The sequence below is a fragment of the Drosophila persimilis genome, unplaced genomic scaffold (assembly GCF_003286085.1).
Source record: "Drosophila persimilis strain 14011-0111.01,24,50 unplaced genomic scaffold, DperRS2 tig00000000-arrow-pilon, whole genome shotgun sequence".
NCBI classification, from domain to species: Eukaryota; Metazoa; Arthropoda; class Insecta; order Diptera; family Drosophilidae; genus Drosophila; species Drosophila persimilis.
In genome coordinates, this window is record NW_020825288.1 from 24,535,985 (window position 1) to 24,675,515 (window position 139,531).

The following is a 139,531-nucleotide window of genomic DNA, read 5'->3' on the forward strand; positions in this document are numbered from 1 at the left end:
AGAGGATACAGTACTATTGGGGATTGGTGATCATAGAACCAGTCACATTGGCTCCTTTTAAACAATTCTCTTAAGATTAAAGTATTTAAAGTATATGTATCTACACACAAAGTTATCGCTAGACAGAGACATCTTCCCCTACCATGAAATCTCTTAATTTGATCAGCTCTTCTTCCAGAAAAGACACCATAGACAGCAGATGTACCCTCTGCATACCATAAATTTGTGTCGCTGGAGTCAAGTCGGAAATCTAATCGCTAACTGCGATCAAAGTGTCCAGTTGTGATATTAACTTGTGCATTAAGCTGTGAGCTTCACAAGCGACTGAAAGGCGGCGGCACACATCTCACCATTTCACCATCGCCATCGACGGGGCACTAAGTACCATACCACACACACACACACACACACACAAACGAATATGGTGTTGTATGCCTCGGCATACGTATACGTTATACGTAATTGGAGGGGCGTCGTCGTGTGGCATAATGTGCCATCAGCCTGAATGTGGTACCATTCGGTGGACAGTGGGTCGGTCTGTGTGGCACATTAAGTATCCCCATAAAGTCAACTTTGCACAGCTGTATGCGTTTTGGGTCCATGTGTGTATGTGCGTAAGTGCGTATGTGTTTGTGTAACCTTTGGGGCATTGTAAATATTATTCTTATCATTCACTATAAATCTACATATGACAATTTTCGCTTCAGTTTTGCCAGCAGGCAGATGCGCCCTTAAATTATTAAAGCAGACACATAAATGTGGCATGTACTTTACTCCGCTCCGTTCTGTTCCTCTAGATTTCAATTAGTCTATCTGTGAGGATCTCTGCACCTTCATTACTTTTGCTGCTCCCGCTGCCTGCCACTCAAGGATTCGCTTTGGACTCTTTGATGGCCAGCAAAAATTTAATTGGCCGCCATCGTTGCCTCACTTGCAATGCACTTCATTAAAAACCTTTTCTTTTTTTTTTTATTTGTGGTGCACCTGCAGCTTGCAACACAAAAGCGGCTAACGAAGTGCCACAAGCAGCTGACTTTGGCTTTGGCTTTTGGACTCCCTACACTCCAGCTTCACAGCTGCTGCTGCTGTAGCAGTGCCGCGGATGCAGACGCAGGCCCAGATGGAGATAGAGTCCGAGCCATAGACTAACTAACTAACTGGGCCAAAGCTTATCTAAAATATTACAAAACTGCTCACCTCTGCAGGAATTCAATTCGCTCGAAAGTGGAACAGCAGCTGGAGGAGCGTCAGAACTAGCGAGAACAGCAGGAGGAGCAGCAGCAGAAGCTATAACTCCCGTTACGTTGCATCCACAATGCTGACAGAAGTCATTGCAACATGTGTCAGCTCAGCAGAGCGGTAACTTTTTGTGGTTTTACCCACAGACCCTGACCAAGACAGAGGTAAGGATCTGGGGAGATGGAACTACGGGAATGTCGCGCATGCATAAAATTGCATAAATCAGGAAATTGTTTTTGGGACATGTCTGTGCTTGCGCTAGTCCACGATATGGGGGGAGGAAAAGGTAAAAAACTTATGTATTCTGTGAATGAACAGAAACAGAAAGGGGAACCGCTTAATATCTTTTAAAATTCATCGTAACTCTCGATTAAAGCAAAGTTTTTTCAGCTAATCAACATGGAAACATTTTAAAACAACAACATGTGAAATTCAATCAAAATATATCTAATCTTTGTTCATAGACAACTTACAGAATTACTCAAGATGCTATAACGGGTATCTGGATGGATATACTCCACTAAATTGATTGATAAAAGTACTTTGAAGGGATGCTATATTTACTCCCAACTTTTAGGAACAATCTAGGAACTATGTAGTTGCCTCTACAAGGCTTTAAAGAAGTAAAGCCGTGGCCCGTTTCCATGTCTACTTTCGCTTTGGCATCAGTAAAACTGCAGCAGCATCAGCATCAGGGGCATCAGGGGCATCAGCAGCAGCGGCAGAGGCAGGTGCAGATGGCAACAGCTGAAAACAAAACCAAACGAGGCACCAAAGGGTGGTAGTGGCAGTGGTAGTGGCACACACAGATAGAGACAGAAACAGAAACAGACACAGAATACAGGACACACAGAGAGTGGCAACAAAGTAGATATAGGTGGTCGCTGATAAGACGCAAAAGCGTTGGCCGGCGACGACCATGGGAGAAGGTTGAAACGCTGAACGCTGATTGCCGCAGCGATGGCCAAAGCAAAACACTAAAGAGAGAAGAAAAGAGAAGAGAAGAGAGGGCCAGAAGAAGTGACGTGGCCTGGTTCAGGCCTGGTCTCGACAGTGGATCCGCCGTGACTGCCAGTTAACTTTGTCTTTTGCCTAACGAATGCGCGTTAGTTGGCAAACTTCTCCGCGTATGCCTGTGCCTGTGCGTGTGTGTGTGTGCGTCCCTGAGTGGGTTGTCGACCATTTTGCGTTATCAGCGGTGGTCAACGCAGGGTCCTGGATTCAGTCATAGGGGTTTTTTTGCCTCTTGGCCATGCCAGACCAGCCAGTTGTTGACACTTTTATGAACTCCACAGATTGGCCATGTTGCCGTGGCTTTTGTTGCGGTTTGCTGGCCCGTTACAGCGACCGCATACTGCCGCTGATGCTGCAGCTGCAGCTGCAGCTCCTCCCGGCAGTAAATTCCGCAAAAAGCTCTTGCTAATTTCAGGCTTTACAGAAGGGATTGCGCCCTGACCCAACGATATCCCCACGACCCCGACAGCCATGAGCCATGTCAAATGCATCCTTATCAAAGGATCCAGAGGACTGTGCAACGACGACACCTCAATGCCATTGTTTCGGGCCTGCCAGTGCCACTTAATGCTTAGACGGAAATGGAGTTGCTGCTGACATTGTCAGTGACCGCGACGTGTCCGTGTTCGTGTTCGTGTCCTCGTCGCCGGCCCGCGCTGTGCTGCCACTCGACGAGGTGGCGAAGCCTGAAATCTCGAACCGAACACTCAGCCATTCACCCACATCCTCTCTCTCGTAAATGGCTCATGCGGTTATGGCCACCTAATGAGCGGTTCTCAGCATGGGGGCTGGCCTCTCACTCGAGCGTTCATAATTGCTATGGCGATGATGGCCCATAAAATACGTCAATTTTCATAAATTCCCATAAAAATCTCCACTTTCAAGGAGCAGCTTGCAAGCCACCCACCCTATCAACGACCGAGCTCTTTTTTCTGCTTCTAAACCATTGTAGTCCTTTTTGTGGTGGCAACCCACAAATTCTCTGCCCCACTGCCCACTAAGCCGCGTTGACATTTTCATTACCCGGAACTGCTGCATTTTCTCCAATGCCAAATATGCCACACTTCCTCCGCCTTCTCGCTCTTTCGCTTCCCCCCAGTCTCTTGTCAAGTGTCCTTTGTTTCGTATGTCTCTCAATGGCATTGACTGTGATTCGCTTGGGCAGACGGAGTAGGATCAAGAGCAGCAGGAGAAGTCTCATCAGGAGCAACGCTAGAAGAAGGAGGAAGGAGCGGAGCATTAGGAGCAGTAGCAGAAAGAGCCATAAGAAGTACCAGCCCCACCACCATTCTGCATAATGTCCTTTGCAATTTTTTAATTAAAAATTTTCCACAACTTGGTTGGCTTTCTAAGTATTCGGCTGCTCATTTTGCTGTTTGTTGGAGGGATAATGCATACTGCATACAACAGCACTCGGCGGCGACGGTCCTTTCTTTCCTCTCTGGCGAAAAGTCAAGTGACAGGATGACAATTGTCACACAAGTAGTCCTCGAGGCCAGGCACAAGACAAACAGCTTTTCCGACTGCACCCCGACACCGCCTCGACCGACTGCACCACAATCTATCGTGAAGGCAGCTTCGGGCTTTCCGGTTCTCCACTTCTTCAGCAGAGAACCGATTTGTCAGCCCTTGAGAAATGACCGCAAGAAAAACCTACACCGAAAAAAGCAGCAGCAGGAGATGTAGGACTAAGTGCAACAACTGGTGGCTTACTTCTAAATTAATTGTACAACAAAAAAGGGTTTTTTAAGTGGACATTGTTTTGAGAACAAATCTATCTGTAATTTAAATCGATTAGAGAGATATTTGACTGGTGGGGAGAACTCCTTTACTGGAGTTTTTCATACCAACTCAATCCAATAAAGAGTCCAAAAAATTCCTTTATTAAATACCAACTAATAAAGAGACTATGGCTTTTATATTCCAGAAAAATAAATAGCGTTTCTGTCAAAAGCAGGTCCATGGTATCATGGTTCCCAACTCTAGGAGAACATTTGCATTCCGCGTTCAAACTGAATCGATATTTTGGAGCCCAGTTGTAAGCCCAATTTCGGAGGCCGCCCACAAGGAATGCCATGTCTGAGGCCACATTTGGGCAGCGTGGGATAGCCACCCTGCCACCCCACTTACATGACAGCTCCTGACGGGCAACATGGCGTATGCGTTTTGCATGGCAAAATGAGGGGAAAAGATGAGGGAGGGAGATCTCTCTGTGGGAGCTTGCTTTATTAATATTTGCCTGTTTTTGGGCAAACAGAAACACAAGCACCAAATGAAAAAGAATTCCACTCTTAATTGCAACATCAACTGAGGGGAGAAGCTGCTGTTAAAAAGTAATTAAAATTCGTCAACATCCCATATCCTACATCCCGAAAACGAAGTTCTAGAAATTAATAATTGAATATTCTCATGATATTTAAGGCCTTCATCTCATTGATGATGCCGGCGGCAACCTCAAATCTCCCACAAATTGAATGCCGCATCTAAAAATCTAAAATAAAATCTAATTTAAGCTTATTAAAATGCAAGTGGGCATCAAATGTTAAATATGAATCATTTTGGAATGTAAATATTTGCAGGTGCCGTAGAGAGTAAGCAAAATATTGTCAAAACGATTCAATTTCGGTTGAATAGTTGGATATATATTTGTATATTTTGTGGCCAGGAGTTCAGCTATAATTAAGTAGATCCGATTCCGCCACGCATCACAGCCCAAAAACACAGATCATTCATACGAATATACTACAATATATGTATTTTGTATTTTATTGCAGTTTATTCAGCCGTATGGTTAATGCAAATTGTTGTCGGTTGAACAAAATCCCCAGAACCCTCGAATGGAGCACCGCGCTGACAGTTGGTGGCCGATTTTCGGCTTATAATTATTTACACGTAACGCACTAAACAGCTAACACCATTTCGGCATCCGCACCCGAGTCCGAACCCATTGTAAATATTCACGCAAATGACAACAAAATAATCCCCAAATGCATATGATTGGATTTTACATCTGTGTGGGTGCGCAGTGTATGTATGTACAGGTGTGTCATACATATACATATGTGTTGTTGTGTTTCCAGTGCAGTCACACCCTGAGTCGATTAATCCAATTTCTTTAACGTTAATGTGAATAAAAATTTTATTTAAATACATACATATGTTTATATAAAAGTAATTTTTCATTATTTTTCTTGGTTTGAAATTTGTCTGTGGACATTACTTTGGTTTGTTAAATGGAACAACGACGGTTTCAAAAGAATCCTTCCGAAGACAGGATATTTAGGACACAAAAACATTGCTAAACAAATTCATTTCTTAGATAAGGTCTTAAGACTAGGTCATGAATCGTTAAGTTTGGCTTAATATGTAAACCATTAAGGTGTCACATTCCGATAACTATTGCCCTTAAGAGTATCTGCTCTTAATTTTCTTTTTCTCAGATGTCTTACAATCACAGATGGCAATGGATTTTATTGATTAATTTTCTTAAATTTATATTATCCAGGATATCCCTTACTTCGTTCTTCCACAGAAAGAGTGACTTTTGAATTTGTAAATGTATTTTGCCATCTAATTTAAATTTGTAATTAAATCGTCTGTTTTGTTTGTACAATCAGTAGCCCAATGCGAGATACTGTCGTATCGGTGTTTGTATCTGTATCTATGACTGTAACTGTAACTGTTTCTGTGTCAGTGTGCGCCTGTCGCTCTGTGTGTCCATGTAAGCCTAATTTAATTACAAACGGCAAGAGGCGCAAAAACAAACAGCAAAAAAAACTGGTGCTCCGATACTTTTTGGCCAATAACTGCGAATTTTAATTAAATTCAGATGCGTGCAAAAGTATCTGTGTGTGTGTGTGTGTGTGTTGATCTATGAGTGTGCGGCATGTGTGTTGTTTGGGTGATTGCATATTAAATTTGCACAATTTTTGGGGAAGCTATTTGATGGTTTTGCGTGTGACTTTCGACTGGCCGCAGCAGCTGAGCGACGAGCGGGCCGGGCCCGGGCCTCCGGAAAGTATGCAGCAACAGGAGCGAGGGGCCGAGTGATGCCCAAAAGTATGCAGCAACAAATTTCGAAATCAAATTTTGGCCATTTTATGCAATTATGCAATGAATTGTGGTTCTCTGTGTGTTTGTCACTGTGTGTTTGTAGCGCATTTGATTTGATTTGATTTTGTTTTGTGGCAATTTAAATTTTGTTGCAATATATATGCTCTATTTTTGTTTTTGTTTGTGTTTTTGTGGATGTTTCTGCTTCTTTTCGCATCGACTATCCACAGGCGACCATAAATGCCACTTCAAAGTAAATTATGACACACACACACACAGCAGAAAGGCACACAGCGAGACACACAGATATACAACATGTAGCGGCAGCTGCGGTAACACTGTAACACTTGCCACAACGATGGGGCAGACGATGCAGACGCTGTTTTGCTGGCCGGGGTGAAAACATGGAAAAGTCCTTCGCATCCTTCGTACATCAACATCAACGCCTGTTGGGCGCATGTTAAACACTCGAATGCAATTTGTTAGACAAGATATGTGGCAAGCGCGCCACGAATGTTGCATCCACCACTCGTTCATCCTCCTGCTCTCTCCCACCCTACACTCCTCTCCGCTCTCTGCTGCATTGCCTGGGGCATCGTGGCAGTTGGGAAATTTATGCAAACGCATGCGGCAGCCGAACGCATAATTCACATAATTTGTAGCAGTTGCATTTTTGCGCCAAATGCCTCGTGGTCGTTATTGTTGCTGCTGCTGTTCCTGCTGCTGTTGCAGTGACACTAGCCGTGGCAGTGGCTGTCGCTGATGTTGATCCGAGTTCTGTTGAGATGGAGATGGAGCTGCAGGAGCTGCAGGAACATCACTCGCTGATGCATTGTTGATGGTCCGAAAATTTGCCAAAAGTTTAGCATAAAATCCAATGCAAATTGCCCCCACAGACACAAAGACACACAGCCACTCAAGCACTCAGAAGAGTGAGAGATACGAGTATCTCTTAGCCTTTCTCGGTCTCAGCTGGTAATGATTTGTGGCCCATACAAATACATATCCCTTATGCTTCAGTGCCCCACAGCAAAGGAGGTCACCTGAAATGGTGCACAACTGTGGCAGGACTCCAAAGAAAATGACACAGATCAGTGAGCAGGGTTCCTGGGGCAACTTTAAGGCTTGAACATGATGATATACGATGATTTTTCTACCGAAGATTATTGAATATAATATTTCTCAATTCCAAACTAAATCACACAAATAGAAATCCGAAGAATAGCACGACTCTGCCATAGATTTTGCGATAGATTTGCGATGTTTTTGCAAGATACAGTATAAATACTTTGAATGACAAAATTAAGCGAATGTAAAATAGCATTATTTGAAAACCCATCGTGCCACAATAGCTTTAGCAGCATCTTTGGCGACACCCAGCTGTTGAAAGCAGCCTCGAAAAGAGGGTCAGCCTTTGGATTGTCACGGATTTCACAAACACCTGACGCCTGAGCTTGGGGATAGCCATAATTTAGGCAAAATAGTTGACACATGGACACGGTCCTCTCCTCTCCGAAAGCCTCCCATTCATCAATTGATGGGCCTGGGATATCCCTAGACAAGTATAACACCCGACTCTGTCCTATCAATAATGCAAATTTATGATCCATTCAGTGGTTTTGCTTTGAGTTTGGCCAAAAAGTTTTAATTAAAAATCTGCCAATAAATTATTTTCAACAAAGATTTTCCTCGTTAACTGATTATTCGCAATACAACAGCCACGTCGCCCTCGTTCCCCCGGACAAGCGCAATTATTGTCAGGCATTTGCTATGCAAAGTTTTTCTAATTGAAAATGCAAGCTCAAGGAGGACTCTAGCTCTCGGGAGGCAAGAGGCAAAGCCGCGTAGGGAAGGAAGGATACGAAGGAATATGGGCGTGGACCACAACAAAGGGCTGCACCATCACCACAACAAATACAAATAATAAATTTAAAATGGCCGCCAAATGGCTGCGAACCAGCACACACACACACACACACAGACGAAAGAAAAGCGTGAAAGCGCGAAAATACAAAACAACTGGGACAAAAATGGGGAGGAGTAAACAGACGTGGTTGCGGAAGAAGGCGGTGGAGGTGGAGGTGGAGTTGCAGCTGGGGCAGGCTGGGAGGGGTGACCATGATGCAGCCGCAATGCAAGTGCTGGGGCAAGTCAAAGTCTTAAATTGAAAATGAAACTTAAATTAAAATGCCAACTGGAGTGGAACGAAAATGATATTAAAACTGAGCCAAAACACAAGACAAGACAACAACAAAGAAAATATGGACACGGTAGCAGAAGTCGTAGATACTCTTTCAAAACCGTCATCAATATCTAGAGGAATGGGTAGTCCTATTCTGATTTACCTATGGAAAAACATATGCAGCTCCAAATTGGTATTTTTTTTAAATAAAGAAGTTTTTTGATGTTATAATGATGGTGTCCATCATTTGATGTAGCTTTTACGTTGACAAAATTGTTCTGTAACTACGTATCAAAGTTTGATTGGTCCCAAAACTTGTCCTTTACATGCTCACTTCTATGAACTATGAAATCGTTTCAGTTTAATTCGATATGGTATTCTATTCATATTTTCTAGTGCCAGAAACAATAGGAAGGAACTGCGCATAGCTTAAGGACTATTTGCCATACAACCCTCCAATAATATTGACCATAAAATCAGAATATTAACTAATCAAAAAAAAAATATACCCTACATACTCAAAGACCTAACTTTTGCATTTGTTGAACCTTCCAATCGAAATCACAATACCCTTTGAGAGAGTACAAGAACAAAAGAACAATGGCAACAAAAGGACAACAGCAACAGCCACAGCAACAACACAAAGGGTGGGGTAGGGGCACCCGTCTGTCCTGTTCGCCTGCATTGCCATTGATAGCTGACAGTGGACGTGGGCGGCAGAGGGCTTGTGCCAGGGGCATGGTCGTCTTAGTGGCATGCCACAAAAGCCTCGAGTTTGTCAACAAAAATGAAATTACACCGTTGTTGTTGCTGCCATTGGAGCTGTCATAGCTGCCATCCGAGAGTTTACATGAAACACTTTTCTAATTAAACAACAAAAGGTATGCAAAAGGACAAAGCAAGAGGCAGTTGCAGATAAAGAGAGGCCTATAGGTTCAACTCATTTCCTCTCTTAGCTCGTTAAATGCATAAATAAGCAGATCGGAGAAAGGGATAACCCATCCTGAGTGAGGAATAGCCAATATGCGGAGAGAGAGACAACACAGGCATAGAGTCCTGGGGGTGAGAAAGCGATACTGAATGGTCCATAGTCCTCAATGGTAAAACGTGTCTGCTGCTGTTGCCACTGAATTATGAATTTTGCTGCACAACTGCGGAACATTTCTCATATCAAAGGCACCTGATAGGAGAAACCAGACAGCAGACCACCAGACTGGTGTACAGAACCCCTAGTTTGCAAACCCATCCTCTGCCCAATACAATAACCTGACAATTGGTTTGAGTTTCACTTTAAAGCTTTGCTGGCCAAGCCTCTTACCAAGGGGAGCAGAGCCCATGCCGACAGACAAACAGTTTAGAGAGCTCTCTCTTCTTTTTCTCTAAAGCAAAAAATAAAAGCATTTGCAGAACTTTGTGCGTTGGTTGCCCTGCAGTGCAGTCAATAAAAATAAATGTCATAAGAAGCAGCTTAGGCGACAAATGCATCAGTGTGCAAATATCCTGCTCCTGCCAGAGCACTTTCAACGCTTTGAGCCGGTGCTCAAACAAACAAGCAGACGGAAGAGAGGACGGAGGATGAGGGTGAGGATGACGGGAGGGCGGCAGGGCGGCACCCATTGACATTTGCTGTTTGGTCAGCTGTTGCAGCAGAAGATGGAGTATAGGATGTAGCCGATATCTGTCTATCGAGAGGAGATGCAAGTCAATTTAGTATGCAACGACTAATCAAGAAGGATGCCGCTTTAACTGAAAACTCAATTTGCAGTGCCAATAAGAAAACTGTGGCATACTTATATGGCCAGGACAGGACAGGACAGGACAGGAAGCGAACGAAACCCAACCAAAACCACCATCAGAAAAGGCAATCATAATCATCAGGAGCAGGCAGAGCCGCAGCTCCAGGGCCTCTCTCTTCTCTATACATACTAATGATGTGCACGGCGCACGAAGCTGATTTAATTTCCTTACCACCTGCAACGCACACACACATGCGACATACAGGTATATACGTATATATGCAACGGACACCACCGCAAGTCTCAACACTTACAGGAGCCACAAAAGTCAACACGAGAAGAGAGAGACGGAGTGAAACTTTGCCCGCCACACATCCATACAGCTACTTAGGTGTGTGCCGTCCCAGTAAGAGAGTTTGGGGGTTTTGCATCAAACTTTAACATAAACTTGGATGTCGCTTCCGTTTCCGTTGCAAGAGAAGCGCTGCAGTAGCAGGAGCAGGATGAGCACGAGAAGCAGCAGCAGCAGCAGCAGCACGATGACAAGGCGTCTCTCTCGTCTCAAAATTTTCTTCTTACAAGTTTTTCGCTTGTGTAAGTGAGTGAAGGTGGTTGCGGTGGGTGTAACTCATGTAACTGTACCTAGTCCCGCCGTCATTATGCTCTTCTAGAAGGTACTATGGGCTGTGATGAGTTGTTTGCCACGAAGAAAGGTCTAATTTTTGACAACATTTATCGACGGCTTCAGTTGCCCAAACTCTGCCCAACAAATTTTTTCCATTCATTAAATAAGACATATCGCCAATATCGGATCACTATATAAATGAAAGAATCTATCGAAAAGTGAAAAAAACTTTCTCTTTCTGCTTTATTTAAACTTAATCGTTTTCGTCTTCAAAAACGGATCAAACTTTGACAGATTTATCCCGCTGATTCCATAAATACAATACATCTTTAAGGGCACCTGCATATTCTTTCTTCAAAGCTACTTATTTTTTTTCTTTATCACGTGTGGTTAATGTAAGCCAGCATAAAAAATGAATTATGTGCACATGCATTTCTTATGAGCCGCCTTTAGTGTTTCCTTTTCTTCATCTGTGTCTGGGGAACGTAGCGCCTAGTGCCTTCCACTGCCGCACACACCCCATACGTCGTACTCCTCTTGCCACACACCCCATTCCCCTCCTGCCTCCTGCACATCCCATACCTCTCGGATCTTCTCCCTGTAGTAAGCTGTTGAGTAATGAGCAAATGAAATCCTCTCGCTTATCTTTCCGCATACAAGCCGCGCGCCTTTGTGGCATCTTTGTGTCTCACTCTCTCTCTCTCTCTCTGCGTGGAGGCTCAGCAACCTACTTAGGCTCTAAGCTCTGCTTATACCCACCCCCCTCCCCACACACACATATGTACATGTGTATGCATACATTTTTCTTGCACACATATATATTTCCGCTTTTTCATCCTTTTGTATCGCTCACATTACTGTCACAATTAACCATATATGGGATCCGCAGGACTAATGCTCGACTGCATTGACAAATCGTTTCAAATATGAATGCTATTAGTGGATGGAATCCTCTATTAATGGCCCATAAGAAATCAATAAGCCAATGCTTAAATCATCAGCAATCATCAATCGAATAAAGCCACAATACACAATAAAGGAACCACCAAAGTCACTCTCTCTCGAAGGCCATTTGTGCGGTGTCCATATTCATAAAACACCAAACCCAACCATTTGCTTAATGCATAGACCATAGAAATATCAGTATTTGCCGCAGCGGCTGGTACGTACCACAGGGCGTATGGCCAATAATGCGAGCAGACTAATTTAGAGGCTTTTAGTCTCCATTTATAGTTGTGCATAGATATCTATGTATGTATATTTTGACCATTGAAAAATATTCCCACAAATAGATACGTGCGGATTTTCACACATTTCTCAGAGACAGAGAGTGAGAAAAAGAGTGGGTGGGGAAGAGAGATTTTTCCATTCCTTTGACCAAAAACTAAATGAAAATGGAAAACATTTTTGGTGCGATTTTTGCCACTGGCATTTAAAAAATAAAAAAATATATATATTTATTCTGTGGACAGTCGAGCGTATGAGCCGCAGTCAACTTTTGACAAGAAAAACTGCACTCAAAATCAATAAATCACTCCAGATCAGAGGACACAGGGGAAAACGAAAGAGTGTGGCGGTGAGGGGTGCGGGGTAACGAATGCTAAGCTGAAACTAAAATCCCACGCTGGAACGGCGAGGGGTAATGGTTGCGGAAAGAGTGTTTCGGCCGACGGAGCCAACATATTGTTTCAATATTTGAATTCAATTTAATGGCAGCTAATTGAAAAAACAGAGCCCGTCCGCCCATGCACCAAAATGTGGCAAGAATAATGCACTTCGATCCCTGCAAGTCTCTACAGCGATTGGGGCACATTTTTTCCTGATTGTTGTGCTGCTGCCTCTGCTGCTGCCGCTGTCGCTATTGTTGCAGTGCCAACAGTTTTTTGCCAATTGGTCATTGAACACGCCCCACTGGGTCATCATGGTCGCCAGTTTCCTCCATTTCCTTCTCCGTTATCCTGCCGTTGCCGTCGTGTGTTTGTCCCTATCCCCTGAGTTGAGTTATTTGCACGTTTTGATAAGTGGATTTAACAACCAGTTGGGTGGACGGGAAAATAAAAAAACAATGGGTGCTTTTTTGTGGCTTTCAATTTTTGATCTGCTTGTTGGGTTGAATTTTGCATGCAAATGTGTACGTAAATTCATAATTGCTCATAAATTACAAAGGTATTTATTTTGATAGCCGAGCCAGGGACTGGATTATGTGGCACTGAAGGTCGATTATATGTGAGGGGAAATCATGTGGAAATCGTCATGGCACTGGTTTTAGAAGTTGAGCAAATAGTGGGACTTGGTTGTATTTAATTTTGTTGGTTTTTGGTGACAAATTTATGTATTTTTATAAGCAAATTAAATTATTTATTCCATTAATTAGTGCTCATAAACAGAGAACTAGATCCAACACAGGCCATTCCATAAAAATCATATACTTGGGTCGCGTCGAATCAAAATCTATTAACACTTGAGGTATACAGGCAGTGGGTATCATTAGAAGGGTTAAGCGTGGGAACAAGAGCCGCACATCGTTCCTTTTCTTAGCATTGGTCTTAGCTTTAATTACGTTATAGTAGTCCTATATAAAGTGCATAAGTTTTGAAAATACAACAGTCTAAATTTAAAATTCGTTCCTTCGAGCCGGATTCGTCATTGATCTGGAGAACAATTAAAGCTATATCATTCTATTGAATACTTTTATTTTCAGCTCAGGAACCAGTTCCGGGTACCAATAATATTTATATTTAATGTCCATTGACCCCAAAATCAGACACAGACAATGCGGAGCCCGACAGAGTGACCACAACCCCAACAAATGAAGATATTTCTGCCTTGTTTCCAATTAGCTAAATAAACTATTGATTTATACTTGCAATAATACAATTATTTCAATTTATTTCAGTTACCTTAAATACACATATAATCGCCAGCCAGCCCCTAAATTCTACAGAACACAAAACTCTGACAGTATCAGTAATTGACTTGACCGGATATGATCTCTGACTCTTGCCATGGATTTCGGTCCTAATAAACGTGTTCCATGTTTATGGCGCCTTAAATTATGCAATGCGACAGCGGTAGATATTGAAAGTATCTTTTTTTAGGCGCCCTGCCCCATCCTGTTGCTGTGGCTGGTTGCTTTTTTATGTTGGCCGTAACTGTTGCCCATTTGAGAATCACACAAAACGTGACCAGAAATTAAATTGTAGCACATTTGGGAGCTTTATAAAAATTTCACAAAAATGAAAAATAAATCCCTCCCTAAAAAGAAGAGCCAACAAAAAATCACAAAAATAGATATCTATGTACACATACAAAAAAAAAAAATACGGAAGTAAATCGCCTACACAAAAAAATATGTCAGGTCCTGACAGCGGCAGGGAAAGGGGACGAATGCTGGCAGGACATTGGACAAAAAATAGATTTTTAATATATTTTATGCACGTGGCTCTCGCAAACAACAACTATCCAGGGGTGGTGGGGGTGATGCCGTGCAGGTGATGTCGTGGAGATTCGTCAAAAATGAAAATGTTATGGGGCAAAAAGAACTCCCATTTCCTTTTACACCCCAAAAGTTCCATTCTTCCTTCTGCCTGGACACGCTTCAGCGCGTAAATTGCTAATATTGTTGAGTGCGTAGGAGTGCTCGTACTCGTACTCCCCGAGCCACACCGCCACACATCATTTTACCCATGGAAAAACTGCATTAGATGTCATCAAAGGGGTTTGCTGTCCACTGCCTTCAGACCCGACTCACTCCACTCACTCCTCTCCCTGAGAAAAGCTGAAAATTGTAAGAAAACTACCATAGTACTAGCAACAAGATTTAAAGACTAACTATTGATAACCGATACTTGTAATACCCTAAAGTGCGCATTTTCAATGGAAGATCATGTAGAACCTGTAGGTTTATTTATCATAGAAGAAAACTAGTTACTTTATTGAGGGATCAATTTTTATAAATAAGGATTCCTTTGGGATGCGGGCTTTAAATAACTTTTAAGTGTTAGACGGTTTACCTCTTCCCAAGAGAAGAGTTCCCTGGATGGTTCCTCCAGATGTCGTTGCAGTTCCAAGTGGAATCTGTAGACGAGAGTTCATTCAGGTATCGATAAGATATACTACTTTCCGATTCCAAACCTCTAGCTCCCTCAATATGTTCCTCCCCACAAACGATCCGTTTGAACCCAAGTCTTAAACTGCTCCCCACATTAACTATTCCTTGTATAGGAGGCAAGCAAACCCTTCTTAAATTCTCAAATACCCTCCTGCAAAGAGCGTAATAACCAAGCGAAAACTCATAAGCACAACTTTTGTGCAGTGAAGCGTAAAATATACTTTGCAATTTTCTGTTGTAGCCCACATACGATATTTCCTCTCCTTTCCAGTGCGGAGCATTGCGGAGTACTCGTAGAATTGCCTTTTCAACGTCACCCAGCGACCGCTAAAAAGTACGCAGCGTTTTTCTTTTTCTTTTTTTCCTGTGTGTTGAAGCAGCAATGCGATGGACATGTGTGTGTAAGGCTCATGCCGACGCATAATTAAGTTCGCGCTGAGCTTTTGAAAGCATAGGAGTGGGTGCATGGAGAAGGTTTTAGGGATTTGGGGTCCTCTATTGGACATACATGGTGCGGAGCAAAGCAAAGAACTTGTACGATATCTGAAGGAGCTGAAAAAAAAACAACCATGAAAACGATTTCAGAAAATATATGAAACAAAAGTCTACTCAGTGCCTACATCGGTCATGGTGGATCTGGTAATGTCCAAGAAGATGGTGGCCTTCAGATGCGTAGTTTTCTGCGCTCGGGCTATGATGAGGAGTAGGGCGCGTTGATAGCGAACGTCGGCGTGGCTCCAGTTCTGGTTGTACACCGCCACAGACAGGCCGAAGCTCTGAGAGAAAAAACTGAGAGCCAAAGATGGAAGAAATAATCATTAACATACCGCATCGGCAACCATCTGTCCGTAATGGCAAATCAGATACACCTGACTCATCGACGAGACAAGGTACAAGAACAGTTTGGTAATCATATCCGGGGAGACGCCCACTGTCATCTGGAAACCAACAAAGCAGATCACAAACGAAGAGACCATAAAGTTCAGCAACAGAGGGACTCCCAAGATATCATTCACGACATCCGATAGACGCAGAATCCGCTCATGATAGCGCACTACCTCGGAAATAAAACGAGAATCCTCCGGCCAATCACCACTTAGGTTGTGGTTCTCCATTGACCTCGCCAAATGATCAAAGTGCATCACCACCTGGGTGGCCACAGAGCAGAGCAGGAGATCGGTGGAAATCTGTCCCGCTGCCGAGGTGTAGCCACCCAAGTTCTGGGCGACCAGCAGCGGATAGTATGACCAATTGTCATTCCACTTCCAGGGAGCGTACATCAGATAGGGCAGCGTCTTGCCCACTATTCGAATCTTCAGCCACTTTTCGAACACAATCAGCTCCATGATGGGGTAGAGATTGAAGGTCCAGATGAGCACGAAATATAGCAGACCATAGTTGAAGCTGATGCGCGAGCAGGAGCGCAGATAGTCCTCCAGGTGGAACTGTGCTTCCTGCACCTTTCCGCGCGGAAACAGATCCTCAAGCTCTTGCACCATAGCGCTCAAAGCTGGCTTCTTCCACATTATGAAGAATATCTTGCTCACGCCCACGATGATGAAACCAATGTAGGACATCACGGTGACGGCTTCCAGAAGGTTTCCGGCGCGTATGGCCAAGTAGAAATAGATTGCCTCGCCGCTTCCCACAATCGCCAGGTTCACCAAGTTCCCCCAAAACACGATCCTGTTCCTAAGACTGTCTTTCGGCGGTCGGGACGCGGTGGCGTAGGCTTCAAAACCAACGGTCGTATAGAAGAAGTTGGCGTACTTCATGAACTTATCCATCTCTGAGCAAAGATATGTCATTATTTGAGCTACTCCTGTCCTTCCCTGAACTGAACTTGCGAAGCGTTGTCCTTCCTTGAACTGAATGAGCCTCTGTGGCAGTCCTTGGCTCTTTTATAGCCCCATCTATCAGGGGACTTGTCATGCAACGCGATTGCAGAGGTATCATTAAGTTGGCCTTTACAAGGTCATCGATATGCGGATTATGTGTGAAAAGCTCAGGTCATTTCTGGTATTTCCTCTAACAGCTGCAGCGGTTCCAAGTGGGTTTCTGGTTTCATATGATAATCAATTAATATACTCGTTATATTAATAAAAAATACAAAAATAAGAGAATGCATTTCAAATACCTCATTATAATGAGGTACGCTGCACGCCCACTTCTGAGATTTTTTGAGACGGTGCAGCTGTTGCATCCAAGAGCAGGGGTAAATTCCTAAACGATTTGCCGTGTTTCCTTCAGAGCTCAAACTCATACTTATAATACTCATATATATACTCGTAGTAGGCTTCGCCTGGTGTTCATAGTTTTTTAAATGACGTTTACCTGTAACTATAGGATGATAATACTCATAATTTATTTCAAGTGCCATGAAATTTCATTCAAGTTGAGTTGACTTGTATAAATTTACGTAATAAGAGAAAATCAAGCGTGACAATGGGTAAGTTATAATTGCATTAATGCACATTCAATATGTATGTATATACATTTTTTTGTATATGTGCAACAGAACTTTTAACTTACTTTATGCACGTGGTCCATTTCACGAGTGATTTGTTTATATACATAAACTACCTGGCGTTTTCCTACGTGGGACTGCATGTGATTCGCCATGTCTATGATCACTTCAATCAGGACGATGACGAGGTGTAATCTTTACCGAATATACAAGCAAAAATCACCAGCTTCGAGCCACGCTGACGCTCAAGCTTCTGTTGCAGAAAACCATCAAAACGCCGTACACAATGACATTTCCAATCAAAGACATTGCACACAATACCGAGTCATGCCAAATCAATCACCACCCAATCACTCTTATTAAAAGGCAAATTAAGGTATAATAATAATAATACAATATGACAATATGAAAGCTACGCCTTTCCTTTGCGACGCAACAATCGGCATCAGGACATCGATTGCGCAGCTCCAATCGATAGCAGGGTTGCAACGCAAGAGCTGAATTCCCAATAAAATGCTTAAATACGCGCCCAAATACAGCTGTAGAACGTGTGCGTTTCTATCGCTTATTTTAATACATAAACCATTTAATATAAACCCATTAGACAAACTGACCTGATTCAGAAGATCGCCCAATGAAAATCTGCTTGCGTTGGCTTTTCCAACTTTTTTCTTGTACATATTTTACAATCTATGGTTCATGTGACAGCTTTATTGTATGGTTATCCAATGGATCGCCAGCTGAAGAACACTAACAATTTATGAACACAACTTTTGGGGCAGTGAAGCGTTAAATTAACTTTGCAGTTTTCCTTTGTTGCAGCATCTACCCATCTTGGTCTTTGCATAGAATGAGGAAAACGACTGAAATGCAAGTTTTTTCGTGTTGAAACATCCAGAATGGACATGCGTGTGGCTCATGCCTTCGCATAATTATTTTTCCGTTGAGCTTTTGAAAGCATGAGGCAGGAGGTACAGAGCAGGGCTTAGGGATTTAGGGATCTCTTCTCGTCTGCGTTCTGGTCATCTCTGGTCTCTATTTCACATACATGGTGCGCAGCAAAGCAAAGAACTTGTATGATATTTGAAGTAACTAAACACACAAGAAAAGCATTTAGATAGGGATTGGAAGAATAGATATTAAGAAGCCTACATCTGTCATAGTGGCCCTCGTGATGTTCATGAAGACAGTGGCCTTTAGATGAGCGGGTTTCTGGGCCCTGGCTATTACGAAGACCAAAGCCCTTCGGTAGCGAACGTCGGCGTGGTTCCAGTTCTGTTTGTAGGCAGCATTAGAAAGACCCAAGCTCTGTAAAGACAGAAAAGGGAAGTGATTTTGAAGACGGAAATAACATCTCAGGAGGGCATACCGAATCGGCAATCAACTGTCCGTAATGGCAAATCAGATAAACCTGACAGAGCGACGAGAACAGGAACAGAAAGAGCTTTATCATGATATCTGGCGGCACGCCCACTGTCATCTGGAAGCCCACGAAGCAGATGACAAACGTGGACACCATGAAGTTGAGCAGCAATGGAATGCCAAAGATATCATTCAACACTTCCGAGAGGCGAAGAATCCGCTGGTGGTATTTCACGGTGTTCACCAAGAATCGGGAATCCTCTTCCCATTTGCCACTCAGTTCGTGGCCCTCTAGAACCGTAGAAAGGTGATCGAAGTGCATCACCACCTGAGTGGCCACAGCGCAGAGCAGCAAGTCTGTAGATATCTGTCCCGCCGCCGAGGTATAGCCCGCAAAGTTCTCGCAGAAGAGTAGCATATAATACGACCAGGGGGCTTCCCAGTTCCACGGATAATACACGGTATACGGCAGTGCCAGACCCACCACGCGTAGGTGCAGCAACTTTTCGTAGACCAAAAACTGCATGATGCTGAAGAGATTGAAGGTCCAAATCAGCACGGAATAGAGCAGGGCATAGGTCACACTTATGCGGGAGCTGGATCGCAGATAGCTCTGCAGCTTGTACTCTTCCTCCGCTTCTTTTCCGTGGGGATAGATGTGCTCCAGATCGCGCACCATGTCGCTCAAGGCCGGCTTCTTCCACCAGATGAAGAACATCTTGCTCGTACCCACGATAACGAATCCGATGTAGGACATTACAGCGACAGCGTCGAGCAGCTTCCCGTCGGACAGAGAAACACCCAAATAGAGGATCTCCCCTGTTACTATCGCACTCAGATTGAGCACATTAGCCCAGAAGACGATGCTGGCCTTTAGGCTGTTGGCCTGCGGTCGGGAATCGGTGGTATAGGGTTCTATACCTACAGCTTTGTAGAAGAAGTTGGCGTACTTCATGAACTTCATCTCTCCGACCAGAACCAGCCACGGTCTATCCTTTGACAAACGTAATATGGGTCGTGGCCAGAACCTTTATAGCGGGAACATGCACCATTTGTTATGCCATATAATTACATAATTATAGTACAGTTTACAGTATTGTTTTGTAATGCGACTAATTCGGGGCTTGGCACACAACTTAATTATTGATTTCGTTTACATTAGCTGCGGATAATTGTTATGCCTAAGCAAACGCAATCACGATTCCCATTCCCATTCGAATGGAGAGAAGCCCCATGCTATGCTTCTCTCTCGCTGGGCCACACAATAAATCACTCGAAGATTGAAGCCAACGGAAAAGCAATTGAAACGTTTGAATAAATGCAATTCCAGATCGAATCAGAGGCAGAGCGCATCAAGCTACGGATCCGCAGACCGAAACCAATCCAAAGTGAAGTCTTTTTTTGTGCTCGCACTTGAAATAAATTAAATCTTTTCACATTTCAACAATGCAGCTTAGCCGTGGAGCTACAGCCACAGCCACAGTCGGAGCCGGAGCCAGCGTTGGAGAACAGAAACAGAATGAATTACTCCCGCAGAACACGTTAGAACCAAACGGACCAATTATATAGCTTGGTATATCCGCACACATCTGCCCCGATGTCGATACCGAATCCCCAGCTATGTGCGTGGAGAACCACCCACAAAAACTATGCAACGCGAATGCAAACAAAGCGATTACACGTTGGGACAAGGTAGAGCTATAGGAAAAGTGGGTTGCAAATGCCACCGCAACTGGCCAAAAGAAGACTTTTTGTTGGGGGCAAAATTGAAAGACAAAAGCCCTGAAATGTTGCCTCTGGCGCGGACACTGCGGACAGCGCGAAGCGCAAAACAGGAAAAGCCAGAAGCAAACGTGGGATTTTTCCATTTTTTGCCATTTATCACGCATGGAAATTGAAGCGTAGACTAGAAAGAGGGACGGCCCTGTACCGTAGCGCCTCCCACCTGGAAATACAATTAAAGCTCTGAGACCCAACTGGCCGCCCGGTTGGACCGCACGAAAAACTTTCCATGTCTCAAGTCTCAAATCTCAAGTGGAATGTAGGGCTTGTTCCCCCCGCCTCGGGCCTCATCCTCGCCAAAAGTTATTGTGTGTGCACCACACATACTCTTACTCCGAGCCTTGGTTTTCGTGGCATGGCCAACTTTGTGGCAAAGTTTTATGAGCAGCAAACTAATTTCGTTTGCCTTTGCTTAGGTGGACGCTGCACCTAGCGAGGGAGCACGGGAATTGATTTTGGACCTTCTCGTTGTGGTGATTGTTGGTGGCCCTTCGAGAGTAGACAACATTTGCATATGGGACAAAGGACCGCGAAGTGAAGTTGGATGGACAGATCAAATAGCTTTCTTTGATAGCTGGCGTGCCTTTACCATTGCCAGTACTAAAGGTACCCTCTTATGTAATTACATCTGATTAAAAATCAAATTATTGATTGATTTATTAGCTGTCAAATCTTGAAAAAATTTCCCATAAAGATATCCGGCCTACACTTAAAACATCAAACCTCTACCCATCAATATAAGAGGGAACAAACACGAAGAAGTTTCACAGTGGCAATATCAGGGAACGGGATAAATATTGCAGGAAACACAAGCCAGAAGGAATCCCTGCAATTATGAAAAAACTAAGAGAAAAGGAAAGACTTACATAGAGGGAACTAATAACCAGAAGGAGTCTCCATTCTCATAAGAAAACACCAGGAAGTAGACAAAAAAAAAACACCCACACACTCAAATGCTCGACATAATCCCATTGTTAATTTAACATTTGGTAACAACTTCCTTTCGACAAGCACCCGTATCTTGCAGCAATTGTCTTTCGGGTTGCACTGTGTGACATTTGACACATCTAAGCACTGGCACTGGCACATGTTGCATGAAGCAAGCAAGTGTGTGCAAGGAACGGAAGTGGTGAATGGAAAATGTCTGTTTTGGCACTTGTTCGTTAAAAGAAGAAGCCGCAAAACGTTCTATTTTGATGTGAAGTCAGTTCGGTCTATGCCAGAATTCATCGGGATGATGATGCCACCAACATCATCATTTGTGTGGCAAAAACGATTCGGCCTTGCGGCTGCCCGATGTCTGATGTCCTGGATATTGATGATTTTGGGTAGCCTTTTTGCTTTTGGGGTTAACCAAATTGTGATCGAACTGTGGAGAAACAACGCAACCCAAAAGAGAGCAAAAGAAATAGAATGAAAGCAATTAATAAAATGGCAACTTTGTGGAAAATTAATTGTACATTATGCAAAAGGCTTGCTAATGGCAGGATATGCATCAATGTATACATACCACCATAGGGGGCATGGGGGCATGGGATATGGCTGCTGGGTCTAATAAAATATTACAGCGACGACAATGTCTCTTCCAGCCATAGATCCTGGTCTGTTCCGACTCCCCCTCTTGCTGGATGCTGCTGCTGTTGCTGTTGTTGTAATGGCCATGCGGACCAATGAGCAAATGAACAATTTATTACCGCTTAATTGAACACATTTGGACGCAACCATACACACACTCACACACACACACACACAAGACACAGGATACAGGACACTAGGCTAAATAAATGGCCACATGCAGGCGGCAGGCAGGAACCCACAGGTCCTCCGCATTAAGGGGGTTGGTAGGAGGATAAATGAGCCCTAAGACAAGTCTATAAATGGGGACCAGCATTGGGGTACAAGAGGCACCAGGAGCTCTGATTTTGTGGGCCCACTGGAGGAAAACTGGGGAAACAAGTAGAATTAGGAGCTCCAAACAAGGAACCAACTATGTGGGGCAAGGGTGCACGGCGTCCAGGATGTGGGTGTGGGTCTGGTCTGTGTGTGGTCAAGCAACTCAATGAACCCAGCCTCCTGCTGTGCGCTGGCTATAGATTTTGGCAGTAGAATTGAATCTTCTATGTACTTTGTACTTTGCTGCATATTAAACGCATGCCTCGCTGGCTAAATTGATTCCCAAGTGGTTACCGGATTGACAGACACCCACCCCGTCCGAAACCCCTTTCAGCCCAGTAATTACAACAATTAGGCAGCAAGTTGGTCAAGTGCCGAGCTAATTGCCAATTGAACCTTGAATCAAAATCCTCCATTGGGCTGAGAAAACTTTAGATCAGCCGCAACAATAAAGCGGCATCAACCACTCAAGCAAAGGCGCTTTCAAGTGTCTACTTAGGTGCCAACCTGGCGACATGTCAGAAGCAAAGATTTATTCAAAGATCCCCGGGCAACACCTCCGAGTAAATTAAGTAAGTGTCGGGCTCTGACAGAGTCAAGTATGTTTGATATGCCCTCGCACTCTCGAACAAGAGCACGCTTAAGCCGCGACCAGAAAAACCGGGGGAATCACACAAAGCAGCCGCAATTTTGTTAAGCATCTAAGCAGGGTGGGAGGGGTAGCGCCAGGAACGGAACCCAAACCCACCCCCGTCTAGGAGGTTATGCTCGGAATGAACTACTTAAGCGCTTTTGGCTTTACAAAATAAGCCATGCCACAGGTAATGGCAAAAGCGGGGAGGCACGGACTGCGGCAGGAGGCAGCTCCAACAAACAATAACGAAATATTTTGGTATATCCGTCGTGCCATGTCAACCACACCGAAAGAGCTTCGCCAGGGCGCAAATGAAACGGAGGAGGATGTGAAAAGGAAGTCCCCTCCACCATCCCCATCCTGACAGAGACACACTTTATGAACTACAACCGAAATCCAATTGATAGGAGGTGCAGGGGCTACAGAGGAGACTTTGAATGTCTGCTAACATTTTGGCATGGCAAGTGCTTTGAGTTGATTGTGGCATGGATTGTGGCCCCAACGAAGCCGCACCACAGCATTTGCAAATGGAAATTTCAAGCGCACAGGACCACAGCAGGATTTGGTTTCCATATCTTTGGCTGGTTAATTTTCGGGCAATTAATAAATACGAGTGGTCCTACAACATATCTTGTAATATTTACCGACTTTATGGTAAAGTATCTAAATGAATGCACAAAAGAGTCTTCATTTCTAAAAAAACAAAAAAATAACTAAGTCTAGTATATCTCAAAAAACAAAGTCTTACATATATGTATCATAAATTCTTCATTTTATTTCATTCACATCAAATAATTCTGCGAATTCCACATAACAGACAACAGAGAAAACATACATACAAAATGTTTTCTAATGAATTAAATTATTTGCAGGCCCTTGTAACGCAGGAGATCTTGGGCAGCCATGCCATCGACTCCGGTTTGTCCTTCGTCCTCGACAACATTCGTCGGCAAGGATATGGCCCGAGATTGATGAGCATCATATGCGACTGCTGCCCCCACTACAAACTTCGATTAACTAAATTATCAATCCATATTTTCTTGAAACAATTCTTACCGTAATACCTTCTTCTTTAAAAGTTTATAAAAATGTTTATAAAGGGCACAATGATTGCTACTATGGTACAATTTCAAGTGCGCGCTCATTACAACCAACCAAAAGCTGAAAAATACAACACCCAAGCGAAAATGTCGCCTTTTTCTACCAAACGATATATCGATAGCAGCTTGCTTTTTTTATATCTCTGGCTTAAACATTATTTTATAAACATTCAAATTAAATAGAGTACTTAAGCTTAGCCAGTCTTGTAAAAAATATATTAGTTTATTGGACACAATTATGTCTTCAGCACTGAGGTTCCAACCTAGCTAGTAATATTAACCAGAATATCATAAACACAGACGATTAACCCATTGTCGACCAGATGGATACTAAAATAATCAAAACGAAAATTATGAATTTTGAAGAATTTTAGAGCAGTTCAGGTGAAAGATATCATGAATTTTTTTGTAAGTAAAGAGGAAGAATAAGGATCAACAAGAAGAATCAACAAACAGTAATATTTTCCGCGGTTTAACTCAAGTTGTTCTGTTTAAAGAAAAGGGGCCTATGTGGGCTTACCGATAAATCGACGTTGTTTTTGTTTACACGCGGAATAATCTCGTCAAACTTTTCGTTAAATCTCTGATAAAACATTTCTTGGGACATGGCAAAATGTGGCAACTGTTGCAATAGTTGGACTAGTTAATGCTGCCGCAGCAGTTGCATCTGCTGGCCGCGCCCCGGCGACCACTTGTTGTTGTTGTTGTGGACTTCTACTGATGCGATGCTGGAACTTGAACTCTAATTAAACCATTATTAAACTATAACTATCAAAGTTGGCTTAAAAGCAAAGTGCAGTATGTGCCACTCGATAAGTGCTGTAGTCGTGTGTTGAAACAGAGCAATCGCAGTGCGTCATGGAGTCATAATTTTGACAGCAGACAAAAAGAAAATCATAAAAAACTGAAACGTTGTCGGCGTCACAGCAGCAGCAGCAAAACTAATTTAATTCAATTTTAAAGCAACCGAGCAACGAACACGTATCAATTGTGAGGAGAGAGAGCGCAAAAATCTGCGAGCGATTAACTAGCAATTGCTTTAATATTGCCTATTACCTCAGTCAAGTGCATAATAGTTGAGACGTGAGTACAACTTAAACACACCAGAGAATATTGCCCACATTTCGAGCAGTTTGAGCACCTTATCACCGCCGTTGGCCTGGCCAAAGGTCTTGACCGGGGATCGTCATATCACTCCGAATGAAAACCACCCATATACAGCTCTCAAATCAGAGTAGTAGCCGCCAGTTGTGGCTTTATTCCTCACGCAGATTATATTATCTAGTAGCATATTTAATATCCATTTCACTCTGAAGAACACACACCTCATATACGTATTTAAATTGGCTGGCAGAACAGTTGCAAATGCTGGAATGCCGGGGCCGCAGCTTGTGTCGTAAACTAGAACCGGCCCAGTTGTGGCTGTAATCCTCAAACAGGGTGTCTTCTGAGATCTTTGTTCCTTGGCCTGGTCAATCCATTGCACTACTGGCTAATCTCAAATGTATCTTATCGATTGACAGTAATAAAAGTCCATAGATACCCGCGAAAACACTGCAATGCAGACCAACTGCGTCAGCTACTGGTTTCAGTTCTGGCCTGGCCCGCAGTAGCTGCTGTCTACACTCGATCCCAGCTCCAAATATACATTAATTTCGTACTATTTTCCATGCTCCGATAGCAGTCACACGAAAAAACCGAAACCCAAATAAAAACTCAGACCACACTCGGTTGTAGGCGTATATAGATAAGATTAAAGGTTGGACACTCTTGGACTTGGAACAGCACCCCATACGGACTAATCAGTGACTAATTTGTGGTTATTTTATTTCCAGACACCCAAAGATTAACATCGGATTGGATTATGGCGGGACAGAGCAAGTTATTGGACCCACTGTGCATCAGCTGCAAGGACTTCCAGCACCCATGGACCGATCATTGTGCGAGTGCCGCCGCCGGGATACTGCTCTCGGCCACGCCCTACTGCCTACGCGTCTACACAGTGGTCTATGCCTTTTCCTTGCTAATGCGCCATCGTGTGCCCAACCTGACTGATCTCAAGCGCACTCTTTTAGGCATCATACAGTCCACGGCTTTCCTGGTGACCAATGCATATTCCTTTATTATGTACAATTGCTTGCTCCGGAACATGCTGGGACGCTATAACTTCTACACAGTGGCCTTTGTGCCCTGCTTTTTGGCCTCGTTTACGGCCATCCTGGTGGAGCGTCCAGCCCGCCGTCCGCTGCTGACTCTGTATGTGGCCAACGTGGCCACGGAGGCGTTATGGAAGATGGCGGAATCGCGTGGCTGGGTGCGCTCTATTTCAAACGGTCAGACGTTCATTTTCGGGCTGAGCATGTCGGCACTGCTGTATATATACCGTCGTGGACCAACCGAAGATTCGATCTTTAACATTCTGCGCCATTTCGTAGGCAAGGAGGAGGCTGGCCCAATAGTCAACAATTGGGATACATTGCCCGGGGAGCAGCCAGCTCCCCCGCAAAACCGTCCCAGCGTCAGTTTTTCGACCATCTCCGATTGGGTCCGCGTTTACAGCAATTTCCTCAACGCCAAGCACGCCAGCTGCCGCCATAACCAGAGCTGCATTGCCTACTCCATCAGCGGTGGCATTAAGCCCTTTGTGATCGGCGTGGCCCTCCAGGTGGCGCTGAAGCTGGTGATGAATGTCAGCAAGGTAGCCAGTGGCAAAATGAAATGGAGGAAGCACATCTTTGACCGCAGCATCCTCCCGTTGGGTATCTTTATGGGCAGCTTCTCTTTTCTCTATAAGGTGAGCCTTTGCCGATTGCAATTTTGATATCTGAGATTCATCAATGAGGTCGTTCCCTTTTCAGTCTGTGTCCTGTCTGCTGCGCCATAGCTTCAATAGAGATGAGGCCGCATTTGCCATTCCCGCTGGTCTGGTGGCTTCGGTGGCATTCACCAAGTATCCAGACAACACGGTGGCCCTGTATGTGATGTGGAAGGCTCTGCAGGTGAGCTAAAAAAGAAACTGATCATTGTTAGACATCCCCAAGCATCGTAGTTTTTTCTTTCCTCGCAGATACTCTGTTCGATTGGCCAGGAGAAGGGCATTGTACCAGTCATACCCAATTTTATGCTCTACCTTTACTCGTTCTTCACGGCCGTGCTCTTCCACGCGGGCATCTTAGAGCCCAAGTCTCTGCGACCCAGCTACTACAAGTTTCTGCAAGCCATATCAGGAGATAGGTGCGTATCGGCTAGCTCTACTTATTGCTATGTCAGCATTAAAATTGTATTGTCATTCGTTCTCCCACAGACTGAGCCGCTTTAATCTAAGCGCCTTCGATGTGTTCGGTCTCAACACCCAGCAACAGGCGCTGGACACCATAAAGTCGTTGAAGATTGTCGAGAAATCAATACTCCCCGCCTTCTCGTTCGCTTCTTAAGAAGATAGCCCACAATCTATGATAACCTACAGATGTACACATTCAGTCTCATGTTTCAGCCAGGCGCTGGACGCGCCTCTCCATATCCATAATAGGAGTAAAATCTTCAAGCGTGTATATATCTAAGAGTCTCTCTAATTATCCATATCTGTGTGTTTCTCTGTGCTGGACGTCCAACGTCACAGCTCTTTGCCACTCGGATCACTAACCTAAGCGACGTTATCACTTTTGGGGAGAGGGGGTGCATTGTAAATTATTTTTGACTGTTTTTTTGGTACCAGTTGTCAATAAAAACTTATATATACAAATATTTATGAGTATTTATGTTTTATACTGGGAATTTTGGGTTCTATAATGATAATATCGGGAGGGGATAACACATAATAGTAATCTTAAAAGAATATATGAAAGAAATTGGAGCCACTGCTTTAAGGTGCAAGTGCTTAGGGATTATAAATATCTACGTCCTGTACATAGTAAAGTTTCAAAGTTCTACGCACTCTATTTGATTTATGTAGTTCCAAGGAAGCACATCCCTTCTACCCATACACCCCTCTACATTCCGATTACTGGGTATACAAATAAACACTTCGTTGGCTTCCAATAATTAAGAGCGGATTCCCTCTCTTAAATATAGATAAGAAAACCCCCCAGCCGGTGACGTAGCTACAATAAGGCCGAGCACCGTGCATTGAGGCAAGAGCTTCATTCCATTCGTGTGTTCGTTCTGTCGATAAGGCATTGGTATTAGACGCACTTCAGGCAAACCCTTGCCATACGCCCGAGAAGAGCCCAAAATTGTTGATAAACGAATTCTATGGAGCTGCTCAAGTGCGTCCACACGCAGTCCAATCAGTAGTATTTGAATGGCTGAACGGGCCCAAACGTGCGAAACTTTAAACGCAAGAGTCGGAAATTCCCAAACAGAGTAAAAGCCACACCACTGATCTCTGGATAAACTTGAACGGATCTTAAATGCTGATCCGCCTTACAAAGATTGGATAAAATATATTGGAGAACCGAGATTAAGTGGCGCTTTCCGGTTCTAATTGGGTGGCATGTTTGACCTTTGAGCGATATTTCGTCGAGCGCTGAACAGTCGATAAGCTTTATCATCTTCGGCCAAATTATTGGGCAATACGATAATCATAGTTCCCAGAGCATAATCCAGTGTAGAAGGCCCCAAAAATGGCAGCCCAAAGTAAACTTCTCGAAGCAGCCTTCGAGTGCAGCTGCCACGCGTATGTGCATCCATGGACCTCCAGTTGTGCCGCTGCGGCAGCAGGCATGATGCTGGCTGAGGTTGCCCCTAGTTTTCGCACTTACTCGACCGTGTATTTGGTGAGTCACAGGAAAGACCAATAATCTATAATATCTATAAGATATATATTCCCTTCTTTAGCTCGCTTTGATCATGAGGATGCGTGTTCCTAGGCTGCAGGACCTTTGGCGAACTCTTACCGGCATTCTCCAGTCGACTGCCTTCCTCTCCATGAATGGAGGGCTCTTCATCTTCTCCGTGTGCCTACTCCGACAGCTCCTGGGTCGCTTCTACTTCCCAACGGTGGCTTTTTTGCCCTCGTTCTTGTCCAGCTGGTTGTCCATCGCCGTAGAGCGCCCAGAGCGTCGTACTCCATTGGCCATGTACGTGGCCAATGTGGGCATCGAGACCGTGTGGAAGATGCTCGAATCGAGGGGTTTGGTCCGCTCCCTTCCCAATGGACAGGTGCTAATCATGGGCCTGAGCCTCACCGCTCTAATGTACCTGTACCGTGTGGGCCTTCACAAAACGGTGGCCAAGGATGCCACCTTTAAGGGCCTGAGTGTGATTCTTGGCAAGGAGGAGGAGGGTCCGCTTAAGACCCCCACTGTTACCACTACACAAAGCTCCCGGCAGCGTCCTCTGAACTTCCAGAGTATTTCCGCGTATGTGCAGGTGTACGATCGCCTGAGGACCGCCAAACATCCCAGTTGTCCGCATCGGCAAGGCTGTGCTCCGTACGCTCTCTACGGAGGATTGAAGCCGTTCCTGGGCGGCCTGGGTCTGCAGGTTGGACTGAAGCTACTGCTCAACATATCCAAGATTGTTAATATGAAGATGCAGTGGCGCAAACAGATCTTCAACAAGGGTTCTCTACAGCTGGGACTGGCTCTGGGTAGCTTCTCACTGCTTTACAAGGTGTGTAAGACTTCTCCATACTCGAAAGATATTCTTCCGACTTTAAATTCCATCTCCACAGACAATTTCCTGTGGTCTGCGGCACACCTGCGGCCATGACAACGCTCTCTTTGCCATTCCAGCTGGCTTGATTGGCTCCATTGGTCTGCTCCGCTTTCCCAATACCACAGTGGCCATGTATCTGATGTGGAAGACCCTCCAGCTGCTTTACAACTGGGGCATTGCCGAGGGCAAGCTCCCAGAAGTGCCATACTTCAATACGATCATGTATGGCTTCTTCACGGGCGTGCTCTTCCACGCGGCCATCCTGGAGGCACGTACCCTCCGACCCAGCTACTACAACTTCCTCATGAAGATCTCCGGCAACCGGATCAGTCGCTTCAATGTGCTGCCCTTCCAGGCGTACGGTCTGAAGAGCCAGGATCAGATCAACTATGTGATCAAGAAACTGAAAATAGACATGACATCGCCTTTCCCCATATATCCCCTCACTGTTTAAGATGGAGTTCCTGGATCAAAAGTTCAAATAAAATGCAATAAAACTTTAAATTAAATGTTTGACCCAAAACGGCCATTAAGGGGGCGATTTTATGGGAGCAGCAGCGCCTCCCTGCATGGGACCTCCCCATTGAATCATGAGCCCCTCTTTGTTGGAGGCAACAGTAGGATGAGCACTGTTTGCCGGATGTGAGGTCCAGCATCAATCACGGAGTCAACAAGGCACCCCGGAACCCTGGCACTCCGGCACCCTCCTTAACCACCCAACTTCACGGCTGTGACAACTCTAGACGGCGGCTCCGCGCTGCTCAATTATTTACATTTATATGTCATATAAATTTATTGCCAGCCATAACTCACCCAAGGCCCGAGACGAGACGAAATGGAGCTCGAAGGCTCCACCAAAAGTGCAGCTACAAATTCACTAAAAATAAAAATAATAATAAAAAAGCAAAACCAAATGAAAACAACAAGGGAAATACAGATTCAAGAGCCGTAGCTCGAGATACTCTTTCTAGAATATCAGAGATATCTGTCTGGGATTCCTTATAGCCAAGAGGCCATATTAACAGTATCGATAAGGCTTTGTTCAGATAAATATCTCTCTGAACTTGGAATCGCTATAATATGATTTCCTCATCATACTAAATCGAGTGGAAAATCCATCCCTGTGAACATTGCAAACTCTTCAACAGCATTATAGCACCCCTCCTTGAAGGGTACTGTAAATGCGAGCTTTTCTTGGTTCCATTCCCATTCCCAACCCAAAACGCAAGCCCAATGATAATCTTGGCCAGCGATGGAAGCGGAACTGAGACTGAAACTGAAACTGGAACTGGAGGAACGGGGCTTAACAAATGAATTATAGGCTCGGGTAAATTTAATGTGCCACTTAGTTATGGGGAGTAGAGGGACTTGCCTCGGCCTTTATTTTTATGCGTATTATAATAAGGCGAGCCACGGGCTAAGCGACTTTCCTCCTGTTTTTAGTTGATTTTCATTTTGAAAATTGAGTTGAAAATAATGAAAATGCAAATTTGCACGCCAGCTGCTGTTGGACAGTCTTTAGCTTTTCCCAACGAGTGTTTCAGGCTGCAGAGGGGCGCTGTGCAATTGCAGGAGCGCTCCTCTCTCTCTCTCCTTGGCATTTATGAAATTTATATGCATGTCAGTCAGTTGTTGGCTTCATTCTACGAGCATTCTGGAGCCTTCAGGCAGGGCCAAGTCAACGGCATGGAAAATACAAATGAAGCTAGTGACAAATCTCATTAATCACAACGAAAGAAAAGGAGGAGGAGCTTAGGGATTGTGGGTGGGGACGGGGGGTCTGCTGAGTGAGTGGGTGCAGCTGTTGGCGCCTTAGAATCTGGGATTATCAGCTTAGCCAAGTTGCAGTTGTTGGCCAAGAACTACTTGTTGTTCTCTCACAGAATAAAAATGCATATAAATTGAATATTATAAATTTTCTTATTTTGCAACAGTTGCAGTCACTTAGCTGCTGCTGTTGCTGCCTCCTCGACGGCTGCCTGCCAAGTTGTAACTTCATTTAAGTCAATCGCTTTTCACTCTCTTTTCTGTGGCACACAAATTGTAAACAAGGGAATTATGCAAATGAATAAATTCCTGCCTCGAAGGCAACATCCAATGAAATATTACAGAGAAACCAAAGTTAAAGGAAAGAAAATCGAAACAACATTTCGAAGAAATGGAAATCGAACAAAAATCGCACAAAAAACTCTCAACTTTCAACTGCCACAAAACTGTGCTAAAAAATCACCTTTCTCTGCGCTTTTTTGTAGGCCCCAACATTGCATGTTGATAAAACTACCAAAATGAAATTTATGGCCACAAGAAAGTCTTGGTCATAAAGGCAAGGTATGTCAACAGAAGATAAGCGGCAGAAGCTGTCCAAAAATGTAGATGTGACACCTTTTTCTCGGCTTCTACCACAAAATGAATTTTTAATTAAAATTTCTGCAGTTCTGTTGTGTGTGTGTGTGCGTGTGTGGGAGAATTTTAATGGGAAATGAAAAATAAATAAATTAAATAAAGACCAAACATTTTTGGAAAAATATGGGAAATATTCTTTGAATTGTGGCAACAAATGCGATAACTATATATAATAAATAATAGTTTACATTTAAATTCAATTAATGTATAATAATGTACAACCTTTTTTTGTTTTTAAATCCCAATAAATTCGCATTTCATATCTTAATCATATAATTTTTAATATAAAATTATATAATTATTTTCCAATATACTCTCATTAGTTTTCCAGTCTTTATTATCACTTTGAAATTGGAAATGTTCAAAGCTGATGGCAAAATATTAATACAAAATTAGAGGATCATTGGCAACAAATTCCTTGACACTGAGTCCGATCAAAATGCAATCATTCGTATACTTATGGCTCCCAGGGTATACTCGCCGGCTATGTTCTGCTCGGCATCCTCCAATTCACGCTGCCGCACCAAATGAAGAGGTACAGCCAACTGCAGGTAGTCCAGGAGCTCATTGATCAGGCTGAGGTGCAACCAGATTAGCGACAGACAGATGCACGTACACGTGCACCCAAATGATTCGCTCAGAGGTAACGGCATCGACATGCTGCTGTTGAGGTTATTCCTCCACTGATAGACCATTGATCAGAACCTAGGAACAAACCCTGAAGTAGACCCAGAAAAGCGTGCCGCTGTTGAACTGATAACAGAAACAACAGACAGTTCACCCCCAGAGATAAGCCATAATATTGTACATGTTTCTGCGGCAACAGACAGTGCGTTTCTCCGTGAGTGCGTTTGGCAACATTCATTTGTTGCCTCAACATTCAGCGAAATATGCGGCGATTCCGCTCAAACCTCATCGAACCGCAGTTCCGATTCAGCTTCGTTTCCACTCAATGTTCATTTCCGTATGTTTCCATTCGGGTTCGTTCGTGTTCGTTCGTCTTTGTTCCTTTTCTATACGTTTCCCTTCGTGTCTGTTCGTGCTTGGGAGCGTGTCCTTTCGCAACAGGATGAGCATTGTGCGGGGGCCCAGAAATGCACCAGAGTGTCGCCTACCTATCCCCACATTCGTGTGTGTGTGTGTGTGTCCTGTTCGGAGTTCGTTCCCATCTGGGTTAGTGGTACAAGTTCAGTTTGACGCAGGGTTGTTCCATTCTCACGTTCCGAAGAGGACATTGCAGGACATGTTGGCGGGGAGACTATACTTCATTTCAGGCTGATTGGGCCCAGAGATGTGTGCTGCAACCTGCTAGCTCTGGTGGTCGCATGATCCATCTTTCAGCGAAACTGAACGACTTCTCCCTTATTCCCTGCTCCCTTTTCCGCCATCTTGGTCCGAAAGTAGCTCTCTCCATCCGCCTTTTGCTTCCATATCCTTCTCTCTGTGGCAGTCACTTCGCTGCACTTTCCTTTCACTCTGTGGCAGGGCAGCCACTTCCCTGCACATCCTTAATTGAAACTACATCGTTTACCTACTTGTAAGCCATGCTATCTATATCTATCTTTGCTGCACAGCTATAGCTACTACCTCTACTCCACGGATGGCCCTCTCTTTGCTTTGTCTTTGTCCTCACCTTCTGACGCTCTTGTTTGTTCTCCCCATTGCGGCAGCATATACATAGTACCCTCTTTATAGTGTATCCACCTTTGATTCGTACCCTTTGAGTCCGCACTCCCTTTCGTACCCCCACCTGTTCTGTCTGGGTTCTTCCTTCCTTTTGGAATGCATCATTTGGCATTGGCGCTGACAGGCGGGGCAGAGCTTCCAAAGCCTCCTGCTTTCGGATGACGCCTTTGTTCTGTTCAGTTCGGTTCCGTCGCTGATTCCCCAGTGTTACAGTCACAGTCCCACCCAATCTCCTCCAAAAACGTTTTCTTTTGTTATGCCAGCCGCTCGACGACAATTGCACTTGCTGATTGCCCTCATTTTCAGACTTGAAATAATATTAAAAACTTTTACAACGTCTCGTCTGCCTTCTGTCTGTATTTCTCTCTGTGTCTTTGCCACTGCCTCTATGTCCTCCTGCCTCCTCTCCCTATGTCTTCATTGCTTTTGTCTTTGCTGCATGCCGCCTGCTGCTTGTTGCAATTGCATGTTGCAGCTGCTGCTGCTGAGGCCCCTATCTGAGACAGGGAGAGCACTCGCTTTGATTCCTGTTTTAGTTCTTGTTCTTCTTTTATTTACCACATAAATCACATGCCATCAGAGTCCAAGAGACGGGGGGGCAGGGACATTTCTATATCTATCTACTTAAGGTTTTCACTGCCTGAATCCAAGGCACTTCCTCGACTCTGCTTATCGCCTGTTCACGAGTCTGTAGCCGGGTCTCTCAGTATGGGGAGTACTCGTACTTTTTATGTTTTGGATTGTTAGTTGCTATTTTTACGATTGCCCATTGTGTCTGGCCAGCTCTAAAGCTCTCCCTTTCTGCTCTTCCTCTGTGGCTATCTCTCACCCTCTCTCTTTCTCTGTTGGTTTTTCGGGAAGCGATAGGACACGTATCCGCTTTTGGCGATTTCTTGGCAATTGCAACTGTCTGTGTGTGTGCTTGTGTGGGTGTTTATATCTGTGTTTTCTGGTACGAGTAGATGCCTTCTTTTTGTCGGGTAATTGATGATTTACAACTTATTTACGCTTCGATTGTGCAATAATTGAAAATTGCTCTAAATTCATTTAGGGCATTCCAAGGCACATATCTTTGGGGAGGTACACTGGGGGAAAAAGTAGTAGTTTTACGATTTTAATACCTAATGAGAAACCATTCTAGCATTTTCTTCTTTTTATATACTATTTATTATTATTTATTATTTATAGCACAAATATAACTTTTTTCCCCGTGTCTTTCATTCAGTTTCCCCTGCTCTTTGCAACAGGAAAGCTACTTTTCCGTGTAAGTTATTGATTGGCACATGAAAAAAGGCAATGCCTCACTTATATTTCCTTTTTCTTGCCCAAAAAAAACTGAATTAAAGTGGAATGCTTCATCTGTGAGGCACACATAACCTTTGGCAGGGTATAATTAATCTACTTGCAACATATTAAGCTTCCTAAAACACATGGCCGCTACTGCTACTGTTACTGCTGCTGGTGGTGCTCGGTGGCCCGATATGCGGCATGGAAAATGAAAATAGCGACCGACCGTGGGGATTAGGCAAGTGCAACACAAAAGAAGCACCAGCTGCGGCAAAAAACCGTTGAAATCTCTGAAGAGTCTCTGTTCTTCTCTCTCTCCCTGTCCCTGTCCCACTCTCTGTGGCAAGCAGACAAAAGAGAAATGTTGATCTAGGGGCGGACAGCAGGAGGAACCAGGAGCCGAACCAGGACGTTGCACACATCTTGGCATTGGGCCCACTGCAAAGTGAAATGGATGCCGCAGTAGCAGGAGCAGCAGCCATGCTGCAGGTCCAATTGTGGCTCTCGACTTCCCCTTAAATTCAATTCAAAATAAATGAAGCGACGCTCAAGCAAATTTTCAGGGCGCTGCTTAAACAGCTTTCAACTTGACTGCGGCTGCCAGCAAATGTGGCAATAATTTGCGGCAACATATGCCTGGAGTTTTGTGGCAGCTGGCAGCCGAGCACTACCTCACGCCCAATTGGCTGCAAAGTATGGCACGGCAACCAGACCGAAGTCAAACCTCCGAAAAAAATCAAGCCCTGGGCCATGCGGCGTATACGCAACGTTGACAAACTTCACTGCAATTCGTCGCTGGGGAAAGCCCCATAAATCCAAACCGAAGCCGGGTCGAGGTCCTTGGCTGCCTGCCCTGATCTGTATCGGAATCAATTAATTCGTTGGATACGGATGAGCCCCGGAAAAATTAGACTCCTGTGCGGCTTTAAAAGCACTTGGGGAAATGGGAAAAGTGCATAAAGTGCTTAAGGATAGACTGATTCTAAGAAAAACCAATGATTTTAAAACACTTTCATGGAAAATAAAATAAAGTTCACCTATTTTCAATCATCAATAGCTGCTCTTAAAGTTCTCAAACTTTTCTAAACATATTTTTACTGCCTTTTCCTGGCTGGGAAAATCTTTTGCCGCCATGGAGCAAACATGCTGGGACACTCCGAGTGCGGTGGGAAAAAATTCTCGCGGGTCATGCTGCATGGAGCGAATGGGTGTGGTGCAGCGGCACTAACAGCTGCATTAGCTCCGGAATGGCCACAGACGATGAGAGGCCTCGGAATCGGGACCGAACGCTGACCAGTAGAGGCACCATATTGTACCGGAGGCAGCCGGGACTCTACAGAGAGGACACGGACCCGGACCCGAACCCGATGCACATGGCTATTAGATTACGTTGCGGCCATTGAGCAAGCAGCTGTCGACGTAGTCCATTGGCAACTTTTGCGCCTTGTCCGGGTCTAAAAACTCCACGCACGATTGATCTTCTGAATTGCGAATGCCATTTTCATGGCTGCTCATGATATGTGGTGCCCTCTCTGCCTCCCAAGAGGGGGGGACTTCCGCTCTATTGATTATAGTTGCACTCCATTTTGAATGCAATAAAGTCGCGAGGCGAAATTAACCCAGTTTCTGGATGACTTGTCACGTACATCTGCAATGGGCATTTGCATCCATCTGTTTCGCTTCGCCATTCAGTTGAGTTCATCTGCAATCCGTGCCCATGGCGTACACTTGATGTCTATTACGGGATCGGGAGGAGGATGACTCGTAATTAAATGTTGGACTTCCGCCCCGACAGCGGAAGTGGAGACAACGATTTACGGCTTAAACGTTTTGGTTAAGTGCATGGCGCCAATCAACAGGAACAGGAACAGGAAGTGGGTGATGGGGGATGGGGGATGAGGATTGGGGGATAGGGGTGCAGAAAAAATGGCTGAAAACACAGCAAATTAAAATTGTCGCACACTTGGCCAAACATTTGTCCAGCTCTTATCAATTGCTCCTCGGAGTCTCTGTGGCACTCCATGGAACTTGTAACTAACGAGAAAGCGAAGCCTTTGCTGCCACTTGATGGAGCGCACACCCGGTCCGTCCTCTCTGTCCAGAGCAGCACCTCAATTTCCCAGCACTTAAAACGGAAACGGAAGCGGCCATCGTGGACGGCCGAGAGATGAAGAGGGAAAGAGTGAGTGAGTGAGTACTCATTGTCAAGCTCAGACTCGAGGGGCGGGGGTAGTCGAGCCATTTTCCATTTTTGCTGTTTTGGATTTTGGTTTTTCTCTGATTTTCCTCGCTCTCTACTATCCTCTTTCTGTCGCCCCTTTTACCTTCCTACTCTTTTTTAAGCCATCGCCTAAATACTTGGGTCTAGAGCGTGTTAAAGTACATTTGATTTGATTTGTTGTCGACGTCATGGCTATCGTTAATGGACATTTGGCCCAGACCGATGCGACACTAATCGCTCACTTACCCACTGCGCCACCACCCCAAAAACACCCTTCCAGCCCCCCATGTAGCTGTCTGTCAACACAGGGAAAGAGATAGATAGAAAGCTAGATAGATAGATAGATAGATGGAGAGAGAGAGTGATATGGTGAGTGGAGGGGCGACATTCGAGTGGCATGGAATTTTTAATGCAATTTGTCTGATTTGTTGTTGACGTTGCTGTGCTGCCTTGTTGGCTTGTCGTGATTTGTTGCTGATTTTGTCAGTCATTTAGTCATTATAGAGAGTTTTTCCACACACACCCCCCGCAGACCCAGCGGTAGCCATCACTAATTGTCATTCAAAATTAAGTGGATTTCGCGTTTTAATTGAAATCGTTTGTTGGATCGGTCGCTCGGTCAACACACAGCATTGACATCGTCTGCCTTCTGTCCTTTAAAGCCAAATTAGGCTGATTTCCTCGTTCAGCTTAAAGGACAAGGCACAAGCTCTGCTTGTGCCTGGGACTAGGAACAACAATCAAATGCCTCCTAATTGTTTCCGTAAAGATTGACCAGCACTGAGTGGGACAGCAGCAGGACCCGACCAGAGCCACCTGCCACTCGATGGCCGCAAAAATCTAGGGCCAGGCTTTGGCCAGAAAAGCCAGAGGCAACGAAAATTCCATATCTAGGTTCGCTTTGAAGGAAAACGAATTGTGAAATACACTAACAAGTGCATCAGAAGTCGAAATTCTTTGGATATTTCAAAGTGAAAGATTAGTTAATGAGCAAAGAAAACGTACAACATTTATAGCATTGGAAGAGCCTTCATTCTGCAGTTTGCAAGCTTTTAACCGAAATAATTATACCCCCTCCAACGACAGGGTATAATGACATCAGAGGCTGCCCAGGCTCCAGTCACTCCACTGCAGTCTGAGCCCTAAACAGACTGTCCAAGCCCTGCCGAACGCTGACAGAGTCCGAAGTCCGTGTGCTGGGTCACAGACAAAGCCTTCTCCCAAGCGCTGCAACGACTTCGTGAGGAGTCTGTGCCCAGTGTCAATGCGGTTCGAGCAGTGCGTGTGCGGCAGACAATTACATGACCAGCAACCACATGACCTACACTCTTGCAACACCCACTCCCCATCAACCCACCCACCAGCCAGACAGCAATCAAGGCTGATGAGCAGAAGAGGGAGCAAATAGCGAGGAATTGGTGGATGGGGGAAAAGCTTGGTAATTTTCTTAAGTCAAGGTATGGCATTATAGCGTGATGAGCCTCATTCAGCAATGAAAGGCGGTGGTTAGAGGATGGTTAAATGGGTTAGCAGGTGCTTCCATGGGTTAGAGGGAATGTCTGCCCCCATCCGGTGAGGGGTCAGACGGTTAGTGCAATGAAACGGCTTAAATGCTGCTAAATGCTGCAAAATGCTGCATGCCTTCCAAAGCAATAAAAACCTCAAAACTTTTCGCCTACTAAACTAAAAACTTGATTGTTGCAAGGACCCCGACAGGACCGAGCAGGAAATTGTTGACAGGATGTTAGAGGGCGGATGCGATTTAATTTGTATATTCAATGGAGCTCCAAGGCAGTCCCAGACAAGGGACAAGTGGAGTCCTAGTGGAGGAAGATTGTTCTCGAAAAGTTTTGCGCCCAGGCCCAAGGACACTCGGCCTCAGACGGAAGTGTCTGTGCTGTGAGTTCATTTGTTGCAGTTACAGGAAATTATTTAATTATTCGCACTGCCTGGATAAAGGACCCTCCTAGACCCAAAGTATCGCATTCGTCATCTGGCAGGGTAGCACTCAGAGCAAAGGGAGGGGAAATTCATCCAAAATTATGACTTTATATGGTCCTCAGGATATCCTCTGGCCTCAGCATGTGGCGGCGCGTAGCCTCAGCAAGTGGCGACTCCTACCCTCTGATATGCCTGTCCCAGCATGTGGCCCATCAACACCTAATGATGGACACCATCAGCACATCATGGGAGACGATAGTCCTGGGCGCAGGCCAGACCCAGGCCCACCAGCTGGCAATTATGGCAATCCAAAAGTCACGGCACGTCCCTCGGCAGGCAGCTGCTTTCCCCCAAACTGATTTCATAAGAGTCGCTTCCCGCTTCCTGCGGATAAGGAAATTTTCTTTTTGTATTATTCTTTAAAGCCTCACTTAACCACTTGTTGGGTATTTCTTTACATTTGAAAGTCTAGTCTTTGGCAATGGCATATCCGATAAATTAAGTATACGCAGCGTGTTGGATTTTGCTCTGCTGTGGCTATTAATCAATTGCCGCCAGCAGAGTCTGGGTATCGTTAGATATCCAAGTCCAATAACAGCCTAAAATGAGCCTAAATGGTTGTCTATAGGGGGTGGTTCTACAAGTGGTGTCCAGGCAGGTAAATGGGCTTCGGATAGAACTACAATGGACGGCTTCTTATCGCAAACGATGGCAGGGAACGGACTAGGAGGGGTACATCGTTGTGTGGTCCCTTGGTACTGGGCGTCTTCATGGTCACAGAGTTATTTTCCTCTGCTTCCCTTTTTATTCATAGGCCTCCTTGCTTTCTCCTCCTTTATTGTCGTAGGCCTCCCTGCTTCCATTGCTTCCTTCTAATCGTACACCTCCTTGTTTCCGTTTCTACCTGAACCTGTTTCCCCTGCCTTTCTCACAGTAGGCCTCTCCTTCCCTTCCTGATGCTATGCCAATACCAATAAATAAAATGTTGTGGGCGCCTGTTAAAGAAGTCCTGGTTGTAGGTTTACTCGTACTCCATACTTACACAATGTTTTAAATCAATTTATCAGCATGAAGCCCATAAGGAGAGAGGAAATTGTCCTTGCAATGCAATTGTCATAATACAAAAAGTGTTTTTGGGGGGCAACGATGAGCGAACGACTGAAAATGAATGCGGAATAAAGCGACGCCATCTCCATTCCCATCAGTAGTACGGTGTAGAGCGTCATTTGGGTTTATTGATACGACTTTGAAAAGCCAAATGCGCGGCAGAAACACACAGCTTTACAGTTATTACTGAACACCCGATTAAATTCTAATATGAATTTTATCGCCTTGTGCTGTGTAGGTGCCATCGCCAGGCATCGCTCCGAATACTGGCAGACAGTTGGTGGAGCTGTCATTAAAAGCGTTTATTCTGATTATAAGGCGAGAGTGCCAAAATGAGTAATGATTCGTGGGGGAAAGAGAGCAGGATTCACTGGGGTTTTTATTAACGCCTGGCAAGTGGAAAATTTCGTCGAGTTGATAAAGATTGATTGATGGGTTGGTCGGGTTCTTCTTTCACTGTTTTCTCTGCTCTCGTTTCGCAGCAGTTTCTTCCGTGCTTGTTTGTCGGGACAAATTGAGTTGTCATAATTTGAATATCTTCGTCTGGCAGAGAGATTTAAGAAGCTTTAATCAAGCTCCAGCCATGATGCACTCCCCGAATCCGCATCCGTCTGCTGCTTTGTTCTATGTGATATTTTATGGTAGTACTCTCAAAGCTGGGGCATAATAAATTTACATCAAGTAATTACAACGCATGTGGCGGCTGTGGCTGCAGTTAAGCTTTTATTTACTTCCACTCTGCACCACTCTACTACAGCATTTTGGCCGTATCCTGCCTTGTGCAACACCCTGTGCGCGCACACACACAAGCGCATTTAGCGTGTAAACAGTTCACGAGCTAAATTAAATATACTGCAACACAAATACACAAAGCAATGAAATGTAATTTAACACACAAGAAAAAGCCACCTTAACTAGAGATGAGAGCGTGTTTGGGTGGCGAGAACACGCACGAGTCATCCTTCGTCCTGTACAACAAGCCTAGAGAAGACATTTCACGGATAATTTTTTAAATAGGCTTCCACGCTCAGACATGCAACGCTCACGCCCATCTCGACTCCCCCCGAAACCAGATATACGATGTCGCCACCTGTCAACAGAATTTCATAGCTAAGTAACTCCCACCCCACCTCCACAGAGCCCGGGCGCCCATCATAAACAATGAGCAATCAGAGTTATGGTCATGCCTTGCATAACGGATCACATACTCTCTTTGGCCGACGACTCTCCTCTCTCTTCATAATTAGTGCCGCTGTACTGAAGCTATACTTCTCTCTCTTCATGCTGAGTGCCGCTACTAGCACTCCTCCTCTCTCTTCATGCTGATGGGTGCTAAAGGGAGAATACTCCTCTCACGCATAGCACTACCCATTAGACTGAATGAGGCCACTGATTGTGTTGAGTGCTGGTTGATTAACGCAACTATGTTTATGACTACTGAACCCCGCAACCCACCATCACTGCCGTCCGTCGTAGTGCATGTGTGGTCATGCAAATCCATTAAGAGGAGTCTGTCGTCGTACTCCGCCCAACTTCTCGGAATATGCGAATCAAAGGAATATAGCGCTTTCTCACAAAAACAAAACAATGTCAGACATTTGCAATTGTTGCCAACTGTCAGGCCACTTGTCGCTTTCGTTGTCGCTGTCGCTGTCGCTTCTGCTGCTGCTCCTGCTCCTGCTCTTGTAGTTGTAGTTGTACTGCAGCTTTTCTTGCTTTACGGTTTTTTGAGGGGAAATAAAGCAAGCAACTGCAGCCGAAATGGTTTATAGTTGTCTCCTCCCGCTCACACTTGTGCTCTCTGCCCTACTCGCACTTATTCTGCAGCTCCTGAAGTTGCTGCCGACAAGGTAAATTTATACAAGGTTAGCATTGCCCAAAGATCGTTAGAACGATAGTTCCTAGTTTCGATTGAGGTGCATTTCTGCAAGAAAGTTCTGCAAAGTTTCAATGAGAGAGAGGCTTCAGTAGAGGGGGTATTTATGCCACCTTACCTAAATATACCTTGACTGTTAGCTTTCCTTCGGCTTGCTTTATAGCCCGCTCTTTACCGCTATCTCCATAGTCGCTTGTGTTGCCTGGCTTGCTTGTCGCATGCCTTTTTGTCTCAGCTGTTAGCTGCTCTGCCGCCACAAAGAAAAGAGAGTGGGAGTGGGAGTAGAAGAGAGACTCAGTGGGAATGGTTGTTGGTGCAAATGGGAGTGAGCTAGTGGAAGTAATGGTAAATGCTTACAGCTTAAAGCACTCTCTCTGTCTCTCCGAAACACACTGATATTCTAACGTATTCACGTTTGATTCTGAAACTCCTAAGCCCTTTGTCTGTCTCAGGCACAAGTCCATCAACTTTTAAATACTTTCCGCAAATGCATTGAACACTTTCATTGGATTTGAAATACCCTCTAGAATGTGTGAAGGCATATCAGTATCAAGCAAGCGCAGAAATACATAAGGATTCATTGGAATGAAATCGGTAGAACGCGTTGATCCTGTTAATTAAATTCATACATAACATCTGATTAGTTATTTCCGCTCTTCTACTGAAATACCTTCTAATTAATCCTTTCAACTGTTTAAGGGGTACCATGTAGTCTTTTATTGTATATCTTTCCTGTGCGGTGGGTTGACCAAATCCGCTTTCCTCACCAACACACACCAACGCACTTTACTGCTATTAACGGCTACGGAGCATGGGCCATGGAATGCAGATGGAAATGGACTTAAGCCCTAGCAGTTGTCTTAAAGTTGACCCTAGCCTCACGTACTGGTACACACACACACAGTGGTAGGATACATTTCTCTGCTGTGTTATAAATAAATTTATTTCAAATAACTTTTCCTTGTGCTGTGAAGTGCATTTAAGCTTTTGACTCCAGCCTCTCGGACCCACTCTCCACCTCGCTACCAAGTTTCCAGCAAATGCAAAAGTTAGTAAACCACAAGCACACACATTCACCCGAGCCTCCTCTTCCTACCATAGACAGAGAGAGAGGGAAAGGATTCTGACAAAACTTGCACCTGTTTGCATCAAATTACAAGTTGAGTCCGGCACCAGAGCTCCAGGTCAATCTACAGTTGCAGCACCTTTGCTGCAGAAGCAAGCCCAACTTGCCTCCTTGCCTCCACTGACCTCATCTGGCATTTTGTACGGGTAGCATTCGCATATCCCCTGCCTAGAGCCCCTACCTAGAAAACACACACGCACTTTGTTTCTCATTTTCAGTACCAGTACCAGTACCAGTACCAGTGACCGGACAGATCTCTGTGTATATATTAAGTTACACTCAGTGCAAATATAAATATTTAACATTTTCGTACAAATTGTTGAAATTCGGTTTTAAGCTAGAGAGGTCCAGAAATGGCCAGGAAACACGTTTTATGGACAAGTTTGTTGCAAAATATTGTTTTGCATAGGACCCCATGTCAAATAAACGTTTGTCTATCACACAAAGAGAAAGAGAACTATGGGGAAAGAGAAATATAAAGAGAGAGAGAGAGGTGGAATAGAGCAAACAGATAATCAAACAAAGCAAATATACACCAAAAGTTACACAAAACCAAACTTTGGCATCTTATACTTCCATTTCAGTTGGTGTTCTATGCTGTTTTCTTGCCAAGTTAGAGCTTCAAGGATGTGCCAAAGAATATACCAGAAACAAAGGATGAATGTCGACGGAAAACATAGTACCTCTTACATCTACGAGTATTTCAATTTATGGTATTTATTTGAGTAGAAAAGGCATCTTTTTACCCAAAATATTAAGATTTGTTGTCTGTTATAGTAAAAACTACGCTTTTAATTCTTTTCCTAATGCGGAATTCTATTGGCACTTTATTTATAAATTTAGAAAACGATGTGGCCTATATTTTATCGTACAATTAATCCTGTTATCTTTAAATTATGACAGCACTCTTTCAACTACGCCTAAGAGTGTTTACAGAACAAACGACAAACCCATCTAGATCACCATTAAGCCCACATATTTGAGGTCTCTGCGGTAAAAAGGAACACCCTCTCGGCGCTGGAAACCCGAACACCCCCCCACTGTATTTAAAGAGGCTGCATGAAAATACTAAAAACAAAAAAGGAAAACAACGCAAATAACTTTGGCCGCACTCCAAGGTTCTGAGAGTCAAGTGGTGGTAAGCAGAGGCAGAAAGCTTTTGTCGGTCAGCCGCAGGTGATAAAAAGTTGAGAGTGGAGGGCAACCTCAAGCTGCCACGCCACTCCCCCCTGTTGCTGCTGTTGCCACAGCCGCCTGCTGTGGCAACGCCAAACATTTACATTATGTTTAACAATATTTGCGGCTGGTGCTCTCAAGTCCACAAAAAATAAAACAACTACTATTGTTTCGAGCGCCAGATAGTTTCTGTTGCTTTTTGATGCCTTTGACCAATCGCCGAAAAATATTTTGCACCGCACCAAACCGCAGAATCATAAATATTTTATGTTGCGGCTTCCTTTTATTTGATATGGTTCTCTGTTTGCTAAATGTTTTGTTCCACGAATTGTTTCATTTGGCATTGGCCAAATGCTGCGAAGCTAAAGAACGAAACTGAAACAGAAACAGAAATGGAAATTATTCAAATTCTATTCAGCAATGCATTCAGCTTTAATTAGGGAGAGTGCTCTCTCCGGCTAGTGTAATTAGCACCCTGCTGCTGTTGCTGCCACTGTTGCAAGCGAGTGGGGCTGCCGTATCCTAATTCTCGCTATAAAAGGGAAAGATAAGCTCTTACTAACGTTCTCTTTCAGTGTTCTATCGCTCTTTCTATCTGTCTCCTATTCAGACTCCTTTTTGCACACCCTTTTGGTGAGGGTATAAATCTGAATATGAACAGAGGCTATGCCTTCAACAGAAAGCAGCTACAATATAAGGATAGATTAAGATATCTCTAAATATGGAATAGTTCGATTTATGCTTCGTATTCGTAGATTCTTTAAGTTCATACAACATTTAAAATCGGGAATAATTGGGGCATTCTGTAAGGGTATTCGCATCTGCCAATTACTGTACTTCAACCACACCCTTCTTGATTCCTTTGTGGTCGCTCATTAAACAAAGGACATTAAAGTAATCAAGCTCATTGCACTGACCAACACAGAGATAATCCTAAAAGGAGAAGAAGGGGGGAAAGCGAGAGAGGGAGGCAGTTAGAGGAACGGGAGAGTGTTTTTGGAGCACTATTAGAGACCAGACAAGAGACAAGGCCAGGGGCACTCTCTGCACCCAGTTCTCGGGCAGAAGGTTTCGTAACAGTTGATCCCATAGTTTGTCAACTTCGCAATCAATTCAATCGGCAACCAATACAATCATCCGCCTGTCCGACGTTTAAACATCGATTGACCCATCAGCAAGGTAAACCATTGAACTCCGGCTGCAGGTCCTGCCGGACGGCAGTGCAATCGTGCTCCTCCACGCCACTCTGGAGTATGTAGGGGTGGCTGTTGAGGCCTTAATTGTGACAGTCCTTGCAACAATCCTTGGGGGACGTGTTTGGGGCATTGTGCTGAGGCTGCAACGGCAGCAGCAGCTGCAACAGCAGCAGCCATTGTCATTGTTGCAGCTGGCACAGAGCGGAGACAGTTGGCAAGGACAAAGTCGGGGAGTGGCGAGCAGGGGGCGAAACGTTGCAATTACCATGCACCATGCCACATGACGTGCCGTTATGACTGCATCCCTTGCATCTGTCCCCTCGACTCCCCTCTCTGCCTCTCTGTGTGGCACGAAAAGTTCAATATGTAAATATCTGTATGTGTCCGTGTGTCTGTCAACACATCGGCAAACGAAAATGAAACAGTCACCTTGGGAGCCATTGCTGTGGCAACTGTGACATGCACATTTTGTGGGTCACTGGCACGGCAGGAAGAGGAGCACGCGACGCAAATGGGGTGGGAGTGCGGGTGCCCCACAGCTAATGCAAAATTTAAAGCATTCAACTTGAATCCAACAGCGGAACCCCGAACCGGATGCCCAGAAATGCAGCACCGCACACTTGATACAAAAATCCACTTGCTGGCACATGCGTCGAGTGGCAGCGGTGTGGCAGCAAATCATTTGCGAAATTTTGCGAGTGTTTCACGCGTTTTTCCCTGCGTGAAAATGCGCGAAACACACACATTTTCCCCCTGCATTAATTAAGCCAAGAGATGCCACTCAGATATTGTTGCTGTTGCTGCTGCTTCGCACTGCATGTTGCTGCAACATGGCACTGCCATCAGAGTGGTCTCTCCACGGCTCCGCTCCTCTCCCCACAAGCCGACTTAATTAAAGAAAACTTAATTAAATGATAACACAGCAGCGGCCAAATAAGTTATGCCAACTATTTCCAGTACTCCTCTTTCCAGTGTGTGGTGTGTGTGTGTGTGTGTGTGTGGCAGCCTCACAGTGTGTTGATCATATTGTTGCAAAGTAACATGGGGAACAAGGCCAGATATTTCAAAAAATAATTACAGGATGTGCCCAACAGGTACTGCGAGAGAAGCGATGGTATGGTGCAGTGCAGCACCCTTCAACATTTGTCCTCAGTTTTAGTCCCAATTATGGCCTGAATGCCAGCGATTACAGGAGGATGACATAAAAGGCTGAGCTAAAAGTGGTTTCAGAGTCCCCAGTACCCTAGAGATTTTAAAGGAAAGCGAGTATATTAGGCAAGTCAATGATATGTACTGATATGTGTATACTTTGAGCCTTAGCCTGTAGACTCCTGGAAAAACACGTTCCTCTATGTATGTCTAAAAGGTATAGATTTTTCTTATAAAATATATAGTACCATTATCCCCCTCTGTTGCTAATAACTTATCCAAATATTAATCTATTTTTGAATGCTGAGCCTTAATTGGTTATTTGTGCTCTTCTTTGCTGAACAGTTTACTAAGTACTTTATCTGTTCACCCAAATCATGGCCTAATTTCTTTGATTTTCAATGCTTGTTCTATCTATATCTTCTACTGTGTATGGGTGAGACTGTATGTATGGTTCCAGGTTGGACAATCTGAAAAGGGCTGGCAATCGTTCCCAATAGCTGAAGCAGGGACCACAGCACAGCAGTCCCCTCTCTCTGCCACCAGATCTGCCTGCCGACTGCAGTACAAAGAAACCAGACATATTAGCGACCAGAAGCATACATACTCGTACATGTACGGATACATTTGCACGAGTTTGTATGTGAATGGCAGCACTTTTAGATGGCTATACCGAAACGGCTCTATAAGTGTTTATGCAACTGTCCTCCAACCCATTCCTGGGCCTACGAGGAATGGGACTGCCTACCACTCCGCATCTGACCAAGAAAACAGTGACACTTTTCTGCTTGTTATGCCTGTTGTTGCAATTGTTTGCACACACACACACACACACGCACACAGACACGACACTCGTACAGAGACACACATGGATACATGGAGACATCTGCATGCATTATGCCATTGTCTCTGTCAATATTGTTGTTTCGTGGCACTATTCCCACTGTATGTGTGTGTTTCTGTGAATATTTGTGAGTGTATTCGAGTGTGTGAGTGTAGTGAGTGAGTGTATGCAGTCAAGTAAGGCCCCAAAAACATTTGTTGCAGACTTTCAGGCTGCTTCTGCAAATGCAAGTCCTGGTTTTACGAGTACTCGTACTCCTGCCGCCTGCTGGTAATTTGTGGCACACTTTAAAGTGCTCATTTCTGCATTCAAATTAAGTAGGGCAAAGGATAGAATGATACAACACAGACATGTATATGTATACATGTAGCCTTTGCTACAAATAATGATCATTCCGTTAATTATTCACCTCAAGAGTGCCTAAAACTTTCTACCATTTCGGAAAAGACAAGATATTATAACTTTGGATTTGAGTAAATGAACATGAAAAGCAATGACTATCTACATCTTAGCACAATAATTATAATTGGCAATAAATTAGTAGATAATAACGGTATATAAAGTTATTGAAAATGAAGGCCATATATTTGAAATTTGAAAACCATATTAACCTATAACAATTTCCTTAGAGTTTCCCAATCCTAGAGAAACTGCTCACTACTGCAATCTGTTTTCCAAAATTGTCTCCCCAAATTGTGTCACGGCCACTCAATCCCACTCCCTTGCCCTCTCAGGAACGACGACACATGACTTGATGTCAACAGCAGCCAACGTCCGGTTCCGGCGGAACTATGCTCGCGTGCTCCGCTCAACAGACTCGCTTCAATCGTTGTCCTGACTTTACTTCAACTTTTTCGTTGTTTTTGGTATTTTCGGATTGTTGTTCTTGTTGTTTATTGCTCACTGTGGCTATTGCAAGTGCCAATGCAAATATAATTTTATAATTTAATTATTGAACTGCTTCGAATAATCTTGGAGGAGGATTGGCAGTTTTAGGATTGCATTTTTTATACATCGACCTAATAATACTCTATTTACACTCCGGCCTTTTTTTCATGGGATAAGCACAAGGGCCACCACTGCGCCACCGAATACTAAAACTCTGTTTGTTGGCTACTCAGCCTACGCAATGATCCCAATAATTAAATATATGTATTATAGCCAGCGGTGCCAGCAGTAAAGCAAATCACTTTAAACCACTGTACCACATGGTAACACATACCCATATATGTACATATGTATGTTCCCTCACGGCAGCACCTTCCTCTTTCTTTCTTTCTTTCGTCTTCTCTACCGTTCTCTCAATCGAAGCCTCGCTTACTTTGGGGCAAGGGTAATTCGGCCGCCTGCCCTTGAATTCAGTTTCCACCTAGCAATCACACATTGGACATCTATAGCTCTTTAATCCGACACCGTCTTGAAGCGACAAACGCGTCTTTAATCTGACCTCGTCTTGAATCGAGCTAATCATCGAACAGACCATCGCTTTCCTTTAAACTCCGTATATACTATCAGAACATACGTTGCTGCAGAAGCTCAGTAGCTCAACAAACGCATTCTTAAATATGCATGTGTATTTGGATATTGTTTATACAAAAATACGATAGTTTATTATTAAAATTATTAAAAAATGGTGGATAGTGGTTGTGAAAAATACTTCTCGACCTATTCGCATACTTAATAAATATACAACAAAAATTTCGTACAAGTCGGTCGAACTTCTTAGAAGTGAATTGGCCAAGATTGGTCCTTCAGGTGGCAGCCGACCGCGTGAAGCAGGTCCTCTTGAGAAGGTCCCTTTCATACCACACAAGTCGAAGTGCACGGATATTAACCCAATTGATAGCACAGGTTATATATTTAATATTAATAATTTATTATATATTTAATTTACCATATTTGCAGACTTTTTCAAAACAGCACCTCCCTCAGTAATATCCGAATGGGAGTGCTATCGGCCTTCCATCCAAAGCGTCGTCGAAAAAAATCATAAAAATAGACGGAAAACAGATTCCGAAAATAGCATCCGAATCTGCCTATGTTCAACGTCAAATGCTGAAATCAAATTTATGGAAATAAATGAATACCATTTACATAGTTGAACTTTTTATTCATAAAATCCAGCCCCAAAGCGTGACGATAGATTCAGCCCTTATATTCCAATTCTCCAACTGGCCATTATACAAAAACTGTGGAGGATACAGCAACAGGCATTCATTTCAGAGGTGTTTTCAATGTTATTGTCCAGTCCCTTTGCTATCCTCCAATACAGTGCCTTAGGCCAGTTATAGTAAAACGTCTTCTATTGCGGATTGCCAATCGAAAACGAGTGTCGCAGGTTTGTTAGCAGTTGAAGGTCCTGCATTCCATTCAAAAGTTGTCCCTAGAAAATGCGTCTGAGTTCTTCGCAACCATATTAAATTTTAAAAAAGATGCACTTGATAGTTAAATGCGTATTTCTTACCAGGGTCAAAACGTTTCTATATGCTATGTTTTCCAATTACTCCACAATTGCTGGAGACATTGTATCTTGTTTTTGTACAGAAACAAGAACCAAGAACAAATGGCAGCAACGTTGCATCCGCAAAGCCTCTCAGCCGAAAATAAACTTCATTCAGTTGAATGAAGAAGGTTCACAAAACTACAAGAATAAACTATAAGATTTATTTTGGCTTGAGCTCATCGGAACTCAATTTATTGATAAGAATGGAATGATAAAGCTGCCTTCACGACCGATTTGAGCTGAAGATCTTCTCCAAGATGGATCAGAATTTGGTTCAAGATATATGAAAGTATCCCCTGTGGCCAAAGCAAACACTACTGCAACCTATGCTTTTGTAAGGCAATCTTTCTCTATCTTTATGCCTTCTGATAGTTCGTATTTTGTTATGATGACATTATGCGTTCCAGCGAATGACAATCGAATGACCCCGCCCTCTTTTTGGTACAATATTTTAAACTGAAATTCTGTCATGGTGTTTTGGTTTGTTTTCTACTGTAAAAGCTAGATGATATTTTGATTCCTTTTTTCCTGCATTCCATTCCCCATTTTTTTTTTTGCTCCATATAACTGACGTTGGTCGTATCTCCATTTTGCAACATTTTTTTGTGCATTTTGTTTGGGTTTGCTTGTAAATTGCAAATGACGATTTCCACACGCTCTTTCTCTCTTTCCGTTTTTCAACTGACTGTCTCTCTTTCAGTTTTCTCCCCCCTTTTCCACTGCCTGTAACGCATTCTGCAACTGTTTTTTATGGCATGTGGAAATTAGAAAATCATTTTGTATGGCTTTCGAAGGCAGCAGCTCTTTTTTCTGTTGAAGCATTCCGTTGTTGTTGGCTGTTGGCTGAACTTTGCATAAATAGTTTCAAAAGCATTACGCACACACAGCGCACACGCATATAGCACACACACACGCACACTCAAACATATACACAGATGCCAAATTAAACTTCCTGGCTGTCCAAATGGAAAACTTTACACAAATGTGTACAATTCGCATTTATTTTAATGCATAAATTTGTCACCCAACCTCGTACTCGTACTCGTACTTATCCCTGCTTCTGTTTCTTGTTCCTGGTTCTGGAAAGACCCTCCATTAAATCAGAAACAAATTTCGTCGTGCTCCACTAGTGGAAGTGAATGTTATACAAATTGATTTTTGATAAGCGACCCCAAGAAAACAGGCGCCCCCATCCGTAGAGAGAGGGAGAGCAAACGAGAGACACGAACAGGAGAAGAGATTAAATCCCAATAAACGGACAAAACAAAGCACAACAAACGAGACAGGTTTCGAGAGGCAGAAATCGTAGATACCCTTAAAGAACATTTTTCTGATGGTATCTATAGGTATAGCTCTGATATCCTCAATCGATTGTTGTCAACATTGTTTACAAATTAGGTTTCCCAAAGTGATAGTCAACCATCATCTGAATAAAAAGAGATACACGCAGGAAGAACTTGGGCTCAGATATAGATTACGAATCCGTGTATATACCTAAAAACACTTCCTATTCTGCCTACAAGGCTCTCGTAAGTATCATAGTACCCCTCCCTCCTTAAGAGTATTCCAAAAACAAGGCGAAAGTAAGTCAAAGTAGGGGCAAAAGCATAGGAAAATATATGACAACCACAAAGATAATGTTGGCAAACTTTTATAAGCAACAACATGGCGCTATCTGTATAGAGGGAGGGGTGGGTATTTGGGGTAGGGGTAGCTCGAGGTGATGGCAAGTTCATAATGAAAATGCGTTTTCATAGAGAACTTTTCCCGCTGGCGGCGCAATGGAAAACGTTGATTGATTTTGTGTTGGCCTTCGTTGACAGACAGCTGACAGTCCTTGCGGGAGGGAGGTAGTATGCCATGACTTATGGTTCCGCCTTCCTCGTGGTTGTGGCTATTGCTTAATTAAAGTGGTAGCACGATGGATGGACGGACTGGTACTCATTATCAGCACTTAATCAATCTAAAGAAGTTGAAAGCGTTTGTCTAGAATGAAAAGTGGTAAGGATTGACATCAAGCGATATAAATAGATGTCATATCATCAAGAATTCAACAACTTTCACAATTAAATTGGCTCTCAAAGACCCCTCATTGTTTACATGTATAGGGAAATATATAGGGATCACACCGATCCATAGAGTCCATCCCCTTTTGGTTATGCAAATATTATTCTTAATTTGCTTCACAAACCGCCAGATTCCGATGGCTGTGCGATGATACAGGTGTGCGCCGCATCCGTATCCGGGCATGAAACCAACATTGCCGTGGCCGTCGGAGCAAAAACAAATCACAGGCACTGTTTGAAACGGAAAAGTTTTTAATGAGTTGCGACAGGGCCACAACCAGAGGGCGAAAGATGTGCCGGCAGGCAGCACTCACTTGCGGGCGCTTTTTTCCAATAATTTAACGCGCGTTGCGTATACGCAGCGTAAACGTAGCCCAAAACGCAACCGCACATGCCACTTGCTGCACAATCCAATCAAAAGTTTACAATTTACGCTCGAAATGTTGCGCCTGGAACGCGACACACATTGATAGGCGTCCACCCCCGTCCGTCCGCCCACGGCATCAGTATCTCTTACAGACAGACAGTCTCCCTATTGCTCTGTTTCTCCGTCTCTCTATAGCTCAGTAAGTGAGTGCAGGGCGTACAAAAAATGTATTCATCGCTTTAAATACTTTTCGTGCATGTATGTGCGGGAAAAAGTTTTTCCGTCTAGGCCCGGCTGTGAAGCGTGTCAAAGCCGCTTAGCAGCCTCAACGGGAAAGCGGAAAACCCCAAAAGAAAAGCTCATGCCACAGCACAGCAATCTCCGTTCCGAGTGCCCAGTGTATTCATTTTCTTTGATGATTATGATTTAAGATAATTGCAGGCCCCTCCCCGCTTGTACATCTTTATATATACATATATACATCTTGATATGTGGATACACATGTTTTTACACTCAATTACAATTTACTTAACTCTGCAGCAGTTTTATTATGCAAAATGTTCGAAGTAGCAGGAGAGAAAGGGAGAAAGGAGAGTGGTAGTCCAGAAGACACATACAATCAGGGACCTTTGACCTGGACATCGGGAAAGGGTTCATGGGGCTATCCAGGCCAATAATTAATTACTTTCACATGCACAAAGGCGGATGTCGAGTATTGATACGGTTGTAAGGGCATACAGCATGAGGATATGAGTGTGTGCATTCGAATGGTAATCAGAGTCCTGCGAGACCCATGGAGAAATTTTGGATAGTAGGAGATCACCCTCTAACGGTCGATGGATGCCACAAACCCCCACTTAGGTATTCATTGCACACGACAGCTGCAGCAACGAAGCTCCGGCCAAGTGGCAGACACGCCTCCTTTGGAAACGCGAAGCCCGGTTGTATTGCCTCTCTGTGGCCGCCGCTGACGCTCCTTGGCAACTGCTGGTAGCGACATCGTGGCGCAACTGCAACTCTATTAGGATCCATCAATGTCAGCCAATTTATGCGCATATTAAAAATGCGGTCTGCCGATGACAAACACAGGACGATAGCACACACGCAAGGATGGTAGCTAGGATGGTTGCTAGAGCCCATATATAGAGCCCGGTATAGGGACGTGAACTACTGGCGTCACGACGCACGTGGCGCGTACAATGGCAAACATATGACGATGCGCAAAATTGAGGAACAAGTCGCAAACGTGACAAAAGCAGAAGCTGCACACAGAAGCAGAAACCGAAAGACGCACATGGAGCACTCCGAAGCACACTGAACAAAAATAGAATGGACTGCATTGAAGGAAAGGAGGGTTCTACTGAAAAAGGCAGGAAAGCAGGTGCCTCGCTTAACGTTGGGAGTGGAAATTTACTCTTAAAGAATAGCCGTGCTACAGTGAAATTTATCTTATTGAATCTTTGTTTTATGAACAAAATTAAAAGTAAGGAAAGTTGGTTATTTTCTTGAAAATACATATAGTAACTTTCTGAGAAGGATATATCGGAAAGACATCGATCTCTTGGCTCTTTGAATCGATCCATCATTTCACTCATAAACATAACTTTTTATCAACAAAAGTTGTTCAATTTATATCTCTTTTTTTGTGGATAACAAACTAGTTTTTCCAAGTGACAGAAGTACATACATATATCTAGAGCTTTGGCTACATAAAATGTAACTTTAATGCAGTTCAGTCAAGAAGAGAACGAGGTGGAAAGATGGGCCGCCACTGATGCGATTAGTGTGGGGGGGGGGGGGGTGGTGGTTGTGGGGGCATGCTCCCGCCCACAGGAGCAGAGGAAGCACACTCCGATGCCAATTATGACAAATGCATAGAATCGAGTTGAACTGAATATCCTTATCAACGAACGCACCAGGTACACCAGTCGAATGGGTATTTCCCCCTCGGCTTATCGCCGAGGAACAGGTGTGAGAGTCCATTTGTGTGTGGATTTGTTATGGGATCCCCTCCCCCTCGGACAGGAGCACTAGCAATGCTCCACAGAGGTTGAAACTAGACAAAATTTAAACTTAATTTGCTCCAGCAGCGCCACAGGGTTTCATTTTAAAGATTATAAATTCTACTGGTCAAAGGACCAGCTCAGCCAGAGATAGTACAAGATTGACCAGGAGCCACCACAGCACACATCAAAATGCAATTCATTAACTTTATAACCTCAGAAATGAGTTGACCGCAGACCAATAAAACCAGAATGAAATATTTACCAAAAGGTTGGATCTTGCTTGTCGCCAATGCAGCCAATTGAAGCTATGGAAGTCAAGCTGTGACATTCTGTACAAATACATATCCAAACGAATATATGTACAAGTGTATATAAGGATTTGTATGTGTGAATGTGGTGAGCCTTTTGGGTTTCGTTGAACGAGAAAGCAGAGAGAAACCATTGAAGGGAGACCATGTGAAAACTGGAACTGACACAATAAGGATGATTATGGCAAGACCATAGAATAATTATTAATTCCAATCAATTTTATCCACCCACTTACACACTACGCCAACGGATGCGTATACGTTTACGTATAGAAAGGAACATAAATTTCGATCGATTGCATTTAAATTGCAATTTGTGGGGAGGCCACAAGATGCAAACCAAAGATTTATTTCAGGAGATAGGAAAAGTCATTGGCTGTAATATTTAAAGAGTTCTCAATAATATGATAGCCAAGGAAAACAATTTGTGTATTAAGATAAGAAGGCTAATAAAGTGTGCATGGATAGGAAGTATTAAGAAGAAATTTTAACAATTTTATTGCCCGTTACAAATTACACTATGCCACAGCATTTTTAACTTAATTTCTTTAAGGATGATTCAAAATCGATTACTGCTTAACTATGCGATAGCTTGATTAGCTTTACGATAACTGTGTAGATCGTTAGCTAAACTTACTCCAAGGCAATTCCGTATCAATTCTAGAATCTTTAATAGCAAAACGGCATTGTTAGCTCCATTTTGGTAGTTTATCTCGTTGTAATAGACCATGTTCGACTCAAGCTTTATTCTATGTACTCGTACATAGATTGTTAGGCATCGAACCTTCGATTGTGTGCTACCCATAAATATGTAACGCACTGTCTGTAGCTGGCATGGGACTGCAGAGCTCTTTAATTTATGCAAATTTGACCCACAGTCAGGCTATGGGGGCTGTGTGTACTTCCCATTGTATTTGCCCCCCCACAAAATGCATTGTTCCATTCACATATACGAGTCTCCCCCATACATACACATATGTGTATGTGTGTTATGTTTGTTCTTGTTTAATATTTAAACAATCATTTGCTGTTCCGTCTCTCCTCCACAGCGAGAGGCTGCCATGGAGGACATGTCTGTGCTGAAATTTGGGTCATGGCGAGAGCATTTGTTATGATTATTATTAACCCTGTTGCTGTTGCTGTTGCTGTTGCTGTTACGAGCAGCAGCAGCAGCAGCTCTCAGCTCCCAGCCTGGGTATTAGGCTAATTTTGTTGTATATATTTCACACAATTGAAGTTTGTCAGCTTAGGATCTAGTGAGCTGTCGATCTACAAAAATTACATACCCCAGAGGCCCAATGGACAACAGTGCGTATGGGCAATGTAAGAGCCATTAAAGAATTAATCTTTTGGTTTGCTTTCGGTTCGGTTGCATGGCTCATTGAGCCCACACTCACTCGTAAGTAATTCCATTCCGACTCATTATCTCATTTGATTTGATTTGTCGTTAATCAAAACATAACAAAGCTGCACACACAGCTCCAGCGACTGTCAAAGACAGGCCAGACATGTCCTATATATAGACGTATGTACATATGTGTCTGCCTGTCTGTTTGTTAAAGACAAACAGAGTACCTCCAGCTGGCGGTGTGGCCTCCCCTTGTGCACAAACTTTCCACTTTGCAATTTTCACGCACAAAATTACACAAATCAGTGGACAAAAATCAGCAAACATTTGCCAAATATTAACCAAATTATTTAAGTACGAGAAAAACGCATTTAACATTGCTTTGCCAACAATTCCGAGCCTGGGAAAACTCTCCGTTCCACGTAAAACGCCAATAAACTGCGAGCGTCAAAGTTTTTCCGCTGAAAAAAAGTTGGAAAAGTTGAAGGCGCCTGTGAGGGTGGGTGGAAAAGTGGAATTTTCGACACATATTTTGGGTGCGTGCTCATGTGGGAGTTTTGACATCAAACTAAATGCAGGTGCTGCGCAGAGGAAAAATAAACTCAAATTTCATTGCCTAAAATATTATTTTTCAGCTTAGATTTCTATTCTTTTAGGCCTCCAAAATATCCCCCTTTCAACGAGTCATTCCGCATCATCCGCCTATCAGTTGATATTTCCCACAGCTCAAGTTAAATTAAGTTTATTATGTTTTTGGAGCCGAGGGTACGGATACCCCAAGCATGTGTGTGCTGCCAAGGAAAGTGGCACATTGCCAGCAGAGGGCAATGGCAGCGGCAACGGACAAAAAAAAAAGGAAAATATAGAGGGAAAAAATACCATGGAGAAGTAGAATACACATCGCGGCCTTATCATTGCACATTTCACTGTTGGTGTAACAATTACGCCAAAGCCAACAACAACATTTGGCAAACATTCAAAAATGCCAGTAGCCAAAATATACAGACACCACACACACACACACACACACACACACACAGACCCCATCTATGGAGGAGAGCAGAACCCCACTGCTTCCGACGCCCTGTTTTCCTGCTACAAATGTTTTTGATAATATGCAACAATGCAACAAACTAACCAACGAAAGCTTTTACTGTACACACATACATATCTACACATTTACGTACATATGTATATGTGTTCAGGTATACATATATTCATACATAATTGCTTTGTTTACTGGGGTTTTTGTGGAGACATAAGGTTTTCGGGCAGGAAATTGGCACACAGACCCCTTCCTTTTTTAGTCTCAAACCTCTCTCTCTCTGTCTCGCTTGCTCTCGCTATGGATAAACCCAACGAATGGGGTCGCCACCGAAATGCAAAACGGAAACCCAAGGACCTTGCCCCACAGCCAGAAGGCGCTGCGGCTTTGCATATACTCGTTCTCGTACGTATCTCCATCTCCCCTATATACACATGTACGCGGATTAATCTGCATAGGCATTAGCCGCAAATAACTAGAGTTTAAGAAAAAGCGAAAGCTAGACATTCTCACAGGAAAAATATGTACATACTCGTACCTTTGTTTAATGTTCGAAAAAATTAAAATACATTCTATTCGCAATTACTATTATCGTTAAGTGCTATTTGGTAGTGGCTTTAATTTTATCCGCATTCTTTATGCACTTGGTATTATTGTTGTTAGTATTCTTGAACATTTTCATATCAATTTTACAATTCCATGGATATTTTTTCTTAAGTGATCTGTGCCGTATTTCTACCCCGTTTTTTTACTTTAATTTTTGTAACTTTAGAAATTCTTTCAATCAAACCTATGGTATTTTGAAGTTTGGTATTTTAAATCTTTCCTATAAGTGCCGTATTATTATTTTTACAAAATGTTTTATTATTGTTTATTGATTATTTATTATTATTATTTACTTTACTATTAGTTATTATTATTATTATTTTCAAAATTTGTTTAAATATTATTATGTAAGAAAAGAAGAGTTATTCGTTCTTGAAGGTAACAATTAGTATATGTTCATGTTATCGTAAAATAAGGCTCAACTAATGACTTTGGAACGTAATTTATATGATATACAAACTTAAACACAAAGTCAATCAATACAAATTTCAACGGCAGCTCCCAGAAACAAATTCACCTTTAAATATTTCTAAAATAAACAAAAACTGAAGCTTTGAATAGGAAAACTTTAAAACAAAGTCAATCAATACAAAATTTCAATGGCAGCTCCCAGAAACAAATTCACCTTTAAATATTTCTAAAATAAACAAAAACTGAAGCTTTGAATAGGAAAACTTAAAAACAAAGTCAATCAATACAAATTTCAATGGCAGCTCCCAGAAACAAATTCACCTTTAAATATTTCTAAAATAAACAAAAACTGAAGCTTTGAATTGGAAAATAGGATTACATTAAAATTGCATAATAAGAGCTATATTTGAAACTTAAATAAGTGCAGTCCACTCTTAAGTATTGGCCCCATTTCGCTTACCTTGACAACCAGTCAAACATATGTACATGCTCGTATGTATGTTTTTTCATAACATACATATTTAATATTGAAAACAAAATCAATGAATAATTTGCCAGCTATAGTATGTATGTATGAATTTTTGTTTCTGAGTTTTTGTTTTGTTTTTTGTGCCAAAACCTGTTCTATGCATAAACATTTGGAAAATGGAAATAATAGAAGCTTTTCCAGTGGCAAAAACAAAAAACTTTAAGTGGCAAATAGAAATGCATTAAAATTGCATACCGCTGACAGCCTGAGGGGGCGGCGACTGCAACAACAATTTATTAAATTAATTTTGGTTTAACATTACAAATGCCATTAAGGAGTGAAAAATTGTGCGTAGCGTGGGATAAATTTAAAATGCTAATTGCATTTGAGAATAAATCTCATATGGCCATATATTTCAGGGACGTACACGGACATGGACACAGCCCCCCGCACACACACACAAACACATCTGAACGGAAACTTTGTATGCTCGTATAAATGCTCTTCATTAACGTTGCTGTATGGAATAGTAATGTAAATTTCATTAGGAATGCGATACGCAAATGAGGTCAAATAGTCAGAGTCCAGTATCCTTCCAGCCCGGGAATCGGAGTCAGAGTGAGAGCTAGAGTGTTTCTCCATTTGATCCACATCATCAGCATTTGGCTGTCATCCCACTCTCTTTGCTTCGTTGAATTGCATTTAATTGCAACATACTAGGAGTGTTTTCCCAAGGAAAAAGGGATAAAAAAAGCAAAAGATGGAATAAGTAAGCAAATGGAAAACAATGCCAGCCAGCAACTCTGGCATTCTTTGAGAGCTGCAAAACAGTTGATCCGAAACTACCAGTCGCATCCGCACTCAGAACTCAGGCTGGGTGTCAGTTTCAAAAGAAGAAATAGGAATCCATCCGTATGGGTTGCAGTCAGGGGATATGGGGGATGTTTGTGTGTAAACAGGCAATAGGCAAAAACCAAAGCTAAAATACAGACACTGGTCCAGAGGCAAAGAAAGGATGAGCGACAGAGCGACAGTGTTTCTTTGTCTTACACAAAAAAAAACATAACCACAAAAATAGAGAGCACAAGACAGAGATTCGAGCCTTGGCATACCCTTGAATACTAATAAAAGGTAAATGCATACAATGTTTAGAAATTGAGCATCTATTTCTTGTAGGGTTGACTGGACCAGTGGAGGATATTTACACTCGTACACCATTTCATTCACTTTTATTCTACATACTCGTATACGTAGCAACATTACGCTTGACTGATACCTTTTTAGAGGGTGCGAATCAGCAGGAAATGAAAGACAATCCTTACTCTTGCTCGTATAGTGTTTCCCTATCTTACCAGCTCCATCTCTCACATACCGCTTCTTTTCTAGTCTCGTGTTTGTTGCATGTCAAGTTAAATGCTGTCACTGCACAAAGGCACACTCGTATCCAGATGTGCTATAAAGATGACTGGATTTGATACTGTTCTACTATGAACCACATAAAGTGCACATGGCTATGTGTGTGTGCGGCTGATCTACTGAAGTGTGCCAAATGAATTTCCGTAGAGCAATATTACATTGTATAATAGATTTAGGATAAAGATAATTCTGAAATAAGTAATAGTATTACTTGAAATGTTGTTTATGCTCTAAAGAAATTCATTAAAGATCCTGATAGATCCAAGAAATACTTACATGATAAGATAAGGCTTTTCAAAAGATATAAAGTTTCCCAAGAAAATTCCAGCCAAAGATCCTATCCGCCTAGAGAACATTTCTTATTCGACCCATGTCCATTCGAAGACTCATTTGGGGTCGTACTAATCGCTGACATTTGTGAGCAGAAGATATAGCAGAGTAGGGAGCACTGTGTAGCCCATTAATTGGGGGAGTCATCGATTTCGACTTAGGCTCAATTAGACACGCCCCCTGAATGACCAACTGTAACGGTTCACAACGCACTAATTGAGAGATGCTCGCTCGCCTCCGTGCATGGCAATCAAAGAGGCGTGGCACTTGTCAAGTGTGTGGCAACAGTAAATTATTAAATCATCGATGTCCAGGTCGGGCTCTACCCCATTTTGGGGGTATATATAAGAGCGGAAACACAGTAATGACTGCAATCACAATGGAAGGTCCCGCGAAAACACCATCAACAGTGGAGAAAGCGGAAAAGTCGGAACCCATTACAACGGAAAGGTTCTTAAGGTATGCAAACATATTTTACCTGTCCATAGGAATGGAGGCCTACGACCATCAGGGGCGCCGAAAGATGATCGAGCTCATTCTCCGCTGTATATTTATCGCACTCATCTTGAACCTGAATGCCGTGCTCCTTTCCGAATTGATTTATGTATTCCTGGCGATTGGAAAGGGCACAAACTTCCTGGAGGCCACGATGAATCTATCTTTCATTGGCTTCGTGATCGTTGGGGATCTCAAGGTGTGGCACATCTGGCGGAAGAGGGATCAACTCACCAATGTCGTGCGGGAGATGGAGAAGCTGCATCCCAAGGAGGAGCATCACCAGAAGGCCTACGACGTGGAAAGTCATCTGAGTGGGTATAGTCGCTACAGCAAGTTCTACTTCGGCATGCACCTGGTGCTGATCTGGACGTACAACCTCTACTGGGCCGTCTACTATCTCGTCTGCGATTTCTGGTTGGGCATACGCCATTTCGTGAGGATGCTCCCCTACTACTGCTGGGTTCCATGGGACTGGAGCACCAACTCCAGCTACTATCTGATGTACGTGTCCCAGAATATGGCGGGACAGACGTGTCTTTCAGGACAACTGGCCGCCGATCTGATGATGTGCGCTCTCGTCACTCTGCTGGTGATGCACTTCATTCGCCTGGGCCGTGGCATCGAGGAGCATGTGGCTGGGTTACTAACACCGCAACAGGATCTGGAGTTCCTTCAGGCAGCTGTCGTCTACCATCAGCGGCTCCTGCAGCTTTGCCACAACATCAACGAGATCTTTGGCGTGTCACTGCTCTGCAATTTCGTGTCCTCTGCATTTATCATCTGCTTTGTGGGCTTCCAGATGACAATTGGTGGAAAGATCGATAATCTAGTGATGCTTGTACTCTTTCTGTTCTGTGCCTTGGTACAGGTCTTTATGATCACCACCTACGCACAGCGATTGCTTGATGCGGTGAGTGGGGAAAGGTTTCATTTACTCTTCTTCAGGTCTTACCCTTACCTTTCTTTGCAGAGCGAGCACATAGGTGAAGCTGTCTACAATCACGACTGGTTCCAGGCAGACCTTCATTATCGGAAAATGCTGATTTTTATGGTAAGGCGATCCCAACAGGCTAGTCGCCTAAAGGCCACCATATTTCTCAATGTATCGCTGGTCACAGTCTCAGATGTAAGTTTTGGACTGCAAAATGTCTTAGCATCAAGTTGATTCCCTTTCTTTCAGCTCCTACAATTATCCTACAAATTCTTTGCCCTTTTGCGGACAATGTATGTGAAGTAGTTCAGTCAGACCAAAGACAATATAAATAGCGAGATGAGTAACGTCTCTCGTGTGACTCATGTGGCAGCAGCAAGCATCTTAGCTATGACTGCCTCTATGTGTTAGGCCGGCCGTCGAAACATACCCTTTAGTTTAGTACATTTCTCCTTGGTCAAACTTCCTTGGGAGAGTGTGAGGACTGATGCCCCCACTAAGCAGCATGTGGCAGTGACAATACGAGCATGGAAGCGGAATCCACCAAATCATCGTTCGGCAATAACTTACGCGAATTGCCGCAAAGAGTTGTGGCTTCTAATTAAACTAAACCGAGTAGACGGGTGGCAATGAGTAGCGCGAATCGGACTTAACATGGCAACGTAAATGGGGAATCGAAGAGCGGTCATTTAACCACAGAAGCAATGATTAATTATCGGCATTTCGTCTGCACAAAGCACAGAGCAAGGGGGGGGGGGGGGGGGGGGAATGCAGGACAAAGCTTTGGCACTGCTCTAAAATTAGCGCAGGTCCCACCTTGCCCTTTAGTCGCTCTCCATCACGGTTTGACCCCATCTCTTGCTTCTCTCTCTCCGCAGCTCTGACCCCACCTCTTGCTCGGCTTGAACCTGCGATTCACCTTGCACAATCGCTCATTGGTTTTCCTCCTCGTTGCCAATTTAATTAAAGATTTCCCAGTCCAACCTATGCATGAAAATTGCTTCCATCAAATCAGGGCTGTAGCTGCAAGGGGGAGTTCCACGATTCTGTGGTTCATTGGATCTGGTTCAGCTCATGGATCAAATTAGAGCTCAAAAAGCTCTACAATTTTGTAGAAATTTTGTTTTTTTCGATGAGCGAAACAAATAGAAGAACTCAACTATTTTTGAGCTAGTGGTTCACATCCTCTCTACTTTCATACCTGTTCCACCTAACGTGTCTCATACATTAATTTATGAGTGACTTAACTGTGATTCTTTGACGCATTCCATCAGTGAACTATCCCAATTGAATTCCTCTAATATTCCTATTGCCTTTCCCTCCCTGCTTTCAAGTCAATCATTTTACAGGCATTTAGGCAGGGCGCCCGAACTTATGCAGCACACAAAAGTGATTGCAAATATCTTTCTCTGCCTGTGAAGTGGCTGGGCTGGCAAATTGCAATTTTTTTTATGAATATTTAATTGAAAAGTTGACACAAACAGACAACAGGGGCGTCGGAAGAGCGAAGGGAAGGATGTCCGTTGAGGCTAATTACATTTCTACGGCTGTCCTGCCGGACGAGAGAAATGATAGTAGCTGGGCGGTGGTGGAAACCTGCCCTGCGTCAGATGGATGGCAAAATTGAAGAATTTTTTCAATTAAAATTACTACAAAACGAAGAAGTCAGCCGACAACCAAATGGCAATCAAATCGGCCAAGTCAGACGCCGGATTGGAGTGGTCGGGGCGCTTAGGGCACGGCTCACAGTCACGCCCTAATCTAATTAGAAATAACACGCGTCACGAACTTGACTCTGATGCGGAGGCGGACGGACCCAAAATGAGGATGCGAATACGAATGAATGTCGATGTAGCCAATGCCTATGGAAATGTGCTCTAAATAGTTTCGACTAATTTCATTTGCGTTTGCAGTTTTCGTTTTGCCGAAAGTTGGTAAAAGTTTTTTTGGTCGGACTGTCAGGCCCAGTTCCAGTTCCAGTGGTTCCTCATGGCTGAAAGGATAGGTTGGGTCCGGGGCCAGACCGCATGGGACTCTCTCATTGGGTGCTATGCCGCCATTAATCAAAGTAATTGCAGCGACACCAATGACAGCTAGGAGAAAGGTGAAATTGCTTTTCATCACCTCCACACACACATAAGGTTGTTGCTAATTAAAATGCAGTGCAGGAGGATAGAATATAGCATGTGATCAGGAGGAATCTATAAACAGTTTCGGAATAGCTCTATTTTTTGGTACACCATTTTTTCAGGGTGGCAAAAGTCAGACCCCTCATTCCATCGTCGTAATTTGACTTTGGATCTGACTTTGAATATGTTAATGATAGATGTATCTAATCTGAGTACCTATCGGGTATCTTAGTGTCGCGGTACGGAATTCGTCTCTAAACGTTTCTTTCAGCATACAATCTAAATAGTGAATCTCAAACTTTGCTTTGTTATTTTAAAGTTCTTTAACAAACTCGTATCTTAGTTGAATCTTTTCCATTTTCCAATAGTTGGCCAAACAATCGTTAACAGTAACTCATGCACTCCCCCTCCCCATCCCGTTTCCTCTGTTCCGGTACGGGACTCATTCAATTTATATTTATACATTGCCCAAAGTCAAATAAATTAATTCGTGCATCCAAACTTTTGGACATACTTTTTGTGTGAATGTCTCTTTTCCTCCGCCTCTCGCTCTCCTCCGCCTCTCATATCACAGTGAAAATGGAGCAAAATGTAAGTCGAACTCTGGGAAATATTGGCTTTTAAAAATGTCAATATACGAAGCCATCGTGCGCTGATTTGGCAAGAAAATTGCAATTGCAATTGCAACCAACTTTTTTGCGTTGTGCTGTGCTCTGCTGTGCTGTGCTCCATCGTCGTTCCCTCACTTGCTCGTTGAGAAATTGTATTTCGTTTCATCAAATGAAGAAAAATCGTACATTTTTATAAGGCCAGTGCGAGGGAGGCTACCATTGTCCAGAGTTTGGCGCCACAGTTGCTGCTGATGCTCCTGCTGCTTCTCGTTCTTTTTCTTCTCCTGCTGGGTTCTGTATTGTAGAAAAGGAGCAGAGGAAGTACTACGTCACTTTGTTATACCCTATCAGGGAGGTAGGATGTTTTTTAGTGGCTGTTGGTAATGCAAAGAAATATCCCGAACGATCGGTCAAATATATTTTATTGTGGAAACAATTTGTTTGCTTTTAAAGATTTTTAAAGATTAAATTACTTTACTAAGTATAATAAGGTATTCTATATCTGATCTATATATAATGATCAACCATCGATCGCCCATTTAATGTACCTTCTTACCTCCCAGCTAAATTTGATCTAAATGGAAGTCCTTTAGGTATTCCATTGATTCAAGAATTTATGCCAGACTCGTGGATTTCATGGGTCGTCGGTGCGCCGAAAATACTAAATATCACGATGATATAAGCAAATATTAAAATGAAAACCAGAATTCAATCCACATGAGTTTTCCAAGGGGTATCAACGGCTTGAACCGAACGATACTCTTCCTTGTCTTTCCATGTCTGTTATTGAATTTGACATATTTCTTTACAGTGTATACATGTGCACTGGGGTGTGCACTGTGTGTGTGTGTGTGTGTGTGTGTGCAGGTCCATGTGTGAACAGCGTTCGGCCAAGGGATTAGCGTCATTGCCATTTTTGGCGCATTTTTCATGTGCCCTAAGCTCCGCTAGTCGGATGCGACTCATCTCCTGCCCCCACCCCTACCTCTGCCCCACTCTCCGCCACTCCTACATCCCTCATCTTACGGGTATATATTAGTGTGACTGCAGTTTCGCCCATGATGTGTGCGTATCTGTGTGTATGGATATGTATTTGTCAATTTTCACTCACTTCATTTAAGTAAACACATTTGCTGCATTTCATATTTCCAGTCACGTTCCAGGCATAAATAACACACAGACACACTCGCACACTCGCACACATGCGCCGAGAAACGTAACGGGACATATGCGTATTAGTGCGGGAATCTAGATATATCGTTCCTGTTCTCACTTTCAGTTCCTCCAAATTGAAAGGAAGTGAAATTCAAGATGAATTGTTAATTGATTTCGCGAGCTTAATCTTTGAGGACCCTTGAGCGATCCTATTAAGCCTTTAAACTGCGAAAGTCTATATAATTTAAGATTAGAACGTTTGAAGGAGCTTTCATGGCACCAAAATAGTCGTATTTTGAGGAATCAGAGTCATGTACAGCCATGATTCCATAGATATTTATATATTGCATATATATAATATTTGTATCATCTTATTATCTAGCACAATAGATGTCCTTGTAAACAGATATCCTATCTTATTCCACTTTACCACAAATTTGAGCGAAATTTAAATTGAGAACACGACTCTACTGCATTTTGGCTTCACTTTACGTAGAGTTGTCGAGAGGTCGTGCCGTGGCAGGGGTCGCGTCGTCTAATACTAAACTTATGTACTTGTAGTGGAGTCACAAGAGAGGGAGTCTGTTGACAATCCATTTTGGAATATCCCTTACCCTCACACATTCCTATCGTACAAGAAAATGGCTTTCAAAAATATTGAATCCAGCGTTTTGAAGGCAACTCAAATTTAATTTAAGCACAATCCCTACAACCTCTGCAGCACCACCATTGTGGCTGCGTTCTTTTCCTGTTTTTTTTTTTCGGCGGTAACTGCTGCCAACAAAAGTTCTTGGCAAAAATATGTAGGTACATATGTCTGTATGCATACCCATAATTAACGATCCCTGGTCAATAGCTAAGCAATTTTCAGAGCCCCAGCGAAATATTTGCAGCTGCTGCAAAGAGAGTTGGGGCGTGGCGCCACCATCGTCGTCGTCGTCTGGCTGCCAGCAAGCCGCAGGAATTTAAATTAAATCAAAATTGCATCGAATCTGCTAGCGATGAAGCGGCTATGGGCCAGAACTCCAAAACAAAAGTAAATCTTTGATGGTTTGTTTGGACGATGGAATATCTTTTGCAGTGAGTTTGAAAATATTTATACCTCCTTTTTTGAGGCAAAAAGGATAACAGTTACGTCTTGATTAAAGGCAAATATTCTCATAAATTAAGTAAAATTGAAAACAGCAGCTTCGAGATCATTGATCACTATAGACAAAACGTTGTCCAAAGGAAGAGAATAAGAAAGTCTCAGATAACCGCTATTTATTATTGTCGGTAAAGGAAAAGGAAAGGATTTTCGAATCCTTCTTCGGTATTTTAAGTTTATAAAAAGCACACAGTTTTTGAGTACTTCTCAGAATGCGGCAGATAACATTTAAAATTGTTTGTCCTCTCTTAGTTGCATTTACATTCTCGTTCAAGTGAATTGCCCAGCAAATATCAACTTTAAGGCCAATTAAATACGTACGCAGGGTCACTTAATATTGGGCCAATAAAGCACTAATCCTAAGTGACATGACCAACCAATGAAAAGCTATCGATTTCAATGCAGGCTCCAACGATTTGCAATGATTGCATTTTTCAGCTTTTACAGCAGCTTAAAGCATGTTGATTGCTGCTTGTGGGGACGGAGAATTTAAATTTCTTAACGCCCACAAAATGGTAAGCTTTCAAATCCAAACAATAAATATGAAACAAATGCTCCAGCAGTAGCAACAATAGGAGTAGGGAGCAGAAAATAACAGGAGCAGGATAACAATGGGAATTTTGTAGTTGTGGAAGCAAAATTTTCCATATTGCTGAAATGCAATTGGGAAATGCTGCTTACAGGCTTCCCTCCCACCGCCGCCTATCCCCCCCATTCCGATACACAGAAAACGAGAGAAGGAAAACATAAATAAACGTAGCCATCAATAGTTCAATTCTCTGTGCTTCTGCATGATTGTGCGGGGGGTGTAATGGTTGCTGGGCGGGGTGGGAGGACGTGGTCCTGGGCATGTGGACCGACTGCAACCGGCTCAACAAAAAACATTGCACATTTATTTCGCAATTTATGCCAGGGGAATCTCTTTCTCATATTACCCATACACGGCCAGATGCAACAGTAGCGTAGGAGTTTTCAGCAAAGGATTGTAGTTTTTTTCAAGGTACCTTTAACCGCTTCCTTTTTATTGCCGCCTCTGGGCCCAGCCACGATATACCGAAGGGTACATGTATTTAGTAAAGGTTTTAAATGTAAAGGTAAATAGTTTTCCAGCTAAAAATGAGATTAATAGACAGTTCTCATCACTCTTTTTTGCAGATCCTGGAACTACAGCATGGGTCATCTTGTTCTTTTGTATTTATTACATTATCATTCTATTGCCCAAGCGAATATACATATATTAAATAATCATGGAATTGCCATACTCCTTATTGTTGGCATATTATTGGTAAAATTTTGGTTTTGGTTCCATTTTAGAGATTCGCTGGCAAAGTCCTTGGGCCAAGATTTATTCTTCGACACTCACAAGGGAAAAGTGCAAACGAGAATGCCTGTGAATCCTCAAACAAAATGCGTGTTGTTGTTGGACTGCTCCCAGATATATGGATTAGACGGTGCTTTCTGGGACGGCTTACCTTTAGTTTAGTATACCTTGTGAGCAGACATAAGATTGGCAAATACAAAGCAATGGGAATGGAGACCAATGAATGCTGGGATACTTTGAACGCTAAATGTAGAACCCCCACCGGAGTCGACTACAACAAATAAAAGAAACATTCGAGCATAAAATGTAAAAATCAACAACCAACGTCGCCAGATGAGCTGGAAAATCGTCTCCACTGACAGCTCTGCCACTACATTGTGCAGACTTGAATGCGCCAGAGGAGAGGAACAGAAAAGAGATATTTCTTTGTGTTAACTAATTGCTTCGCCTGCCCATATCATCCATACATCCATCAGATACATTTCCAGATCCGACTGGAGAAATCCTTGTTTTGTCTTCTTCAGCTGTCGAAACAAAAGCCACATCATTCCACGACAAGGCCATAAACCTGCTGTCCCATTTACGCTTATCGTCTGTTGAGTTTCTTGCCATACAGCGCCTCCCTCATGCGCCACATTTAGATACTGATTCCCGGTTGCCGTGTGGCTAATAAACCTTGTATATTTTATATGCCCCCCAGCAGGAGGACGAGGACTAGAGGCATCGTATCACATTTTCATCAACGGGGAATCTATTTTATCGCACTCTTGCCCCCATTCACTGCCACCCATCTACATTTTATGGGGCCTGCAGCTATCCGTTCGTTCACATAACTCGTGGCGCCCACTATTTGTCTATTTTTACTGTCTGCCGAACTCGGTTTATGGCCACCTGTCGTCTGTCGTGTGTCCTGCTGTACTGTTATCCCCTTTTCCATCCTTCTATTGTGTGAATCTGTTTCTGGCAGACTTTTTTTCTGAATTAATTAAAGGTCACAAAGGTGGGCTTAAAGATAGTCAGAGGCTTAGAGTGCGTCAGAGAAATATTTAGGTCGCATCAATTTGTAGAAATGTCAACTATTCGAATAGTTATTGTTCTCGTAATCACATCGATCTTTTATCGATTCTGAACCCCTTTCGATAACATATTTTCGAAGCTGTAGAACCCTATATCTGCCAATGACTGCCACTCATCTGACTGCATTTGTGGTGACACTTCTTAGACATAGAGACATACTGCAGATGCTGCTCCATTAGGTTCCCCCAATCGATTTGGCCCACAGCTGAGGCAGTGAATGGACGGACGACTTCCAAACGGATGATGCGGATCAACAGGCAGCATCAACACAAAATCAAATTTTCAACCAAATTTGATTAGTCGTCACTTGCACTTGCAACAGCAAAGGCATCCATATCCCCCAGATGATGATGATGGGTGGGCCGCCCTTGTCTATCCCTTGTCCAGCTTGTGTGTGTGACCCGGACTTGAGTGAGTTCTTAGCAGACAGACGAGTGCGTGTCTCTCTGCTTAGGCAAAAGTGCTGAGATTGCGTAGGGTCCGGTCTGGTCTGGTCCGGTCCGGTCCGATGCCTGCATGGAGATGAGGAGCCGATGTGGGATGCTTGCAAAGAAATAACAAGATTTCACGCTTGATTTTCACATCAAAAACTGGATAAAGAAATGGGAAAAAATCCCTGTGTCGTGTGTCTGTGCAAATGAAACCAAGCAGCGAAGAGGAGGCGGAGGCAGTTCCTGGATTCAGTCTGGGATTCTCAATTGTTTTTCATTGTAAAAAATTGAAGTTTACAGAGTTTTGCATTTGATGGAGATAAAGTGGAGAGGTTCTGTTTTTTCTTTCGTTCTCATAAGAGAAATTGGTTTGCTTTTCTGTTTACTTGGGGTTGGGGCCTTCCATAGACTCCGATTTCAAGAGCTGGTGCTGGCGGATGTTCTGCTCTAGGGCCAGCAGCATTGCATCCAGAAAGTCGGACAGGAAAATCTTGCCATTCTCCTCGAAAAGTTCACTGGCGGTGTACTGGGCGTGAGCCAGCAGAGGCAGTTTTCGCAGGGTCCGACCGCTGAGGCCAACACTGCGCTCGGAAAGATCTGTGAGCAGTCCCTCCTCGATGTCTTCTGTCTCGAGGGCCTCGCACTCCACAATGCCCGCGGACATGAGCTCGACCAGCATGCTCTTGTAAATCGATCTGATGGCCGGCACGGCCGGATAGCCAATGTATTCGCGGAGATCGGCGCGATCCAGAAAGGCGAGATCGATGCTCTGAGCCAAGTTGGAGGTGGCCAGGATGAGCACATTGGGATGCGTCTTGATTTCATCCAGATGCGTCAGCAACGCATTGACCACACGCATAGCGTCGCGCGGTTCGTTGCTATTCATAGAACTCCGGGCATACGCCAGCGATTCCACCTCATCGATGAGCAGGCAGACCAGATTGTTGCGGTCCGCCACCAGCTCTCCGATCTTGGCAAAAAGTCGGGCCACCAGTTTGCCGCTCTCCGAAAACCACTTGGAGAAGAGGCTGTGGCTGTTTATCTCCACCAGATGTGTGTAGGCGAAGGCCTCATGCGTCCTGATGGCCAGTTTCTGTGCCAGGGCCTTGCAAAGGCTCGTCTTTCCAGTGCCAGGTGGACCATGCAGCAGGATCAGACGATTGCAGGCAATCAAATTCGTGTCCACGCGATGTTTCGAGAAGGTCAACGCAGACATGGCGAATTTCAACAGCTGCAAGCACCATAAAGATGAATAAATTGTGTCAATCCTTTACAGATAGAACATACCCTCTCTTTCAGACCCTTCTCGAAAATCAAGGTCTCCCACAAGCCCACAAACTTGTTGGATGGAAGCAAGACGTGATTAGCATCTACGACAGCCGCACCATCAGCATCGACGGCGCCATCGAAGAGACCAGAGTCTGCGGTTGCAGCAACTGCATGCGGCTTGTAGAAATGAAAGAACGCCTTCGTCTCCCCAGCGATCTCTGGCCTGCCGCCGCAGTCACGCTCCAGGAGCACACTGGCGACCAGCGAGGGGTCCGTCTCAACCAAGTCAGGCTTGAAGGCCACATTGTGCGGCAGGTTATTATTTGATTTCAAGAACGCGTTCACAGCTGGCGTCAATACAAAGCGAAGTGCCGGTATTGGTCTATTAAAAAGGAAACGATAAATCAATTAAACTGCAACAGGTGCTGGTGGTACTCACTGGTCGGTGCTGTTAAGCCGAACTTCGACGTGCGTTGCGCTCATGTTGCAATAATACGCTTATTTTGAAATTTTGCGGGAAACAAAAAAGGTTTAAACTAAAGACGCCACGGAAATGTGACCGTTCTCGACAAGCGAAAAAATGAAGCAAAGCATACAAATAAAAGTGGAATGGAATCTAGTATAAACATCAATACATTTATTGCCCATTATCACTAGTTTTAGTATTTGATTGTAGACTCGAGGAAATATTTGTTAAATTTCTTCCAGCCGTAACGCTGTTTCGGATCTTTTTTGCTCCACGACGGGCCCAGGTTGGGCATCAGACCCGCCTTCTGGGCCATCGTCACCAGGGTGCCCATTTTCTTCTGCTGGCGATAGCACAGGCCGGTGATGCGTCTGGGAAGCATGCATCCGTCGGATCGGACGTACTGCGACAGGATAAGCACGTCGGTGTGCTTGATATCCAGGCCCAGCGTGCATTCTGGGCAGAAGGTGGTCTGGCAGGCGGATTTTAGCAATTTCTCGGAACGCTCCGACTCTATGTTCACGCCCTCATAGGTCCTTACATTGTTTTCCTGTTTTTCTTGGACTGCAAGAGAATTTAGGGTTCCACTCAAAGGTTATGAAACAACCAATAGCACAAGCAGCTTACTCTCTTTTATCAGCTGCGGCGTGGTGGTAGCCACGCTCCGTGTCTGCCATAATGTGCTTCGGAGCGTGCTGGTAGCGACTTTCAGCAGAGAGGCCATGTTTTAGCGGGGTTTTATTTACAAATTTTATAAAACAAATTAAACCCAATTCAATGTTGTTGTGATGAATAGCTCGAGCGTTGCCACCTGCAGAAAACTCCAGAAATACGCGGACATGTGAATTGTGCTGAAATTACAGTGGATTTACGGTATATCGGTATATTTTGTCAATTTTATCAATCTATTCAATTTTATTTTCAACGGTACATAGAAATCCAATAGCAGCAAGTATTTAGAATAGGCCAGTTAAGTACAAAAGTGATTCACTAATCGGATAAAATTATGTGGGCATGGCTAGATATTCCATATAGCTAGTAATATTCGACGGAAGATCAAAAACGAAGAATATTTTCGAGTATTTTTCGGTATATTTGAAAAATAAGACGGTATATTTTGGTATATTTCTGACGGTCGGACCGTATATTTCAACGCATAGTCCGCGGTCACACTGAGTTACACATACAACAAAGACGCCGGCATCGAAATGTGTAAGCAAAACGTAGATTGGGGCGATTCTAATTTATTAAAGATAACACCATTACAGCTGCCTCAACTAGTAGCAAGAATACGCTTCTCTCTTCAATCATCTCTGGCATACTGAGCCTGGTTATCTTTGCCACACTCCGTTTCTGCGCCGACTGGTTCAATGGCTCACAATTGAATGTCTTAGTGGGCGGATACCTCTTCTCCTGGCTGTTCATTTTGAGCCTCACATGCGTGTCCAATGCCGAAATGCTGATTTTTGGCCCGGACTTTCAGGCCAAGCTGGTGCCGGAGATACTTTTCTGCCTGTCCCTCACGGTGGCCGCTGCGGGCATTGTTCATCGTGTGTGTGCCACAACTAGGTAAATAATAGACACCTTCTCCTTCCTCCCGCATATGTTTAGATGGTTGGGTATTCTTTCAGTGTTCTCTTCTCCCTGGTGGGTTTGTACTTTCTCAATCGAATCTCCATCAAGTATTATTCCACTTCTGTGGTTCCTGTGGATGCACCAGCACGAAAGACTACCAAGAAGTTCAAATGATGCCGCGACAATCATGAATCGAATCTGTAGCTTATGATTTATTTACTAATGGATAACATATAAACTATAATATAATATAATATATAAACTACGCGACTGTCTCAATGCCCGCCTCCGAGGTAGTTTCGTTGCTTTCTTCAGTCAAATATCTCAATATATTTTGGTCTATAAAACGCACCAGCTGTGGAGGTGTACGACATATAGATATGGAATATAATTTGCGCCGTATACATACCTTAAAACCCGTTTTACTTGAGAGGTTTGTGTGCTTCTCCTCAATCTTGTCGCGCAACGCCGTGAACCATTCCGAGATTTCTGCGGCTATGGGCGGCATCTGAAATCCCTGATAGCCGGCCTGCCTCAGCCCCAGATTACAGGAGTTTAATGCCGTCGAACTCATAAGCAAAGCAAAGGATTTGACTAGGATATACGTCTTACACAGGGACCAGTCCGCGAGGATTGTGTCTTGGTTGATTGATTGAACCATATCATATACCTCCCACAGCTGCAAAATAATTGCTATTAGGAAAGCATTGACCGGATTCCATTCGACTCACGTTACGATAAATGTGCAGAACTAAGGTGGTGTTAGACAAAGCGCCTATGAAGGCGCGCAGCAGTCCGAGGGCGATCATCTTGCCCGTGTCGCAGGCCACCAGTATGTGTGGCATGGCCTCCAGCATGTATATATAACCGTGCTCTTCTTCGCATGGTGTCAGCTTAAGGCTGTCCAGCATGGTAATCGTGGCATAGTGGATCATTGTGGGCTTCAGCGTATCAGAATAATTGAAGCTGGCGTTGAGCAGCTCCAGGCGTTCATCGAACTGGCGGGGACGCTCGTTTTCCGTCACCAGGAACATAAGAACGGACACCGTGTAGAGTGAGGCCACTTCCTCCAGGGTCAAGTAGTCCTCCAGTAATCTCAGAAAACCCTGCCGGAGCTGCATTAATTGATAAAGTGATAATTTAATCAAGGAAATCCTTTAGGTTCCATACCTTGCCCACATTTGAGTCGATCTGTGCTTCCACACAGAAGCTGTAGCGCTGAAGCGCTCGCATACGCAAGATAACTTCGCGGAGCTGCTCATATTTAAACCCAGGAACACTCAGTTCTGGCAAATCTGATTTTTTTTCTTCAATCATTTTATCAAAAACAAAAAATTACAGCGCCAGGCCAGATGTAGAGGTGGTCACACTTAACTTTCTTTTTTTGTGGCATTTCTGTACATCAACAAGCGGGCACACTATTTATGTCAGTGCTGCCAACAGAATATTGTTTTTGTTTTCTCAATCATTTGAAAAACTAGCAGGATTTTCAAAATAATAATAGCTAAAATATATCCAACATTATAAACAAAAAATCGACACAGCTTTTACGGCATCTCATAATTACAGTTTCCAAATTTTTTAATGCGGGACAGTTTTTTACACAGATAACAGATTTTCAAAGTTGTCTGGCAATCTTAGAAGTAGCCGGATCTAGCTTTAAAAGAGCTGTATTACCAGTGGTGGTTAAACGCACTAAATTGTATTTACGGTAAATCAACAAGCGGGCACACTTTTTGCAGCTCTATCTATTCCAAAAAAACTCGACCGCGACAAAAAAAGTCAGCGACAAAAACAGCCCAAAAAGCTACTCAAAAGTTACTTTTATTCCAAGCAAAACAGATTTTTTTGTTTTAATCGTAAGTACCGAGTCAAATTTATACCTATTATTAAGCCCAGATGCACAACATATCTCGAAAGTGAGGGAATCAAATTTTTCATTTTGCGATTGACGGCCATGTCTCTTTTTCTTTGTCGAAGAAAAAGGTTATGTACGAATTGGTATGTATCATACATACACATGCATTCATACATACATAATAATGTATAAACGAGGTTTAGTCATCAAGTAGCGGCAGCCATTCACGCAATAAACCATTTAGGGACAGTTGTTACGCCTTTGTTCGACTGTACCCATGCATATACATATGTACATTATTTAATAAAAGCCACAAAAATATGCATACTCTGGCCCCTTGTCCCTCCCTCTATTCTATTCGTGTAGTATGACAAATGTTGCTTCAAAATGGCGCCGAACCACATGTCTCTTCGTTATCGTCTCTCGTCGAACGGTTCGGCACGATTCGTGTATGTCATTCGCTTTCTGAATTTCATTTAACAAAGTGGTGCGCGCAGGCCAGCACCGGGGGCGCTGAGAACTTGAAACAAACATAATACTTAGTAACCGATTGTGATAGCTGTTAAAAATAGAATTCCGGACAAAGTCTGAAATTCAAATTCACAAAATTGTAACTACTAAACACAAATTCGAAAACATAAATTCCGTTAGGAAATTCTCTCTTCGGCCTCTGTCGACACTGTGGCTGTGTGTGTGTGCGTGCGTGTCAATTTTACAGTGCAATAAAACTCGTAAGCTACAAAAGACCGTAGTCGGCGAAAACGAAATATTATATTCTACATCTGCTCTGCCTCGATCTGTGTATGTCTGCGTAGTACGTGTGTGTATTGGTAACCGCTGTGCGAGGTTAAATTAAATTACATATTTTAAAACGCACACATACGCAGACGAACGGCTGTAGCTCTCTCTTTAAATTGTGAAAAGCAACAGGCACACACGCACACATACTCACTTAAATTCTCCCTTGAATTACACAAATCAGCCCCTCTCCACCTTCAATAACTGACGAGGACACGCGGAAGCGGCTAAAAGGCCAAACTTATTTCCGTTAAGCGAAAGTGTAAGTTAACGTACGTCTTTGTTAAATTTTTCTTCTATCTCTATGTATTCGCCAATTGAATTTGTACTTGGAAACGACTGCGTATTTTCCATCTTTTTGCGTTTCTGCGTTTGACAATTTCCACTCTTCCCACCCCCCAACCAACGGGAACACACGCACACAGTGGCACAAAGGTACGAGTGTGTTTTGTATGTACAATGACCTCGTTTCCCTTGCTCCGAGCTCAGCCCGAGCTGCTCTACCAGTAACAACGTCAAAAATTTCACTTTATTCTTTACTGTTTCTTTGTCGAATTTCGTGTATAGGCTGGTTTATTCCCTGCCCTGCTTTTGCATTTTTTCTTCTTTAATTTCTCCGCTTTTTCAGTGGTTCTTCTCTTGATGGTTTTCTGTACTTCTCGCCTTACTTTTTCTGTCGTTCTTCATCTCCGTTCGGCTCTCAGTGCTTCTTCCTTTGCTCGCTTTGCTTTCCCTTGTTCTTCTTTAGGCATTATCAAACTGTAAAAAGATTGTGTGTCCGTGTGTGAGTATTTGTGAGTGTTCGCGCGCGCTCTCTTTCTTTCTCTGTCTCTCTGCCCTCTAGTGCTTTTGGAAGTGTGTGTGAGTGCGAGTGACGGAAAGCACATGTACACTCGGGCAGGCGAGGATTTTTAGGTTAGACAGCATTTCAAACTCAGCAGCATTTAACACAACAATAACGTCTGACTAGCAATTCGAAAGCTAGTACTTGGCAATCGATCTTGTGACCTTGCTCATATACTCAACTAGTTTCAAGTTGAGCATTTAACTGAAATAATCACTAAATTAACTGTTAACCGTTTACACGTATTATCTATTGTGCAGCAATTTATTGTATGAGTCAAAAAATAGAAAGACCAGTGCTATCGGGTCAACGCATCAAGACCAGAAAAAGAGATGAAAGAGAAAAATATGACCCAACGGGATTCCGTGATGCGGTCATTGCTGGTCTCGAAAAAACTGATGGCGACTTGGAACAAATCTCTAAATATCTAGACATCGCGGGTAACAAGCTCGACTATCGTCGCTACGGTGAAGTTCTCTTCGATATATTGATTGCGGGTGGTCTATTAGGTAAGTCTCTTATAATTGCTGGAGTCTAAGAGCTATACAATTTCTAATATATCTTTATTTCAGTGCCTGGTGGTTCCATTAGTCAGGATGGCGAAAAGCCGCGCACAAATTACTGCATCTTTGATGCCCCCGAGAGCATGGAATCCATGCGCAACCATGAGCAGGTTTGTAGATCATTGCATATCCCAGCTGAACCGAACCGATCCGATCCGATTCCAGTTTGTGTGTGTGTTGTGTGCATATAATTAGAACTGATTACAAGCTCAAAAATGTAGTCGGTGTCAGATTATGCCACATGGAACGCCACATATTTACTTGTCTTTGGTTTGTTGTAGACAATCTAACGATCCGAAGATTTCTTATGTGTCAACAACAGCTTCTATAGCTGCAAAGTATATATAATACACAGTACACTCCACACCTGGAAGGTCACCTTTGCTTCAATTGCATATTATTAGAACCGGTTATCCATCTAAACGATGTAATTGGTGTCAAAATATGCAACATGAAAAGCAACATTTTACTTGTCTTTATTTTGTGTAGATAATAAACCAACAATCTAAAGATTTCTTTTGTTGCAACAAAACTAAAAATAATTGTCGAAAATAATGATGTACAGATGTAAAGAACTCCCAGTTAATGTGAATTTTTCTATGTTTTCAGGTATTTGTTAAGCTCATCAGACGGTACAAGTACCTTGAGAAAATGTTCGAAGAGGAGATGGGTAAAGTTCTATTATTCGTAAAGGGCTTTACTCCAAGTGAACGCATCAAGCTTGCGCGTATGACTGCGCTCTGGTTAGGTAAGTCTTCGTATAACCCTTTAACTCTCGCCTCAAAGCCCAGCCAGCGTATCCTAGAGTCGAGTCTAGATAGACCCTCGTTCGACTTGCAGCTGAGATTGGGCTAAAGAAAAAGTTACTCTTGGTATACTGACTCTTGGATGCAAAATTTAACCAAATCCAAAAGCCACGAGCCCAAGGACAAGAAGAAATCCTTCGTCCTATCTCTATCTATTTGAGAAATTCGAACCTAATATATTTGTATCCTTAGTTAATGGCTCTGTACCGCCAAATGTGTTATTGGTACTAAACAACGAGCATCTGATCAAGGATGGCATTGCACTGGAGTTTCTACTGGAGCTATTTCAGACGTTCAAGCAAGAGAAGGGCATTGCATATCTGATTCAGGCGCTTAAGAAGGGTGGACTGGAAAGCAAGTAAGTTTTAAATTTAGACTGCAGTCTGTTATGGAATGTTCTCAGGAAGATGTTATAACCATTCAGTTGTGTATCTTTAATTGATGTTCCTAGAGTAAATTTCGTGGAGTTTTATTTATTTCGCAAATGAACTATGGCTTCATTTGGGTGTCGATTTAATTTCGTACAAATTCATAAGATTATTTGAGAATATTTTATTTCGTATTCTACTGTCATCTAAGTCCAAGTATGGAATGTTCTCAGGAAGATGTTATAACCATTCAGTTGTGTATCTTTAATTGATGTTCCTAGAGTAATTTTACGGAGTTTATTTATTTCGCAAATGAACATTGGCTTCATTTGGGTGCCGATTTAATTTCGTACAAATTTATAAGATACAATGACATATATCTATAAGATAATTTGCTCACAACATTTATTAATGGGCATGTCCTCTTGTTTCTTTCACTTTAAGACTTATGGACTTTTTCCCACCAAACAAACGTACTGAGGAATATTTTAAACAAGTTTTTCTTGACAAGGAACTCAATGAGATCATCAAGCTGCACAAGGCCCAGGCTAGCCAGGAGGCTAAGCGCGAGCTGCAGCAGACCCTCATCGATGATATCAACGATGAGAAGGCACACAATGAGATAACCGCTGACATTAAAGAGTTTTCGGCACGCAACAACATTCCCGATCATGAGATAATTGTTATTGTAAGTCAATCGAGAACAAACGATTGATTGACAGCAGGAGTTTAATCGTTTCATTTTTGTTTGGTCCAAAGATTTGGTCTACCATCATGTCGTTGGGCGAATGGAACAAGAAGGAGGAGCTGGTCACCGATCAGGCTGTTCGTCACTTAAAGACATACTGCACTTTGTTGCAGGCATTCGCCTCAACAGACCGCTCGGAATTGGCCCTGATCCTGAAGGTGCAGGAGTTCTGCTATGAGAACATGAACTTTATGAAGGCCTTCCAGAAGATCATATTGTTGTTCTACAAAACAGAGGTCCTCTCCGAGGAAATCATCTTGCGCTGGTACAAGGATGGTCATTCCAACAAAGGCAAAATGCATTTCCTCGAACAAATGCGCAAGTTTGTCGAATGGCTGCAGTCAGCCGAAGAAGGTAAGGATATATTTTATAACGAAAGTGGGGTTCGATATGAGTGCAATTTTTGAGAATGGTCTTGTCCTGGATGGCACTTTCATTGTACAAAATTGCAAGAGCATTTGGGTTTTTTGCTTGCCTCGTTGCTCCAAAAGAAAAACCAGAGCAACGTAGGCCAATGAAAACCTGGACAAAATTATGGTATTCTTTGCAGCGTGCCTCTAACCAAAACCTTGGAGTGCTACAAATCTCATTGAGCACAATTCCAGGAGGTTAAATATCGGTAATGCCAGAGCAAATGAATGATTGGGTGTCCATATAACTTTTCATAGTTACATTTGGCCAATAATCATTTGGACAGAAAACTCCAACGTAGCAGAATTCTGTGCCGCCTATTCTCCCAAATAAGTATCCGCTCCGAACATACTCCAACGTTCGTCGTAGTCATGAGGATTATATGCCAACCACATTAGGTTTTAGTCCTGCCTCGCTGTTTCATATAAATTTATCTGGACAAAATTATTGTATTACATTTGGCGCATGCCTCTAACCAAGATCTTGGAGTGCCACAAAACCCATTGTGCACAATTCCAAGAGGTTAATTTCGGTCATGCCAGAGCAAAAGAATGATTGGGTGTCCATATAACTTTTCATAGTTACATTTGGCCAATAATCATTTGGACAGACACATCAAATATGACTAAACCATTATTTTTAAGAGATCTCTGGAAACTTTTGTTCACTTTTTACATGTATTTTTTGGCTTTTTTCCAGAATCCGAATCTGAGGACGAACAAAAGAATGGCGATTAACACATTTTTGGTTAACGAAAAAGAGCATGGCTAGAAGGAACAACACAAACGGAGCCGCCTGTCCCAAATCCAAACCATCCACACACCAGACACACACACACACCACAGTGCTCTCGATAGATTTGCATAGATAGTCTCCCCAAGTCTTCCTCCACCCAAGTCAATGGCGAAGAGAGAGAGAACTTCTAAATTATTGTTCAACAAAACTCACCCACAATCCTCAATCGTTCTCGATTTGTGAATGCAATATATTTCTTAACTATACAAACAGGAAACGGATAGCATTGTGTTAATAAAGGTTTAAAGATTTACAATTATGTACCAAAAAAAAATTATCACCACACACAGGAGAGGCATCTCGAACAAGAAATCAGTAAGAATTGCACGCACTGTAATCTATCAAACTGGAGATCAAGATAATATGTATGTACCAGGGGAGCATAGCATACAAGATACATATATTCCTTATGTTGTAAAATGAGCTGCAGGCCCGTTTGTATGTTCGTATTATTTATTTAAAAATCTACCCCCGGCACATATGCATATATATTAAAAAGAAATGGAAAAAAGTTATTAATATTCATCTACGAGAGCGCGGCGCCAAGCCAGTATGGAATTTGACGAGGTTATCTTCGAAATAAAGATTTGGAAAAGATGATTCAATATATGACTGGCATGCAAGGCCACCACCAGTTTCAACGCAAATTATTATGTGAACAGAGCGTATGGAATTACGAATATTTTAAATTGCATGAAATTGTATGTATACAACAAATAAATGAAATACAACAAATGTGACGGATGCGACAATTGTTTTTTTTCTGGTAGTGAAATGGAAAAATTTTTCAAATATATTAGTTTAGTTTACAATGCCACCCCCAAAACATGTGGGTATACTTTTCCCACAGCCTGTATATACATACGAATGTATTTACACGATCGATCAGCGCAATATCGATATCGATACTAGAAATAGTCACAAAGTGTGACCAGCCCAAATTCATTCGTAGAAAAATATTTAGGAATACATGATATAAAAAATAAACACTATAATCACAAACCATACAGTATACTGTATGGTTAGTGCTATAATTGATCGTACTTTTTATTTTCAATTATGCGACGAGTCTTGTAATTGGCGACACAACAACAAAGTATAAATAATAACACTTTGCAGCACTGTTTTTGCGCCACGAACAAAACTTGTTCGGATCAATTTGAGGTTTTGAAAATGTTTAATGTATTTTTTTGTGTATTGATGGTATTGTTTATGGAAATGTATGGATAAACGGCTAAGGTGCAGCCGTTTGACCAAACCCCCAAAAATCGTATTTTCTGGTATCTCTGGCTCAGTGTCGTTTTTTACTTTTCTCGGAATACGACACAAGAATTAATTTTTGAAAACTATGAAATAAAAAGCATGTTTCAATCAAAAATTTAAAGTCCCCATATCTATCAGAAAAAGTCGGTTTCGTGGAGTAAAAAAAGGTGGATTTTGTTGTCTAGTGTAATTAGCTAACGCAGCAATCAAGTGTCACGTGGAAAAGGTTACAGTAGTCAATCGCTTATGAGAACTTGAAATGGAATCAGATATTATATTCAACGGAGTTAGCCGCAGGTCTTGACGATAGCGATCTGCTTGATTAATTGTAATATCCCACACGCTAATTTTAATGATATAAACAAAAATAGAATGTACGGAGGACTAACATACAGTAGTACTTGATGGTCTTAAAGTCTCTGGAAAATTTAAATTTAAATAGTTCCTTGGGCCGGTTTCTTAGTTTTTATATTTGAAGTGTTGGGAAAAAGGGCATAGGCGTTTACATATCTTAAAAGTCGCTGATAAGGCAGGGGGGAAGTCCATAGCAACAATCCGTCGTTACAATGAGTAAAGTTGTCGCTCCGCTACCCAATTTTATTCCTTGGAGTGCAAAAAGTTTTGGATTCGCTTAGTTTAGTTTTTGGAAATACTGTTTTTATTCAACATAAATTTTGTTTAAAAGTAATTTTTTCTTGCATTTCTCGTATTTCATTTAATGTATATAGTACTCGATGTTATATAATAACGCATATGCTATTTGTTTGTATTTTTGTTGTTGCTAAATTTGTAGTTGCTAATCATCGTATTTGAACAATTGCAATTGGTGTGTAACTTGGTTAAAAATGAGCCTGGAGAATAGAATACACTATGAACGACACAAACTTCACAAATTATTTGAGAGCATGATATGATGCAGGTGCAGGTGCAGTGGTGGCAAGTGGCAGATCGCGAGTCAGCAGCAGTTCCATAAATTGTTTCAATCTAATTTCCATTTTTTTTTGTAGTTTTCTTTTTTATATATATGTTTTGTTTAGTTATCTTTTAGTTAAGTGTATATAGTTATGGTTTATGTAGAGTGGAAGCTGGATTTGAGGGTCAACAAATTTAGCTACTTCTGGGCCGTACTTGGCAATACTTCATTTCGTGTTTTCGTTTCGGTTGGGGTTTTGGGTGCGTTTTTGCGTGCTTTTGCGTGGTAACTGTGTATTCTCGTTACGCGTCCAACAACAGACATTGGATGATATTTGTGTGGTTCCTGTGCCAGTGGCTGCTGCGCAATCGTACGTCACCTTCGGTTCAGCGAAATCAGACCGATATCCGATCCGATTTCGGTGTTTCCGCAGGCAACAATGCTGAGTGTACGGTTTGCACAGACTGCCAGTGGCACCTGTGGCTTCTGATGCTGCTGCTATTACTGCTCCACACTCACTGCTGCACATGAATAATTACAAACATAGACACACATAGATGCATATAAAAGTGTTCAACAAAGACTATAGACGACAGAAATTAATGTACAATAATATAGTAAATAACGCAAAGAACAGGGGAGGGAGGGGGTTCAAAAATCAAAGGGCAGGAATGTATGCAAAAAAATTTCAAAAGTGTATGCGCCTGTGTTCAGCAAATATACATTTAGGTAAAAAAAAAAACGAACAAACTTTAACAAACTCGTATTACAAGGCTCTTTTTTTCGTATGCTGATAGGATTTTGTGTATGCCTAAAATATATATATGTATATAGTAATTATTGGCATACATATATGTAAATGTTGTGGGCGTATGGATATCTCATATAACTGAAGACCGAATGGGGGTTCTGAGTGTGTTTCAGTATCACTCAGAACTATACAGAGACAACGGCAATATAATTTATAATTGATTGATAATACAATCCCTACATAGACACCAGACACCAGGTTTGGCCATGGCCTTCCATGAGGATCGGTTTTACGTTGATTTTTTCATTATGCTGTGGGTGGAGTGGAGTTTTTAAAATTGAACTTTTCCTGCTGGTATTATTGGTTGGTTTTTCTTCTTCACTTCATCTGCATGCACTTAACAATTTAATCGGTGAATTTGCGGTTGACATTGCGGCCGAACAGGGCGTTACGGATCTCTGGCACAAGCTGCTGGGAAATCAACTCTAATCTGGACTCCAGCGTGTTTGGCACCTACAAGCAAATAATCTCAAATTGAAGACAAATACAATTTTAAAGTTATGAGAAGGATTCCAACCTTAATGCGTCCGTTGAGGGCCAACAGCTCCACACCACCGCAGGTATCAGCAGAGAGGAAGTTAATCTCGTCAATGTGGAGATCGACATTCTGTTTCATTTGGGCCTTGTACTGTTCCACAGCTTGGGGCAGAATGTCGCGGACCAGCGACACATCGACTTGGCGGCAACGCAGTGTCACCTTGGGCTCCATCACCTGGAAGAGGCCCTGGACAATCAGCTTGGTCACGACGGCCTTGTATTCGCTTTCGTTCTTGGTGACCTCGCCCAGACGTTTACGGGCATCATCCAGGACATTGCTCACATGATCCTCCCGCACTTTCAGTACCTAAACAACACACAGAGATGGGTTTTTATGGAATCGATTTAGCGGGAAGGCGGGACACCGCACACACCTTCAAGCGAGCCTGGTTGAGCATGTTGGATGACTGGATTTTCTTCTGGAGTTCCACCTGTTTCTCCTTCTTTTCGTAGTACTCCATGATCTTGAGACGCTGCTGCTGGACGAGGCGTCCTTTCTCAATGTTGAACTCCTCCTCGGCTTTGGCATCGATCTCCTCGGCTTTTTCATTGGCCTCCTGCTCAATGAACGCCATCATGTGTTTGATCTGAAAATTGCATTGATAAGAGTATTCGAATCACAGGCCATTACATTAACAATTTGTTCAAATTTCCAGTTCTTTTTTTCCCCCAATTATTTATTTAGTTTTCTTGAAAGTTTTCGTTTTTTTCGGCTGATAACGTAAGGGGGATGGTGGGCGGGGGGTGGGCTGGTCGTGTGACAGAGAGTGTGGAGGGGCAGCATCGCAAACACCCACTAGTTGTCTCGCTTCAACACACGGTACTCAATGGTGGAGCCCATGTCACATGACCAACACGAATTTTTGTACTCACTTTTTGCGTAGAGTATTTGAATTAATAACCAGCATTTTTACTACACATTAGGTTTAATTCAACAAAATAGGTTGGCATTGTACAAGTGATAACCAATGAGGCGGACAGACAATGGTCAATAGGAATGTGCTGCCATGAGAAATTCACATGACTTCGAATCATTTTGGATCCCATGACTTCGCCATCTTTTTGGTTGATTGCATATTAAAGACACAATTTCCACTAAAACCCTCCCTTTGCACAGGAACATGCTAAGTGCCTTTACCCCAAAATAGTACATTTAATCATTTTGATCTCCTATTTACCTGTTTCTGTACATCAGCGTCGCTCAATGCCATCTTGACTGATTTTTTCTCACTTGCACAAAACGGAAAGGAAATTCAACTGTTCCAAAGAAATCCACGTGTGACCGTGCCTGTAATAGTTGTAATTTCAATTTAATTTATATGCTCCGTGAAATTTTTAAGGTGCAACTCCAGAATATACGAGGAATCGTCGAAAACAATAAGTTACTTTTCTGCCTTCTGCCCGACGTCTGTCTGGAAATTTTTTCACTGCAAATCGATCATATGATTTTTCAGTGTGACCGCGGATATTAGGCCTGCATATGTATAATATAACTTGAATTCGTCAGTATATTTGCGGTATTTTAAAAATATATTTTATCGATAAGAGGTAAAAATTTTATTTTGAAATCGATAAAATAGAAAAAATTCAATCGATAAAAAAATTTAAAATTTTTGAAATTTTACATTTTGCTGTGTACTTTGTCTAGTTTGTACCAACATCGAGGAATATGATTTCCGATCGTGGGCAGAGGCCGATAAGCCCATTGTCGACCAGTGACTATTAAATCTACACACGAATATTATGAAACTTGTGGAATTTAAGCGTAGTTGTGGTATTGTTTTTTTTGTTGTTGTAAATTTGCAAACTCCGCGCATTAACTCAAGGGGGTAAAATGGTCTCCACCACAGTGACCGTTTTCGGTATTTTTTGAGGTAAAAATTGAGCCGAATGTATAGTTACGGTATAAATCTATAAAATGTAATTTAATTAAAGGTATATCTAAGAACACTCATCATTTATTTCAGTGGATTTCATATAAAACCATTTCGCTCATTCACTTTCAAACTATTTCTATTTGGTGGTCAAGTTTGGTGGGACTTGCTCTCTTTTTTATTTTTTTTATTTCCTCTCCTTTTTTGTGATGGGATATCCTCTCTTCGTAGAGGGATTTTTTCTCGCCACAATGTCCCTTTTAGCTCAACAATGTCCCCACATTCCATATCCACTTACGTTTGTTGAACGTTATGTTGAACAGCATTGTCCCTCAACATTGCGCGGATTCAGCAACATTTTGCATACCCTGGGGAAATGGATATTATAGAATTGTTGAAATCGTAAAGGTATTTCAATGACATTTTGCAGCATATTATCTTCTTAAAGAGACCAAGAGTCTTTCTTAATTATGTTTCAAAACAGCTTGGAAACAGTATCTACATACGGTATAAAAATTCCCCTACTCCAGCTGACAAGCTACTAGTAAGAAATTACATGACCTACGTTATAGGCTTGTTATAGACAAAATAATTTGAAAATGCGTACTTAAACGTAACTTATCTTGTAGAAAATTTATTCATCAATGGCCTAAAATTATGTGGGCGGAGCTAAGGGTTTTAGTTAGTCAGCAATATTCAACAGAATATCAAAAAAGAGAGATATGTAGAATGTAACTTGGATTCGTCAGTATATTTACGGTATATTTTTTGAATAGGGGTATATTCTTGTATATTTCTGAGGGTCCGTATATTTGATGAATGAACATGCGGTCACACTGGTCTTCACAAAAAAAAAAACACGGCCGCCGCAGCCGCAATAATACAATTTTTAAAAAATCGGTTGCAACGGTTAAATGCACAATTAGTGTTTAGAGCATAAAAGTTTTCTTCCGCTGAAAAATCGCCAAAAATAGAGCCCGCCAATCGAGTGTTTCAAATATTGTGCAAGCATCTACACAGGAGAAAAGAGAAAAGTGCATTAAGGCTGCTGCTGGCGCGGTCGCTGTTGCAGGCCCAGAGTCAATTCCGATTTTCTTTCGACCAAATCGTGTTCGTAGCAGAAGGAAGCCAACGCAACGAACGGTGGTTGGGTGATAGAAACCAGTTAAACCTAACGAAATTCAAGCGAGGAAAGAGCTATAACTAATCGACACAATGGGTCTCAAAGGCTGCTGTTCGTGCGTCAAATATCTGATGGTCCTTATAAACATTTTATTTTGGGTATGTTAATTCGACAACAACAAATGCGAGAAGAATCTTCTTGCCTTTGCAGCAACAACAACTGGAACACACACACATTTGCAAGAGCAGTGCTGGAGAGTGTGTGTGTGTTTGTGTATGTGAGAGAGAGAGGATTTTGTGTACATGAGAGCGTGAATGTGAATGGAAGTGCGTGTGTGTTTGTGTTTGTGTATTCCCTACGCCCTCTTGTGGGGCCATGTCTCCGCCTGGCAGCCGCGCGCACGCTCTCTGCTTCTCCTCCTACAGGAGCCGACTCCCGCTCAGAAATGGCAAAACACAAAGATTGCAAAAAGACGCTAGATTGGTAAAATAATATTAAAAGAGAGACTAATAGGAACCGTTTGTAGTGTTGTAAAAAATTAGTTTGTAATTGGAAATAAATGGATAAATAAATACAGCTAGAGAGGTAAACTAATAGAAAAAGTGATGAATGGTCCAAATATTGTGTGAAGAAGTGAAAAACTTCTCTATTCGAAAAAAATTAAGGAAATAAATCTATTGACAACCTTTCGGTATCTTCTTTACAGTACCAACTCCAGACTACAATAACGCTTAATACACTTAAATAAATTAGATGCATCCTTATGTTGTTTTCATTATGAAAACGTAAACGTAAATCATAGCCAAATTTCTTTTCAAAAAAGTCAAAGCGACGTCTTCAATCTTTCAAGGCAAAAAATGTTGCAGAAATGTCAAAAAATATAATTTAATATATAAATATATGTGTAAATAGATTTTTGAATCGAGTTTTGTTTGTATGTAATAAAAATATGTAAGCTTTTTATAAAACAAAGGCAGGTCTTACTTAAAAAAAAGCTAGAGCGATATCTCTGCTCCCGGGTTCTCACAGAACTCTCTCTCTCCCCCTACTTCTTACTCCCATAAACAATAGAAGTTCCGCTGTGGGTGAGTGGGAGAACGAATGACATGCACACGCACACCCACACCCACGTATACATGAAGGCAGTTCGAAAGAAAGACAGACATCTAAAGCATAGCATCGCCCCATCTCCTTCCACCTACTCTACCGCGGCTCCCCTGCCCAGGCCCCACCACACACGTTTGTTCAGTTGTTGTTTTTCTTTGGACTGCCTTTTCCTGCTGGTTTTTCTATTTTTTTATTTTTATTTTTATAACGTTTACGTGAGTTTTCAGTCGAGTTAAATTCTTTACCAACTTCTTTCTGTCTTTTCTTATCAGTGGGAAAGGACCCAATGTTGGTCGCCCCACCCTTTCGTCACACCTCTGCATGGATTCTGCCTCTACTTCACCCGCTTTCCGATAGGGTTCTTCTGTGTTCTATTTGTTTGGAATTTTACGCAATTTCATGGGTTTCAACATTTCGTTGTTTCTGTTTCAATTGTTTCATTCAATTATTCTCTCCCTCAAATGTGTGTGTTTGTGTGTGTTTGGTTTGTTTTCCTCTGTAGATTCTCCTTCTTTTCTTTGCTTTCGAAATCAGTTTCGCTTTTTGAAATTTTGATGCTTTTGTTAAATGTTTTTAATTTTTATTTTTTTCTGCTGATGGTTGTTGCCTTTTTTCGATTTCTGTCTATAGTATTTATTAGTCAAGAGCTATTTTCGAAAACGGCGGAGAACCAACAATAACATGGACGTTCCGTGTATGCGCTGTTCTTGGTCGGGCGTTGTGTATTGGTATTGGTATAGTCGCTGCGCTGCTTTCAGAGCGATCCCGCCTTTGCATAGTGGGGTGTGTTTGATTTCCATTGGGGAAAATAATTAAGAACGAAATATTCTTTCCGGTGGAAAGAAGTACCTACAGTACATCGCTATTTCAACATTTCCAAACGATGTCTATGACGTACTATGACAGAAGCTCATCCGTAGTCTCTCATCATTTTTATATGTGCACATCCCACTGTGGCTAGCTCTGAAAGCGTTTCCATTTCCATCGTCGCTGCGGGGCATCGTGATCAAACGCCACGATCCCGACGCTGCCGTCATTGAGGCTGACAGTGACCAAAATGTTGCCTTTGCCTGCTGCTGTTCGTTTTTTGGCCATCTGACAAGGCTTGCGTCTCATTAACCCGGGAGCCACCCGTCCACCCACCGGCACACAATTAATTTAGTTGCCATCTCTATTTTTCAACCCATACATACTATCTATATAATTAATTTCTGCTATTTTTCACTCAATTATTCATAATGGGAATCTATTCGTTTGGCGGAATGCATTCCATTGTAATTTTGTGGCTTTAAAAAGCCGTTGCATGGCATGGATTCAGTCAATGGGGAATGCGGGGACAAAACGGCGACTGGACATGCAAAAGGCTGCCACAGCGCTCTCTTTGCCCTGGTCACATTCTCTCTGTCTCCCTTCGGTCGTTCTCACGCTCTCTTGAGCACTCAAAAGTAGGTCACCAAAGGACTTTGCACATTTATTAGCCCGCTCGTTCGTTTTGTTTGTTATGGACACGCGACATCGTGTCTGATGTGTATTTACCAAGGCGTGGATTCAATTCTCGAAACATTTCAACATTTTTACGAGGGGCTGTGGACTTAGTAGAGCATTCCATTTTTTACTCTGGAGAAACATAAAGTTATCTATGCTCGTTTTTTATATTACTCTGCAAACGGCCCTCGCATGTGCAACTTTGTATAACATTTCCATCACCATTCTCCGTTAGCTTTCACACACATACACACCCACACAGTCTCCAGCTCTTTCATATAATGCATTTTAGTGTGACACAGTTTTTGTCTCGCTCTCTCAATTGCCCTCGCAATATTGTAGTTCTCTCGCCGCTGAACTTTTGTTTTGTCTTCTCATGGACCACCCGCATGGAGAGCTTGGCTTTGGCCTCTCTCATTACGTTTGAATGAAATTTGCGGTACTTTAAGTTTTTGCTTTGTATTCTCTCTCTGTCTCTAGTGCCATTATTTGTTACCCTTTGGGAGGTTAGGCGCCAAAAATGATGTGAGAACTTCTCCGAACCCAGTACACTACGGGACATATGAATAGTTCCTTTATCACTTTAGCATTTACTATTGTGCGAAGAGAAATAATAATTGCGAGATCTGCTGCGTAATCTTATCAAGTAGCACAGATTGTATGCCATGCTCCAGACTTTGGTTCAATTTCGAAAGATACAATGAGATAAGATGATGTTTGAATTTTGAAATTCTTTCAAGAGTATTTTCTCGTATTGGGCGGTAAATAAATTTATGTGTCAAAGTTTTTCAGTGGAAACCTTTGTAAATAGAATATCTATATACATACATATGTAGATACAATAAGTGCATTTCCCTCTATTAGAGCACTTGTTTACATCTCTTGATTAGTGTTTCCATCGCACATTTCTCATTTCAAATTTCATTTCCCTGCCTCTCAATGAATAATTTTTCTGAATTATTCATGAACGGACCCAAACACAAACGCTACCATACACACACACACTGCATACTTGTAGATGAAGTCTCGGCTATTAAGTCATTAGCTCTTAATTAGATTTTCTCACTCATAGCACGATCAGAAAAGACAAATGGAAATGCATAAAATTCTGTGTTCAGATTACCAACTCGTATGCCTCGAGTTAAGTGATTCAATTATTTGTATATAGGAAAGAAAATGTGGGAATTTCTGGCAAAACTGTTTTAATTCAAAGAAATATAATTCGCGTTTTGTTTTGTTCCTCGGAAGCGGTGGGGCTTATAGTGATAACCCCCAGCTCCATCCCGAAGATAATTTTAGCGTCTCGGTTTCACAATCGGTTCAATGCCTCGGTACAAACATATAATTAAAGCTACTGACTGTATGACATGGAATTAATCAGAAAAGTCGTTATATTTATTTTATTTATTATTTATTGCGTAAAAGTGTGTACATATACATATGTGTGCCTTAAGTTAATTACAAATAAAACAAATAGAAAATATTTTCCTCTGCACTCTGACTGCTGATATCATAAGTTACCCGCGAGACCAAAATTGGAAGGGAATGAGGTCTCCCTAGAGGCCTGGCCTCCCACTTTAATTGCCTACACCGCCCCCCAGATGTCGTCATTGTAGCGCGTTTCGAGTGTGTTGAATGCAACTTTTTCAACAAAGGCACACAGAAGATTGCAAACTATCGATAGCAGTATATTCATAAGAAATATTTTCCTATTTTTTTCCATTACAGCTCATCGGACTGAGCATCGTGATCACATCCGTATGGATGCTGACGGATCCCACATTTATGCTGTCGATGACACAATCCTATAATCACTATCATATAGCACTCTACGTTTTTCTGGGCATCGGCATACTGATCACACTGGGCGCATTCTTTGGCTGCTGGGGCGTTTGTCGAGAGTCGCAGTGTCTGCTGGTATCGGTGAGTAAACAACCACAAAAAATCATAAAGGAAAACAAAAAATGATTCTGTCTGCAAATTCCAATTAAAACGGATACCGTTGTGCGGGCCGGCCCCCACGCAACTCTGCTGAGAGTCTAATTGCAGTCTCGAATCGCCCACGGTCCTTTTTCGGAGTCTGCAATTTGTTGAATATCTTTCTTAGATTGCCTCATATTTGTCCACACAAGTATTTCGACATTCGGTACTCTTTATTATTCGTGTTTTGGTATATTTAATCGGCAAAAATTTGAGAGCTTAGGAGACTCAAGAGATCACATTATTAGAGATGAAAAAGAAAATGTATTTCGGTAGAGAATTTCTACATATTATAAATGATCCATAATCCCAGTTCAACATACTGATCTTTCAAAAGTAATTTTACTTTAATTTATCATTTATTGATTTATTTTCACATAATTACATTAAGATTTTAACCAAAAAAAAGTAAATTCTGTGCCAAGTCAAAATAATTTTGCAGACGCCTGTGAGTTTATTTACTCAACACCCACGTTCGGAGGAATGAGAGCCATTCATAAATCTGAATCTGAATTTCCGTTGCAGTTCTTCTGTGTGATACTTATTGTGATGGTGGCACAAATCGCAGCTGGTGCCTGGGCCTTCCACAACAAAGACAAACTGGACGACATTGTACGGGCGGCGGTGAAATCTTCGGTGCAGGAGGAGTACGGCCAGTCCACCATGAGTTCCCGCACGGTAACCTTTGATACGCTGCAGAAGAATGTATGTATTTTGAAAATATCTGAAGCTGACAGCGAAGTTGATTTATTGTCTGTTTGTTTACAGTTGAAGTGCTGCGGTGCGGATGGACCTGGGGACTGGGCAACGAGTCGCTTCAATAATGTGGATCGCACTAATATTGTTGAAATCGCCGTGTCTTCCATGAACGTCTTCTACAACATACCCGAGTCCTGCTGCAAGGAGAACCTCAAGGACAATGAATGCGAATTGTCGCGCCGCTTAAAGTTTGGTGGCCCCTTGAACACGGCCATCTACCAGCAGGTAATGCAGATGGAGAAGCTTCAATGGATGGATGATTCATGGCGTAGTAGATTTATAGTATTGCCCATTCCCATGGCCATCTCATTTGACATTCAAATTGTTTCCTTAACTGTTGGCTGTTGTCTGTCGTCCGTGGTCGTTTTTCGATTCATTGAGCCAGCGAAAAACCATCAAAAATCAATTGATAGGTGTGGCTGAAGCATTATTTTTTGTCCCAGCGATCGCTATCGATGGCCCGGGGGCCCATAAAAATTAATAATCCTTTGCTGTTCTTGTGTATTTGCTTTTGAGACGATAAAAATGTATTAATTAATATTGATATTCCACACGCACTTCACGTTTGTAGAGCCAGAGAATGTGTGCTATAACAAACTGAATGCTGAATAATTTTTACTTACAATTCTTTATATGTACTGTGTAAACTTATTAATGAATCGAATTCTCTGTTTTAGGGCTGCGTTGATAAACTGATTGAGATCATTTACGAGAATTGGGTCACCATTTTCGCCATCACTGCTGCCGTCATACTGTTGGAGCTGCTGTCGCTGACCTTTGCCCTGAGCCTGTGCTGTGCGGTGAGGAATCAGCACTACAAGGCCTGAGAATTACAGAACTCCCATAGGGAAATTACAGACGATGAGAAGTACTAACAAACCAAATCGAAACGGATGCATAGCAAGCATTACTGAGAGGACATGCGAATGCAAATGGGAATGGGGGGAAACGTGTGCATTTAGCTGAAACTTCAAGGCAAAACGAGGATAATGTCCGTTGTTCCCTGGTCAATACTTTAACAACAACACAATTTTGTAGTACTTTTAACAACAAGAAGAGCAGCAAGCGTGAAGCTAATGGAGCAATTTGAATTTGTATTTGAGGTGGAGCGGTGACACCTTTAGGAGTTTGTGACGCAACGTTTTTGAAGCACAAACCATACAGAGTCACACCGATAGACAACATCCACTTTATAAGATCTTGATATGCAAAACAAAACAAAAGAACACATACACTTTTCTAACCAAATATTTCTACAACAAGAAAACACAAACACAGAGAGTAAACTTTATACAATACATGTACGAACCGCATAAAGCAGCAGCTCCATAATATTTAGCCTAATGGGAAAGTTTTCGAATTCATAGATACATACAATACATGCTATATATTAAATATATAGAGCAAACGTAAGCACAAAGTATAATGTTAATTGCCAAAATCTAAACAAAACAAAATGAAAAGCAATCAAATTTCGTTTAAAATTTGTTTCTCCCAATAAGACTTTCGATTACCAATTAAGTTGATTTGTGGCCATTTTTGTATGCTATTATGCTAAAGCAAAGCCAAATTATATAAGTATATACATCTACATACATACATCTATATATAGTAGTGGCAGTAGTATGTATATATGTATGACGACAGCATTCCACAAGAATGAGAATGATTGACAGATTTTTGTTCTGGTTAAAGACGCATTGCCATCCAAAGACCCAGCCCAAAACATATATTCAAATCATTTTTTTATCTTGTGCAAAATGTTGTTCAAGAAGCATGACCCAAATAACCCCCTAAATCGATTCGTTGAGCTTCACGAAATTAAATGCCAAATATCTTATGTATTTACAAAATTGTATTTTTTAGTTAGTTGGTCAAAAGCGAAGTTTAAGAAAATAATCAGTAAATGTGGGCCGTTCGGTTGACTAAGAGCCGCTCTGTAAAAAGTTACTACATGAATGGTATTCTAGTAACTCATTTTCATTTGATTGTGTTGATTTCGAAATATTTATACGGGAATCGGGGAAAGAGTATAATTTTTTTTGTTTTAACGTTGATATTTTGTATTGATTTGGAACAGCCCCTACTTGGCGAACTATTTTCCTCTTCAAGACTAACCAAAGCTATCCAAAATTAGTTTCAGTTATACCATTGTAAGGGAAGCTAAATAGAGCTCTGTACCTTTTGATATAACGTTGAATTTTGGCCATTCTCGAAACCACGCCCACACACGTACACTCGAAACGAATTTTGTATAATCCATCTTACCTGCATCGAATGAATATTATTATTTACGAATCATTGTGTAAGTGCAACTATTTATATGTATGAGTAAAATCAAGAGAGCAACACAACCACACAAAATGTTAAATGGAAAGTACACACAAATCGAAACGAAAATCTCTATATATTTACATTGTATTTTTACCATACACCGTAAACTAATTCAATGATAGTATACGTATATTTTTTGTACAATTTTCATTTTATTGTTGTTAAATGTATGTGAATTTTGTTGTTAGTTAAGCGTAGCCTGAGCGTCACACTTTGTACCCCCTCACAGCGTTTAAATAAATCAAATCTACAAGAACCCATCCAAGGACAAAATTATATTAAATTTACAAAGATTAAGCAAAAACAAAAACCAATATTAAGTAAATAAATCTATATTGTATTTAAATGTACACCTTAAAGTAAATTATTTATTGAATATTTCTTAGTAAGTTAGTAGTTATGTGCGGAATTTCATTGGAGTTAAATCAAATCATGAGAAAGGTTTTAGACTAGGCAAACGAGGCAAAAGTTCATGTGTTGGATCTGTAGCAAACCATTAAAATATCTAGGCAATAAGTCCCCTAAGAATATAATTAATTCTAATTGATTGTAGCGAAATATTTAATGCACTATAAACTTCATCAGGCATCTCAAATCAAAACAAAATTTAGTACATACCCAGAAGCCATACCATGTTCATTCTAACCGAAAAAAGGCAACAATCAATTCAGCATCTTGAAAGCATATGGAAACTACATAAATACATACAATGCATAAATGCACATTCAGCAAGACATGAAATAAGCAAAAGTCAGTGACAGAAATAAAGCAATATAAACGATGCTCAAGATTTGTATTCAATTTGAGGGATATAGATATTTGTAAAACTTAATAAATAATAACAAGACCCAGAGATAATATTGAATCACTATGGATATTTGAGATAAATAAATAAACATCTATTAAAACAAATAAAGCGAATTTGCATATTTCTTTTGAGCTGCTTAAAACCAACAACTTTATTTATTTAAAAAATAAGCACATACAAAGATTTTCATCAGATTTTATATTAAATTCTTGCCTGCTATCCCCAGAACCACTGCTTTGGTTCGATCTCAAAATGAAAATGCTTCAGTCCCATTTATAATTAAATTGTTATTTTTATTAAAATGTTTTTTTTTTGTTTATCGTTTTACCCCATTCTGTTTTTGGGCATCTTTCGAGATTTGCTTTGTTTAGTTTTCGTATTATTATAAGTGGCATAAGAACAGTTATATTATTCAAATTTTCAATTTTATGCTTTCCTCGACTAAGAACTAAGTTTCAACGAAATTCGATTGGAAGTGTCCGAGAACTTAGGGAATGACATCAGTAAGGCTGACAGAAAACTAACCACGAATAGGTTTAGTTTATCCTTAGTGCACAACATTTAACTGAAGATACGATTTTGTAGTTTCATTGTTAGTCCAATTTTTAATTTTCAATTTAATTTTTATGTTCCTTTTTTTAAAGCAAAGGAGACTTTATTTAGTGTTTAATTTTCTTTCTTTTATAAAGACAGCAAATATTTTTCGTTAGATTTGCAGATTAGTCGGCTGAAACAGTTAACAATTTTTGTGGGTAAGTAGAACGAAGCCTGCGTACAAGCTTTAGACAATTAGGTGAATGAAATGTACACATAAATGGAATTATCATATCATATGTATGTTAGACGTAGTATTATCATAGTTATTGCTATTATAATAAAGTTTTGTGGGGTTTCTGTTTCTCCTATCATCAAGTACTTATAAACAATCCAAATCACTAACCACGTTTGCTCTTGTTAATTTTCGTTTCGTTTCATTCCATTTATTATTCATAGGGATAGCATGCTCGTAAATTATATATTTAGATAACTTAGGGCATTACATTCGAGATGGTTTGATGGCTGCTCGGACATTAATCTCTCGTCAACTCTCTAGGGGCTCATTTACAAATCGCTTAGGCTGGAAAATTATTATCGTAATTTACATTTACTAGGTACATTTTGATTAAATTTAGCCTCAACTAAATGCGAACTAAACGTAGTTTAAAAGGTAATCTTCGTCATTGTGGTTACAATATTTTGCTAAAAATACATTGCCCTCCCCCAGGGGTCAGGGCTTCTGGCTATGGGGAATCCTACTCTGATTTCAATTCCCCATCCATCCATCTAGCTAATCGTACAACATTTAGACTTCGATCTGGACATAGCATAGAGGATATATTTCAATTCATATTCGTACTAAACATTTAGCAGCTAAAAACAGTAATATTTTGACTTCCAATTCGATTAGTTAAATAAAATACTTTCGATTTTAATTTTAATGTAGGTTAAGATTAAGTTTAAGCGTTTCAATTTCATTATTATTATTATTATGTGACTAGTTAGACATTTAGGTTCCTTCAACTCGCATCGTATTTTAATATCATTTCGTTTGCCATTTCGGTTTCATTTTGGACAGTGTACAATACATTTACAGAATATTGCATCGCTCGTTTCTTACTAGGTAGGGCATCGGGCGGGGGGGGTGGTTTACTCAAAAGGTACGTCGCTTATGTATCCTCTAGGCCCTTTGCTAGAACCGAATTGCTTGAAGGTACATATCTTCAAATGAAATGGCTTTGCCTTGCCTACTCTAGAAAGATGATTTCATGGCGAAATGGTCTGTGATGTGAACTAGCATGCTTCCAACAAGTAGACTCAAAAAGTTAGCTCAAGCTTACATTGAAAATAGATTGGGTTTATTGACGATAACGATTAAATGTGGTTGCATCCCTGCTTGATATAAAATAGAACTTACATTCATACTAGATTTAATCTAAATTGTATCCTTGACTAAAAGTGGATGGAATTTTGATATGAATCAAGAAATAATTAAATTGAAACTAATACAGATAAATGAAACCCTTATATATTTCAGATGAAGTAAAGATCGACAAAATACCTGAATATGCATAGTTGAAATGTCAGGTCTAGATTGAAACCATTTGAATAAAAACGAGTAAGAAATGTGATTGAAAGTCATCATAAGATCATAATTCTTTCAATTCCTGACACTGAAGCACACTTTTTAGAGTCCTTTATTTGTGTAGATCTGACCAAAGCCCTTGAAATGATTTCATATGACCAATTCTCTATCGTTTTCCCCTTCAGTTGAGATTCCTGTATGAATGTACATATATATTTATATAGATTTATGTTTTTTTTTTGTTCGAAGCAACAATGGAAGAACGATGTGTAATCGTAGAACTAAAAGAGGAAATAGGAAATATCAAACCACATTGATTGTCTTGTCTTGACCATGTACTGTACCATTAAGCACTCAATGTTTGAGTATGAAAATACGGTGTGTAAAAACCTGTCTTTCCTATCATTCCTTTGTATCCATGTGCATTGCAATGGGCAACAATTGTGGCTGCCCTAGGAGCCAATACTACTGCCAGCCCTGCCACTCGCTGGCTGATGGGACGATGAAATAATAATGGAAAATGTGCGGGTCTCGGTAAGTCGTGGGATCTTATACAAAAATATACTCGTATTCGTACATATGTTTGTGATTGCATGGGCAATGGAATGAAAATTTAATATAATTGAAGAGTCGTGCTATGAATTGCAGTTAACATTAAAAAATCAGCACGGCCTTGTATAAATATTAAATAAACTGTAATTGTCAAGTGCTATTTTTAAATATCGGTGGTTGGTCGGGCACACACAGGACCCAGGCATAAATATACATACATATTTTACTCATTATATTATATTCATCATGTGTGCTCTCGTGTATATATGTTTTTGTCTTCTTTGTATTAAGTTGCGCATTGAAAATTCAATTAGTTGGATGCCATAAAAATGAATGTACAATTTATGTAAATGGAAAATGAAATTTAATAGATTTTCCCACATGCTGAATGAATCCAATTTGTCACTTGTCGTATTTCAGGGCTTTAATTGACTGCAAAAGGAAGGGGGGTTTTAGGGGTTCAAGGCGGCAACAAAATTCGGGGAAAACAAAATCATTTTTTTGGTATTATCCTTTAGTTTAGTGTAAATATTATAGTGTTTCTTCTCTGACTTTTGTATCGCTTTTTTAAATCGAGTAAAGTAAATCGTGTGTTGAGAGCTCGGTTTCTCGGTTTTTATCGCTATACCAATTCCATTAACGAATCAATCATTGCGGTTTGGTGGTTTAGTTTTTAGTTTTTAGTTTAGTTTTTTTTTCTTGAAATAAAGTCCATTTACACATTCAAATATCGTAGGTATATATGTTTAGTAAATACATATAAGACCAATTCGCTTTTTACGGCAGGATTAAATTCATAATATGCTCAAAAAATTACATATTCTTCATATTCATATTCATATTCTGATCTATTCTGCTTCATCATTATCATCATAAGTATTTCATTTTTATCCATTTCTAGTTATACAATAACACACTCATAAAGTTTAAAGTTTTTCTTCTTTCGATATTTGGCCTAAACTAATGTTAATTATTAATATGTTTCATTTCCTCTTTTGCCATCAATTTCACTGGTGTTTTTGTCATAGGTAGTAGATGTTTTTTTTTGGAGGATTCCGTCCCCGATTTTTCTTTGCTTTGGTTTATTGCATTTATAGATCTATAAGCGATACTATAGTCTTCGAGGTGGTCAACAACACTGGCCCGTCCTCTTGTCATCAAAGGTCGTTGTCGAACATCTGCAGTGAGCGCGTCACCAAATCGTCCTTCAGACAGGCCTCCAAGAACTCCTCTATCGTTATGATGCCGTCCTGATTCAAGTCCAGCTTACGAAACACACGATCCACCTTTAAGTAAAAAAAAAACACAAATTACGTTTATTTTCCCTCTTGCCTGGATTTACTCTTTTGGCAAACAGAAATCAATTTTCGATTTAATCTTTCGTTTTAATTTTCCCGACTTTTCATCATTATCAATAAGTGCGCGGGCGGAGGCGGGGACGGTCATGCAACGTGCCATGAGCGACGTGCGTCATTAAGTAAAATATCCGCCGCTGTTTCCGCGCATGAAAGCATCCGCTCTTCGCCTTTCCTCTTTCCCATACGTTGAGTATCGTTGAGCTGTCAATGCATTTTCAATACCCCTCTGGTGCAATTTCCCCACTGTTTTCCCCCACAATTATAATTACTCATACGCACTGTGAGCCCGCGACCAACGTCAGCGGATGCTGCATGTTATGTCAAGTGTGGCTCTTGCATAAAAAATGAAGCGCACAAAACTGTGCCCACAGCGATAGAGAGATATGCAGACAGAGACGCAGAAATTGTGACAGAGAGAGAGTGAGAGAGAGAGGTGGCAGGAATAAAGCCTCTGTCTAGATAAACAAGGATTTGTGCTCTGCATCTCTCGGCATTTTAATGAAGCTCTTTGTGTGGCGTGCCCAAAGCTTATCACTGATTGCGAAATGCAAATAGAATTGTATGCCGAGATTTAGGGGACCCTGGATTCCTCTATAACCGGATTATTGTTGGTGGAGTCCACTGCATGTAAAGGTCTTAAGTTTTGGTGGTTCCAACTTTATGCTTATGAGATCGATACTTCGGTATAGAGCGTACTTATATCTTCAGAACTCTTTTGTTAAATAAAATATTCGGATTTTAAATACAAATATAGTCAAATTAAGACCGTACTATTCAAAATAATTATACGTAATATATTAAAATTTATGAGATATACTTAATCTATTTATTTTATAACATTTTCATATTATTGGTAACATGTAAGTGAAAGCACTTTCCTCTTGCAATTTCATGGCTTTTTTCCTGCTTGTATGATTTAAGATATCTTTCAATTTATCAAATGAGTGACACCGGATTGGTCTTCACTTTGTCCCCCATTGAGAACCACTTTGGGCCATATCACTAGATTTGAGTCCTCACCTGATCCCTCGCTTTGCGATCGTCCTCAGGCTGGTGTGGTCTCCTGCCCATAAGCTCGTGAATGGCCAAGATGATTTCGCTCAGCTCGCCGCGACTGATCCGGCCATCGCCATTCAGGTCGTAGAGCTTGAATGTCCAGCGGAGGCGCTCGTAGACAGAGCCGCGCAGCAGGGTCGACAAGGTGACCAGTAAATCCTAATAACCATCAATGTGTGCAGCATGAATAGGAACATGAACATATACTCGTAAATGTAGATTGCGCAAACTTCATTATAATGAGATGGTAATTACCCGAAAACTAATGGCGCCATTGCAATTAACATCGAACGCCTTGAACACATAATGAGCGTATAAACTCGAATCTATATAAATGGAATAGGCAAAGAGAACAAAAAAAAAATGTCACAATTATGGGCGTGTCGGAGATTCTTTTTCAGTGGGGCTTTAGGGGTTTTTTTGGGGGCATTCGGTATTCTGACAGCCGGGTATTGCGGACGCAGCTGCTGCAAAGGCGAAATGGTCGCTTAAGTGGCGCTTTATGACGCGCAACTATAAAAAGGCAAAGCATAAGACCTCAGCGACAACATCGAATGGAGTGGCAGAAGCATACACTGGGAGTGGTGGGGCATATACACACACATATATACATATACTTACTGCCATGTGGAAAGAATTTGGCGTAAATATCCTTAAAACAATCCTCGTGCACCACGCCCTCGGGGCATTCCTGCAAAAGAAAAATCGCCATGAAAATGTTTTGCTTAGCTGCTTGGATGAGGGAAAAAGAAAGAGCAAATGTAATGAAAGAGGATACGCAAAATATTAAGGACTAGTAATAGAAGGACTCTGCAATGCCCTATTTCTTTAAATTCCTTAAGAAATTTGAGAATAAGTAGCAATCTTCTGCTCTGCCACTATATTGTGGAAAAATTCAATTGGACACGAGGCCTTCAGAACTATCCGTTGATAAGTTAGTCATCCTTAGTGATTCAGTTAGTGAGTGGTTTTATTTTGCTAAATATGTACTTTAAATGAAATTACCCCTGGTAATCCTACAGTTACGGAGTATCAGACCTAAGTAGATTATCAAACAAGGCCCCTTGAAGCCTTAGCTGCTCGCTCACAAAGTTTTCTACACTTTCAAAGTTTTCTATTCGCAAAGTAAACAATTTTCGCCAGGTTAATTGAGTAAACAGTACCGCAGCAGCGACCTCGAACTGCGAGCCATCAATAAGGGCAGCCATCGGCCATAATAACGATCAATAAAACCAACCATCAATAAGACAAACTATCAGTAAGACAAACTATCAATGGCGCAAAGTAAGTATCAGTATCAGAGAGGGGCACGGCACACTGCAGTAAGGCAAACTATCCATTTACTTGACCCAATGCTCATCTCCTGTTGACCCACATATACGAGTATTTTACTCGTATAGAAACTTTTTCCGAATGAGCGCGCAAATGCTGCAATTGCAAGTGCTGCTTGCTCTCCTCCACGTCCTGTCGAATCAGTGCCTGGACCCACACACGCAAACAAAGAGAGCGACGACAATTCATTTGCAATGAAACCCAAAACGCGTGTGCATTAAAATGGGCGGCCATTTATGGCAACACTCTCTTTGGCACGCCATTCGCCGGTCACCAGTATTTGGGTCTTACATTTTAAAGGATTCTTTTGGGGCATTGCGAAGGCGATAATCAGCGAGACTTCTACGATATTCCCAATCTGCCAATAATTATAATCATTGTAAGCAAACTTAAACCGTTTCAAAAAGAGATATTAGTTGAGAATAAATATATGTCTTACTGTTTTGAATCCCCTGTACATGACGCGGATTTCCTGTTTGGTGAACTTCGTTTGGCGGCACAGATCCTCGAGGGCAACGGGTATGGGCTTAGGCACTCGTGTTTGTTCCAACTCATAGACCACCTCCTCGATAGGGCTTTCTGGTGGTGAGGCCATGGTTGTTCTTGCTGTACTTCTACTTCTACTTCCTCTTCCACTTCCACTTCAGCTCTGACTTGTTCGTGGTATTGGTTTGGTTTTGCAGTTGTTGCTTAATTAACTCTTGTTAATTATGATTTACGGTTTAATATCAATTCGCATTTGAGGTGCTCTGTTAGAGGTTTTTAGATGGCACATAACGAACCCATGGTGCTTAAATTCGCTGGCAAGGCCACACAAAACCCGGTGAGTATTCAATTTCTTTGTCCCTTTTTTTATGGGTTCTCCTTCTTCTCTTTCCTGGTACGGGCGCAGACGATGTTGTTGCGGCTGTCAATCCCTTTCGGCGTATCCTCTTTATTTTGTATTTTTTTTGGTGGTTTTTGGTTACGGTTTCCTTTATGGCGCGTTCCGCTAAGTCGCTAATGAGGCAACCATTTCTGAAAGAGAGGAAAACAGAGTATGGGAAAGGTTACATAAATCAGGTGGTGATGGTGGAAGGACGCCTTGCAGCAGCCGGAAGTGCAACTCGTAGCAGGTATGTGTGTGTGTGTGTGCTTTATATATACATCGAGTATACGCCTTGTTGACTGCCGTCAGGTCTGTGGCTGGCTCTAGTGCCGGGCGAGTAACATGCAAATGGAGATTATTATTGCGTACCATAAATCAAAGGCGCGAATCGAGTTATGCGCGCACTTCGGCGTAGTTGCAGCACTCACCTGCCACACGTTGCAGGGCAGGTAGGAAGGCAGGCTTAGGTTGTTGCCCAGACGAAATTAATGAGCACTTTGCATGCAAATGAATTGAATGCCAGTTCGCTCTGGCAGGTTGTTTGTTTGCTTTGCACCGATGCCAATGCAGCACTTAGCAAATCCTCTTCTGAATTGAGTTTAAACTGGTAAGTGAAATGGGAATTGCCAAGACAATGCTAAATGGATTGGATTGCTAATGCTAACTCGAGTGGGTTTTGCTGCAGTAGAAGAACGTTCGTCAAAATTTCCCAGAAAACACATCCATTCCAAGTTCTGTTGTCCTATTAAATCGTTGGCTTGAAAGTAATCCCATAAACCTAGAAAATTCAATTTCTTTCCGACTCAAGTCCGCATCCTTGTCGTTTTACTCTGACAAATTTCAACAGCCCTTCAATATTTATCAGCGAAAAGTCAAAAAGTTTTTGCTGCAAACTATTTCCACTCTATTTCCATTTTGCATTTCCATTCTATTTGCTCTTACACACACACACAGACAGTCGGGAGAGAGACGATGGTTGAGCGTTTGCGATTCGGTGGAAAAAAGGCTGGAGTCGGGTAGGGTAGGGAAGGGTAAGGGTTTCCATTTCCGACGTCACGGCTATTTTTCAGCTGGAATTGATTAAGCACCAGATAAGCCAAAATGGGGTCACTGCGAAACGGAAATAGCTTTGACAGTTTTAATCCAAGCAGCATATTTATGTTCCTTTTTTCACAGCTTTCACTTCCCACTTAACTACTTTTTTCTTTTTTTGCTGGTTCTTCGCCTTTGAGTCACACTTATGCTTCCTGCTGGGCAAATTGCTGCACTCATTTCCTGGTTGTACAAATTTTGTTGAAAACAATGAAACTTTGCATACCCTAGCTGACCCGTCCGACCCTTTTGCCGCCATGTCAATCAGAAGCACTGGAAAAACTGGTTTTAATGCCGTACCGATGAGCAAGCCGTTGAAGGGTTTTGGTGGTGTCTTAATTTCGGGTTGCTCTTCTCCTGATGCGTATCACATGCCAACTGACTTAAGTTTGAATTTGGGCACATGACAATGGCCATCCATTGTCCATAGCACGAATCAGCACATTCTAATGAGTGGAATATTCAATATTTGGCTCGTACTCGAATGCGAATGCTCGATGTACTTGTTGGCGTTATCTGCCGCCAATTACTTACCATACATTGAGTGCCAATTCTGTATGATACAAAATTTCCATCACTGACTTGTTCTTAGTTTACTTGAGGGATAATACCTATGTTTTTCTTCTATTCAATTTTGATCTGTAAAGTATCAACCATGGCTCATTTTTTTCTGTAACAACTACCGGCAGAAAAAAAACATAAATCGCTTCAGTTCTATACAGAAATTTCCTCAGAAAACTTTCGTTTGCTCCAGGGCCTTTGTGTTTTCTTTTTAAATAGACTTGTCCGCTCATTCATGTTGAACATTGAATGTATAAATAAATGATGATCGGGGCAGAGCAGGACTTACATATTTATGCAGTTTTTGTGTAACCAAAACTTAAAGATTGGAATCAATAACCTAAGACCCGACGTAATGCCATAAGGAAGAGAAGTGCCGAGAGCTCCGAGCTCTTTAAGCCGGTTCAAGCGAGTGCTGGAAGTGGGTCTGCCATTAGCATAAATTGCATTTAACCGAAAGAGAGGAGGTGGAGGAGCCATAAAAACGAATGCAATGTCATACTTATACGCTCGAGTGGCAGCCAACTAATTTCATGACTCTATTTCGCACAAATCTGTGTGGCATTCGCCGAGCAGCGGGGCTGTGCAACCGCATGCATTTCACAACATTTTAAGTCCTGTTGGAGCAACGCCTCTGCATGGTCAGAGCCCGCTTCTAACACCACCGCACCCGCTCACACACCCGCACATATGTTTAGCATTCAAAGGCAGTTTTGGCCAGGGCTTTAGTGTGTGTGCTTGTGGAATGTTTGTCAAATATCACGTATACGACATGTGTTTCCGGCAAAGAGCGCACGAACACCCACAAATAGCAGCACAGGCCGTGCAGGCAATCCAGGACCTAAACGCATTCAATGCCAGGGCGAACTGCAATTAAATATTAAATCAGGTCACAGTATAAAGCTACAATGCGAAAATGCTTATTAGCCGATTGCCAATTGTTGTGAGACACAAACACAAAATTTACGAATACTCGCATGACACAGAAATGCACTTAAGGCGGCAGATAGTCCATCGGGAGGAGGCGGAGTGTAGGATTAAATGGGATATGCAAATTTTCTGGCAATGCCACTGTCAAGCATTGTATGTTTATTCATTTGTCTAATTGTGTTGTTCATGGAGCGGGTATCCCGGGGAGTCCTGTTGTGTGTGGCATGTCAGGACGTTAGCTTTTAAATGGCAACGACAACAGCAGTGGCAGTGGCAGCAGCCGCCAATCGAGGCAAGGACAAGGCTTGGCCCGGCCCGTCCCGAGCCGGCTTGCATGCAGTCATGCAATGCCACTCGAACAAAAAACTAAAACTAAACAAGAACGCACGCCAGGCCGGCCTCGTTCCCCTTCTCTTTCTCCTCCTCCATCTGCTAACATTATTCCCTCTCTATCACTATACTAACTGGAATTGTCCACAGTGGCTTGGATATTTGCACAGCATAATATTTGACATTGTTGATGAGGCAAGGCTCTAAACGAATTTGCATACATATACATCGTGCATCCTATATTTTAGCCTACAGAAAGTGAAATTATTTTGCGTTGGGAGTAAAGGCTGTTGAGGATTGTGCAGCTTACGAATAATGCCAGAGGGTTTGCTGTAGATCTTAGATAAAATAACACATATTTAACATAAGAATGAATGTACATTGTATAATATTTTGGGTAAAGGTCAATTCGGACTAAATTCTGGATCGATTAATCCTACAATCTTGAAACGAGTAAGAGCATTCAAATATTCAGCTATATTTTATTACAGAATTATATTCAAAGTCATTTGAAATGGATATTCTCGTTCGCTTATGGGGAATTCTTACAGCAAGTCAACGGCATTCATATGCCCAAATTGATCCTATTCCTTAAAAAGCAATAGTGCATCTATTTCCCACCCAAATGCCACTCTTTGCCAATAACTTTGACCCACTGTTTGGGTGCTTGTGTCTCCAAGCCTGTGGCATTGTCATTTCCCGCTGTTTTCATGCCACTTTCATGGACTACAGCAGACAGACTGGCACAATGAGAGGAGTGCCATGCTCGAGCCGAACCCTGAGCCATATCTAAATAGAAACTCCTGGCCAGAACCAACACGCAACCACAGAAGCCGCTGCCGCTGCCGCAGTCGCAGTCGCAGCTCTACTTCAATTCTGAGAGCATTATTAAATTTCGGATGGTATATCCATGCTATATCTGTGTGTGTGTGGGCGAGTATATAATTTTCATAAGGGCGGTGGGGGACCAAACAATTGAATTTTTGGCACGGCTTGTTTCGGGCTCGACCACGAGGTCACCGCCCAATCTTGATGCGCCTACCAAAGACAATAAATCAACGCCAATTATAGTCATTTTTTCATGGTTTTCTTTTTTTCCTGTGCTGTTGCGGTGCTCCTCAACCGAACCTTCGTTGGCCAAGGCAAGCGATGACGACACATGATGTACGGCTCTCAACACTTTTCAATCTCGTTCTGAACCAAATCCGGCCACAAAGTGGGGGGAGCGAAGCATGGGAATATAATGAGCCACCAAATCTCGGGAGAGATATATGCATGCCATATATCGCATACCGAATCGAAATGGCAAATGGCAAATGGCAAGTGCATTTGCATTGGCCTGCCTGTCTGGGTTGATTTTCCATCTCAGTTTCCCTCTCTCGCAGTCCAGGACGAGATGTCTGATGTTGACACGAGCCCTAAGGGGATTTGAGATAATGTTCTGTTTGCCATTAGACATCATCAGCATCTGCATCAGGTAAATTGATCGACCTTAATTGATTTATAATGCTTGCATGGAACACTCAACATTAGAGGGGATTATCTTTAATTGGATATATGTATGTACGTATTCGGAGAGCTTACAATGAAACTGCATTTTTGTTGTAGTTGCAACAAAGAGGTTGCTGTGGCTAAAAGATTGATTGACTTATGCTTGAATTAGTTAATGATTATAGTGTTTTGGGCTAAGCGTTGTGTAATGAGGGAAATATTAAACTAATTTGAAGAAATAAACGACTATTAAGACAAATTTCATAGCTAAAGTTGATGCAATATTGACAACATGTCGTATGGGTGATTACCAGTCTTAATTGTCAGTTATCCTAATAATTATTACTTAAATTATACCGACAATGTCTTTGGTTTTGAGCCTATTGCCCCTTGTACTGCTAGAAAGGATTAATAAACAATATACAAAGCTTCGAATAGATGGAACTGGAAACAATTTGTCTTTAGACCTGATTTATTTCTGATTGTTTGATTTCTTTCTCACATGTACATATGAGTATTATCTGTATCTAGATTTGACAGTATGACGCATAATTAAAGTTGGTAATTGTGCCAAAAGGATTTCTGCCAATTGCCAAGAGATCTGAGATATGGGCCCATCTTGGCTGCCAGCCAACAGATAGATAAATGGCCTATCAGAGAGTTATAAGATAGGCAGGGCACGGGGAAGGGGAAGGGAATTCCTTCCCCGGTCGTTATTCATTCCGTAAATACCGTAGAGTGTGACCAGAGTTTATTATCTTTAATGGAGTGTGAACAGCGGGTGCATTAGATTAGTTTTTAGTGGCTGGCATTTGACATTCACTTTGAGTTTTAGTTTGCGTTTGGCTTTGCCTTTGAACCGGCGCTGGAGCTTGGGGAAATCAAGCTAAAAGTGCTGATGAAAATCCCCCCTTTTGCAGTTAGTTTTTGGCTGTTAATGGAAAAGCGTGCGATAATTTAAGAGGGCATTTTCCAGCTGGGATTCTCCTTACACAAAAAACAGCGCCCTCCCCTTGCAGCTCTCTCAGATAAGCCCGGCACCGCCGAGGCGAGGCATGCCGCACGGCAGCCATAACAAACGACTCCCCAAAGCCGCAGAAGCAGCGGATCAGCGTGTGGCATGGCATATGGTTCTCGCTCTCAGTTTGCAATAATTTTTTAGTTAAACATAAGAGGGAAAAGCAATTTTCGGCAAGGCATTTTCGGCTATCTTAAATCAACAAAGCGGAGTGGGAATGGGTGCTCCCCGAGAGCTACTACGAGTATTATTAGTCGCTGCTGATGCCTTAATCGCACATCCGACACGCGACAAGTAATTGGTGGCACCTGTGTGGTATCATCGTTTCCTTCGCCCTTCTTTGTGGCCCTTCAAGTGATGGGGCAGGCATATAATCAGACAGAGGGCTCCTTCGGAAATTTTTTACATTGAAATGTTCTGGAACCCTACTATTTCATTCTTAAAGAGTTTGTCTGTTTATCAAGTGCAGTATCTTTTTACTTTTAAGCATCTTCCTGCTTTCATTGAAGTGTTCTACGAACGACATCCCGCCAAGAGTGCAGCAGCTCAAGTGGCCTTAACCGAAATGAAGTAGCAATCATAGATGAGCAATTGCTGCACTTAAAGTCTGACAAATGTTTAACAAAGATCCTAGCTGTATACATTTCAAGGAGTCGAGTCGGGCCACTTAGAGGAAGTCAGCAATCAGCTCAAGTTGCACAGACACACACATTGCATTGAGTGGAATGGCATGGAATGGGATATGTAGGATGGATGGAGTGAAAGCGAAACCGGATGCTTATTACTGGCTATCTCTGGCCCAATCAAAGTTCAACTCTGGCAACTGTGTTGTTCATTAATTTGACAGCAGTTAGGAGTCACTAAAAATGCAATTCAGCTTTAGTTATGGCCAAGGCAGGGCAAATTCTGGTACGAGACTATGCAAAAATCCGAGGGGAGCCATAGTACGAAAGTTTCCATTGCATTTCCGTGCAGAGAGAAAGTTTTCGTAACTCCCGCGCACAAAATGCAGTTATTTCTGGCAATGGCCAACAAGAAACTGGCTTCATTGTTGGCCAGCCAACAAGAAAACTGCCAAAATAGTTGCAAGCACTTCGGGGTATGGCTATGAGCAAGAGCAAGAGCAAGGAGGGGGTTTCCTATGAAAATTATACAAAAGCAAGGAGGCTTCAGAGTGGATTTAGGGACTGCTCGGGTGTACGAGTATGTTCCAAAATTTCGTATTCAACTGTGCGAAATGCTCAACAATAAAACGCCATTGAACGTCGTCCTACTGGCGACTTGTGCCCCCCACCCACTCGCACACACACTAACACTAACGGGTGGCTCTACTACCCGCTAGTCGTTATGGCCCCCGGAACTTCCGGTTTGGCGATATGCGCCAACTTTTAGACAATCATTCTCGTTGTTCCCTTTCTTGGCCAAAGGCAAAAGCTTAGCGAATTTTTGCCCCAGCTATAAATATTCCGCGATATCTACAAATACATTCATATACTCGTACATATTCGGTACTGTGCATATATATATATAGTATTTTCCTCTGTGCGTGTATGCGAACCACAAAAGTTGACTGGACAACAATTTTTTTGCCTGAATTGATTTAATTTATGAGCTGCCCTAATTTATTTCCGCCAAGCAAAACGGCAAAAGAATAGCGATGAAAAAAGTAAATTGGCTTAGGCGATTTAATTTAATTTACTACTTAACGAGAATATATGTACGAGTATTTCTATGAATTTAATTGCCATTAAACTATTTAAAGATGTTTACTATACTACTATAGTTCGAAGGAGCCAAACAGGGCCCTTTTTAATCTCTCTGCTCAATAAATACTTTTGTAGTACTATCGTTTCTCAATCCTTTTTTTCACACGGAATGTAACTATCTGAAACCCAGCTTCTTTCTAATCCGTTTTTCATTGTAGATAAGCATCATCATCATACATATGTATGCACATGTATTATAGTAATAAGTATTTAAAACTTTCTAGCATATAATCTTTAACTGGCATTCAACGAATGTGTATTTCCCTCCTCATTCTCTTTTCCAGCAGAATGTTTTAAGCCCCCCACCCCAACCTCTACCCTGCCACCACATTCAAAAACCAATTACATATTTTTTGGTGTATGTTTTGCCCAAAAGTTAATTCTTTCTCTGTGGAAAATCAACTACAAAACTAACTTTTCTCTGGTTGTTCAACATTTGTTTTTGCTCGGCTTATTTTTATGTTCACAACGAACATGGGAATGGGGAGCATCTACAAGAACATGAAGAAAAACAAGAACAATGAGGGCCGAGACCGAATAATAAAAAATTGAGCAAAAACAAAAGCCCGACAACAATTACAACAAAAGCAATGGCAATGGCAATAAAAAGAAACATTCAACTCTGGCAACTCATACAACGCGAAATGGTGGAGGCCGGATGGGGTCCCCAGGACAAACTGCGGGGTATATTCCCGAAAAGTATGCAATATTTGCCTCCTACTCTTCCTCCAGCTGGTGGTCCTTCAAGTTTGGTTGTTTGCTGCTGACTTGGCGGCTCGGGCCAGTAATTAATGCTTATAAGAGCCACTCGTTCGCTATGTGGGTGTGTGCGTGTGGTTGTACGGGGTGCTGAGCGGTGCCAGAGTTGCCACACTTTCAGTAAGCAGTTTTTTTTTTGGTAAAGGATTGTTCAAGTTAATTGCATGTTTTCAGCATACGTTTCTCTGTAACTGTGGATTTTCTCTCTCATTGGGAAAATTTGGGAAATTTTACCAGAAATCTTTGCTTGCAAAGCAGAGTTGCCCCATTTTTCTTTTTTGGAAAGTACAGGCCTTAATTGCATGATTCCTGCATATTTCAGGCGGCCAATGTAGAATGGCTTACTCTAACCAAGCTATTTCCCAGCAAAGACATTTAACTTTTGGTGCAATTTTCGATGTATTTTTTTTTCGTGTGGGGGGGGGGGGACGTGTAACACATGGCGTATGCGTGTTACGGTTGTAGGCGCCAACTTTCGGACGAAAACTTTGCTCTTATCAGCTGGCGATAAAAATATAAAAGAAAAACGAAAAGCCTCTGTCAAATATATATTGTGTGTAATGGGTATATGGGTGTTTTGGAACTTTTATAGACACATCTGGTGGCTGGGCTATGCTCGTATAAATTTCAAGTTTGTTGTTGCTCGAAAGTTAAACGTTTACTTTTTTCCTAGCTGTTGCATTCGTGTGTATCCATGTATGTTTTATGGCCTTAACCAGGGGGGAAATGTAGCAGCAGTTGCCCATTGATAAGTTAACCAGTAATGGTTTCCAAATTGATGTTCATGCTAGGGCTAGTATGTGTGATGTCCTTGGCCAGGCATAAGCATTTAAAACTACATCTAAAATGCCATTAAGATGGCTGACAATGTTCGTAGGCAGAGAGAGAGAGAGAGTTATGGCTGCTTTAAGGATTTACTTTGTTTAAAGCCGAAAGTTTGTCGGTTAATTATTCATCTAGAGACAAAACTCCGTCACGCCCATTACTCATTACTCACTTAGACGCGGACAATACGAGTACAAGTATCATTCGATTCGGCCTTTAATCACCTGTGTCATTCGATAGCCCACGCACCTGTGTATGTAACACCTAAAGTGATTAGGCAATTTATAGCCGAAGCCGTTGAATCATTTTGCACCTCACGGCTGCCATTTGGCATTAGGACCGACCTGTGCGTGTCGTGAACTTTGCTTTGCAGCCAAAAACTATTTTTGACCAAGGTTAAGGTTTCGTGACCTTATCGTGAGGTCTAGATGATAGTACGATTACCTACAAAGAGGGGAAGTTAAGCTTCTGTTAGATTACAAATTCGAGTCTTAATATTTTTATTAATCTCGTACTTCCTCTTGAGGGACTGGACTCTATCGTATACCCTTTTCACGTCTGATAATTTCTAGATCTTCTGCAGATGTCCAAATAATTCGTGTTACTATTCCTACTTTCAGCTAAAACTATTCCCTGGCCAATTTTAAGGTTCTGTGAACAATGTTTGGCTGTCTAACTAGTGAATGGTATACGGCGTGGGTTCCATTCAGGTTTACAACTAAGGCTCGCATTTTTTTGGCAACAGTCAGACGATTTTCGTGTGGCTTGTGTGCGCTGACCTTTTTTTACCTTCTCTTAGACTATTTTCTAGACAAGGTTAATGTTCTGTGACCTTATCTGGAAGACTTGGTGGGTGGCTAGCTAATGTTATTCCTATCTTCCGAGTATTTCCCCTGAATCCTCGTCGAGTAGGGCATATTGATCCCTGGTTAGTCGCGTGGCTTCCCTCCTTTTTTATTTTTAGCATTTCCATTCACAGTTTCGTGTTGCATACATCCAGGCTCTGTGTCCCTGGCTGTCCTGCTCTCATTCGCCCACTTAGAGGACAACAGCAGCCACTTTTGTGTGGGCTTTCTCTGTATCTGTGCGTGCGTATGTGTGTGTGTGAATGAAACTAGAGCGCACCTTGATGCTATTTTTAAACGCCACACAAAACAACAATTGTCGCTTAGTTTTGTGTTAAGTGTTTTTAACCATCCATGCCGCCCACTATGCCTGCCTCTTGAGGATGAGGCAAGTTCATTTCGTTTTATTTCATGGTTTCCCCTCCCCCCTGGGTTTCTCTGTCCCACAACTGCAGTTGGAGGTGCAAGTGCAGAACCTGTTAGCGGACAGCACTTAAAAATAGTTAAGGCCCAAGAGCGTCAAGTATTATATAAATAGATGACAGCTAAATACCTGCCTTCTCCTTCCTCCTTCCTCCTGTGACTACAGACACACTGACTCTCACAAGTCTGCGGGCACACATTTGTGTGGAATTTCTAATTGCTTTCCCTTGTCGAATGGCAACATCAGTGCTGGCATAAGTTGGCTTTTAAAATCGGCATGTAGATCTAAATGGAATTGACATTTGGCTTATTGGCAAACTGCATGGCAAATGCATATCTGGTCAGGACTTACTGTAAAGTTTATTTGTTGCACATATCTTTGGTTTGGTTTGTTTTGCTGGTTCTAAATGCTTATGTCGGATTAAATGGACTGGAAATTGCAACCGAATGTAAACGGGAGAATGTGAATACAGAAATGTGAATAAAAAACTGCGGATTATCTGAATTATTTATGACCTTAAATGGAATCGGCCAGAGTGCTGACTACTCTTGGAGACCCTCCGCTTGAGCTTTATTTCAAAGGGTGTTGTAAATATATTGTGATGCTGCTTAAGGACTCAAAAATCATTGTTCGAAGCTTGTGAGCTATTTTTCCCACGTTCCAAATATGTCAATTAAAGAAATGCAGCTCCCAAATACATATATATTATAATGTATTTATACGAGCTGTCAAGGTTCACCACCCCCGGCCCCCTCGCTATGGTTAAAAATATCAGACGATGACCCAAAACTGTTTTATATAATAGAAGGAAATAAATCCCAAATGTGAGATAACAATTTAATGTTAAATTAAATGAAATTCATTAAATTACAATAGATTTAAAATATATATATGAATTTTGTATAAATATAACGTATTCGGTGATAGATCAGTTTAAACTGAAATAATCTTTACCAGAGGCACTGAAAACACTCTTTGAAACTCTCAAAAACATATTGAACATATACATATAGGGCTGACTGTGCTCAGTAGCAGTTCGATCTCTTCACGTTCCCCATGTAAGAGTATCCTTTCGGGTGAGCGAATGTTTGTTTGGCCCTGTTTGCGTGTGTTTATGTCTGTTTGAGTGTGCGCGAATGTTTGTGCAACAATCCGTTTGTGCGTGTGTTTGTGTGTGCGGCTTTGGCGCCTACCCAAATAAATCGCATGCGATTAAAATTGTATACAAATCGCGTTTGGAGGCATGCGTTTTGCCTCTCTTTTTTAGTTCTTAGCGTCAGGCAGGATGCCCCCTCCCCCCCCCTGGCTTCAGTTAAATGAGTTGTTGTTTATAGTTCTTAAGAATGTGTGGGATGTGGGTGTGCATGGGTACGGCGGACGGCGGATGGCGGATGGCGGATGTGTGGGTGTGCACACATTTGCATTTGTAGCGTAACGGTGGTATGTATTGTTTACTGTTTACTTTGTAGGTTAGTTCTGCTCCAGCTTTAAGTTTACCGTTAGCTATGTGCTTCGTCGGCTCATTCTTTGTTTCGCCATCCACTCCACTCCTTGTGTATTTACCTTTGATGCCTTTGACGCGGAGCTGGTGACGGCAGCGAAGAAGACGAAAGTGGGCGAAAGCCGGACCTGGGAGACGAGACACGGCGGAGACGAGAGGCCAGGGGACCCGGGAACCCAGAGGGTTGGGTGGTTGGAGGTGGCAGGCGGCAGGCGGCAGGTGGCGGCGGGGGGCTGATTTTTGGGTGGAATTAACCTCAAAGCATGCCAGCAAACAGCTCTCCTCGAAGCACTTGACTCTCGGGTTTCGTTTCCCTTTTATTCTCGTGTATATTTTGCTCTTGCTTTTGCGTGTTTCGTTTTAATTTGTTAATGATTTCGGCATATTAATTTATTTGCATAGTTTCTTCGGGCCACACTTCAGTTGTATGCCACATTTTTGGCCAGCCGTCGGAACGAATTCTCCAAACAAATTATTGCTTTAGTATTTCTGTTGCTGTTGTTGCTGTTCCGCTCTGCTTTTCCGCAGCAAGAAAGCCAAGCAGCCTGCACAAGACAAGGAGCAAAAAACACGAAAAAAAAAAATTGAAACAGAAGAAGAAAAACTGTATCTTTTAGATCCGGGCATATCCTTTATCTCGGACACAGCAGCACCCGCAGCAGCAGCAGCGGCAGCAGCAGCGCTGTTGACGCAGCGACGCTCGCAGCGGCAGCAGTAGCAGCAGAGCAGCTGTAGCTGTAGCTGGAAAATTTCCTTTGCTTTTCCTTGGCTTCCTCCTCGGTTTTATTTTTGGTGCTTTCTCGCTAATTCGTTTCAACAATTTCTGCTGTGATTAACAACAGGAGGACGAGGACCCAGCAACAACAGAAGATAGAAGTTTTACCACAAATCCCCCAAACTGGAGAGGAGCAAGAACCGCGCACCGTTCTTCCAAGTCCGTTTGACGTTAGCAGGAGCAGGAGCAGGAGCCACTGCACTTCGCATTCGACAAGAAACCGTTCGACGCGCGCACCCGAGTGTCCTATACACAACTGATTACAGTTGGAGTCGAGTCCTCGGCGGCTGCCAGGACTGCGAAAATGTTTAGCAGCAGGAGCAGCGGCATTCGCTTCGTTTCGCTTCCACGCTTCGTGTCGTGTCATGTCCTGTCGTGTCGTGTCGTGCCGTCTGTGCCGCATCCCGTTCTCGTTCCCGTTTTCGCTCTCGTTGTTGTTGCTCTGGCAGCCAGGTTTCTGTTGCCGAAATTTGACTAAGCACAGCTTTGTCCAAGACGGGCGACAGCTTCACAGTTGCTCTGCTCTCCTCACTCTCTCTGCACTCTCTCCCCATATCCTGCTCTGCGGAACCTGACATGCGCTCTCCTGCAACAGCAAGCTTAACACTAACAGGATAACAGGCCCCGGCTAACAGCAGCTCTGCGAAAAGAGAGCGGCAGCAGCAGCAGCAGGACAGCAGCTGGAGCAATGAGTGGGTGCGCATTCACTTGGGTGTTGGATGGCTCCATTGTCTTGAGTCTGGGGCATACAGTGGGACTGCTGTACTATAAAATGGTAAAGCGTTGGAGTATTTAATCGTAATTAGCATAAGACAGAAATAAAGTTGTACATATGTAGGTCTTTATACATATTTGCAATACCCCGCAACCTTTTTTAAAAATTCAAATACAGTTATTTGGCGACCACGCCACTTTGAAAATTTGTACTCGGCATCTGCAGTAGATATCCAAAATGGAATATATAACTTGGAAGGAGATCGTATGACCTTCCAAAATATTTCTGATTCGTGTCGAAGATATAGCCACCCAAAAGTTGAATTTTTCTGCCTTGAGTAATCCATTAAAATTGTCCCAAGAATGTAAAAAGTACGAAATATTTAGTAAATTCTCCACATATTATAATACAATAAGAAATGTTTCGACATTTTGGAATAAATTAAAAATATTAATAATCGCATACTCTTTAAACAAAGTCCACCCTTGTCCACTGTGCAGATTCATCTTACTCAGCCCGAAATTGGCAGGCAGAAATATTGCCACACTTCGCACGCACCCATCCCAATCCCTGAGCAGCATAGTCAAGCAGTCAAGCAGTCTGGCAGCCCCAACACGGATTCCCCCCGTCACTGGGCGGCTGTGTAGCTGGCCTACTGATGCTGTTGGTGCTGCTGCCATGGCCGTTGTCGTTGTCGGCGCCGCCTGAGAAATGACACCCATGTGTTTAGGACGAACATGATGTGGCACCCCTCCTGCCGCCTGCATCCTGAATCCCCAGAACGCTTGGCTACGCCTCTGCTGGCGTGTCTCGTCTCGCATTCACATGTGCCACTGTGTTGGACACTTGCACAGTTCTCTCCACCAACGACCAACGAATGGACGTGGACGTGGAAGGTTTTACAGCCCCAATGACAAGTGCTTAGTGCCCTGTCGGTGCTGCTGCCTCTGTGCGAGTATGCATGTGTTTCGCTCCTTGTTGTTTCTTATGCTCATTTTTCAAGCTCTTCAAGCAAATGGCGAAACGGGGAAACTCAGTCAGCGGTGGGTCAGCGGGGGGAAGTGGGCAAAGTACTCGGCGCACGCTTGCGCGGCTTTCAAATTTACCGTATTAACTCATTAAATGTTCAAAAGCTCATTGCCTGCGAAATGTGCACACATTTCGCGAAGTAAGTGTAACACTGTCGGTGTGCAAGTGCTGTGCGTGGGCGTGGGCGTCTGTGGGCCTCTGTGGCTGAGAGGGTGCGAAATATGCATATGTGCCGCCCGCTGATTTTGCCACTGCAAAGACATTTTTAATACCACCTAATAGCCGACGGGAGGTGTGCTGGCTTGGGGTCTGGATGTGGATGTGATGTGATGAGCCATAAATAAACACACTTCTAATTCATTTACACGAGAATTTTAAATGCAGCAAGGTATCGTCGAGTGTTTCGACTAAAAGATACTACTAAAGATTTAATCAGATGTAATGTTGGGATTAAAGGTGGATATCCCAAGGGTATATATGTTGCGACGGGGTAGCAAACTGTTGAGACCTTAACGGTGGCCTCACGCTACACTCATTATATCCTACTTTTTTTTATATGCACCACTTTATGCAAGTTAAATTAATTTCTGTAATTATTTTAGTGCCATAAATGGCTTATGTACACACTTTCAACACCATCCTCCGTCCCACGTGTACAAAGAGAAAGAAGAGAGCTCGCTTGACCGCTGCCACTTGCGGATATTACGCATTCGCCGCGTTGCATGCATCTTGAATATTTCATATCTGAAATGTGGCGACCGGCAGAAATGACAGCTGCGTGTGGAGGGTAATTAAGGCGCCATTATAATGACCCGACCCTGGCAACGAAACGAGAACACTTGCGGTCTACATTTTCCCACAGGCCCCCATTTGGTGGCTATTGCAATTTGTTGCATGTGGCGGCAGCAGACATTTAGGCGCCACTGAACAGTGACGTATGCGCCACAGTCAAGGCCAGTATGTACATCGTGGGGTTTATATCAAAGCTCTTCCATCATTCAAACTTCTGTATTACTGACTCTTACGGGTCGTAGAATATTATAACAATTCTCTGCATACTCGTAAACTCCATAACTGCATAATTCAGTGCTATCTATCTGATATCTGTCATGGGCTTATTTTAGGGCTAGCTTTTCTTTACAAATGTCTATAATCTTGTAAGTATTTCCAGTTTTACTGGAACTTTGAGGTGTATTATTTTCTCTTTTTTGAATTTCGGTTCCTTTTGAACATTTAAGGCACCAACTGCCCCAGAAATTAGATTCATTGTTGTTAAGAAAAGGTCCTGTACACTTTCCTATGGCACATATCTCAGCTTTGAAGTCGATTAAACACGAGGGCGGCCTACTATTCTTAACCCTTGGGACATTATAGCACACTTGTGACAAAATTAACGTTTATAGGAAACACGTTTATTCAATTTAAAATTTGATACACACATGATCGATCTTCGAAGACACTCTTTTAAATAAATACAATATAAAATACAATAAATAACTAGTACAAAATTTGTGGTTGTTTTATGCAGCATGCTGGTTGAGACTGAATGACACAAAATGCTTTGAGGGAGGGCTAGGCAAACGGTCCGTATCCGTCTGAGTAAAAGTTATGAGATGTGAAGCTGTCGACAGCCGGTGGTCTAATCGGCATCGATTAGGGCTGGCACTGCTGCAAGACCGTTGGGCTCAGCGGCTGGCGGGCCATCGCCGTCGCCCCCGGTTTTCTGAGACTCTGCCACTTTCGGAATCGGAGCGGTCTGCTCCTGAGCATCCTTGGTGGTTTTCACGTTGCTGGCATCTCCTGCAGCTTCCTGCAGTTTGATGACTGTCTCAACATCCTCCAACAGCAATTCCTCGACGCCTTCTTCTATCTTTTCTTCAGGTGTCTCCCCGTTGGCAGTCGTTTCGGCAGCAACCCCATCAACTTCTGGGAGCTCTTCGGCTGCGGCTGCTGCTGCAGCTGCTGCCGCTGCCTTGGCTTTGGACTTTTTCTCCTTCTTCTTGATGTTCTTCTTGGCATTGGCCTGCTTTTGCTGATCCTCGGCCGCCTTGTTCTTTTCCTCAATGGCTGTCTTAGCCTCAGCTGTGGTCAGCAGCTTCATTTGGTTCTGCAAGTTAGCCAAGGTCTCCTTTAGCTCGGCGCAGTTTCGGCTCATCAGCTCCATCTTGGCCTTGTCGGTGTTGACTGGCGTCATCTTAACTGGCTCCGGCTCTGGGGGCAGCTGTGGCAGAGGAGGAATCTCAATGTTGTTCTCCCTGAGGCTCTTGTGCAGAGTCGTTCGCTCCAATTGTAGGGCCCGCAGTAGCTTCTGCAACTGCGTGACTTGCTTCACCAGGCGGTCCGACTGCTGTTCCCGCAACTGTTTCTCGGTGGCCAATTCGATGACCATGGCATTGGCCTTCTCGTACCTCTGGCGCCAGCCCAGAGACTCCTTTTCAACCTTTTTTGTGTGCTTGGACATTTTCTCCAGCTCGATTTTGTAGCTGCCGAATACCTCGTTCGACTTTGTCAGCGACTGCTGGAAGTCATCGTATTTGGTCATGTAGATGTTCAGCTGCTCTTTCAACTGGTGTTCACGATCGGTCAGATCCTTGATGCTGCGCTGAGCCTGCAGAAGCTTTTCCAGACCGATTTGGTTTTCTCTGTAAGGAAGGAGAACGACCATTTAGTGGTTAGTTAAGCGATGGTTAGTTGGCGATGAGGGCACAAACTTTTTGAGGATCTCCTTCTCCATGGCCGCCTCGACCTGGGCCTTGCTGAGCCTGGCCTGATTCAGCTGCGACTCCAGCAGCACCTGCTCGTTGAGCTTCTCCAAATGCTGCTCGCGCGTCTGGTACTGCTCAGCCAGCAGCTTTAACCTAAAATCAGAGAACAGATGGTCAGTGTGTGCGTGCTCATGCCGCAGACGGCATGCAGTGTCTATATTTAGACGTTTAAACGGCGCGCACACCGCTGAGGCAGCGCCGGCTGCTGCTGTTGCTGCTGAAGGCTGCCACTCACTTTTTGGTCATTTCGATGTTGTAATCGCGCAACTTGATGTTCTCGTCGTTGTTTTTGGACAGCGCCTTCTGGACGTCGTTGATTGAGCTCTGGAACTTGATCTGGGTCTCCTTGCGACGCTCCTCCTCTACCTTGATCTGCAGCATGCTCTCGTTCTTCACAGACTTGATAATGCGCTGCTGTTCGCGGCACACCTCCTGCAACTTGTCGCGCATCAGGATGCACTTGTTGAGCTCGCGCTGCATCGCCTCTTTCTCGCGCTGCTGCCCCTCCGTGTGGCGCTGCACCACCCGGAGTTCGGCCGACAGCTGGCACACGTTCTTATCGCTCTCCACCTGCCGCTGCACCAGCACCTTCACTTTGTCTTCGTTCGTCGGGCACTCGGCGAGGGACTTCAGCAACTGCGGGGTATCAGGGTGTCAACCAATTTAGGGATATATCAATATGCATTTCGGTTGCCATTGCAACGCCGGGCGCAGTCGCGCTCCGGAAGGAATGTTCTTACCAGCTCCTCCAGCTTCTGTTCGCGCTGTTTCTCCTCCCGCGCCGCCTTTTTAGCCTTGCCCACTTTCTCCATTTTTATAAAAGTTGATGCTATATATAACTTTAATTTCGTTCTAAGGAACGAAAAATTCAAGAATTTTGACTATATTTGTTGTGCTTTATCTCAGTGTGACCGCGGATTTATCGTTAAAATATACCGTCCGACCCTCAGAAATATACTGAAATATACCGGCTCATTTCCAAAATATACCGTAAATATATTGATGAAAATACGAACTTAGCACACTTAAGCCCCCTTTATTTAAACTGGATAACTAGATCTAAGTTAAACAGCCGAACATAATAATACATAAATAATGCATAAAAAAAGAAAACGATATATTTCACCTACAAAAGTTCTTCAAGATTCACAATTTTCGTGGAGAGTATATTAATACCATCTGGTCGACAGCACATGTTGCGCTGAAGCTGCTAACAGAGTGCAAATATGCGCCTAACAGCACATTAATGACTTTGCGTTTAACAGCACACCACCCCCTACAATATGTTAGTGCTGGAAATTTCCGCTGGGGGGTCGCCAAAGCAGTCCTGCTGTTACAGTTATTCCGCGATCTTCCTTCACTCTTTTATTTTTATTTTCGAAATAAAAAAGTATGTATTGCCGCATTCAGATCCGTTTTTCCCACAAACAAACACAAACAAAATTTCACGCACAAATGTGTATTAAATATTCCTAGTTTAAAAATATCGCGCGATTGCCGCTTTGCAACCTATCCTCTCCTCTTTTCAGATTTCTGCCTATCTCTGTATTCTCTGCTTTGCCCTTTTATTACGCATTTGCATTATAATACGCAGCAAGCATGTCTTCGGTGGAAAATGAAACTATGGACTATTTAAAGAAGACGGGAGTTCTTCCTCGGCTCGTGAATATTTTGAAGCAAGTAATAAAGATCAAACCGCAGCCAGTGGATCCTCTTATGTACATTCTTCATCAGCTGAATTGCCCTTTAATTCCCCAGGTATAATTTTGTTGCATTGTTATTGGAAAATTGTAAAAGCGGGGTATTTGCTAATCAATTTTGTTGCAGGCCCAAATGAAGGCGCTGGAGCGTAAAGTGACGCGTGCCCACGACGAATTGCGCTATTTGCGAGACCTTCTGATCAATGTGGGGGCGAACGACGATCTCTATGACAGCGAGACCGACGAAGAGGAGTATGTCGGAAGCGTCGAGGGTCAGATTTGTGACCCAAAAGACTTGGAAGATTACGGTTATGTCTGTGAGGAAGACACTGGCGATGAAACTCCAGATGAGAACGAGACCGAAGCAAGTCCGTTCGAGAAGACGCAAACGCTGAAGCATTACATTGTTCAGGCCGCTGTGGCGATGACTCCTGTCGATCAGGATGCACCGGCTGGATCGTACGAGCAGCCCTGCTCGAGCAGTGCCATCTGCAACGAGTCAAAGTAGTTGTTCAAACTAATACTTATGTACACGTACATATATACTCGCATGTTTCAATGCATGTGGTTTGTTCCATTTTGAATTTTTTCCAACGTGTTTAATGAATGCAGCTTGTGACCTTTTTATGAATTATCAATAAACTCAACGCATGGGCGTTGCAACTATAGCAGTAGAGAGGTTACCACCCGTTTTGCCATGTAAGCACTGATTGAAACATGACTTCGGCCTGGTTCTGGTCGGGTCTGTTCATAGGTGATTTCCATTGAGCACACCTCAACATGTGGGAAATCAATAACAATATGGGAATATAATATGCATGCATGTAGCTGGGTCGATATATATGTATGTATACTCGTACTCGTACTATATCTATAGCCGAACAAAACAACAATTCAATTAACTCAAACATGCTAGATGTAAAACTGGATGAATGCTTCAATTGCAGTATTGCCTGGAGGAGAGGTTGTTCTCCGTCCGCTCCCACTACTACAGATACTCCTATTATTCCTCGGAGTGGGTCAGGGACCAAGCTAATTCATCATTATCGAGCTGTGGATAAGCTGCAGCTACATACATATGTATGTAATTAAGTCCTGCCCCCGGGCAAATGATGTGCATTAATTTTTGCATTTGACAGCTGAGCTGTATGTCTGTGTGTGCGCGCAATGAAATACGTATTTACAATATTGAAAGAACCCAATAATTCACTTAAAACCCAACGAATCGAAATCATTTGATGCGAAAGGCGTTTTAATTAGTTTCTGTGTGACCGGTAGCCAGGCGGAATTAGAAAAGTTAACTGAAATGAAAATTCTGTGAGGCATCAAGCTTTCAGTTGCTCGTTTACCTCAATTACGCCCTGCATTTGAGATTTAAATATTGGTTAATCAATAGATTATGTGACCGTTCGTTGGGAAAGATCATATTTTTGATACATGTGAATATTTGAGTGTTACAAATTCAAAAAGCGCAATTCAACAGGGAAAGTACATATAGATATCCAATTAATTATAGTCGTATTTCCACTACACTCAACTAATACATGGAGACCAGATATTAAAGCCTTATGGAGGGATAAGATTTGTGGTAAAACCACCCACACTAACACAAATATCTCGTCGTGTCTATTTTTCATAAAGTCTAGTGGTATTCAATGATTCCACAATCACTAGTTGGATCAACGGCGTCTTAAAAATGCACGGCGCAAAAGCCAAAAGTCTTAAAGAAACTCAGAATATAAATAAAATATTAATTTGATATTTATTTGATTGTTGCCTTGTTAAGGGACTTAAAACCCATAGAGCCGTACAGTGGTAATTACAATAGGTAAAATTTACTTTGTTGAAAACAAGTGACTTGCAAAGATATTTATGTTTCCGTTTTAGTAATGTTTCTATAAATTTCGGGTAGCATGATGCTCGTACTAAAGAGATAAAACTCAATTTATGTTTCGTTTGGAGTAACTTCCTCGTTATAAGCCAATAACCCCTACTGACATGGTCTATTCATAACTTCTAGTACGTAGGTAGCTTGAAAGTTACTATATTGCACGCCACACTGTACGTTTTGAGAACTGATCGAGAGTAACTATGATGAGCTCACTAGGAATCGGCAGGAATCAACTATAGACGCCTATAGCAACGAATAAGTATCACGGATGCACCGTCTCCCTGGCCTGGTATAACGACAGCCTACTCATCGTTGATGCCTCTCCGTGCGGTACGTCTAAAAATAAAATCAATTTTATTCCAAATATCCCACTTTTTACAAAATATTAGATACTACATACATATTTTATTGGTTTCCACATCCGTTATATTTTACACTTAATAGCAGGGGGCTTAATACCAGGGGGAAATGTTGCCAGCCCAATGATTTACACCAAATATTTGTCACAGTGCTATAAATCCCTCTAATCCTGCTGCAGGACCCTCGACATCTGCATGTCCGGTTTGACAAATAAACTGCAGCACAGCTTACATAAATATTGCCCCAAAAAATAAAACATATTTTGCCACATACTCGTAAAATAAACAAGACGACCAAGGGGTTGTGCGGACAGCAGCTGCTTTTAATTGCTTTCGTTGGTTTTTTGAACATTTTTGCAACTTTTTAGTTGACATTGAATAATCGCTGCGGAAATTGTCGTTCAACTGCAAATTGTGGTAACGGCGGAGTAGACTCCAGTCCGCCTGATAATTGATTGAAGCTCTTTAAATTCTGTATTTTGTGTGTTTCTATGGTGCCTTTTTTTGGTTGGTGCTTGGGCTGGTTTCAGGCTATCCCACCGATGCGCAGGCCGGCTTTCTGGCCGTTTAATCTGTGCACGCGTGCCGACTGCAAAGTGGCCAACGGCTACGGCCCAGTCCCGGCAAAGTATGTCCTGGAATGGCCCGGAATGGCTACCGCAAATCTGCTTTGCATGTCAGTGCGGCGCAACGTAAAACTTTGACCACGTAAAATACGAGACCCTCGGGCAGCAGCCACAGAATCCACCAACTGAGAAAATAAACTAGTGTGGCAATGAAATGGAGTGCAGCTCCATTGGGAAGCGGCCTGCAATGGACTGCAGGGGATCAATGGTGGACTCCGACGGATTGCATCGAAATGGAAATGGGCTATAGACAGGGTAGAGAATGCCCAAGGAATGGTGGTAAAAAAAACAAAACGCACCAAGAATTTAACTGAAAATATTACATATTTGTTTTTGGTAGAATCTTTGATTTTTTATTAAAAACTTAAATTTTATTGTTATTTGTTGTTGTTGTTTGTATCTTTCAGTGTTCTCAGCTAAAAAATCAATCCTATTTTCAAACAGCAATCTTTCTTTTTGTGCAGAAGGATGAAAATGTTCAAAAATATATTATTTAAATAGCATTAATACACCGCAAGTAAACTAAAACTAATACTTATCCAATTTTTCAAATATTATTAGTATGTTTCCAGAGATATTTCAGTCGCGAATGCACTTGGAATCTGATTGAATAGAGCTCCTGCCATTGCGCCATGGCCCACTCTTCGCATACTCCAACCCCCTGGAGAGCGGATATGGCCAGTAAAGTACAAGTACAACAAAAATGAAGGAATTTTCACAGCCAAAAATAGCCAGCATGGGGCGGCCAGTGGGGAAATGGGAAAAAGGGTAGCACGGCTTCAATTTCATGTCGAGTAAATTTTAATTTACTGCTCTTTTGTGACCGCATGCGAGCCAACAAGACTTTGGGATCTTTTTTCAGTTTTTTTTTGGGCTATGGACTTCTGTGTGTGTTTGTTTGTTGGTTTGACTTGTTGGTCAAATGATATATCCGGTCGGTCGGTTGGTCAGTCCATTCGGCCCGAGGGCGAGTGTGGGATTTTTAAAGCCAGCGAAGCACCGAGCTCCCATTAGTTTTAATGACCGCAAAAGGCCACACAAAAAAACCCAGGAAAAATGTTTGAAAAACAAAACAGAAAGCGAAATAAAAATTCCGCCATTGCTGGCAGGCTAATTGAAGTCTGTCTGAGTGGCACCAGCAGCAGCAGCAGCAGGAGCAGGCGGTTGGCATGGGGGCGTGGCAAATCTCAAAACTATGCTTCATTAGCCAAGCTGCAAACTCTATTTGCCTAATGGGGCAACACCCAACAGGCGCCATAAAAAGACCCAGAAAGCGGCAGCCAAATGAAGAAATTTGTGCCATAAAACGTGCCAGGCTTAAAGAATGAGCCCCATTCCGAACAGAAAGAATATATATCTATACGAGTATTTTAGCTGCAATTGAAAATTCCAAACACAACAATTAAAAAGCAATTAACTATGCAAATTTCGTGGCTGTTAATGAGCCGGAAAGGAGCCGCGAGTGGGCGCATATATTCCCATTTTTTGTGGGTTTGCGGCAGCATCTGACCCGAATACATCAATGTCTGGTGAATGTTCGGGTCAAATGCTCCACGCGCGCACGCAGTCCCAGAAATACACTTTATCATTTCTTGTCATTTTTCATGAGGAAAAAAAGGGTTAAGCAATTTTTATGTGTCAACAAGAATAATTCCTGTCACTAACACGTATACGAAGCGACTTGGCTTAAATGACAAAAGTTCTACCCGGCAAAACGGAGCAGCGGAGAAAGGTGGAGAGGCAAACAAAAGGCAGTCGCCGTATTAATAATGAAACAAGAAAGGGACATGAAAACCCCGCGGCTGATACCCTTGCAGATCCATTTACTTTTAGATGAAGGATTTCTTACAACAGTTTAAACTTTAAATATGTTATGTTAAAAATATGATATGTTACAAAAAAAATTTCTTAGGGGAATATGTGCACATATGTAAATATATTGCTAGAAAGGTTTTCTTTAATTTGTTTCAAGCGTCTTGCCAAAAAATAATACTTTCTGCAAGGGTATAAACAGGACAACATCGCAGAACAAACAGGGACAAACAAGACAACAAAGTGCCACAAAGCACGTCCTCCGCGCCCCGACACGGTGTCAACAAAAAGTGTTGCAAAAGAATCAACAAGCAGCTCAGAAATTAATACGTCCTACCAGCGCACATAGGTGTGAAGTTCCACCACGACTGGGCCCACTCCCTGTCCCATCTGCGTGCAACTATTTGCTACGTGTCATAATCTTTTGCCAGAAAGTGTTGAGAGATGTATTGCACGAGTATGTATGCGAGCTCATCGGAGTAAGAGGGGATCCAAGGGGATCGCATGGTAGGCACGAATTTGCTCCAGTTTGCTTGGGGCCGTCGCACAGTGGGTGAAATTACCAATTTAGCAGGAAAAATCTGTTTGCCCCTAAAGTATTCAATATATTACGCAAAACAATTAATTATTTTTTAACAAAAATTTTAATCTTAAAATTAAAATTAACCTAGTCAAGATATAGGCAAAAATATGAAGGGTAAAAATTGTTACTGTGCAATATTCTTCGAATTTCTTGCCATTTATGTTCTCTACATTCACTTTAAATAACGAAGGCTATCAAAATATGTGTCTCTAATGGGAACAAACTTTGGGAACATGGGAACTCCATAAACGAAGCTAACAGAATATAAGTGTCAAGGAAGTTCAAGGAATGAGCCGTCATATACATATATATTTTTTCTCAACGAAATTTGAGTAAACGACATTAAGAGCAGGACAAGTTTATTACACATTTATTAAGTTTAATTTTTTAATACCTTGCAAACCACAGTCTAAAAATAATTACTATTCGTTTGTGCACACCCCAGATAATACAGAAAACTATTTTTTCTTCAAAAATATAACTCGCACTTCGAAATATGCCTAACCTGAGGAGCACATCCAAAATGGCATCATATGGTATGTTCTATAGCCGAAGACGGTTCGAACTTTTAAACTAAAAATATAAGAAAAAACCCTATATCTCCTTAAAGAATTCTAAATGGATACAGCCAACAAAAAATTCAAAATAAGCCTTTTATGTGCCAGACTTGTTGCTTCAATCACTGTGCGTCCGTCTGAGGGTTTTGTTTGATTACGATTAGGTTTATGTCGGAATTTACCAAGGAAATGGGTGGCTCGTGGCCAACTACGTATAATTGCATCTCGATTGCTCTTCTTGTCGGTGATCAAATTTCAAACTGAAATCACTTTAAGTTCCAGCACACTTTATGCGATAACACAAGGGTTCGGGGCAGTTCTCTCCCCAAGCTGGCTCTTCCCGGCGCCTCGTACAAGCTGAACAAATAAGAAAGCAAATTTGTTTACCGAACAGCTAAGAGCCTGGCCAAGTAAAACAATGAAAGAAGAACCAACAAAGAAGCTTTCCCTTCATTGCGTTGCGGGGGTTCCAACGAAATAAATATGCTTTCAGCTATAAAATTATAGCCAACGTTCCTGCAACGTTTATCAAAGCATTTGCACTGCTGAGCATGCCAATGGTAGAACTAAACTACTTAGCGATGACCTTCACAGATTCCTGCCACGACATGCTACGCCACGCCAAGAACCCACCCACTCCAACCTCCCACTCCAACCTCGCACTCCCTCCTTCAGATGGCAGGTTGCACGGGGCAACAGCTGGCTCCAGCCTGGGCCAGGGCCACGGCCATTATTAATACCAATTAAATGAGCTTAGGACTTCTTTGTGTGCAAATCATTGAATGCTTATTACGCATACGCCACATGGACCAGCGATCCTGGAAAATATATGGCGCCGCCATGACAATGAACAAACTTTTTAATTGAAAAAAGTAAGCGGAAAAACTGGCGACTGCGAGTAGATAAGATAACAAGAGAGCAAAACCTCTAATTATTTTGCACAACGCTTCATTAGAAAGCCGCAGAGGGCACAAAAAAATGTTCTTCTTTTCGTCATTACTTTAACGGCCTGGCCGTCTGACGAATGACTTAATCACCCAGAAAAGCACCACACAAATCAACGGGCACAACAGGCCCGACTCCGGGTCCGGGTCCTAGTCCGAGTCGGGCTGTTGTCACAGAACTTTCCAGGCGACTCGGCTGCCAGAACTCCGCTCAAAATTAATGGAGCAAATCAAACGAGCAGAGAGCAGACACCAGCCCTTAGTCCAGTTCCGTAGGATGAGTTGGATCCGGACCAGGAGCTGGACCCATAGGCGGAGCCGGAGCCCGGAAAGAGCCAGCCTTTAGTAATGACAAGATTTGTGTGGGCTGCATATAAAATTAGCGGAAAGTCGCCGCGAACCCGCCTGGCCTCGCATCGCATCGTTTCAAACTTTAAGTTCCACGGCCAGAGCTCATTTATTTTACTCTGGACGAACGTTTCATGGCGTGGCCGTGGATCTCATTTTTACTACTTTGTTTCTTTCATACCCTCTCCGAGTGTGCTAGGTCATTTTTACCAGAGGTTTGCCCGGTTATTTTACATCGAAATTTGAACCAACTAAGGCTTAGTAATTGTCCGCGATTTGTGATTAATTGATAAAAAACATTATTGAAGCCACCATTTGAATGGCAAGATGTTTCGACCACTGCATTTCAATAATTCCCACAGACGCGCGGTGTGCCCAATGGCAGTTTTTTGGTCAATTTTGGAACACTATGTTCTTCTCATGGAAAAACAATACTTTCATGGTCAGTTAGTTATAAAAGTCTGGTTTAAAAAGTGCTAAAAAGATCTGTTTTGTTACATTTGAAAGAGTATTCCAGTCTTCAGTCTTGTGGCGCCTTCACTATATTCTCCTCTTTTAATTTAAAGTCAAGCGAAAATTGCAAAAATATTAACTTCCTGTGCAACCAGCAAACAAACAACTGCGGAGTTGGGTCATGAAGATTTTAAAACTTCATTTTTGCGGGATACTTTGTGGTGTGCATTTTATATTTATGATTTGTATTCTGTTCCTCCGGGCAAGACAGGCTTTAATTAAGCCAAGGAAAACCCAAGTCTGGCTTTAAGAGAGCCTTGCCTGCCGGCCCTGGGTACAATTCAAGACGTAGACAGTGCACATGGAAAATTTCGTTGAATTGGCACAAAATGTAATAATCATTTCGCAGCTCTTCTCGCACTTGTGCCTGGCGCAGGGGGGTCAGAGGTTGTCTGTGTAAGGGAAACAGCTGTTTCCGCAGTCAAGCCGGATGGGGTTAGGCGGTTCTGGCTGCTCTGCAGAGAGGGGCAATGTGGAGTCTCTGTGTGGAACTGTGCGAGGCGTGTGCCACAATTTGCTATTCATTTGAATTTTCAGCTTGCTCCGTTGTTTGCCGCCGCCATCGTTCGACCATAAAATTCAAAAGATTATGAAAATTTCGCTTTTGGCCACTTCCTTGTGCTGCCACAAAAATATTTGGCTTATTTTGCTGGTGTTTTCCTGGTTGCTGCGGCAGCCGCTGTGTGTGTGTGTGTGTATGTGGCCACGGCCACTGCAACAATAATAATCATAATGCAGAAACGTGCTGCACTCCCAGCCACTCATCCGTACAATTTCAATGTGGCATTCATTTTGGGCGTGCGATCATTGCTGGAATTTAATCAACCTTTTTGGTGTTTTATTTCAATTTTAGATTTAGCTTTTAGCCAGATACACAGAGTGGACGGGTGCTCATGGGCATGATATCTATTTTTGGTGGAATTTGGTGGAGCGAAGAGCAAACTGTTCAAGGATGAAACGTATTTCCATAGTTTATTTACCGAGATTAGAAATCTTACAATTATTTCAGTTACGGAATCTTTGGTCCACCGCTTTCGGTAGAGGGACACAAGTGCGAGTCCGTCGCAATGCCCTCATCGAGGAGGATATTGACTGGGTGCTGACGGATGGGTTTTTATATCAGTCGGAATCACAATTTCGATTATCTAAAAAATGTAAAATATAAGAGAGTGCTTGCCTACCTGAAAATCCCTGCTTACTCGTATATTCCGAGTGCTTGAAACATTTTTCATTCTGTCTTTCCTATTTCCCAACGAGTAGCTGTACTGGATAGTTACCGTATTACGATTTGCTGATAACCTGTTGCATTCTATTTCAAGAATACTGGCAATTTCCCCAGGAAAATGTCCCATTTTATGTCGTCTTCTTGCAACTGCGGCTTTCTTGCAGGCCGTTGCACTGTGACCAAGCGAGTAACGCTACTTGGACATTCATTTCATCCTATTACCAGTACTTAGATAAAGCCAAAGGATTTCAACTTAGAGAGCTCTTCTTGGCATTTATGCGCTGCTCGCTGCCAAGTAAAACCAGCAGCTGAAAACTGTTGCTGGAATTTTTTATATTTATTTATTTATGAGCTGACAGGCAGACAGCCGTAAGTTGTAGTCCAGCATTGTTGTCGGTTGTGCATTAGGAAAAAATATACATTCATACAACACATTGTCATAGGAAAAGTTACAAACTCCATGTGCATTATTTAAAGTTTACTCAGCTTTAGTTTTCATTTTGCCCATGGGGCAGATTCAAGTCACGTGACTGCCTTTGGACATCGAACTCGTACGGGAATCCCAGCGGGAATTTCGAAAGGTCTAACGAGCGTGACAAATGCAAATGAAAGTAACGAACCAAAATTTCATCTGACCCAATGGACACGGACCTGACATAACCGTAAGTTAGGAGTGAAGTAGGCAGACCGAGACATTCCCGAGACGGTAAAAATCTAATCAAATGCTTAGATTGCTTTGGTAATTGTAGCAAATGTTTCGAATTCTAACTACTAACGGTTACCACGTATGCACTATGGTCCGAACGACCACTTTTGTTGGCCAAAATTAATAACTCCCGAACGGAACAAGATTTTTTCATTTAGTTTTTTGTATTGGATACATATAATCAATAAGAAATGGATTTAAGAAAAAAAATAGGTGTGGCACCGCCCCTTTTTTTAATAATGCATATTTAAATTTTTAGTTATAGTGAAAAAAAGTATTAAGCATATTTTATTTAAGAAAACAGCGTTGCACGACTAAAAAAAATTTTGATTTAAATAAAAATAAAATCGTTTAAAGGTTTCCGTAAATTATTGCCGAAATCCTTGTCTAGAAGCAAGGTTAACGCCTCGTTAAGTGAGATATGTGCCGGCTTTCCTACTGGGTCCTGTACAGCCTTACGAACTTAGTTAGCATATTTGGACATAAAGATAAATGTATTATAACAAAGGCTTGTGGCCAATCCACATATTTTCGTTCAAACATCTTTGAATTTTACCGGCATTTGTTCCGGTATGTTGCCAAACGGTAACAAATTTTCTTGCTGGTATCTTCAAAAGCTTTATTAATTTCATATGATATGTCGCCTTAAGATCCGTTTTCAAATAATTGATAATTTTACCCTTCTTTGAATTCCATTCGGCAAACAAATCTGCATTTTCGAATTTGAGGTTATGCTCTATTAATGTAAATTCCAAGAATTGTGGTAAAAAGTGGCATTTCTAACTATATACATTTCAAAAAGTATTTATTAATCTACGACACAGAAAAGGTTTCAGGGTGGGACTAGGTAGGACTCACTTTGTACACCTTTTCAAAAATTAGTTTTCATTACAAGTTGGCACATGTTGAAGGCCTCACTTTAACCTTCAAATACGAAGACATCAGAACTACTAGAGACAGTTAAAAACTCAAAACACGTAGTAAGAACCCGACAGATTAAGATTCATCAAAAAAATTTAATCACGTCTTGGCGTTTTTCAATTTTTGAGATATTTAAAGTGGTTATTAATTTGCCACTTTTTCCCTTCACGTGCTTTACTATAAAAACAGTTGGGTTGCACAGCTGATTTTGCGAATGTGGCGCCATCTATGGAAATTTCTGGTACGCAGATTTAATGGTCGATCTTTTTCTAATGCAGGGCGATCAAAACCAGGTTTCAGTTTTGACTTTGAAAAATTAGGTTTTGGCCAACAAAAGTGGTCGTTCGGACCATAGTGGTATGTTTGCCCAAATTCTTGAGAATTATTGAGGAAATTGCCGTTTTATTTGGGCGCACACTTAGCAAGCCCGAAATCAGGAACGAGCATAATGTCTAACTCTAAAATTATCATATGTCATTCTTAGTGAACTTTGATAACACGCCAGCCATGAAAACTCAACCTTTATTGCTAAGCTACTCTGTGAGAGACAGAGAGTTCGCTGACAACAAATCGACGGAAACAAGGACATTATTATTAACATAGCTATATCAAGGATATATTTATGTAGTTTATGCGCTCGGAAACGCTTCCTTCAGGCTGTTACATACATCTTCCAAAATATAATAAAGCATTGTTATCTTTAACTACCAGCCATAACAACTACAATTTCTCCTAAAAATAGTATATAAAGCTGTACAAAATATTCCAAGCTGCAAAAATCTAGTTAAAAAAAAAAGCATGGACAACTTATTTAAAAACTTGAAATTTAACGCCAAAAATGGATTCTGTCGTCAAAGGGTTGAAAATGATTTTGCTTTCGTTGGTTTTTTTTCTTTTTCGTTTTTTGGCTGCATGGAATTTTTGCAATTTTCCACATGCCAATTTTTTTTCTGCTGGCTGTCTTATGCCCTTAAGGGTACGCTGCAGTTGCAAATGCTTGAAATTACATTTTTCGCATTAATAAAAATGAAATAAAAATAAAAACTGAGCTCCTGCTTGGGATCCTGCTGCTCCTGCCGCTGCATCAGTGCACGAAATATGCAAATGCGCCGCGTGCAGAGCAGCAGATAAAACCGAGCAGGAGACACATGTGTGTTTTTTTCGGTTTTATTTTTCCCTTTTTTTGGAGCTGGCGCTGGAGGGAGTTCCTGGGTGCCTCACATAATGGGGAGCAGCTGTTGCAGGCAGTGCCAAAAGTCACAATAAATTTGTGCATTAGTTTCCCTCAGCCCCAGCTCTCCAAGCCAGAACGCCGGATCTAGAATCCAGTGCCAGTGCCAGTGCCGTTGGAGGTCTCTGGCCTCTAATATGTTTTGAATATAAATATAGATAGTAGCAGGTATATGTTAAATTATTTGGAATTTGTTTTCTCATAAATAAAGTAGCGTCTGCTTTTGTTTAATGATGCCAAAATATTTATACAGAACTTGAAAGCGCCGCGAGGACTCCTCTCGACTGTGACTGATGGCCAAACTGATGGCTGAAACAGCTCCTGGCTATTTGGCATGGGTTTATTTGGAAAAATTAATTAGTTTTTCATTTGACTACATTTCGCTATTGCAACAGAGAGGGGAAAATGAGTCTGTCGAGGTTCTGTCCGGAGTTAATAATGGAATTTTTGGGGAATCAATGAGGTTATACAAGTTCTTTAAGTTTTTGCATTAATGAAATGTAAAGGAAATGAATGCTGAGCTATTTCCGCAGGTTATGTTTGTGATCTATATATTAAAAGTAGAAGATTGTTCGGTGTTATACGGTTTACTGTGTGATGGTATAAATGCGATGCAGAGTCGAAAAAATAGCGAAAGTTTCGAATCAGGTTTATGACGAGAGCACGACGAGTCTGTTTGATGATTAGCTCGATTCAAGACGGGGTCAGATTGAAGACGCGGGAGTTGATTCAAGATGGTGTCAGGCGGCCAAATTGTCTGTGCCCTAATCCAAGCGAGAGCTCGACAGGTCGAGAGAGCAATAGAGAAGGCGAAAGAAAGGCGCGCGAGAACGGCTGTAAAGACCGTCGAATTTTACAAGATTGTCTACTGGTACTCTAGTAGTCAGTGGGGATCAAAGTTAGAAACTTGGACTAGAAAACTGGGGGAAACAGGAAAATAGATATGACACTTTATGGCCTTTCTGGGCAAAGAAATGTGTGATTTCACAAATAAGTACCATGTCAACCCAGTATACCTTATGTAACCGTAACGTAATCTATTGTTTAGATCCGTCACATTCAACCATCTTCGCTGGTTGTCAAAAACAGGAAAGATGCCATTCCTGACGAAACAATTGTGAATATTTAAGGATTAAGCGTTTAAGCCAGCTGATCATATCCTTCCGAAAGCATAATATAGACGCCATTTTGTAAAGGTTTAACAGAAAAGAAAAGGATGACATTTCATTGAAAACTAAAGCCTTGTTTTCACTGCTGCTGTGAACACCTTGGCAACAGAGAAGAGCCCACAGTCCGAGACTATCAAAGTTATTACTGGGACTCGGAGAGTTCGAGTAATCACTAGAATGGACGACATGCCACTGTCTGGACTTGACTTTTGCAAACTTCGTTTTAGTCAAGGTCTGATAGTGTTTGAAATTCGGATTTCACTACAATTTAAGCTGGTACTCCAGTAGAAAGTGAATGTTCGACCAGTGAAACCAGATTCCTGTGTATATAAAACGATAAATGAATATACAGAATTGAGGTTCGTAAGACTATTCCCCTAGGACTATGTAATTTCACAAAAAAATACCACGTCAAAACCAGTATACCTTATGTAACTGTAACTAAATCGTATGATTCGATTCGTCTACATCAACATTCCCATACTCGTATAAATGGAGGATTGCAAGGCCTCGGCTTCATATTGATTCCCTACCTCGCTAATATGAAGCTCTATTGCGGGTTCCTTTTTTTGCTCTTCGCTTTGGGGTTTGCCAGGCCGCAGAACGGAAATGGCAACGTAAATAAAAATTTCAACAAAGTCAAAATTGGAGGTCAGGCTACGTCAGCTCCTATTGCTCCAGCACCACCACCGGGTGGCCCAGGACCCGGTGGCCTAAGACCCGGTGTTCTAACACCTGGTGGACCAGAACCGGGAGGACCAGGATCGGGCTGGCCAGGATACGGTGGCCCAGAACCAGGGGGACCAGGACCCGGTGGCCCAGGACCGGGTTGGCCAGCACCGGGAGCGCCAGGACAGGGTTGGCCAGCACCTGGAGTCCCAGGACCTGGTGGCCCCGAACCGGGAGGTCTAGGACCAGGAGGCCCAGGACCAGGAAGCCCAGGACCAGGACGTCCAGGACCAGGAAGCCCAGGAAGCCCAGGACCAGGACTTCCAGGACCGGGAGGCCCAGGACCTGGTGGCGCAGGACCCGGTGCCCTAGGATCTAGTGGCCCAGGACCCGGTGGCCCAGAATCGGGAGGACTAGGACAAGGCTGGCCAGGAAACGGTGGCCCAGAACCAGGGGGACCAGGACCCGGTGGCCCAGGACCCGATCGCCCAGGACCCGTTGGCCCAGGAACTGGTGGCCTAGGACCTGATGGCCCAGAACTAGGGGAGACAGGACCCGGTAGCCCAGGACTGGGTTGGCCAGCACCGGGAGTCCAAGGACCTGATGGCCCAAAACCTGGGGGGACAGGACCCGGTGGCCCAGGACTGGGTTGGCCAGCACCGGGAGTCCAAGGACCTGATGGCCCAAAACCTGGGGGGACAGGACCCGGTGGCCCAGGACCGGGTTGGCCAGCACCGGGAGTCGAAGGAACTGATGGCCCAGAACCTGGGGGGACAGGACCCGGTGGCCCAGGACCGGGTTGGCCAGCACCGGGAGTCCAAGGACCTGATGGCCCAGAACCGGGTTGGCCAGCACCGGGAGTCCAAGGACCTGATGGCCCAGAACCTGGGGGCACAGGACCTGCTGTTCCAGGACCCGATAGCCCTGAACCGGGAGGCCCAGGACCGGGCGGGTCAGGACCGGGGGGGCCAAAACCCGGTGGCTCAGAATCGGGAGGACTAGGACAAGGCTGGCCAGGATACGGTGGCCCAGAACCAGGGGGGCCAGGACCCGGTGGCCCAGGATCCGGTGGCCCAGGATCCGGTGGCCCAGGACCGGGCTGGCCAGCACCGGGAGTCCAAGGACCTGATGGCCCAAAACCTGGGGGGACAGGACCCGGTGGCCCAGGACTGAGTTGGCCAGCACCGGGAGTCCAAGGACCTGATGGCCCAAAACCGGGAGGCCCAACACCTGGTGGAGCAGGACCTGGTGGCCCAGGACTGGGTTGGCCAGCACCGGGAGTCCAAGGACCTGATGGCCCAAAACCTGGGGGGACAGGACCCGGTGGACCAGGACTGGGTTGGCCAGCACCGGGAGTCCAAGGACCTGATGGCCCAAAACCTGGGGGGACAGGACCCGGTGGCCCAGGACTGGGTTGGCCAGCACCGGGAGTCCAAGGACCTGGTGGCCCCGAACCGGGAGGCCCAACACCTGGTGGAGCAGGACCTGGTGGCCCAGGACTGGGTTGGCCAGCACCGGGAGTCCAAGGACCTGATGGCCCAAAACCTGGGGGGACAGGACCCGGTGGCCCAGGACTGGGTTGGCCAGCACCGGGAGTCCAAGGACCTGATGGCCCAAAACCTGGGGGGACAGGACCCGGTGGCCCAGGACTGGGTTGGCCAGCACCGGGAGTCCAAGGACCTGATGGCCCAAAACCTGGGGGGACAGGACCTGGTGGCCCAGGACCCGGTCGCCCAACACCTGCTGTTCAAGGACCCGATGGCCCTGAACCGGCAGGCCCAGGACCGGACTGGTCAGGACCGGGGGGGCCAAAACCCGGTGGTCCAGGACCGGGTTGGACAGCACCGGGAGCGCCAGGAGAGGGTTGGCCAGCACCTGGAGTCCCAGGACCTGATGGCCACGAACCGGGAGGTCCAGGACCAGGAGGCCCAGGACCAGGAAGCCCAGGACCTGGACTTCCAGGACCGGGAGGCCCAGGACCTGGTGGCGCAGGACCCGGTGCCCTAGGATCTAGTGGCCAAGGAGCCGGTGGCCCAGAATCGGGAGAACAAGGACAAGGCTGGCCAGGATACGGTGGCTCAGAACCAGGGGGGCCAGGACCCGGTGGCCCAGGACCGGGAGGCCCAGGATCTAGTGGCCCAGTAGCCGGCAACACAGGACCTGGTGGCCCAGGACCTGTTGGCCTAGGACCCGGTGGCATAACACCAGGAGGCCCAGGACCTGGTGGGCCAGGACCCGATGGGCCAGGACCTGGTGGCCCAACACCTGGACGCCCAACACCGGGTTGGCAGGGTTGGCCGGGTTTTCAAGAACAGTACAGACTAGGCCTGGTTTACGGATAGGGAATAGTTAGAAATTAACAGTCTAAGCCGGCTGATCGTATGCAATCCCCCCAAAATCATATGAATCTCATTGATTAATGGTTAAGCAGAAAAGTTAAGGATGAAATTAAATCTGATCTTTAATTAATTTTATTTTCAACCATTTCATTGAAAACTAAAGTATTTTTTTTATAATTTGTTTCCAAATATTCATAGTCCAATAAATTATGCATACCGTTTATTTATAAATATGTGTATTAAACTATTAACTAGCCTGTTTTGATACAGAGCGTACAAATCTGGACGATTCATCGGCGCTACATTCCGCATAGAGAAATTATTAGACCAAAAACTCGTATACCTTAGACCTTACTACTTATATTTAGGGCAGCACTTGAATCATTTGCCGAAGCTACAGCTGGTACAAACGTTCCACTCTTTGCCAGACTGAAACACTACTGAACGTTGCAATGCATATAATTTAAAGAAGAAATGCTATAATTAACTTCTGTCAAGTTAGATTGAGAACACTCATGCGGTACTGATTACACTGAATTATTAAAGTTAAGTCAAATTCTTTTGGGCTTTCGACTACCTGGACTGATGCACCGTGCATACTTGATGTCTAAGGCGATTTATAACTTAAACATACATACATATATACATATGTTCCTAGAGGAATTTAGGTTGACAACTATTTATATTGAAAGAAAAATATTTCCCAATGTTTATTACAAATAATCTACCTGATTTTGTGACGCCTAATTCTGATAAATTTGTTGATCGGTTTAATATTTCCAAAGGTTTTCTTTAACTGAAGATCCTTCAGAATGGATCCTTTTCAAAATTATTTAGAAATCTTAAAACATTTAAAAGTGGTGTTAAGCTTTTGTAAGACTATGAGCAAATGCTAACCAAAAAGGAAGATGAGTTTTAGCAGTTGCTGTACGTCGCCAAAGAACATGCTAGTCAATATTCATTGAATAATAATAATGGCTTAATTTAACATAAAAGTGGGCTGTTAACTATTTATTTTTTGCTTAAATGTAAACTAATCGAGCTGCAGCTTTGGACGACGAATTATATTTTAATATTCCAAATCATTAAAGTCAGCCCCTCAAAACGTTGTCAAATCGTGCTGAAACTTTATATTTTATGTTTTTATAAAAAGGAACCTTTTTAAACCCTGAGGCCTTTGATTCCGAACCATTTTTTCGCCCATACAAATAAGCGCAACCCTAGTGCGTATGTACTATAAATGTAATTTATTGAAAAAACTCTTCGATTACCGGGTATCTTTTAACGATACTATCGGATTGCGAACCCTTTCTCGAATTACTTGCCTGAAGTTGGCTGAAGCGCCATTTATGCGCAGTCAAAAAGAAGCCAAAGGAAACCTCATGCGAATCTTGCGTAGTGTTCATTGTTTGGTATTCATGAGGAAGCCTGTACCGGTGGCCTGATCATTCAAAGTTATCCCAATTATTCAGGAGCCTCAGCTAAATGTTCCTGTTCTGCTTGTCGGTCCTGATCAGGGGCTCTCCACCGACGAGGTTTCCACGAAGGGAAGCAAAGGTATAGGTATAGGGCGGGGTCCTTTTATTTCTCTTCGCCCAATCAGACTCGAATCTCAGAAACACAAATAAAAATGTCAACAAAATCGTAGTTGAAACGCCGCCCCATCAGGACACTAGTCCAGCTAATTGAATGAAATCCACCCAAATGGAATACAAATTCTAATAAAAACCATTTTTTAATGGCTTAACAGAAAAGGATAGTCTGAAATTAAATTTAAGTTTGAGTTAATATATATACAATATTTATGAAATGTATATAGGCAAAGAGTATATGCGCATGTTATTTTTGTATATATTCTTGATCAGAATTAAAATTCGAGTCGATATAGCTATGTCTGTCTGTCCTTCTATCCGTTCGTCTTGCTTGACGCCTTGTTTCAGTGTCTTACCACAGTAGTAGTAGTGTTATACACATCCACTTTCAACACAAAACTAATAAGCCCTGTAGTGGCCTTTGCTTTCTTTGATTATAGACCCTGACCCCATCCGGCGAGCTGAGCACAGAGTGCAGTATAGCTTACTAGACCCTAATTCGTTTCCTGCCGAGGCTGTGAAGAAAACAATATTGAGCTAGCCGTGCCATTAGACCAGCCTGATGGCGATGGTGCCTTCAGTTGGCTGGAGACCGAAGACAAAGAGAAGCCGAAAAAACTTGCGATAAGGTTTATTCTAGTGATTATTAGTGGGCCACAGGATAGGCATTCGAATGTACCAGCTGAAATCCACA

At 42.6% G+C, this 139,531-nt stretch overlaps 16 protein-coding genes across 21 annotated transcripts; 8 read left to right on the forward strand and 8 right to left on the reverse strand.

Moving 5' to 3' along the window:
* Positions 1-15,180: 15,180 nt before the first annotated feature.
* LOC6591573 lies at positions 15,181-19,753 on the reverse strand. The gene is given in 9 exon segments (XM_026993369.1): positions 15,181-15,512; positions 15,581-15,736; positions 15,788-16,840; positions 17,380-17,415; positions 17,418-17,480; positions 18,428-18,519; positions 18,580-18,601; positions 18,604-18,735; positions 18,797-19,753. Coding segments are annotated over 9 exon segments (2,568 nt in total). The 3' UTR covers positions 15,181-15,455.
* A 5,038-nt stretch (positions 19,754-24,791) lies between these two features.
* On the forward strand, positions 24,792-27,942 carry LOC6591574 (transmembrane protein 135). 2 transcript variants are annotated; one of them, XM_026984874.1, is made up of 5 exons: positions 24,792-25,281; positions 26,034-26,992; positions 27,057-27,197; positions 27,266-27,432; positions 27,503-27,942. In XM_026984874.1, the coding sequence occupies exons 2-5, from the start codon at positions 26,063-26,065 to the stop codon at positions 27,630-27,632; spliced, it is 1,368 nt and encodes a 455-aa protein (XP_026840675.1). In that variant the 5' UTR covers positions 24,792-25,281; positions 26,034-26,062; the 3' UTR covers positions 27,633-27,942. The 2 variants fall into 2 exon arrangements, with proteins under 2 accessions (XP_026840675.1, XP_026840686.1); XM_026984885.1 differs by lacking the exon at positions 24,792-25,281 and adding an exon at positions 25,880-25,957.
* Positions 27,943-28,416: 474 nt separating this feature from the next.
* Positions 28,417-30,354, forward strand: LOC113567319 (transmembrane protein 135-like). Its single transcript, XM_026994667.1, has 3 exons — positions 28,417-28,973; positions 29,035-29,811; positions 29,873-30,354. Exons 1-3 carry the CDS (start codon positions 28,821-28,823, stop codon positions 30,308-30,310), a joined length of 1,368 nt encoding a protein of 455 aa, XP_026850468.1. The 5' UTR covers positions 28,417-28,820; the 3' UTR covers positions 30,311-30,354.
* Positions 30,355-32,636: 2,282 nt separating this feature from the next.
* On the reverse strand, positions 32,637-32,954 carry LOC6591575. The gene has a single exon (XM_002017368.2). The coding sequence runs from the start codon at positions 32,952-32,954 to the stop codon at positions 32,694-32,696; it is 261 nt and encodes an 86-aa protein (XP_002017404.2). The 3' UTR covers positions 32,637-32,693.
* A 6,581-nt stretch (positions 32,955-39,535) lies between these two features.
* On the forward strand, positions 39,536-62,884 carry LOC6591576 (putative odorant receptor 85d). Its single transcript, XM_002017369.2, is given in 5 exon segments — positions 39,536-39,708; positions 57,123-57,250; positions 61,154-62,151; positions 62,212-62,367; positions 62,422-62,884. Coding segments are annotated over 5 exon segments (1,512 nt in total). The 3' UTR covers positions 62,479-62,884.
* A 7,399-nt stretch (positions 62,885-70,283) lies between these two features.
* On the reverse strand, positions 70,284-71,827 carry LOC6591705 (pachytene checkpoint protein 2 homolog). The gene is made up of 3 exons (XM_002017370.2): positions 71,752-71,827; positions 71,331-71,694; positions 70,284-71,274 (listed from the first exon to the last, which is right to left on the reverse strand). The coding sequence occupies exons 1-3, from the start codon at positions 71,793-71,795 to the stop codon at positions 70,426-70,428; spliced, it is 1,257 nt and encodes a 418-aa protein (XP_002017406.1). The 5' UTR covers positions 71,796-71,827; the 3' UTR covers positions 70,284-70,425.
* Positions 71,828-71,917: 90 nt separating this feature from the next.
* LOC6591706 (28S ribosomal protein S18a, mitochondrial) lies at positions 71,918-72,549 on the reverse strand. Its single transcript, XM_002017371.2, has 2 exons — positions 72,406-72,549; positions 71,918-72,342 (listed from the first exon to the last, which is right to left on the reverse strand). The coding sequence occupies exons 1-2, from the start codon at positions 72,500-72,502 to the stop codon at positions 71,972-71,974; spliced, it is 468 nt and encodes a 155-aa protein (XP_002017407.1). The 5' UTR covers positions 72,503-72,549; the 3' UTR covers positions 71,918-71,971.
* A 416-nt stretch (positions 72,550-72,965) lies between these two features.
* Positions 72,966-73,618, forward strand: LOC6591707 (protein KRTCAP2 homolog). Its single transcript, XM_002017372.2, has 3 exons — positions 72,966-72,990; positions 73,047-73,347; positions 73,410-73,618. Exons 1-3 carry the CDS (start codon positions 72,987-72,989, stop codon positions 73,525-73,527), a joined length of 423 nt encoding a protein of 140 aa, XP_002017408.1. The 5' UTR covers positions 72,966-72,986; the 3' UTR covers positions 73,528-73,618.
* On the reverse strand, positions 73,539-74,685 carry LOC6591708. 2 transcript variants are annotated; one of them, XM_026990879.1, is made up of 4 exons: positions 74,533-74,685; positions 74,085-74,468; positions 73,763-74,032; positions 73,539-73,708 (listed from the first exon to the last, which is right to left on the reverse strand). In XM_026990879.1, the coding sequence occupies exons 1-4, from the start codon at positions 74,668-74,670 to the stop codon at positions 73,616-73,618; spliced, it is 885 nt and encodes a 294-aa protein (XP_026846680.1). In that variant the 5' UTR covers positions 74,671-74,685; the 3' UTR covers positions 73,539-73,615. The 2 variants fall into 2 exon arrangements, with proteins under 2 accessions (XP_026846680.1, XP_002017409.1); XM_002017373.2 differs by having other exon boundaries at positions 74,524-74,681.
* A 469-nt stretch (positions 74,686-75,154) lies between these two features.
* LOC6591709 (protein krasavietz) lies at positions 75,155-80,803 on the forward strand. 2 transcript variants are annotated; one of them, XM_026986196.1, is made up of 9 exons: positions 75,836-75,942; positions 76,194-76,271; positions 77,114-77,362; positions 77,426-77,526; positions 78,026-78,164; positions 78,415-78,580; positions 79,035-79,278; positions 79,350-79,692; positions 80,449-80,803. In XM_026986196.1, the coding sequence occupies exons 3-9, from the start codon at positions 77,125-77,127 to the stop codon at positions 80,484-80,486; spliced, it is 1,269 nt and encodes a 422-aa protein (XP_026841997.1). In that variant the 5' UTR covers positions 75,836-75,942; positions 76,194-76,271; positions 77,114-77,124; the 3' UTR covers positions 80,487-80,803. The 2 variants fall into 2 exon arrangements, with proteins under 2 accessions (XP_002017410.1, XP_026841997.1); XM_002017374.2 differs by lacking the exons at positions 75,836-75,942; positions 76,194-76,271 and adding an exon at positions 75,155-75,212.
* Positions 80,804-83,423: 2,620 nt separating this feature from the next.
* LOC6591718 (V-type proton ATPase subunit E) lies at positions 83,424-85,356 on the reverse strand. Its single transcript, XM_002017375.2, has 4 exons — positions 85,247-85,356; positions 84,443-84,655; positions 84,049-84,375; positions 83,424-83,984 (listed from the first exon to the last, which is right to left on the reverse strand). The coding sequence occupies exons 1-4, from the start codon at positions 85,277-85,279 to the stop codon at positions 83,877-83,879; spliced, it is 681 nt and encodes a 226-aa protein (XP_002017411.1). The 5' UTR covers positions 85,280-85,356; the 3' UTR covers positions 83,424-83,876.
* A 1,493-nt stretch (positions 85,357-86,849) lies between these two features.
* Positions 86,850-93,477, forward strand: LOC6591719 (CD81 antigen). Its single transcript, XM_002017376.2, has 5 exons — positions 86,850-87,223; positions 91,386-91,580; positions 92,163-92,342; positions 92,406-92,621; positions 93,074-93,477. Exons 1-5 carry the CDS (start codon positions 87,158-87,160, stop codon positions 93,221-93,223), a joined length of 807 nt encoding a protein of 268 aa, XP_002017412.1. The 5' UTR covers positions 86,850-87,157; the 3' UTR covers positions 93,224-93,477.
* A 5,585-nt stretch (positions 93,478-99,062) lies between these two features.
* LOC6591752 (Kv channel-interacting protein 1) lies at positions 99,063-115,357 on the reverse strand. 3 transcript variants are annotated; one of them, XM_026994819.1, is made up of 7 exons: positions 115,252-115,357; positions 114,624-114,913; positions 102,398-102,975; positions 101,248-101,317; positions 100,882-100,952; positions 100,591-100,785; positions 99,063-99,498 (listed from the first exon to the last, which is right to left on the reverse strand). In XM_026994819.1, the coding sequence occupies exons 3-7, from the start codon at positions 102,551-102,553 to the stop codon at positions 99,370-99,372; spliced, it is 621 nt and encodes a 206-aa protein (XP_026850620.1). In that variant the 5' UTR covers positions 102,554-102,975; positions 114,624-114,913; positions 115,252-115,357; the 3' UTR covers positions 99,063-99,369. The 3 variants fall into 3 exon arrangements, with proteins under 3 accessions (XP_026850620.1, XP_026850619.1, XP_002017413.1); XM_026994818.1 differs by having other exon boundaries at positions 114,431-114,913; XM_002017377.2 differs by lacking the exons at positions 114,624-114,913; positions 115,252-115,357 and adding an exon at positions 114,330-114,346.
* Positions 115,358-118,336: 2,979 nt separating this feature from the next.
* LOC6591753 (alpha-taxilin) lies at positions 118,337-120,518 on the reverse strand. Its single transcript, XM_002017378.2, has 4 exons — positions 120,393-120,518; positions 119,888-120,288; positions 119,599-119,745; positions 118,337-119,529 (listed from the first exon to the last, which is right to left on the reverse strand). The coding sequence occupies exons 1-4, from the start codon at positions 120,462-120,464 to the stop codon at positions 118,527-118,529; spliced, it is 1,623 nt and encodes a 540-aa protein (XP_002017414.2). The 5' UTR covers positions 120,465-120,518; the 3' UTR covers positions 118,337-118,526.
* Positions 120,519-121,222: 704 nt separating this feature from the next.
* LOC6591754 lies at positions 121,223-122,023 on the forward strand. Its single transcript, XM_002017379.2, has 2 exons — positions 121,223-121,410; positions 121,480-122,023. Exons 1-2 carry the CDS (start codon positions 121,252-121,254, stop codon positions 121,858-121,860), a joined length of 540 nt encoding a protein of 179 aa, XP_002017415.1. The 5' UTR covers positions 121,223-121,251; the 3' UTR covers positions 121,861-122,023.
* Positions 122,024-134,764: 12,741 nt separating this feature from the next.
* LOC6591755 (basic proline-rich protein) lies at positions 134,765-137,402 on the forward strand. The gene is made up of 2 exons (XM_026992165.1): positions 134,765-135,317; positions 135,903-137,402. Exons 1-2 carry the CDS (start codon positions 134,780-134,782, stop codon positions 137,246-137,248), a joined length of 1,884 nt encoding a protein of 627 aa, XP_026847966.1. The 5' UTR covers positions 134,765-134,779; the 3' UTR covers positions 137,249-137,402.
* The last annotated feature ends 2,129 nt before the right edge of the window (positions 137,403-139,531 follow it).

What these genes read in the sequence shown, in the direction of transcription:
- LOC6591754 (XM_002017379.2), top strand. Translation starts at nt 121,252, where the DNA reads ATGTCTTCGGTGGAAAATGAAACTATGGACTATTTAAAGAAGACGGGA. An exon ending in ATTGCCCTTTAATTCCCCAG is followed by an intron (nt 121,411 to 121,479) that starts GTATAATTTTGT and finishes ATTTTGTTGCAG; the next exon opens with GCCCAAATGAAGGCGCTGGA.
- LOC6591707 (XM_002017372.2), top strand. An exon ending in CGTGTGTGTGCCACAACTAG is followed by an intron (nt 73,348 to 73,409) that starts GTAAATAATAGA and finishes GTATTCTTTCAG; the next exon opens with TGTTCTCTTCTCCCTGGTGG.
- LOC6591706 (XM_002017371.2), bottom strand. Translation starts at nt 72,502, where the DNA reads ATGGCCTCTCTGCTGAAAGTCGCTACCAGCACGCTCCGAAGCACATTA. An exon ending in GCCGCAGCTGATAAAAGAGA is followed by an intron (nt 72,343 to 72,405) that starts GTAAGCTGCTTG and finishes ATTCTCTTGCAG; the next exon opens with TCCAAGAAAAACAGGAAAAC.
- LOC6591753 (XM_002017378.2), bottom strand. Translation starts at nt 120,464, where the DNA reads ATGGAGAAAGTGGGCAAGGCTAAAAAGGCGGCGCGGGAGGAGAAACAG. An exon ending in AACAGAAGCTGGAGGAGCTG is followed by an intron (nt 120,289 to 120,392) that starts GTAAGAACATTC and finishes GATACCCCGCAG; the next exon opens with TTGCTGAAGTCCCTCGCCGA. An exon ending in GAGAAGGAGATCCTCAAAAA is followed by an intron (nt 119,530 to 119,598) that starts GTTTGTGCCCTC and finishes CCTTCCTTACAG; the next exon opens with AGAAAACCAAATCGGTCTGG.
- LOC6591705 (XM_002017370.2), bottom strand. Translation starts at nt 71,795, where the DNA reads ATGAGCGCAACGCACGTCGAAGTTCGGCTTAACAGCACCGACCA. An exon ending in CGGCTTAACAGCACCGACCA is followed by an intron (nt 71,695 to 71,751) that starts GTGAGTACCACC and finishes CCTTTTTAATAG; the next exon opens with ACCAATACCGGCACTTCGCT. An exon ending in AGAAGGGTCTGAAAGAGAGG is followed by an intron (nt 71,275 to 71,330) that starts GTATGTTCTATC and finishes TGGTGCTTGCAG; the next exon opens with CTGTTGAAATTCGCCATGTC.
- LOC6591752 (XM_026994819.1), bottom strand. Translation starts at nt 102,553, where the DNA reads ATGGCCTCACCACCAGAAAGCCCTATCGAGGAGGTGGTCTATGAGTTG. An exon ending in CAAATTCTTTCCACATGGCA is followed by an intron (nt 100,953 to 101,247) that starts GTAAGTATATGT and finishes CCATTTATATAG; the next exon opens with ATTCGAGTTTATACGCTCAT. An exon ending in ATCGCAAAGCGAGGGATCAG is followed by an intron (nt 99,499 to 100,590) that starts GTGAGGACTCAA and finishes TTTTACTTAAAG; the next exon opens with GTGGATCGTGTGTTTCGTAA.
- LOC113567319 (XM_026994667.1), top strand. Translation starts at nt 28,821, where the DNA reads ATGGCAGCCCAAAGTAAACTTCTCGAAGCAGCCTTCGAGTGCAGCTGC. An exon ending in CTTACTCGACCGTGTATTTG is followed by an intron (nt 28,974 to 29,034) that starts GTGAGTCACAGG and finishes TCCCTTCTTTAG; the next exon opens with CTCGCTTTGATCATGAGGAT. An exon ending in GCTTCTCACTGCTTTACAAG is followed by an intron (nt 29,812 to 29,872) that starts GTGTGTAAGACT and finishes CCATCTCCACAG; the next exon opens with ACAATTTCCTGTGGTCTGCG.
- LOC6591719 (XM_002017376.2), top strand. Translation starts at nt 87,158, where the DNA reads ATGGGTCTCAAAGGCTGCTGTTCGTGCGTCAAATATCTGATGGTCCTT. An exon ending in TTATAAACATTTTATTTTGG is followed by an intron (nt 87,224 to 91,385) that starts GTATGTTAATTC and finishes TTTCCATTACAG; the next exon opens with CTCATCGGACTGAGCATCGT. An exon ending in ACACGGCCATCTACCAGCAG is followed by an intron (nt 92,622 to 93,073) that starts GTAATGCAGATG and finishes TCTCTGTTTTAG; the next exon opens with GGCTGCGTTGATAAACTGAT.
- LOC6591755 (XM_026992165.1), top strand. Translation starts at nt 134,780, where the DNA reads ATGAAGCTCTATTGCGGGTTCCTTTTTTTGCTCTTCGCTTTGGGGTTT. An exon ending in CGGTGGCCCAGAATCGGGAG is followed by an intron (nt 135,318 to 135,902) that starts GACTAGGACAAG and finishes CAGAATCGGGAG; the next exon opens with GACTAGGACAAGGCTGGCCA.
- LOC6591575 (XM_002017368.2), bottom strand. Translation starts at nt 32,954, where the DNA reads ATGGTCTATCAGTGGAGGAATAACCTCAACAGCAGCATGTCGATGCCG.
- LOC6591718 (XM_002017375.2), bottom strand. Translation starts at nt 85,279, where the DNA reads ATGGCATTGAGCGACGCTGATGTACAGAAACAG. An exon ending in ACGCTGATGTACAGAAACAG is followed by an intron (nt 84,656 to 85,246) that starts GTAAATAGGAGA and finishes TGCAATTTTCAG; the next exon opens with ATCAAACACATGATGGCGTT. An exon ending in TCAACCAGGCTCGCTTGAAG is followed by an intron (nt 84,376 to 84,442) that starts GTGTGTGCGGTG and finishes TGTGTTGTTTAG; the next exon opens with GTACTGAAAGTGCGGGAGGA.
- LOC6591574 (XM_026984874.1), top strand. Translation starts at nt 26,063, where the DNA reads ATGGCGGGACAGAGCAAGTTATTGGACCCACTGTGCATCAGCTGCAAG. An exon ending in GCTTCTCTTTTCTCTATAAG is followed by an intron (nt 26,993 to 27,056) that starts GTGAGCCTTTGC and finishes TTCCCTTTTCAG; the next exon opens with TCTGTGTCCTGTCTGCTGCG. An exon ending in CAAGCCATATCAGGAGATAG is followed by an intron (nt 27,433 to 27,502) that starts GTGCGTATCGGC and finishes GTTCTCCCACAG; the next exon opens with ACTGAGCCGCTTTAATCTAA.
- LOC6591708 (XM_002017373.2), bottom strand. Translation starts at nt 74,670, where the DNA reads ATGATTGAAGAAAAAAAATCAGATTTGCCAGAACTGAGTGTTCCTGGG. An exon ending in TCGACTCAAATGTGGGCAAG is followed by an intron (nt 74,469 to 74,523) that starts GTATGGAACCTA and finishes CAATTAATGCAG; the next exon opens with CTCCGGCAGGGTTTTCTGAG. An exon ending in CAAGTAAAACGGGTTTTAAG is followed by an intron (nt 73,709 to 73,762) that starts GTATGTATACGG and finishes ACACCTCCACAG; the next exon opens with CTGGTGCGTTTTATAGACCA.
- LOC6591709 (XM_002017374.2), top strand. Translation starts at nt 77,125, where the DNA reads ATGAGTCAAAAAATAGAAAGACCAGTGCTATCGGGTCAACGCATCAAG. An exon ending in ATCATGAGATAATTGTTATT is followed by an intron (nt 79,279 to 79,349) that starts GTAAGTCAATCG and finishes TTTGGTCCAAAG; the next exon opens with ATTTGGTCTACCATCATGTC. An exon ending in GCTGCAGTCAGCCGAAGAAG is followed by an intron (nt 79,693 to 80,448) that starts GTAAGGATATAT and finishes GCTTTTTTCCAG; the next exon opens with AATCCGAATCTGAGGACGAA.